Here is a 141033-nt window from a genome sequence, read left to right as displayed (position 1 = left end):
AAATTTTTCCTTAACTAAATCTTATTTTAGTAGTTTTCTTTGGTTATGTTTCTCACATGATCCAACCCACAATCTTTGGGATCATTGATTAAATGTTTTTAAAAATCATGCTAGTAATTAATTATTGGGATCAACCAAATGAATCATATTTCATCAGTCAACATTATAATCAGCCATATCTTCAATGAAGGTACATTTCTTCATATATACTTTTATTTACTTCTATTCATGTTATATAATTTTTTTTTTTAATTAATCTCCACAAACCTATTGTAGTTTGTGGAGCTTGATAGTACTAGTCAACAAGGAGGTATTGTAAATCAAGTCACACATTTACGTTGGTCGAATTTGGTGTTGAGCTCGCTAGAAAATTCGGGGGCTTGGCACCTGAAAAAAAAATTTCTAAGGGTATTTTCGTAATTTTATTAATATTATGTAAAACCCTAATTAGGTTTCTTGGGGTATTTATATTTCTCATTTTGGTGAAAAGGTGTAATCTATAACTATGAGTTTTTCTTTATAGTGAAATCGATGCGATTTGTGGACGTACCTCAATCTAGAGGGAATTACGTAAAATTTTTGTGTTTTCTTTGTGTGATTGCATCTTGTGTTTGAAATCCTCGATTTATTTTCTTGTTTCGATTGTGCTTGTTTTCTTAACAAAACCTAGATACTTATCATTATCTCTTAGCTTGATAGGGATTTCTTTTATCATTTGTGTAGTACTTACCGAACATACTTCGACATCCAAGTCAAAAACAAACTGCAAATCAAAGAGAAAGCAAATACATGTTATCTCGATTCTCTCCATTCTATTTTTACGTTTTGCTATTGCTTTTTTTTAGACATTTTAGGTGTAAACTTATACGACATGTTTAAACTACTTCTTTCCCAAGATTTCAGGACATACTTCCTTCTTTGTTTTCTCAGTGTTAATATTTATAGAGAATCTTTGATTTCACAATGAGAATTTGCGATTATCAAGGTTTGAATTTATTTCATTCTATTTTCTTATTATAGAAACCTTCTAGTGTTTATTGGATAATTAGAGATTCATTCCCTCTCAGATAAATAAGGGTTTTGTTAACGTGTGCCCTTAGGGCCCACACATTAAAGTGCATTAAATATGCATTGGGATTTGATTTCCATATCAAAAATGTCCTCAATTTATTTTTTAAACACCCTCTAATGATTGTTCCCGAGGCATATTTAATGCACTTTAATGTGTGCCTTTAGGGCACACATTAACAAGATTAGATAAATAAATAAATAATTACTTCTAAGATGTGAGATTTTCATGACAATTTATGTAAATCACCTCGAGAATGATTTGTTTGATTCGTCAAATGTTAGAGAAATCACACAATACCTATCTTGAGGTGACGTACGTTGCATTGGGTGAAAACCCAAAACTTGCCAACACGTCATTTTCGACCTTCTCTTTTCTTTTAAAATATTCAATCGTAATTAAGTGTTTTTTATCGTTCGATGTTTTTGAAAGTTTGTGCATGTTTAAATCATGTCAAACAATTTTCTTTTATTTTCTCTTTCTAGTGTTATTCATATATTTTAATATAAAAAAAATTAAAAGTTTATCCTTCCGAGCTATACCACTCCTTAAACTCAACATCCTTATCCCATTCATACTTATAAATATCTTAGTTGTTAACATTGTAAGAAGTATATTTGATAGAGTTGTGATGGAGTGGCCTCAAGAATGTACCTCAGATCACATATCGTCAAAGTGTGTAAGAACCATATATGCTTTTCGTTGAATTCTGTGTAGTTAAGGAAGATAGGACAAGAAGGTATGCAGGGTTGATGTAATTGAGCTAGTTTCATACTGTCAGGGTAGATGTAATTGAGTTAGTGCTTGATTTATGAATAGTTTAATCAACGCGTGCTTAAACTGGATATGCATTTGGTTAATATGCCTATGTCTATGCTGTTGTTGGTGCTACTGCTGGTATTGCTGCTGGTTGGGATCGAGGATATTCAAAATGCGTGTAGCATGCATCGTATAATAAACGTAACGTAATGCATTTCCCATACCATAATGATCGATTTTAGGTCGTTGCTTGGTACCAAATCGAGTAGAATGCGTCGTCTATAACAAAACAAGTGCTAATTCTTTCTAGTTTAATCACGTTAGTATTATTCTATTTGATAATAAAAAGTAAATAAAAATTTTATCCAAAAACAGGGGTATGTTTGGTATAAAACTCAATGATAATGGTTGTATGGTACTTTCCTCTAATCAAACAGAAAATAATAAATGCAACAAAAAGAAATTAAATGAAACAGCACAAACCCACAAAAGAAATCAATGAGCCTCTCTATCAAAAATGGAAAAAAAAGTCTCCAAAGCCGACCTGTATAGAAATAAAATCTCTCATATCTTACTCTTGCTCTCTCACCATTTATTATTCTTCTTCAACGCTTCAATCCTACATTTTATATAAACTTCACATAATCATGATTTCTTCTTCATGGATTCCTCTAAAGACCCTCTTCTCTCTGCTCTTGCAGTCTTCAGGAACATCCTCAATGATGGTATAATTATAAATAATTTTTGTTGAAAATTTTAAATTTTCCAGTTTGGTTTCTTCACAGAAGTGATGATAAATCAAACAGAGATACCCCATTTTTTGTATTTTTGTTGTTATTGATCTTTACAATTGATTCAGTTAAATTTTCAATTTTTTTTTTCTTCTCGTTTGGGTACTTTACAGAACTGATAAGGAGCGTTCATGTTTATCGATTCGATGATGGGAACGAAAAAAGGGTGGAGAGAGAGTTCTTGTTCTCGCCTGGTTCTTATATGGAAATAGCAACTCAACCACTTCTCGAATTGTCAGGAGCTCGGGTTTCAGAGCTCTGTCGAGGACGGCTTGTGGGTCTTTGGCTCTGCATACTTGCATTTGAGGCTGATCGTCCATCTATTTTAGTCTCCATTCCTTCTATATTAATGATATCAAGGTACCCATCTCTTTTTTTCTCATTTCCTTCTGTGCTATTGGATTGAACTAAATGGGTGTTCTTCCTAAAGCTTAGATCATGGTTTAGAGAGAAAAAAATGAGTTTTTTTTGGGTAAAGTTATAGTGAATTTGATTCCCTTTTTCTTCTACTATTTTTATGAAAATTGAGTGATTACTGCATGTCAATGAAAACCCATGTTTCAGGTTCCCTTAATGTGTTTAGCTTGTCTTGTAAAATTGCTAATGGGGATTATGTGGGTAGATAGAAACACAATTAAGAAGAAAAGCCTCAATTATTATGAGGATTATTCCAAACAATGTTATAATTGACAAGGATCCCCTTACCTGAGTTTAAAACAACCATTGAAGTTGATTAATGCAATATCCTTATCTTCATTTTGATTCTTTTGAAGATATCTAGTTGATTTTTTTCCTTATGATGTGAAGCCAATCTTAAATGCACTTTTGGGGTTCACTTTCTGACCTTAGAGGCTTCATCTTCAATAGCGAAGGCTAGGAGGTTGGGGGAGCCCGGATTTTCTTGTAGTGGATGCAAGCTATAGTTAATAGCATGGTTGAAGAGCTTGAAGATGACTGGTTTTGGGAGAAAGTTCAAGGGGTTTTAGTTAAAGGTTGAAGAGAAGGGCATTTAGGTCATCTCTATTAGTCTATGAGAGAAGACCTGAGTCAAGGGTGGCAGTGTCATCAGTTTGAAAACTTAGGGTATGTCAAATGTTCACCAAAACACCTACATGCCCTTTTTGACCTTGGTCTTCTCCAATAGACTAGTGGCAACATGACCTCATTGCTCTCGTATGCAACCTGAAACCAAAAACCCTTTGATTTCTCTTCCCAAAACCAGCCACCTTCAACCTCTTGTGTAAAAAAATTTACCCTAGTTTTCAACCTTAAAATTAATTTACTTTTAACCTTCAAATCTAAAGAACAAGATAGGATTTTTAAAATAGAAGACGATGAGGATGTTCTTATAGGAAATTCTAGGGTTTTCTAAAGTTATTAACGCGATGTTCAAAATGATGGCTTGAAGATGAAGATAAATAGATTAGATCAAAGTTAATTTACTATAGAGGTTGAAGAGCTTGAAAGTGGCTAGCTTTAGGAAGAAAACTGGCTGAGTTATCTCATATATTTGCCAAAGCATAGTGAGGTCTTTGAATCAACTAAAAAAATGAGGAGGGGGGAGCAACATGGTTAAAGGGGGCATGTTATCAGCTTTTAAACACAGGGGTATGCCAAATAATCACCGAAATCTAGGGATGTCTAAATACTCAAAAAAACGAGATGGGGGAGGGGGTGCAGCTGGCCCCTGCTTGGAGGCCCCCACTTGGGACACATTAATATTTCTAAAGAAATATTGCCAGGACATGGATCTGAAAGTGATAAAAGACCTTGTAGAGGGAAGCCTATGTAAACGTCATCCAAATGCTATCTTTCCCTGCTCCATGCAAGTTCACCTATGGTTGTAAAACATAACTTTATAGAAGAATTTTTCATTGTTATATGATTGTGTGAAATGTGATATTCTTGATTTGGATAAGGAAATTGGAGTTAACAACGGCATATATCAATGACCTAGGTGACTTGGAGGTTCTATATTTTTTTATGAGTAAGCAGACGTAGAAGTTCTAAAGAGATCTGTTTGCAAATATGTCTTTTGAAGTTTACCAACTGATGAAGAAAGCCTATTGAATATGTTGTGATAGGCCTTGTTTTTATTATGGATAGTGCGGCTGGTGCATGCAGATTGTATAGTCAAGTTGAACGCCACATCACCTCTTGATGTTGCCACAGTCTCTAAATTCGGTGACTTATTTTAAAAGTCGCGATTAAATCACAATTTTTTTTCTTCACCGATTCAACCACAAACTTCATGATTAAATTGGAAAAGATGAAAGACAGTCTTGATACACTAATAAGAGGAGATGAATTTGATGAAGATGGTGGTGACTTTTGCTGCAATTAATCCTCATAATATAGTGTGTTATAGTAAGGGTTTTTCTGTTTTGGAACACACTAATCAACCAATACCCTTAGAAGGCATAGCAAGTTAATCAGATTAAATTCCCTTTACAAGAGAGCAATTTTCCCCAACTCGAAAAGTATCCCATCTAATAGATAATGTTTTTTTTTTTTGGTAAGTCAAATATCTAATAGATCATGTTTGCTTCTCAATTTTCATAAGTATGGAACTTTAGTACACAACTTTTTCAAAACCATTCTAGGTCAGTGGAGGTAACGTGCATGTTTCATCAAGGTTTGTTGGTGTTGATGGCTTTGTTGTATCATATACTAGAGTTCACCCGTTCCTATGGCACGGGCATCCTCTTTGGGGGTTAAAGGGGTAAAAGAGGAAGAACAATAAAATTGGAGGAGTATTATTAAAACAAATTGGGGTTGAAGGGGTAAAAGGGGAAGAATTGAAAAGTTAGAGGGGTATTATTTAAAAAAGGGAGGCGTTGGAGGAAGAGGGTGAAGACAATAAAGTTAAGAGGGAGGATGAAAGGAATAAAGTGAAATCTTTCTAGTCTGACGAGACGTTTGTCCGTCATAAGTGGGTCCTACCGTTGTGTTTTATTAAGGTGGTAGAAGCATAAAAAAAAATAAAGTTGAGGAATATGTAATAAAGTTAAGAGTGATTTACTGAGCAGACCTATCTGTTGCAATTTTATTACAAAAACTCCCTTACTTTATCAAGGGGAAGAATAGTAAAGTTAGAGGGGTATTATTGAAAAAAGGGAGGGGTCGGAGGAGGAGAGTGAAGACATTAAAGTTAAGAGGGAGGATGAAAGCAATAAAGTGAGATCATTGTAGTTCGACAAGAAGTTTATCCCCTACTGTTGTGTTTTATTAAGGGGGTAGAAGCGGAAAAAAAAAAAGAGTTGAAGAATATGTAATAAAGTTAAGAAAGATTTACTGGCCAGACCTATCTGTTGCAATTTTATTACAAAAACTCCCTTACTTTATCAAGTTTTTTACGTGAACAAACATTACTTTATCAATCATGCTACCATGACTAAGTATTATTTCAAATCTTATTAAAGGTTGTTGGGCCCACATGGATTATCAAATTAGCAAATCCAAGAGCACATCCTTCTAGGATCATGGAAAAAATCAAATTCAAAAGAAAAAAAAAAATGAGCTTGACCGTAGGTGCTGAAAATGGAAGGCTACCAAGCTCCCAACTTTAAAACTAAAATAAAACAGTGAAAATTAACTTTTTTTTCATTTTTTTTTTAAGTTCTTAGGATTTTGTCCTTTATTACCCTGTGATATCAAATCATGTTTTTGGATGCCACTAATTGATACGATTAGAATCCAGTCCAAGATATGTTAAGTAACAAATTAATCGTATAAATTTGAATTTTATGACGTGGATCCCCACTCCAAGGTTTGTTGGTAACAAACTTGATAGAGTGAGGTTTGGTGGGTAACAAACTTCATAAAGTAAGGTTCCTTTGGAGTTGTCCGAACTCCAAGGGAGTTTTTGTAATAAAAATGAAATAGTTGGATTTGCTTAGTAAATCTCTTTATAGTTAAAGGAAGTGAAGAGAAAAGACAAAAAAGTGTGGTATAGGTAGATGGGACATTTGTTCAACCACAAAACTATAGCTGAGGGAATGTTTATCTCCATCTCAGAAACACAAAACTGTAGCAACTCAGTTGTGTTTTATAATATAGATGTTGGTGTAATATCCAAATAGTAGAGTTGTTTTTCATTGTGCATTTTGGTAATTTCCTTTATCTAATTGGGCTTTGATTTTTATCCTTTCTTTCTTTTGTTATCAACTACACCCCTAGAAGGATTGTGTCACTAAGATTATATGTGGATGTATAAAAATATCCAGAAAGTACAGTTGTTTCTCATTCTGCATTTTGGTCATTTCTATTATATAATGGGGCTTTGATCTTATATTTACTTTCTTTATCTTATTTTGTTAACCAACCAACTACTCCAAAAGACCGATCTGTTGGAGAACGGGAGAACTATGAATATAAGAGGGTCACGGGGCTAAACTGGGGTATGACACACCTGAGAGTGGAGGAAAATATACACTCAACACTTTCCCTCACCCATAAGGTTGGAAAGATTCGGACCCGTGACCTATGGGAACCTAGCGCTCTAATACCATGTTGACAACCATTTACCTCGAAAGACCAATATGTTGGTGAAGGGTAGAACTATGAATATAAGAGGGTCATGGGGCTTAGCAAGGGTATGATACACCCAACAGTGGAGGAAAATATACACTCAACATATTTGAAGGGATATTTTTCTGCAATTAAGGAGGCTGAAGGTTCTATTTCCCAATCTTGGTTGTGGTTCCATAAATTCCTTTTTTAGGTGTTAGCCAGCGAATTCTCTATGTATGGTTGTGATGGTCAATGTTGTTAAATAGCATATGCTGTGCTGTATGACTAGGCATATACTATGCGCATGTGGTTCACACATAGCATATGTGATAGCATAACAAAAAAAAAAGTTTAAAAAATGTGCAATTATTATAACAGTCCTAGAAAATATTCCTGTAAACTTTAGTCTCAATATGATTTTAATTTATTACATTTGCATGTATAACAAGTATGCAAGCAGGTAGAATGCATAAACTCATGAAATTGAACAAAAAAAAATCATGAAATCATTATTAACTATAAGAAACTAAATTATAAATGCTTGACTTTTATTTGATTGTAATTTATTACATTTGCTTGACTTGGTCCTTGTAGACTGCTAAAATCTTGACTCTTGAACCTTGCCTAAGTCGCTTCTTGGCTTCTTACTTTGGCTTGCTTGAGAAGGTAAGATAAGAAGTAGAAATAGACGTATAAGAACTGAGAAAATAAGTTGTAGACTAAAAAAAGAATTAGTAGAACTAGAGTAGTAGAAAATGAGGAGTGAGTATATGAGTGTATGTAAATGTGTGATTTGGAGTGTAACACATGTGGTCCTTTAGATGCATTGAGAGTGGTAGGAATGGGTATTCATAGAGGTGTTTGATGAAGAAAACATAAAATAAAAAAAATAAAAAATAGTGCTTAATAGTCAGATTTCTGACTGTTGGAACAAGTATGTCATCGCATACTGCATATGCGCTTATGTGGCCTCATTTGACAAGTATGCAGAGACGCTGGACTTTTGATGTCATTTGCAAAACCAAACCAAAACTTGTTAATACATATTTTTCTTCAGTGGTGATGCTTATAGTTTGAGCATAAATTTTCTTATCTGCATTATTAATCAACATATGCCCATAGTTGTTTTTATGCAAATACGTTTCTTTCTATTTTATGTAAAATTTATTATTCTGCCTTCTTTTTTTTTTTCCAGAAATCCCAAGCTGAAATTGATCCCAACATTGGCCGATGATCTTCAAAAGGTCTTCCAATTGAGGTACAGAACAGAAAACAAAGAGACATCACAATCTGCAAGTGAAGAAATGTCTGAACAGAACAAAGATAATCACCTTCACTCAAAGAGAATGTTGCCCGTGTTTGATCAAGATCTTAACTGTCTTCCTTATCCCATTGATACACCAAGTTTATCAGAAAATCAACAAGATGACCAAGGTGTCGGAGGTTAGAAATATTTCCCTAAATCAACATTTTCCTTGCAATCGAAAGAATGCCTGTCATATTTCTTTTACTCTCTCTGTAGTGGAAAATTTTCTAATCTCTGAACCAGGAAAAGGATTGGTGGTTGGTGTGAGTAGTAAAATGTGTGTTTTTATAACAAATAGCATGATGCGGAACTGGGAAGCTAGGTTGTTTGACAGTCATAGCAACTTCATCTTAGTTTTGTTTGTGATCAAACAATGTTTTGCACTTTTGCTTAACCCGCTTTGTTATATAATCTTTATGGGGAGGAAGTGACTTCACTTGTGATCGTGAATCGGACGATCTTTGAGGTGTTACAGCAGGTCACATTGTTTTAGTGACCAACAGCCCCAGTTTGCCAGTTGTGCCAAAATGATCACCAACATTAGATGCTTATCTTAAGTTAAATTACATAATAAAATATTCAATGTTAGAAATTTTCTGATAACTAAGAGTTGTGAATTTTCTTTCTAAAGCAGTTTAAATTTTTACTAATTTTTTTAATTTTAAATTTGTTTGTACCATTTTCAGTCCAGAGAATGTGAATCATTTAATTGCATGAAATCATACTAGTGAGATATGTTTTATTTTCTGGTGAGTTGAATTAACATTTTTCTTCTTTTCAGATTTAAGAGTGAAGCTCAACTACCACTTATTTTTCTATCATGGTTTCTTTAGAATATCATAAACTGATGCGACTCAGTGAAGTCCGAGTTGACTTGCATGGGTCATCAATCATCATGAATTGGAAAACATTGGGCTTTGGCTGAATCTTGTTGACTCTGACTCAACACAGCCAGTAAAACTAAAATGCTTAGGTTGGGTCATTCAAACACAATTTGGTTTTGTCTAGTGGAGACCTAATCTCTTATGCAACCTAGTAAAAAACCATGACAGTTAAGGATATTTCATCTAGTTGTCACCCCATGATTATTTTCACCTTCTTGTAACTTCAAAGAATTATTGCAGAGGATGAAGGGACCAAGAAGAAAAAGAGAGCAGCAACGGAACATGTAGCCAGACTAGCTTTAGCCGATCTTGCAAAGTATTTTGATGTTCCGATTGCAGAAGCTTCAAGAAAGCTGAGTGTTGGACTAACTGTACTGAAGAGGAAGTGTAGGGAATTCGGCATCCCTCGTTGGCCACATAGGAAGATCAAATCCCTTGACACCCTCATACATGATCTCCAGGTACCGTTTCCCTTTCAACTTCTTAGTTTTTTGTGTTGAATTACATATGTGGTTTTCTTGGTAATGGATCAAATTCACCCTTTCTATGTTAATATGGTGCATGAAGAAATAGAACTCTGTTGAAAATTCTTGGATGATAATTTCATGAACCCTTATAGGTTATTTATAGATATTACATCTACCAAGATATAAAAACTAATCTAACATAAAAGATTTTAATTATCAATGCTTCCTAATATAGAATATCCTATACTAAATACATCATTCTCCATCACAACCTACCATTTGCAAGGAGATACATTGACAATGATGCAATTCCCTAACCCCCTCCCACAATTACATGGTCCTTTTGAGAAAGAAAATGCACTTAAGTTCATTAATAATTGCTCTAGATCTCATTAAATGACTCATTCATAGATCACCGTAATTCAATCATGCTTGTTAGTGATGGCCTATTTGTGAAGTCCCTCATTGTTGTATCCTACTTTTTTTAGTATGTCAGAGTCGGTGGTTCACAATCCTAGGTCTGTCATGATCTCTTTTAGGAGCATACAAAGTAGGATCATGCAACTTAAATAAAAGAACTCTTGTTGGAGAGATTTTGAATTGAGAGAGAGATGAAGGTGTGGACTAGGGAGATTTGTAGAGATATAGTGGAAGGTGTGATTTTTATTGAAGGAAACTAAAACGGAAATAAAGAAGACGAAGAAGAGATTTAGGTTTGGTGCACTAAGATCGTGCTCTCAATAGAGTTTAGGCTTTGATAGCATGAAGAAATAGATCTTCATTGAAAATTCTTGGATGATAATTACGTAAGCCCTAGTAGGGTATCTATAGACCCTACATCAACCAAGATATAAAAACTAGCTTAACATAAAGATTCTAATTATCAATGCTTCCTTATATAGAATATAAATTATGTCCTTTTCCATCACAACCTACCATTTGTGATGAGATGCAGTGACAAGGATAGAATGTATCTCATGCATCTTATTCTCTAACTGTGCACATGTACAGTTTGTTTTGGATACCATCTTTATGATTCATCATCATCATCTATGCTTTGACCTAAATGTGGGGGTTACACGAGCCCTATTTCGTTATTCAACTCATTCTTGAGCCACATTTGACTGAAAACACTAGTAGTTGTTAAGCACGAAACCACCTAAAATTGATTAGGTTGGATCATAATCATATAGCAAGTGGTAGTGCTTTACCCAACAATTGTAAGACAATCAGATTGTTTTAATGGTGTCGAATGCATACATGCATACATACACACTTTCATGCATCTGATGGCATTCATCTCTTAAAAATATATAAAATTTTCTTTAAAAAATTATTTCAGGAAGAGGCGGAACGTCAGGAGCAAGAGAACAAAGCAGCAGCCATGGCAGTGACAAAGAGGCAAAAGATGCTAGAGAGCGAGAAAGAAAGCATAGAGAAGAAACCCTTCATGGAGATAAAGAGTGAGACCAAGAGATTCAGACAAGATGTCTTCAAGAGAAGGCATAAAGCTAGAGCTCTTAATAACAAAAGCTAATCAATCTCATTCTCACCCAACTTGGACAGCATCAAGAACTCAAGGATGAAAATAAGAGTGATAACTTTTGCTTCTAGAATGTTAAAGACTCGCCAACTTTTCCTTAGTACCTTTCTGCTTCTAATAATGACTAGATGGATTGTGAATTTCTGAATCAAAACTTGACTTGGGTTTCCTTTTATTTTTCAATAAAATGTTTTGAGAACAATAACAGCAAATATGGTAGGTGTTTTTTTGGGTCTGCTAATTATGATTTTATCATTTTCTCCATACAAAGTTCATCAAATTTAGGATTATTAATTGCTCAGGTACCAGTTATCGGTTGGTTTATAGTCGGATCCGCTATGAATTGGTATATGTAGGTGCCAGGGGTGCAACTTGGTCTGGTTCAAATCGAGAACTTTGGATTGGTTTGCTTCGGTTTATAATAAATTTCGGTTTGGTTCTGAGTTAACAAAATAGAGAACCGACCAATTTGGTTTAGTTCTTGGTTCATGCCTTGCATAGAACCGAAACCTTATATTAATAAAATTATATATAAATATTATTAATCTATTTAATAAATTATATCCATTTTTTATAGATAAATTGATTTTTTTTTTTATGGATAGATTAATGACTTTTTTTTTTTTTTAATGTATGGGTTAATGACTTTCTTTAATTGATAGAAAAACTATTGACATTTTTTTTTTTTTTTATAGAATGAATATATTAGATTCTTTTTATTGATGGATAGATTAATGACACATTATATGAGATTTTATATTCATATTTATTTATTTTTATTAAAAATATATTGATTCAATTAGGTTGTTAAGATATTGGCAACCCTCGAACCGAACTGAACCAAACCTACCTTAGCTCGGTTCGGGTTGATTTGATTCTACGGCAATTTGGTTCAGTTCTGATTCTCATTTAATGGAACCAACCTAAGTTGGTTCAGTCCCAATTTTGCCCTACATCGAACCAAGTTGCACCCCTAGTAGGTGCTAGTTATGTACTTATGTATGGAGAAAGTGTTCATTTTGAAGAGTGTCCACTCATGTGTTATTTGTAGATTATGTAATGTTAGTGGTGAGAGATAAAATAAATTAGAAATCCAAGAACTGCTTGGTGAGCCTATAGTTTTAAAATAAGTGGCAAAAATATATATGATAAGCAATCCAAATTTAGTAAGCACACACAGAGAAAAACCCAATATAAATGAATAGTCAGTGAAATATCCCAGAATTTACTGTTTTCGAAATTGTATAGAATGTCTATAGAATGATGTAAAACTAAAATCAAGAAAAATAAATCAAGAAGAGATGGAAGATGAAGGATCAAAGATGTCTCTTTGAATAAACTTTAAAAACTAACTTAAAAGAGAATGAAAATACCTCTAAAACCAATATTAACTTTCAAATTTAAAATACTCGAAAACTTTTCGAAACAACATTCTGAAGGCTCGAGAGACCAACTAACCATTTTGGAGTTTTAAACTAAATTGAAAATTTGATTCAACCTCAAATAAATATGCTATGATGGCTGGGGAATCAGATGACCTTAGGGAGTGTTTGATTGCACGGAAAAAATTTACCTTGCAAATCATTTGTTTGAGCACGTCATGAAAAATCATGCAAAAAATCTCTTTGTGTTCTTTGATTTTAATTGGATTGTAGAGGTTTTTTGTTGAACTTATTTTTTATTTTTTTCTAATTCTAGCCTTACTAACTTGGTAAGATTTCAAATCTTATAAAGGTTGTTAAGTTCCTCTTGTGACATCTAAAAACATGATCCGATCCACGGGGATGTAGAGAATAAAATTATGAGGAAAAAAAAAACTATGAATGTTATAGGAATAAAAAGCCTAAGAAAGGTTATTTTTTGTAGTTAAAATTTTATTTTAAATCTAACTTAGTAAGGAAAGTGTTTTTCGTGAAGAAAATTAAATAGAAGGTATTATAAGAAAATGTACAAGTATCTAAAGGGTTTATTTGTAATTTAAAATCATAATTAAATAGTTTTTAAAGATTATATAATAAAAGAAAGGATATTTTTGTAGTTTTGAAAACTAATCATCATGATTGTAAGGCTGGTGATTGCAATTTTATTGATTTTTTAACAAAAATGAACTTGCTTAAATCATGTTTAAACGTAAAAACTGAGGGAATTTTATGAGATCCAAATTTGGTGTTGTGTGAAAAATCATTTTCTTAGGGGGGAGGGGTGAGAAAAGATTTGCCAGCCCAAGGGGCAAATCTCATGAGAGAAAAAAAACGTTTGTCCCATTTTTTTTGTATTTGTTTTGCACTCAAACAACGTTAAATTGAAGTTGTCCATGATAAATTATTTTTCTTAGAGTTTGTCGTGCAATCAAACATACTTTTAATAGAATGGTAATGAGAAGAAGTTTAAGATTTCACCACAACGTCATAAAATTAGAGTTAGATGACAATTCAATTAAAAGAATAGAAATGCCAACTATGAAACTGAAAGTTCAATAATCAATAAATAACATCTATATAATAAAACACAATGTTGAGACCCACTTGTAAGGGATAAACATTCCATCCAATTATAATGACCCCACATTATTGTTTTTCTCCTATCCTTTCAACTTTATGATATTTACTTTCCTCCTTCTCCACCTCTTTCTTTATTTCAATAATACCCTTTTAATTTCACTATCTTCCTCTTTTATCCCTTTGAACCCTAATTTATGTTTAATAATTCTCTTCTAATTTTATTATTTTTTCTTTTTTACCACCTAAACCTTCAACATGGATTAAGTCTAGTATTCATTGTTTCTCTTAAAATTTATTTTGGTGTCACAAGAAGACTTCATACTTGAAATTCCATGTGGCAATCGACCTAAAAAAAAATCTAATTGGTGATTTTTAGTTGTTGGATTCAAACAAGTACTTTAGATGTCGGTTCAAAAAAGGTGACATGTGATCAGATAACAAATAAACCGTTTTCAAAGACTATGTTTGCCTGTTTGGAGTATTCACCATTTGCTTATGACCGTCCTAATTAACGTGATGAGGGACTACTATCTATTTGAACAATCATACATGGCGGGCTATGTACAAGGTTAGTTAAAAGTCTATGTCAACGGTCAACCTCACAGGTGTTCTCTTATTTTTGTTTCTATGTGACCATTTTATTTTATTTATGTAATAAATAAATAAATTCACTTTAATTTATTAAAATAAACTTGTGTTGGAGTGACCTCAACGGACGTGGACAACTTAATGTGGTGGCACATGTTTGTAGATGCATTTTACTTGTATCTTGAAAAAAAAAAAGCATCTACAGCATGCACGCTCCACCACATCAAGATGTCTCTTGTGTGTCTCCCATTGAGATCACTCCAGCATTAGTCATTAAAATAATGTGGACTATGTGTTTTGCTTGATTTTCAGAAGATACTTATTTATGGAAGAGTTGTGATTTTATAGAGTTGTTATAACACCATAAGAAAGAGAATGACAAAGGTTGTGGTTAAAATTTGAAACTACAGCAATCTGAGTAGCTTCTTTGAATTCTTCGACAGTTCCCCTTAAAACACTTTGATGATTCGTTGGGGAATTTGACAACTCTAAGCTCTTTCATATTCTCATCAGTTATGATACATGTCAATTGTCATCTATTTGATGATTGTAAACTTGAGGGCCTCTTGGATGTGCCCATTCGAAAATAGTTCATGGTGATTTTTCACTAGTCTTCATTGTTTGCATCATAAATGCTTTGGTTCTCCTATGTGGATCATGATGTCAGGTCATGGGATGAGTCACTACATTTCGTGATATGTATCAGATTTGTGTTAGATTTTTTTGTTCACCCACTCTTCCCTACGGCGATTATTGAGGGTGTCAATGGAGAGGTTCCAATTCCTAAAATAATTAAAACCAAAATTGATAAGTATTTTTTCAGATCAGATCCTATTGGTTCTAGTTTCAATTCTCAATTTGATGGGACCAAACTCAGAATCGTCATAAAACTTCCCTTTTAAGTGATTTTAACTAATGATTTTGGTTTTTAATTAGTTCGATACCTAGAACTCAACTCTAATTAGTTTCAATAAATAATTATCCAAAACTATTATCAAATCTCATTCCTATTAATTATGGTTAAATTAGGGCATAAAATGGGTCGGATTTTATTCGAAATTCGAGTGAGTCAAATCCGAATTTAATCGATTCAATTCTTTCTAGTATATCAGAATACAATGGGTCAAATATGACTTCATGTCTCTTGACTTGAGTTGGATGCAAATCCATCCCTATATCCGTCTAGATGCAAATGATATATTACTTTCAAAATTATATTTTATGTTTTTCAAGATATCTTTCTTCAACCAACAAGTTTTAGATAAAGTGGTCAAGACATGCATCTCTTCAAAAGGGAGATGTCTTGAGTTCAAACCTCATTTTCCCTACCCTTAAAGATTTTCCTTAAAATAACTTACGGAGAGGACTCATTCGAATCAATTAATTCGATCGAGTCGGATCCACATATGGTTAAGTGGAGCAAAATGTTCAAAAAGGGAGATGTCTTGAGTTCAAACCTCATTTTCCCTACCCTTAAAGATTTTCCTTGAAATAACTTACGGAGAGGACTCATTCGAATCAATTAATTCGATCGAGTCGGATCTACATATGGTTAAGTGGAGCAAAATGGTTCGAACGTGATTTTATCTAATAGGATTAGGATCCGAATAAAAATTAAAATATGGATATGAATATACTCATTTCCAACCCGAACCCATGAACTCACCTATTGGGATTGATTCTTAAAAGGAGAGTTGACATATGTCGCAAATAATGTCTCTAAATGATGGATTTTAGCCATTTCATTCGTGTGCTTCAACTTTTTATGAACAAACTTAAAAAGATATATGTGTTGGATCAACCTCAAAAATACCATGAAGGTATAGTACTGATATAATTGGCGGGGCTTAAAATGGTACGGATATTATCCAAAATTCAAGTGATTCGAATCCAAATTTAGCTGGTTTGGTTGCATTAAGTATATTCAAATTAAAATATAATTTGGATTTAGGTTGATGTCCCTTAACCTAAGTTGGATCTGAGTCGGATACGGTTCCATCCCTATATCCACTAAGATCCGAATGATATATCAAGTAATGTTTTCCATTTTTTCTCATAAAAAATCAACCTAAAAACTCTTTCCCTATCTCTAACCTTTTTTTTTTTTTTTTCCTTCCTCAAAGTGATGATTTAGTGTCAAGGTTGTCCAAAAAGAGTGTTTTGATCAATTATTTGGATTAAAAAATAATCGATCTAGACAATCGTAGCCCTAAAACAATGAATCCAATTGTCGAGATTGATGGTTTATAAATGTTGATCTAGTCGGCTTATCGATGATTATCTCGATGCATGTTTTAATCATATTTTTATGTTTGTATGTCAAAATAGGTCTATCATCATCGAGTTCAATGGTTTGAATGTTGATATTGACATTTCAAAAGTCGATCTCATCAATTTAAACATCAATCTTAATGATTTAATAAATTTATTCTTATGCTCAAAGTCTACCTACAATTAAGAGAGACGGTAAAGAATGTGTCAACTAGCTTAGTTGGTAAAGTCTTTGGGTGATGATACCAAAGACTTGGGTTTAAATCCCACTAGCACCAAGTTATTGAACTCAACAACTCTTTAAGAGTTGATCTTGATGATATAACTAATTTGTTGTTATACGTGCAAAGAGGGAGAGCGGGTTAGGAAGAGAGAACAAATATTTATTTTAACATTATAATATATGCATTTTTGCTATTTAGGAATATTTATCTAGTGTCGAACTTGAAAAATAGAAGATTTTGAATCATCGAGGTCAATGTTTGAAGTGTCAAGATCAATGCTTCAAAACTTTGATCTCTAACACTATAAACATCGATCTCGAATATTAATTTTTATTTTACTTTTTTCAACCTCAACACCGGGTAGATCTTTCCAAGATGCAACAATGGTGAAACTGGCACTTGTATCAAACATTATGAGTATGATGTTTCTCCATTTGTTATCACAAATGGTCAAAATAGATCTAAAAATTACATCTAAATCTTTAAAATTATCATCTCATTCACCATCAATGTTCACAAATCATTGGAATGTATCGAGATTGTTATGTGTGAACTGATTTCTTTATTAGAGAAGATTAAAAGTTGAGTATTAAGAGTGAAAAGTATTTTGGATTAAAAAAAATTTATTTCTATAGTAAATGGAAAGTTACATTTTTGCTAAAAGAAATCAATTAAAGGAAATGAAAGTTCAATTAAAGTTACGTGAAAAGAAAGAATAAGAAATAACCAAACAGGAATCCCATTCAAATAAGAAACTGACCCGTCATTTTGGCCCTCATGGCGGTGTACTAATGCGACTTATCAACGGTTGTGATGTTTGACAGATAAAACGTTCCGACCCTTTTTATATTTTTCAGTCATGAGATTTTGAAAATTACAAGAAGTTCCACCAACCCCATTACTCCATCAGCCTTAACAAACTGATTTGATTGACGAAATATGCCAAAAACCATAATAGAACTAACCAACATTTGACGTTTCTTTCTAAAATTCCATCGATTAATTGTAAAAAACATAATCTTTTCTTTCAAACAAAAAAATGTATAAAAAATACAAAATTAATTTCTCCCCACAGTTTTAGTCTCTTTTTTTACCTGTTGTGTTTCATGTATGTCACTTTCTCAGCTTGAACCGGTGGGTCATGATGTTCCCATCCTTTGGTCCTAACCACTACACATCTATGTTGAACCCATCTCGAACCAATTGTCCTTACTCATCTTGCCAAGCCATCTTGTACCCCTTTGTCGAACCTGACTTGAACCATCTTCGAGTAGCCTCCTTTAATCTATTATCATGCACCTCACAGAACCGTTGAGCCCATCCCTTCGGCTCAATCGCTTCAAATCCTAATCCTGGGGTTCTATCCTTCGACAAAGGGTTCACCACTTGTTTCCAATCAACAACATAAGCTGACACCCGTCTCCGAAACTTCAACTTAAATTCCGACCAAGCTTGATACTTATAGTGATTCACCACCCCATCTACCATAGACAATCTCTTCACCTTGTACCCTTTCTTCAATTGAAAATGGTGTATGACATTAAGCAAAGATGTATTGATCGCATCGAGCAACACTATAGATTTGTGTCTTTGCTCTATTCTTCTTCGACACGTATAACCTTGTGTCACTCCCCTAATTGGGTGTGACCTTTGGTTCGAGGGCCCAAATTCGAAACACTTAATCGAAATTTGTCCAATTGGATACGAACGAGATTGCAATTGGGTTTCTGATAATGACGACGATAACAATGATGGTGGTGTAAGTTTGGCCCTTGGCAAGAGAGATTTTAACATATGATTTGATGCGTGTGATGCATTAAGCCATGATGGGGAGAAGATGAATTCATCAACATCTATGTATGTCATCCATGTACATGAATCCCTAGCATACATGGCACAATGTGAGAACCCAGCCTCTTGTGTCTTGGGCCAAGGCCACAAAATCGTCTTCACGTTATATTCTTCTAGAAGCTCTTCAACGACTTTTTCCAAGTCATCATCGCTACCATTATCGTACAATATGAACTTTTCTATACCCATCTTCGAATGATACACGACCCATTCTCTCAAGAACTTAGCCGCGTTGTACACCATCGTACATGCACACAATAGCGATTTATCATCTTCTTCTGCTACATTACGCTGAGGTGTATAATACGCTACCGAGTTCACAATTTTCTTTTGTTCCCCTCCTACTTCGAGTGAAATTTTGATTTTCTCTTCCCCGCCAAGAAACAAACGATTTTGATCCTTTACGTTAGGGTGACGGCACCGAAACACCTCTTGATTAGAGCTTGTAACAGCTGTTTTAACGGAGTTATTAACGCCGTCACCGAATACGCAACGAAGCTCCTCTGGAGAACGATTAACCCCTTGACGATTGTTAACGCCTTTAACGAACAAGATAACGTCGTTCTTCGTCGAGAGAGATTCGTAAGCAAGAAAACTCCATCGAAACATCTCTGTCGATTCTGATCCTTTCTCAGGGAAACTTCCGGGAGATCTCGTCAGGATTGGCCGGAATAACGGACGAAGTCGTCGGACACTGTTGGGAAGAACGCATCTGAAGGTCACATGGTTACTGAAGTGTAAGATTCCTGCTGGTTTTGCCGGAGAAGTAGCGTTGTTTTGGAAAATACAGGAATATCCATTGCCGGAATCTGACGACAATGGATTATCTGATGGAACGATGAGGAGGACTTCCCAATCGGGAAAAAGGATTGAATCTGGTTGTGGTTCGATGAAAGAGGTGACATGGCGGTAGAAGCGATGGCTGTGATCTTCTGTGAGGGCGAAGTTTGGACGGTTGAGATTGCTTAGAATCGCTGGAGATGGACGGGTTTGTTCACCTGGAGAGACGTTGCGAGAGAGATAGAGAGAGAAAGAAGCGAAGAGAACAATGGAGGTGAAGATGGAGAGAAAGGTTGTACGGCTTTTCCGTCTCATAGTTACAGAGCGAAGAGAGAGAGAGAAGGAGAGGAGGATGTATGTGGAGAGGAGAGAGAAGCGGCGTTTATAAAGTTTCTATATTTTCTGCTTGTGTTTTATAGTGTGTAACGATGTTGGATACACAGTGTCCAGCAACGACTGAGATGAGAAGATCTCCGAGATTCTATTTGGACACGTGTAGTGTTTGATTGTTATTTAATATATGAAGTTTATTTAGATTTTGTATATCAAATTGTTCTTGGCCCAATCAGGTTTGAATCTGATACTAAATCGACTCTGAACCAATCTGAATTGTGTATGTCGATTTGGACCATTGGATGATATCAACATTAATGGTTACGATTTGGTGATTCAGATTCTGTCGTGCTTGCAGTACCACAATATCATATTTCTTTATTTCCAACTTTTTTAATTTGTGTTTGTTTGGAATTTGGGTCAGATTCGGTGACGGCTTTTCGCAGGGGAGGGCGGATTTTTAACGAGTGTATGTGAAGGATAGGGAGTCAAATACAGGCAGCCCCCCACGTTTATGGAGGCTTTTACTTGTCTGCACTTTGGATGTCTTTTTATATTTAAAAATTTTCTGTTCCAAACATACCCCTTTTTAAAGCAAAAAAATGTGTAAAATATAATTTTATTATTTAATTTAAAAAAATTCTGTTCCAAAAATACCCCCTCTTTTAGAAAAATAATTTTATTATTTAATAAATATTAAACATAAAACATAAATAAAATAATATTTTATAAGGAGTTCGACTTTTCATAATTATACATTCTGATTAATTTGCCCTTAAAAAGAGAGATGTAAAAATGAAAAGCGGAAAACGTAAACTCATATTTTTTTTAAAAAAATAAAATAAAATAAAATATAAAGATGATTCCTTGAGGAGAGAGAATCTTTGAAGATACCATAAACGAATAAATAAGGAAACGTTTGCATTTAATTTGTCAAATAAACCGCCGTTATGCCAGATGGAACAACGAAGCGTTGGAGAGTAGATGAGAAATTTGTCCGTATAATTTAATTTAGAGATGAGATTCCCAAACACGTAAATATACAATCAATCCCTCCGTTAAAACTAAGATTTATCTTAGGGATGTGTGATATTTCTTTTAGATATATGATTTATCGTAAAAGTCGTGCTGAAGTGACTTAAGATTGTAGTTCATATCTCACTTACACGCAATAGTTGGATTTCTTATTAATTTCTGAGTCTTGTTAACATATACCTAAGAGGACAAGTTTAGGTGCATTAAATACACTTTGAAAATTGAATTTTCTATCAAAAATGCTTTTAAAGGATTTTATTTTATAGAAAAATGCTGAAATGATAAAAAATATTTATTGCGATTCTCACAAGTCTAATGTGGGATATGCACATAACCATAAATGTATTTCCTCGCAATACAAGTAAAAACTATCAACAGATATGTATTCATGTTCACGTTAGAATTGAGAGAATCATAGTAAATCATGTGTCACCCCAGCACGACTCTATTTTATATTACAAATATCCCTTGTTAGCACTCTCCAATTTAATTGTTGAAAAATTCACGAATTTTTTGTTTTTTCAATGAAAGTATTATTTTCCAAATTATTGAACTATTCTGAATAATTCATGTCTTTTAAGTTTAAAAAGAATAAAACGTGTTTTTTTATTTATGAATTTTTATAAAACTTGATGATTAAAAAATGCTATTGTAACTTCTTGTATGTTGCAAAGTGTAAATTTGTAAGTTGTGGCGTGTAACATAAATCGACTTTGAAGCGGCCATGCTTCAAAATTTTGGAAGAATCCACCTTTTTTCGTGACAAATGTCTATTTATCTTTAAAAATATATAATGATATGACCCTCTGCATTTATTTGAGATTACACCTTAATTTTTCAAATTGATGATTCATCCATTAATCTTGGTCTTCTTTTATAAATCAATGGAACAATAACCTCAATGCCCTCATTATCATCACTATCACTGTCCTATTTCCAATATTTCGATTTTCAAAATTTTGAAATGAGATAGATAATACATGTATGAAGCATATGCCGCATGTTTTTCATTTATCAAATTTTTGACCTGATTTTTGCAATCCAAAATCAAATAGATTTCATGAATCGGATTTTTAACATATTCCAAATTGCTAACAAGAGAAATACCCTCATATGCTTATTTTCAAGGTGTATTTAATACACCTAAACGTGTAAACATAAGAAATGACACACGATCCCAATAGTGCAAACTCAATATCCAATAGTTGAAAATTGTGGTCTAGATCATTGATAGCAATTCGGAATACGCGAAAAATTTGAGTTCTAATTGATTTTAATTGCAAAAATCAATAAACGAAAAATATACGGTATATGGTTTATACGTCTATTATACGCTCCACTTTAAAAATTAAAAAACCTAAAATATGGTAATATGATGGTGATGTCAATGGCAATGGTGATGATGAAATTGGTGATGTTGATTGTGATTGTGAAGATGATGATGCAGTGGTGATTGTGATGATGGTGGTGATTGTGATGAGCATTGAGGTTATTTTTTATTAATTTACAAAAGAAGACTAAAGTCAATGGGTAAATCACTTGTTTTAAAAACTAAGATGGAATCTCAAATAAACGTAGACAAACATGTAATAATTTTTTTAAAGATGAAAGGAACATGTGTGAATTAAAAAGATGGGTTCCTCCAAAATTTTGAAGTGTGACTACTTCAAAGTGAGACTTGTGTTATACATTATAATTTATAACATACAACAATCTACAATAACGTTTTTTCCACCAAATTTCATAAAAAAAAAAATCGTAAAAAAGTAAATTTTATTTATTTATTTTACTTAAAATATGTGATTTATTCTAAAAGATTCACTAATTCGGATGAGTAATGCATTCTTTGAAGAAGAAGAAGAAAAATGAAAAATTCGTGAATTAAACCGGAAATCACTAACAAGGGTCTAGAAGTATCATTGAGATACACATAAAATCTCAACTATTAGATGTTGTGTTTATCCGATTGTGATCATGTGTTAATATATATATATATATATATATATATATATATATATATATATATATATATATATGAGGGTGGTTCAAAGGACATATGTAAAAACAATGGTTTTTCAAAATATGGGTTAGAGGTTTTGGATTGAGCTGATTTTTTGTGGGGATGGTCACTATGATGAGAAGATCATCCTTACTAAAAATCAACTCAATCTAAAACTTCTAAATCCATCAAAAGTGATTTACAAATTATTGATAAAAATTAGTAAAAAAATAGATGGTCCACATTCTAAATCACTTTTAATGGGGTTAGAAGTTTCAGATTTGACTGATTTTTTTTTTTTTTTTTTCAGATGATCTTCCCATCATAGAGATCATCCTCACAAAAAATCAGCTCAATCCAAAACTTCTAACCCATATTTTGAAAATTTATTAATGTTACATTGTTTTTACATATGTTTTTTCATATGTCCCTTGACCTGACCCTATATATATATATGGTGCCAATGAAGATGTAGGATATTGATCTTACTCTAACCTGGATTTATATCAGTTTCCAAATTATGAGTGCGGCCTTATTTTTCGAGTCCAACTTTGAAGCGGAGGTCAACTCGCTTCAAATTTCGAAGGAACCCACTTCATTACAAGACATGTGGCATTTTTATTTATTTCACACTCCTACATTTCTGCCAAAATTTTAAATACCTCCTTTGAAATGCCACGTGGAATCCATTGGAGAGGGTTTCTTCAAAATTTTGAAGCGAGCCGCCAACTTCAAAGCTTTTTCCATATTTTTCTAAGCTCGATGAATTGGATCACCTGATAATCCAACATAATTTGTAAGCCATAGGAATGTAGTAATTAGGACATTTCTTTTCTCAAACCAGGATTTAGGATTTTTATCGAACATGCTACTGAGACAAGAGGAAAAATTACTTAAAAGGACCCTGACGGACAGAGGGACTTTTTTCTAAATAGTCTCTAAGATTTGGAAGGTCTCTTAGTAGTCCATTTAGTAAAAAAAAAATTTCTTAACAGTCATTTGACCTCATTTCCCACATTTCTCTAGATTGAAGATTTTTATCGTTTGAATTCATCATTTTCATAAAATAAAAAAAAATTGGATTTTTGACATCTCAATCAAGTTTCAGAGACTACATTCTGTTATAAAGGATTTAAGAATTAAATATGGGAGAAGAAGTCATTTTTCAAATATTTTGAAAGAGTAAGGTTTTTTCTTTTTTTTTAAAGAGTTTTTTTCATTTTTTTGATCAAGAATGATTTTTATAATTTGAAATCATTTAAACAAGTGGTTATCACAAGTTTTTAGTTGATCTTTCCATATATTTTTGTCGAAAAGACTCATAAATCGAAAATGAATGGATTTTACCAGTGTCAAATTCACCATTTTATTTATTGTATAGTTGTGAATTCGACAATAAATAAAAACCAATGAGTTCAACAATAAATAATAAAAACAGTAAGTTTGCCGGGGGATCATTAAGAAATAAAAAGTTTAGTAAACATCCTATTAAGCTTCCACCCAAAATTAAGGGATTCTTTAGAAATAAATCCCTCCACCAAGGTCCCTAAGAAGAGATTAGTACTCATTTTCTATGAATTTGTACAAATTTTTTAATGATACATTTTATTGGGAATCAAAAGTCTCGTATCTAAATGAATCATTTGATAGAGAACCTCAATTTTTCTTTATTTTATTTTTATGTTTTTAAAGAGATGGGAAAGCAACTAAAACACACCACTAGGATGAAGTATGAACAACTAGAAACTCAAAAGATTGTAAGACTAGGTCCCTAAAGCAAATGCAACCATTGGGCTTACTTTGCCTGAATTTGAGCTACATTAATATTGGGCCTTTCTTTAAACATGATAAGTTTAGGCCCATGATGAAATTTAGAAAACTATGTTGGGCCATGACCCACACCTGGACTTGCCTAACTAGACAACCATTGGGCTTAATTGGCTTGATATGAGACAATTTAATATTGGGTCTTGCTTTAAACAAGACAACTTAAGGCCCATCGATGAAGTTTGGAAAACCAAGTTGGGCCAGGGCCATTATCCACACCTGGACAGGACTGAACCTGACTGAGCAACTATTGGGCTTTATTGGCTTGAATTCGAGACAAATTAATATTGGGCCTTTCATTAAAAATGACCCATCGATGAAGTTAGGAAAACCATGTTGTCCAACTAAAAAAAATGGCCCTATCACAGGAACAAACGCGTAATGTACAGTTTCATTAGCTTCCTACAAACATTGAAAGAAAAAAAAGTTTGTTTGGATTAATTTTTATTGTTCCTCCAGTGATTGTAGTATTAAGTGTTTTGTGACGATATCAGATTTGTAAATAAGCATCTCTTATCAAATATGAGCAACACCAAATCCGTCTAGAACCCAAACGATCTATTTCTCGACTGTTGTTCTCCTTTCTTGGCCCTTCCTCTAAGGGGTTGTTGTGGAATATCCTTGGATTTTATCATCAACTTGGGATAATATGACTTTCTTATTATAACAGGTTTTTCAAAAGGACCTCATGGCAACGTTACCCTAAGTTAAATTAAATCCCCAAAGTGTTTTTTAAGCATCTAAGGATGCAATTTTTGTTCATCTAATTTTTCAATGTGGTGTGATTCTAAGAATCATGTTCTTGCTTGCCGATTTACTAGAGTGATTTCAACGGATTGGGGTTGATTTTTGGCACCATTACCAAGCCAATGAGAAATGAATCAACCGAAAACCAATTCAATAATTATTGGAGTGAATCCCTATAATCTCTTGTTCCTATTGTATGTTACTATTTAATCCGGGGAGCGTTTGAAAGCCCTAAAGTGAGCCAAACATTTTTCAATATATAGGCAAGAAATTTCGGAATGAGCTGATTTTTTGTGAGGAAGATCTCTCACAAAAAATCAGTCCATTCTGAAACTTCTAATCTCAATTTACAAGTTGAAGAATCGTGGAGCGTCAATTATTTGTAAATCACTTTTGATGGGATTAGAAGTTTCAGTATGAGCTGATTTTTTTTATGATGATCGCAAAAAATCATTCCATTCTAAAAACTTTTAGCCCATATATTGAAAAATGTTTTGCACAATGTTTGACTCTCTTTAGGGACTCCAAATGCTTCCCATTTAATCCAATCTCATATGATAACAAATGCACCAGGTTTAAATCAAATAGAAACAAATTTGATATAGTCAAATATCTATATAACAAAACAGGATGGTCATTTCCACCCCACCCTTTGTCTCAATCTTATTCCCCCTTAAATAGGGTTTGTGATTTAATTTCGTCACAAATTTCAAGGATAACTTACAATTATATCGCCTTTTTCTCTTTCCAAGAATACCTCCTCTAATCTTATTATCTTTCATCTTCTACTCTACTTTTAAGAATACTAATTTTATATATTGTCTTTCCTCCCCGCTCCCCCTTTTTCCCCCTCTACCTCTCTTAACCCCAAAGAGAGGCCCTTGTCGATAAGCATGAGCAAGCTCTGGTATATACAAATATATATATAAATAACACATTTAAATCAATGTTTTAAAAACTGACCTAATAATTGGATTGAAATTTGTCAAATTGGTTGGACCATGATTAGACCTTGGTTCAATTCAGTTAAACCGATTATTTTATCAAAACACTTAAATATATGTTTACTTCTTTTCCTAAATTCAAAATCCTAAAAAAAAAAAAAGTCAGAAAAATCATCGGTTCATCGTTCGAACTGATTTAATTACAAAATTCGATCAAACCCAATCAGACAGCTGACTTGGTACATATTTCAAAATACTGATCTATATGAAATATATAATATAATATAATTTAATTTAATTATTTTCTTACATCTTATCTGATCAAATAGGTTATCAAAAAGATGGGGAGCCAAAAATTATCTCGATCAAGAAAAATATTATCCGAACAGATTGGATTTCAGGTCAAATCCGATCCATTGATGACCCTACATACCATCTAACAAATGTAAGCCCATGTTTTGTATTGTAGTTTAAAAAAAGCGTCTGGTGCACGTGGCACGCATGCCAGAGACATGGCGTACAATCAACCATTTGATAGATCAATTATATGGAACTAATGGAAGACATGGTAGGCCCATGTCAGTCAGTCTCTCTTTTAATGTGGGCCAAATTCAAGCTTCAAACCAAAAGCCTGCCGAGCCCACCATTGAGAATAACACTTTACCCATTATTTCCACTTGCAACACACATCCCGAGGCAAATAAAATGAAGTTAACGACAATCGAAGATGATTTCTTGTACTTTTTTTTTTTTTTTTCTTCTTCTTTAGTACCACTTAAAGACTAAGATCCTTTCGGGGTTTTGTCCAAAAATTAAATGTTATCTACTGTTTGAATAGCTAGAGTTAGAAACCGTTAATTATGTTTGTCTTCTAAAGGCTCGTTTCAGATTTGGATAAAATTGCTGTCCCACACTAGACTCGCCAATAAAAAAAGATTAATTTTGATATAACCCCCCGAATTTTTTATAATATTTGAGATACCCTTTTTTCAAGATGATTAGGTTTTGATCAACCAGTACTTGACTTTGGATAGAGATGTCGAAACTCAATTATCATAGAATAACAATTACGTTCTCTAATCTCCAATCATTCAAATTCACACGATTTCCTATGCAAAAACTCTGATGATTAAATTAATCTTTAAGTACTATAATTTGTACTCGTCTTTTGAAATTATATGTATCTTCTTCATTCATGGCCTATTTATAGGTTTTTTCATTTTTCAATACGTATCATGTTGATTTACTTGATCACATCATAATTGCATGATGTCTATTACTAACTTTATGCATGGTAAGACATGTATCGATTAATTGTGGGAATTGACAATTATAAAGTTTGATCATTGTGAGTGCACGGTCTTATAATAGTTTTGTCAGATCATGCACATTGTTACCACTATCTATTAGACATCATAATGGTGCCTACAACCTCATGATGTTAGGCTACCATTTCTCATTTATAAATATTATATGATATAAAAAAAAAAAAAAAGTTATTATTGTCTGCACTATTCTCAACTCCTCAAACTAAAATCCCTTGATTTTTTTTCTCTCTAAAACTTGATCTTCAAACTCTTCAATCCAAGGGCGGATTTAGAGTGGGGGCACTTGCCCCTACAAGAGTCTTAACAGTGGATAAAGAAATCTGTCACTATTACCCTCACAATTATTTTTTTTCCTCTAAATTGTCCCCCACAAGTTTTTTTCTACTCTTGGCTGCCCTCACATGAGCAAAATCCTAGCTCCACCCTTACTTCAACCGCTAGTTAACCTATTCAATATTAACTTCAACCTCTCGCCAAATACCTAATTTTCTTATAAAAGATTCATTGTCTTCAATTTTTCCAAAAATCCTATCTTGATTTTAAGATTTTTGGAAAGTTGGAGAAAATATAATCTCATGGTTGAAGATGAATGTAATTTTTTCTACCCCAAGGTGGATTGTGGCCATTTATTTATTTATTTAAAAAATGATATTTCCGCTAGATGGTTAAGACAATAGCATTTAGGTCATTTTATCTTAAGTCATCTCTCAAAGAAGACCAAGGTCAAGGGATGTCATACTTTTAAAACACAGGGTTATCTTAAATATCGGTAAGGGGCCACGTGCGCCGGAGAGGAAAACTTCTCAAGAAAAAAAGATAAATTAGTGTTTGGTGGGCCAAGTTTGAAGTTTGTAGTTTGTTCTTTTAACAACATTTAATACCGGGGACCATACGAAGGTGTTGAATATGGTACTAGAGGGACCATAGGCAGTCAAGTGGTCCAATAATTTTTATTTCTTTTTACTTAATGAATTAAAATCTCGAAAAAATGTCTTGTCTTGTCTTGTGTCGTTCATGAACGATATTAAGATGAGTCATTATCTCGGACAATTATATCAGAGAAAAAATAAATGAAAGAAGAAGTATTGAGGGTAAAGGAGGTAATTTGGCTTTCCCATCTCATCTCGTTCTCAAGATGACTTGCCAAGAAAAAAGGATAATTCATTCTTTTTTCGTCTTGTTCTTTAATGGTATCGCGATGACAAGCACAAGTCATCTCAATCTCAAACATGTTTCAGATACATAAAAGCATCATAATAAGTTGGTTTTTATGTCAACAAGCTGCTTATGTGGGGTCGAATGTTCCAAAAATTTGGACTACCACAATTATTCAACTAGTAGGTACTAAAATTTTAAAATACAAACTTTATGATTGATGCCGATATAGACTAGGTACATTAATATGTTAGGACTACCTAATGTCTCCTAAGTAGTTTCTTTCCAAAATTCATATTTTCTTATGTTTTTTCATGTTTTGAGTGGATAAGTTTGTTTTTCCTATTTTAAAGTACATTTTTCATTTGACAGTTTCTATTGGCACACCAACTTGTATTTAAAACACCACAATTCATATAATAACTCTACAACTATTAACACACATCTTAGATGCTCTTAGTAAAAGTTGGTGTGGCAATAGAACATCTCTTTTCACTTCTCATAGTAAAAAGATTACCTGTCACGGAGCAAAGCCTAGACTCAAAATTCCTTTTCGTTTTCAAACTGACGACATACCTCTCTTGACCTTGTCCCTTAGAGAATCTTAGAAAATGATGTAAATGGCCATATCTTCAATCTAAACCCAAAAATCCTAATTTTTCTTCTAAAATTTTTTAATCTTCAACTTTTGAGGTAAAAATTTCAATCCTCCTCTTTAATCTTAAGAGGACATCTCGATATGTCTTCAAACCTTGTAAACAGTACAATACAAAATAATTAAAAAATGGAATTGATGATGATGAGGTCAAATAGATAAAAAATGACTTTATCCCAACTAGTTGAAGAATTTGAAAATAATAAACTTTTTTTCTTATATAGAAAAATTTAAGGATTTTTGTCTAAATGTATAAGATGAGAACATTTAAATTATTTCCAATTAGTTTTTTGAAAAAGAGTAAATTCAAGAGGGTATGTTATCAATTTGAAAAGAAAGGGGGAGTGTAACAAATATTTATCAAAACCTAAGTGCCCTTTTTATATTTAAGAAAGTGACCAACTTTGGAAACTCAGTCCAAACATTTCAACTTCAAATTTATAAAAGGCATAGAGGTTCAAGTGGGCATTTTATTATTTATTATTTTCATTTGTTAGTCATAGAAAAAATATTTTATTTCTACTAAGCAAGATGCATATTAAGCTCAGAACACAAGACAAAAATCTCCCAATATGAATAGGAGTTGGACTCCACTAAATAGTAGGTCCTATAATGAACCGATCTTAACCATCAAGTCTATGTACCATTACTTGGGGATCCAACGGTTGATACTTCACCTAGGAGATTGTTGTATCCAACAATTAAGTGTTATTAACTTATCATATAACCTCATAGACGTCTGTCAACTCGGGAATATATCCAATGAGTTGACTCACTTTCCGACAAGTGAATCATTTCTTGTATTTCTTAATCACAAGAGCATTATTCGTTGGTCTTATCTTAGAATCTTATATGTGTCAGTAATAATGAGTTAAATAATTATACGTCTAGTGGGTACGGATGCTTGAAGTAAAATCACTTTAAAAATCTGAATCCACTTCCCTTGGATTATGTGGTGATCATGGGGTCACATTTTAAAATTGATATTCTTTTATGTTTTGTATTTATGCATACTTGAAGTGAGATCATTTTAAAAGTCTTCATTTTTGGATTATGGGTCGGGTATGGACTTTGGTTTTCTAATCCTTATAGACTAATTTGGGAGTATGACATAATTGGGGCGTAGTTCTTTTTCTTGTATATTTAGAATATCTATAATTAGAAAAGCACGAATTAAATCAACTAACAAAAAGTCGTCAATATAATTTGGTTGGTATCCACCTTTCGGAACAATGATCATATGTGGACGAACATGCATTCAACGGAAGTGTTTCCATTTCAAAGGAAATGCAATTGGAAACTAATAATGTTTAATAGATGAAAACAAATCCTTAACGCATTTTGATAATAGACTTTTCTACCCTCAACTCATGATTGTGGTTCTCCATTGAATAGATTGTTGAGATAAGAGAAAAAATATACATTTCCTAGAGATCATTAGTAAACTTCTACGGAGTAGTCAAGTTTTTTTTTTTTTTAAGGAATTCCTAACCTCTCAATTGTTTATTTGATCGAGAGCCTCTACCCTGAGTTGATGCGTGTTTTCCTTTAATAATTACACTAATGGTATGTTTGATTGCATGGAAAGTGACTTTTCATGAAATTTGAAATTCATAGAAAAATAGTTGTGGAAAATAGATAGGGTTGGAAAATCAAATTCTATTGTTTGATTATACTTAGATAAAATCATGAAAAAATTATATGGAAAAAAATAATAAGAAGGAGATGAGAAGGAGGAGAAAAAGATGAGAGGAGGAGAAGAGGAAGAGAGAGGGGGGAAGAAGTCGTGGTGGCGACGGAGGTAAGTGTGGAAGAAGATGATGAGGAGAGAACATGGTGGTGGCGGCAGGGGAAATGAGGGATGGAGAAGGAAAGAGATAGAGAGAGAGAGAAAAAGTGACCAGAGATGGTAATGACGATGACGACAATGACGATGGTGACGGTGACGAAGATGGTGACGACGACGAGGTTATTGTGATGGTGTTGGTGGTGGTAGAGAAGAAGAAGATATGAGTGTGGAAGAATTGGGGATGAAAAATTTTGGGTTGATTTCACTTTCCCACCAATGTTTTGGTGGACTTTTTGGTTAAGGTGTAAAATGAATTTTCATTTCCATATGCAATCAAACACTTGAAAATGTCATTTTTCACCCTATTTTCCATGTGCAATCAAACATACCTTAAAAGTCTTGTTATTTGATATTATTTAATGGATTGAGATTAATTGATTCGTGAATAATCACTCATGAGAAAACATTTGATCCCAACCGTTTAGAGACAAAATCCAATAATTGAGATTTATACGTATCTTGACAACACAAATCTTGGAGATACTTATCTTGAGGATAAATCTAAGCCATTGGATTTCGAGTATAAATGGTTGGGATCACGTATTTTTTGCTATGAATCAAAGGATTCTGACCCTTATTTAACATATATTTTATAAATATTTTGATGGATATTTTATACATAAACTGAAAAAAGATTTTTTCATTTATTGGTTAGAATGTTTTTAATGAGTTTAATAACTTGATGTTGGCAAGATTTGAACCCAAGTCCATGGTATCATCATTAAAGACTTTACCAACTAAGTTAGTTAGCACATGCAACTAAAAAATATTTAAATTCATGAAAATAAGGGTATTCTTGTAAACATTAATTACGAGAAGCTTGTTTGAGTAACTTCTCACTTCTAACCAATATCAACTTTTGTATTTGACAAAAAACCAAAGTCAAATGTTTACAAATCACAACTTCAAATCCAAAAGTGCTTGAGCGTGTGAGAAACACTTCCCAGACGTACTTCTAAAGAGTACTTTAATTTAGTATAGGAGTTTCGATAGCCACTTGATTAATCTATTATCTTAATCTTTAATTAGACTATGAATTTCAATTGATGTTTTAAAAATGGATTGATGATCAGACTGAAAATATGTCAAATTGGTTGGACCACAACCAAACCCAAGTCCAATTCAGTATGAACATTTATGTTTATTAAAAAACATAAATTATGTATAGATTTATTCTAAATTATTTTTAGTTATATTTATTCTATGTTAATACTTGAAAAAATAAGAGTCCGCCTAACCTTATTAAATTGGTAAGATTTCAACTCTTACCAAGCGTCGTTGACTTCACCTTGTGACATAAAAAAACATGATTTGATGCCACAAGGTTGTAGATGATAAAATTGTATAAACTTAAACAAAAAAACATTATTTTTTACGTTGAATTTTAATTTTAAATTTGAGAGTTTTGTGAAAGTTCAGTAACCATCCATTTTCAAAATCTTGGATTAAGCAAAAAAAAAAAAATATTTAATTTTATTCATTTGATTTTTTTCTTAAAATCTAGAGGACTATCCATTTGAGCTCCAGGACCCTTGGTAAGAGTTCTAATTTTACTTACTTAGTAAGAAAAGTGCTTTCTAAAAGATAACTTACAACTAATAATCTCAAATTTTTATATAAAATTCGATCAAATCCCATTGAATCGCTAGTTTGATATGATTTTTAAAAGAATCATGATTTTCTGATTCCACCCTCTAACACACTCCTTCTCTACTCTATCGACGTGACATATGATAGAATCACATATTTTCTTTTCTTGGGATGCACAATTGCACATCCCCTGTAAACATGTATAATTGTGAATCTCGAAGAAGAGAATCTTTGATTCTATCACATGCCACATTGGGAGAGTAGAGGGGAGTATGTCAATAGAAGAGTGGGAAAATCATTCTTCTTTTTAAAACAATTGTTCAATGAATATTCAATTATTTTGGATCGCAATCAGTTATGCTTATATTTATTATTATTAAAATGAAAATCATTTGGAAGCAAAAACCGTTTTTTAATATAATAGGTAGTATAGGTTCAGGATCTAGGAATTTTGGTATCCAATGTGATAGGACCCTGCAGTCACCACGTGTACATGGTGCCAAAGATGTTAATTTTGTATACTTTTTGTTTCCTATAAGTTAACAATTTTTTTGACAGAACGATTTCGTGGCCGTTACATTAGGTTCCACATCTGGATTAGACTTTTAAAAACTCTTCCGAGATGACTCAACTCCAAAGACTTCACATCAACTCAAGAAAATACCAAATCAACTCATCAATTTGACCGTGTCATGACAAAATAGATCCCAATGATGTAAACATGAAATCCAATAGTCAAGATTTATTATTATAATACGTATCTCTAGAAAATACATTGTCGAGATATTTAAATCGCAATTATTGGATTTTGGGTCTACAAATCTAGATCATGAGTCGTGTTCATCACTCATTATTTACTTACTTTTAAATATAATTCTAATTTTTCTTATTAGAAAGTGGAATAGTGACTCAATGGTTAAACAAAAATTCCATTACAGCGTAAGGGTAATTACGTAATTTAACTGTCTCCTATCAAAATGTTTATATGCAGAACGAAAGGGAGGTCTGACAGAGATGGAGAGCGATGTGCAACAGTAATTTCAGGAAGTGGGCCCCACAAGAGAGAGAGAGAGAGAGAAAAAAAAAAAAAGAGAGGGAGAAGAGCTAATATAAACACCGATAAAACCATGGTTTTTAAACTCGGTATTTGGTCTCGTCTCGTTCACCTCTGATACCGAGTTGACTCGGACGATACGTCTCGTCTCGTCGAGTCGTCTCGTTCAACATTGAAACAATGGTTTTTAACCATTTAAAAAATCTAAAAAAATCTGAAAAATTCAGGAAAAATTCAAAATTGATTCCTAGTAAAAAATGAACCCCACAAAAAATATAAAATTAAAAAAAAGTTCATAATATACCTATCAATCAAATTCTAGATAATTAAATAAGGGTCCCGTTCAATGGCTAATTTTTTGGCAAAACATTTTTCAAAACATGACTTAGAAGTTTTGGAATGGGCTAATTTTTGGTGAGGATGATCTCTACGGTGAGGAGATCATCATCACCCAAAATCAGCCCATTCCAAAACTTCTAACCCCATAAAAAATAATTTACAAAAAATGAATGGTCCACGATTTTTCAACTTGTAAACATGGGTTAGAAGTTTTGGACTGGGCTGATTTTTTGTGAGGATGATCTCCTCACTGTAGAGATCATCCTCACAAAAAATCAGTCCATTCCAAAACTTCTAACTCATGTTTTGAAAAATGTTTTACCAAAAAGTTAGTCATTGAACGTTACCCATTAAATAAAACACATGTTTCCTAAAGATTAGTATAAATTTCTAATGAAATTTTCATCAAAAAACTTCTAAAGAAAAAATAAAACAAATTATCAAAAATACATTTAAGTATTTATCACAACAAATTACAAACTCATTTGTAACTTTTTTTTTTTTTCGCAAAACTCGGTTGACTCGGTTAACTCGGACGAGATTTTGAAAATCTCGTCCGATACAACTCGTTTGTCTCGCGAGTTAATGTAAAATTTATAATGTCTCGGATATCTCGTTTGTCTCGGACGAGTTTTGCGAAAATATCGTCCGAGACGACTCGCATATCTCACGATACGCGGTTGTCTCATGACTCATTGTGAGTTTGTATCGTTAGGCTGCGATACCGAGTTAACTCGGGCGATACGTCTCGGTCTCGGACGAGTTTAAAAACCATGGATAAAACTGGCGCTAAGACGGGACTTGGGACTTGGGACTTGGGAGAGAGCTAAATATAACAACAGCCTCTGAAAAAATCCTAGACGACTCATTCTCTCACCACCACAACTTTCTTCTCTCCGATTTTGGGGATTTTTTCTGTTAGATTTCTGTTTAATTTTTATTTTTATAATTATGTCACTATTTTTAGTTCACATTCGCAATTCCAGTATCTCAATCCCTTTTCTTCTTTTTCTTAATTTTTATTTTTATTTTTGTGGTTGAATTTTAAACTGGTTCTTGAAGCTTTCTCCTCCCTCAAGCTTTTGTTTGGGGACTGAAGCTTCAATTCGTGGTTAGGTTTTTTTTTTTTTGGTGGTGGTGATGACGATTCATTTGTGATGGGGTTTTGGGCCAAATTGGAGATTGTTATCTGGTTGGTGTTTTGAATTAGGGTTAGGGTTTGGTTTGTTTCTCTGTTGTCCAGATGAATTGTTTTTCTTGCACGAGTGTTCACCGCAAGGACGTAAGTAAGATCGAAGACAGCACCCGCATTCGATCCAGATCTCGTTATTCTGTCGATTCAGGTATATCTTTCTCATTCTCCATCTTTTTTTATGTGTGTGTGTTTATAATAATTTTTGATTGGTTTTGATTCGAATTTTGCGTGGATTTTCAGGAAGTGGGAGAGGGAAGGCGTCTTTCAATAGTGGTGGTAAGGATGACTACAAAAGTGGAAAATGCAGCTTTATTCTGTAGTTCTCAATTTTTGAGAATTCGTTGGCTTATGGTCTTGTTTCATTCTCCGATGAAATTGTGCAGAAAATGCGAGGAGGAAAGCTTCATTTAATGGTAGAGGGAAGGATAACAACAATCCAACATCTAATGCAGCTCATAGCTTCACATTCCGCGAACTTGCAACTGCAACCAGAAATTTTAAGCCTAATAATTTAATTGGCGAAGGAGGTTTTGGAAGGGTTTATAAAGGGCGCCTCGAAACAGGCCAGGCAAGTTTTTTTCTTATGCCTCATTTATTCAAATCATGGAATAATTTACATAGAATACTGTTGATTTGATTAATAATTGCATAATTGATGAATTTGAATTATTGAGTGTTTGAGGTTTTAGCTCAATTGGTTGACATTCTTTACTACAAGCATAAAATCTTGGTTTGAACCTTACCAAATTAGCTATTAAAAAAAAAACTTTGAATTATTGATTTAAAAAAGCAGGAAAAATGTCGTGCACAGTGGATTCGGGTGATTAATTTTAATACGAATTAAATGATTGATGTTTTTGAATTTGGCTGAGCAGATTGTTGCGGTTAAACAACTTGATCAGAACAGCCTTCAGGGGAATCAGGAATTTATTGTGGAGGTTCTAATGTTAAGCCTTCTCCACCATTCTAATCTGGTCAACTTGATTGGCTATTGCACTGATGGAGATCAGAGGCTTTTGGTTTATGAGTATATGCCAATGGGAAGTGTCGAAGATCATCTGTTTGGTAAGCCTCTTGAAACAACATGTAGTTTCGTTTTCTTGATTTTAATTTGTTCAGTTTTTTTTTCTTTTTGTTCATTCTCGAGCCTCATATGTCATTGATGGTTTCCTTGTTCACTTCATTGCATTTCCTAATGAACATAATCTGATTCGGATTAGCACAATGTTGTCAAGCATAGATCATTGATGAGGAGCTTACATTTGTCTTTCTGTTGTTTATCCTTGTTTACAGGCATCAACTTCCTAAGACAGGTTGTGTTGTGTTATCTCTTGGTTCATTGTATGAAATTTTCTATACTTTATTATTATAAAAGGGAAAAACAATCTCATTTTCTCCCCCTTTTTGGTTATGTAGTGAACAATGTCATTCACCCATCTAAACTAACCTAATTGTAGGTTTTTAATGACCAAAGTACTTTGAATCTATAACCTAATTTTTTTTACTTTAATTTGAAATGTAAACAATCGATCTCCCAAAAAGTATCACATAGAGTTGGTTGTTCTTGAAAATAACTTTACATACATTCGAGAGCGCGTCTATTGTATACTTCAGACAAAAATCTATATCTTCAAAAAGTTGATAGCATGATACTTCCTGTGGGATTTGAAGATATAGAACATTTTTCTTGTTGTCTATTATTCTCTTCTTCATTTGGATTTCTGTACCGGATTCCAGCATGGCTAATGCTCCTTCAATCTTTAGATTCTTAATTTGAATGGTCTTTCACTTTGCATTGCATTGGCTATTGCGGAGGAGGAATTTGTTTTCTTACCCCATCATTTCTGCAATGTATTGTCAAGATATGTAACCGCACCATTACCTCCAACTCCTCGTTGGTGAGTTATATGTCAAAAACACTATGACACTCAAATTAAACTCAGAATAATGCAATACGGGACAAAAGATATGGGGAGGAAACATGATATTCCTCACACTCGTGAACTATGCAAAGAACCAAGGAGGCTTGAGCTGTACTATTACTTAAGACTACGTGTTGACAGGCTACGTGCCAAAGACACTCCGATACTGAAATTATGCATTCATCAATTCTGTGCAAATGAATATTTTTGTTTATCTCTACTTAAATATTTTCTCATGTACATATATTTTAGCAAGTTTGGATTTCCCATGATTTTCAGGGTTTCCCTTTTATTCCCTTCTATGTTAGTAGTTTACTTGAGATTAAGGATTTTCCCATGATCCCTTTCCATTTTTTCAGTTTGTTGCCATTTTACTTGCCTGTCACCCCTATAGTATCGGTAGTTAAGAATCTCAAAAGGACATGCATCTCGAAGCAACATGTTTATGCTTGGGATGAAATATTATTTTTGTTATCTCATTTATTATACAATATACATTTGATGATAAGTTTTTTCCTTAGATTGGCTACTCAGGTTAAAATTTGGTTGGGAGCTTTTGTAGTCCCCACCTTCTAGATCAATTTATTGTGTCATGCTAGTCTGGTGCATAGTCACCCAGTCGGAGTTTGGAGTAAGTCAGAAAGGGGAAAAATCAGAAAAATGGTAATGTCATGAAAAAAATTCAAATAAAGAGGGGGAAATCTAGCTAGGGTTAGGGTTCCGTATTGTTCCTACTTGGTAGTGTTCTCATATTATAGTATTATGTCCACTACATAGGCAAGGTTTATATCGTTCAAAATATTAAAAAAAAAAAAAAAATCATGCCTCCCAAGTTAGAATCCATCAACTGGTCAAAAACATCAAATCAATGTCACCTCATTTACATCATTATTATCTTATGTCTTATCGGTAAAATGGCCACCATGATCTTCATCAAGGTCATATTATCTTAATAGAGCATCAACGTCATATTTCTTTTTTCCCAATTTGATCGTAAAATTCATTATTTAATTGTGAAGTCCATAAAAGTCGTGTCTTATTGAAAAGTTGCATTTAAATCGATTAGGGAAAAGTCAAGATTTAATCGCGCGACTTTTTTAGTAAGTTGGGGACTTTGGTGACTATGGTCTGATGTATAAATCATTTGTGCTTCATGAGATTCTGACATACCTTGTGTTATCTCTGCCACTGTCCTTATAGGCGGGGCTTAGTCAATGCAAGAGAGGATATGTAACAGAGCCACTAGCAAACTAAACGTAGGAGCAAACGTAGGCCCTGACTACACTCCACTTGACGTTGCTTACTTCTATCAAGTATCAAGTTCCGTCAGTTAAGCCAAAAACACGGGGTTTATATAAATAATTGTTTAATGGATTGGTGTAGTGTTTTGCCCTATTTAATCATGTCTTTAAGTTTAGTGGGAAAACATAGTAGGATTAGAAGCTTGGTTCCTGCTTGGTAATCGGTGCTTGTGCATGGCCACTTAAATTATTTTTTGACAAGATGTACGATGACTCTGTGAGTTGCCTGCTAGTGTTGTCATTCTGCATCTCTATTTGAAACAAGTATCTAGGTTTCTGAGGAATGAGGCCCCAATGCATGTGCATGATAATACATCATTGAGACCATCACTTGCCCATAGTGATCATGCCAAAGAGAACCCACCTATGCAATAAGTTGTAAAAGTAGCTTTCAAGAAAACCTCACTATTCTGTTTTTGTTGTTTATTTAAACAAATTTTCTGCTTAAAAAATACCATACACTTGCGATTACGTACACTGCATGTAGATGTGGTTTGAGTACCTTGTAAAAGTTTGAAGCTTTAATAATCTTCTAATTTTCAGAGGTGGATTCCGACAAAGAGCCACTGGCATGGAACACACGGATAAAGATAGCTGTTGGTGCTGCCCGGGGCCTTGAGTATCTGCATTGCAAAGCAAACCCACCTGTTATTTACCGTGACTTGAAATCTGCAAATATATTGTTGGACAATGACTTCAATCCCAAACTTTCTGATTTTGGACTTGCTAAATTAGGACCTGTTGGTGATAAAACTCATGTTTCTACAAGGGTTATGGGGACATATGGTTATTGTGCCCCTGAATATGCCATGAGTGGCAAGCTGACGCTCAAGTCCGATATCTATAGCTTTGGAGTGGTCTTGTTAGAGTTGATTACTGGACGGAAAACAATTGACTGTACTAAGAAGCAAGGCGAGCAGAATCTTGTTTCTTGGGTAAGTTCCCCATCATTGCTTGTCATTGATTTTTGAATCTTTGGTTATTATAGTGCCATTTAACTAACTTACACACTTGTTGAAATATTTTATATTTTGAATTATGAGTTTAAAAGAGGAAGAGGGCATTGATTGAGGTAGTGAGAGCAGATTTTGAAACCCTTGAATTAACATAAGTGATGGCCTAAATCACTTGATTGGTTGATATTTTTCTAACTTTATATCTCATTAGTTACTGTGAGGCAATTTTGACCTGGAGTGAACTTAACTGGGAGCCAACTCTGAACCCAAAGACTTGAACAGTTAAACTCGTGCCTTCAGGGGTGGTGCAGTAATATGTCAGAACAAAAAAAAAATGTCTTTTGAACTGAAATTAACACTTTGTCAAAGTTATTTCATGTAAGTAAATGTCATGAGTATGTACTTGTTAACCCTGTCTTTTTCCTCTATTCCAGTCCCGTCCTTTCTTCAGGGACCGGAGGAAATTCATTCAGTTGGTTGATCCCCTATTGCAAGGCCGCTTCCCTGTACGCTGTTTGCACCATGCGATTGCAATAACTGCAATGTGTCTCCAAGAGCAGCCAAATTTTCGACCCCTCATAGGTGATGTTGTTGTAGCACTTGAGTACTTGTCCTCTCAACCATACAACTCAGAAACCCGTACTGCCGGTGGGACACGCAGTCCACCACCACCACCATCTCCTTCACAATGGAACAACAGGGGTGTTCTTTCTCGGGAACCAGATGTTCGGATGAGTTCTGCATCTGTTTAACCGTTATGAAGTACAAATTGATATGAGATTTCGGATATAATAGAAGGCACCATCTTATGTGAGGTTCTTTTAGTATTGATTGGTAATAGCAGGATTACTAAAATAAGTGGGAACAGAGAGGGCCGTGGTGTTGTTGACAGAAAGGAGAAGGTAGGAAGGCTTCCTGCAATGTTGCATGGGTCCATTCATCATTGCTTGTTTATTTGTGTTATTTTGCTCGAAGGTTGTATTGCATGTGTTTTCTCTAATGCCTGGGTAAAGAAATACTGTTCAATAACCAAACCATTCTAAACATACTTGTAACCATTTTTGTGGTTTTTGAAGTTAAAATGAAAATAAACCTTTTAGGTATTAAATAATCTCACTCAAGAAAGGGACAAACAGAGCCTCTGTTAATCTGGATGCTTTGAGTACATAGTTTCAGCTCCTTTAATATGAATGAATTCTTCTGACCTTAACTTTGTTCCAACTCCTTCCCCTTTTCTATGAAAATCTGTTTCTCTTCAACAGCTTTTGGTTTCACAGACCCTTTTTTTTTGGGGGGGGGGGGGGGGGGGATTTGGTTTTTTCCGAGAGCTACAAGTTTGTCTATTAGAAGAAATTTAAGCCATCTAGAACTCATTATCCATAACCCCCATCAAAGTGCTTCCTACTTTTTGCAACACTTTCCATGCATAACTTCTTGTGTAAAATTGGATCCCTAACTGGTGCACGTTTTGGTGTCTACTTCCACAGTTGTTGCTTGCGATGTTGAAGAAAGCAGGAGACCTGTTCCAATATAACTTTGTAGTAAGATGATGTGTATGTATATATTCAAGGGTAAGCTTGTGTGGATTGGCTTGAAGAATTAAGGAAGAAATCGATTCCACGATCTTTAATGCTTTCTGTTTAATGGAATAGCTTTGTGGAGGTGGACTTGAAAGAACGGTTTTCAGCCATTGGCAGGATGGATTGAGCGAGTCCATTGGGAAGTGATTGGTGGACAGAAAGATGAGCTTTGGCATGTTCTTGGAGATCTTCAAATGGATAATATTCTTTTATTTGTAATCAGATTGAATTGTGTTTTCTTGAAGGAATGTTTAAGATCAGAATCCATAAGAGCTCTAAACATGTTTTTTTTGCTCAGGTTGCTTTCTACCATCGAAGTTGTTTTCAGCATTGTACCAGCTAGCTTAGTTGGTAAGTCTATCCGCGATGATACCATAGATCTGAGTTCTTTTCCCGCCCATCACCAAGTTACTGATCCTATTTAAAACGGGCTTTACCGATCAGAGACAAGAAGAAAAGAAAGGTATTCTATCATTATCATGATCGAAGCCTTATCCCTAAGATTTATTGTCGGTTAAATGAATTTTGTTCATCCATTTAATTATGTCTTGAACCACATCTTTGTTCATATCTGCTCTCACTATCGCAATTCAACTTGCATATTACTTTTTATTGTTAAGAAAAACAGGTGCAAATGAACCAAGAAAATGAATCAACAAAACAATCAAGAGATGCAATCACACAAAGAAACACAAATTTTACGTGGTTCCCTCAAGAATGAGGTTCACAGATCACACTGATTCCACTATGAAGAGAAAACTCGTAATTACAAATTACACCCTTACATAAAAAATGAGAAATATAAATACTCTAGGAAACCTAATTAGGGTTTTACATAATATTAGTGAAATTATGAACATAATCTTGGGAATTTTCTTTCGAGGTTTTGTCCCCAAACCCCTCAGCGAGCTTGACCGGTGTGAAGGTGTGGCTTGATTTACAGTACCTCCTTGTGAACCAATTCTATTAGGCTCCACAAACCACAACACTTATTTGGATTGAAATCGATTTTCGATGAACATGATTGCAACTAATCATTTTCCTACACAAGAAAGAATGTATTATTTTTTACCACAGTCTAGATTCCAAATCGACAGAGCACACACCCTGATAATAGTGAGAGAGCAACAAGATTATGTACTGCAAATTCTCCAGAGAATAAATTTGCTTGGATTAGTTTCAAACCTGGAAGACAAAATGAACTTCCAGTTTTGACGGAAAGTTGGAAGTTGGTTTCAATTTGTTTGGATCAGCTTCGCCGATACCCCCCCCCCCCCCCCCCCCCCCCCCCCCCCCCTTAAAAAAAAAAAAAAACTATGGGTAGGAGTTGAAACGATGCTAAACCTGAGACAACATGTTTATTCAACAAGAGAGAACATTCAAGAACCACCATTCAAATATGGTTCATGTTTTTTTTTTTCTTTTTTTTTTTCACAAAGCGCGTTTAAAACATGTCTTGTATCTCTGACGATTAAAACAATTAAATGATACGACTTTTTCAAAAAGTTGCATTTTCTTGAAGAAGTCACGTTTTTTTTTTTCACATTATTTTAGGAAAAAAAAAAGACTAAACACATTCTCTTTTTAATGTGGGACTTGATACATAAAAGAATTTGGTTGTCACACCCCAAGATCTGAAATCGATATTATCCCAAATCTCAAGGGTGATTTACCACAATTAACCCAATAATGAAGTAAATTTTTAAAAAAAAAAATCTAACTTTTCACAATCATAAAGAAACTTTTAAGATATCAACTGCACCAATTTTCAATAATTCCCACTTATATATTTACATTCACGCCATATTTCCTCAAGTTACACCATCTGATTTTAGAAAGTTTACTATACAATTATTTTTTCCAATATAAAGATCTAACACCCATTCCACAAAGGAAAGTATACAAACTATAGCAAAAAATTCCTATGAGGTTGTAAGTAAAATTCCACATCAATTATACTTCCAAAAAATAAACTCCTCCCAAACTGGAGCGGATCCTCTGTATTGCGTCTTCACTGCAGTTCTCTGTACTAACTTTTGTCAGCTGAGATTGACATCGTGAAAACAAAAGAGCCAGCCTTGTATGAATCATGGTGTAGATCAGATTTATATATATATATATATATATATATTGAAAAAAAATTTAGAATTCTTGAAGACTGATGAAGGCTTTGAAGATGGACGGTCCATGACCTCCAATGTTTTAATGAAAAAGATTTTGTGGATATGTGACATAGCTGTCCTTCAATCGTCAAATATCACTATAGGGTATTGCAGGGAAAACGCACTATAAAATATCCGCTCTCTTTGTAAATCGGTCTCCAAAAAATATAACACTCATGTGTCAACGACTATCAGTCAATCTACAAAATTATGAAAGTTTGATCTTGACAATCCAATAAATAATTTCCTACCTATAATAAAGTTTTGAATAGGATAAAAACATGTGTCATCTTAAATAATTCGTATGATTGCAATTATAGATGTGGAATTGTATAATTTTTACGTCAATCAAAATTATATGCCAAAAATGAAATAAACATAAAATCCAAATGGAATCTACTTCACCCAAATTATAATTTGTATAATTTACAAAGGAAATAAATAAAATTTCCTAATTTAAAGTTCATATAAATATTCAATTCTTAACATAATAAGATTATTTATAATAATACCTCGCACTGAATATCATAAGCATGCTTTCCAGTTAGGTGAGTTGGAATCCACACAATGACCCGAAGGTCACACATTCAAAACTAGGGGAGTTGAGCCCACATAAACCACTTGACCAATAATGAGTTCAAGGTCTTGCACCCAATGGAATGCTCATCACTTTTGTAAATGCTCAGTAAGCCGATATTGTATCTCAACTTATCAGATCAAATTCCACAAATTTATTGATTAAATTTAATAATCTAATATGATTAACTTTGGCACATAAACTCTTCTTTTATTTTATTTTATCTCGGATTCCAACTATATGATTTATATCAATTAAATCAATTAAAAGGAATTTTAGTTTATAAATAATAATCACTTAGGATCAATTCTATCTCAATTCCTATTCCAAATCTGGTAAATCCAATAAAACTTTAAAATCATAAATCTAATTTCTTTACATAAATTTTAGGTGTAATTATAAAAAAAAAAAATACTTAATTTAAATATTATTTATTAAAATAATAATATTTTTTATAAATTAATCGAAATGAACTTATTTCAATACTTAAAATAAAACTGTCGAAATTTTTATTTTTATTTCTTTATTTTAAATTTTCAATGTCAAAATGTTTTTAATCAAATTTTCGATACTTTATACGTGATGAAATTTTTTTATGTTATTTTTTTTACCGTTAATTTTAATTTTACTATGTAAGGAAAAAGAAAAGGACGCACGGGTGTCGGTAAAAAACAGTGCATTTAATTAGGATCATTCTAAATCAATTGTGTGATGTGAGTAGCTAGAAGAGTGATAACAATTAAAATGAATTTTAACATTTTTACTTCTCACAAATTTCACACGCATTTTTTATTTTAACCAACTAGTTCTGACACCCACTAACATGTGCATGCGCTTCCCTGCAAAAATTTCTACACGGAATCTCCTACAAAGGGGTAGGTTTAGAGTGCCGGTTGTCTGCGCGCGTGCATTTAGGCCTGTCAACGGATATGTATTCGATTGGATAGTACTATATCCGAATTTGAATCTGAAAAAAAAAAATAATATCTGAATTCGAATTCGAATCCGATCGGATATTCCTAATAAATATTTGAATTCAAATTCGAAAAATATATCGGATATCTGATAATTTCTGATCCAAAAAAAATCCTGCAAAATACCATCGTTTTCAATCTGTCAGAGTTCGCACAGTCGAAACTCCCGAAAAATCACTCTGACTGGTTCGAAGAGAGAGAGAAAGTAAGTGAATATATACCTGTAATCTCGTCAGTCGGAGAAGATGTATCGGAGTTCGCACAGTCGAAACTCGAAACCCTAAGATTTCCTCCTAAAAAATCATTCTGACTGATTTGAATCAGATCGGAGAGAGAAAGAGAGAGAGAGAGAGAGAGGTACCTGATGCTCGTCGGGCGGAGAAGACAGTGTTGCGGAGTTCGATCAAAATTCATCGTTCCGAATCCGTCACTGGTTTGTCTCGTTTTAGCCAGTTAGAGAAGATAAAGTTTAAAAGATAATATTTAGTTGTATAACACGAATACGCATCTCCATATATACATATGTAAAATTTTTGTTGTAAAACATAAATACATGATATATATATATATATTATATCGGAGTGGATATTATCGAATCGGATATCGCGATATTCGAATTCGTATCCGAAACGCATTCGAATTTTAAAATGACATCCGAATCCAATATTAGAAAATTTCGAATAATATCCGATTTTTCAAATTCGAATTCAGATTTCGACTATCCATTGACACCCCTACGTGCATTTACCAAATTCTATAGAATAATGTGTTATAACTATAGATTTCAATGATGGAGAACGAAATTTTATCATTATTGCCCTCACAATTATTTTTTCACTGTTAATTGCCCTCACAACTATTTTTTTCATTCTTAATTATTCTCACAATTTTTTTTTCTACTCTTAATTGCCCCTACATGAGCAAAATCCTAGTTTCGTCACTGCTCCTACGCCATCATTTTCTCTCGAGTCGTCCTACATTGCCAGAGTTGGAGATTGGGTCCAACAATGAGTTGACCTGGTAATGCCCAAGTATTCATAAATTTATTTTCTTGAGGTACAATTTATAAAATCAACGATTTTTTTTATATTTTCAGGTCAAGTCAATGTTGGATCCGCTATCCAACGCAGGAAGTAAAGCATTTTCCTTTTATCTCAGGTCTAATCTTTTAATCCTCTACATGTAAAGTTTTTAATAAGTTTACAGCTTTGTGATTGAACTCACAATAAAAGATGGACATTTAAGAACAACAATAAATAAATAAATAGATTACATTTAAATTATATCTTAAAAAATTAAAAAAAATTCGACACTTAAAATATCAAAATTTTAATTTAAAAAAATACACTTAAAATATCAAAATTTTAATTTAAAAAAATACACTTAAAATATCAAAAATTTGATTAAGAAAAGAAAATAAAATTTTGATAATTTAAGTATTGCAAATTTGAAATAGAAAATAAAAAAATATATATTTTAACAGTTTACATGTCGAAATAGATTATTTCAATAAATTTACAAAAAATATTACTTTTTTTCTATAAATAATATTTAAATTAATTTTTTATTTTTTTGATAACTACCCCTAAATTTTATAATATTTAATTTGTAACACTTGAAATTTTAAATTTAACAATTTATAGTAACCTTAATTTATTAAATAATATATCAAAACAATCCAACAAATATGACAACACAATTATCTTAAGAAACAATATATTTTGATTATGAAGTCGATGAAATTCATGTATTTTCTATTATTTTTAACATAAATAACTGAATTAAATATTTTTAAAATTATCAAAACTGTAAAATATATAAAGACTTATTTAGATCACCATTGATGACTTGATAGTTCGATAAAAAAAACAATGAATCATCAAAATTGATGAATTTTCAGCCAAAATTCCTATTTTCTTTTTGTTCTCTCTCTCCTTTATTTCCTTTTATATTCTTTGTTGTCGGTTGCTGGGACGAACAAAAGAGGGTTGGGCCCTCATCTTATTTAAATAACATAAATTTGGTGTGATCCCCCACTAAACCCAACAGTCTCACCTCTACTCCACGGTATCATAAAGCTTAATATAATAATATATAAATTAAACTTCGACCCCAACTTTAATATAATATAAATTTAACCTTAACTTTGAAAAGTTATTACATTGGTGGTTCGTAAAATGAAAAAAATATGGGATGATGATAATATCTTGATTTATGGTTTTTCATATTTTCAATAATGTATTATTTTGAACAAAAAATATATTGATGAGTAAATTACATTGGTTAATACTGCCAACCTATCAAAAAATTAAAAAAAAATCAACGATTGGATGTAAATTTCAATTCTTTATCTGAAGGTAATAAAAATATTTATTTATTTATTTATTAAAATTATAGAACAAAATAGAAATTTGTCTCCCTTTTATTATGAGGTATAATTAGGCCTGTCAATGGATATCCGAAAATCCGAATTTGATTAAAAAAATCAGATATTATTTAATTTTTTTGGATATCGAATTTGAATTCGGATGTTAATTTAATATTCGAATGAGTTTCGAATACGAATTCGGATGTTGCAAAATCTGATTCAATAATATCCGCTCCGATTTAAATATATATGTTATATATTCATGTTATATATATAATCTTGTGTAATTGTATTATACAACAAAATTTAATTTTAAAACTTTATCTTCTCTAAACCTCAAACGCAAGAAGCAAGAATCAGTCGGCAGCTGGTAAAAATGGTGAGGGTGGGTTTCGATTGGACGATCTCCATAATCACTATCTTCTCTGGTCGACAAGCATTCGGTAATACTTCTTCCCCCCCTCTCTCTCTCTCTCTCTCTCAAAGCAAAACGATTTTTGCCAAAATCCTTTATTTTTTCTAACGAGCTCTATGACCACCATCTTCTCCGATCGACGAGCATCCATACTTCCAACTAGATACTTCATCTCCCGCCCTTTTTTTATTTCTCTCCCTCTCTCTTAAAGTAAAACCCCATTTTTTTTCTTTTAAAAATCCATTGACCTCAACCTCAAATCAAACTAAGAAAATCGATTGGATTTTTTAGAGATAGAAGATGATGGTAGATATCGAATATAATTTTTGTAAGATTTTTATCAGATCGAATATTTAATATGTTTTTCAAATTCGAATTCAAATCTTGATTAGTGATATTCGATCAGATTCAAATATTACCCTATTTTTTAAATTCGAATTCGGATATAACATTATTCGATTGAATACCTATCCGTTAGACAGCCCTAAGTATAGACATGAGAGAGCAGGGGCGGATTTACAGTGGGGGCAGTGGGGGCAATTGCCCCCACAAGAATTTCTAAAATCCATAGGGAAGTATTAATAAATTTAAATTTTTTTTTAACATTCTACTGCTTTGCCCCCACAAAAGTTTTGAAAAATTTTTTATTTGTAATTTGCCCCCACAAAATTTTAACATTCTACTACTTTGCCACCATAGAAAATCAGAAAATTTTTCTATTTGTAATTTGCCCCCACGAATACAAAATCCTGGCTCCGCCCCTGTGAGAGAGAGAGGATAATGGTGGGGGACTCTAAACTCAATTAGTGTAATTAATAAAAGAACGTGGACTCGTGGGTGGCCTTTAATATTTGGACGGTGGGGGACGTTTTGTCTTTTTCACGAGATATTATTATGACTACGGATTCCAACCATAAGTGAATGATCAAGTCTTATGATTTCACGCTCATCTCATGTCTTATTTCTTTAAGGAGTAAGAATTCTCTATCTTCTCCGCTCAACCACTCAGGTAAATCTCTCTTTCTCAATCTCAATTCTCCATTGTTCTCAGATTTCACTTCCCAAAATTCCTATCTTATTACTTGAGATTTTAATGTTGAAGATAGAATGTTTGACAAAACGTCAAGGGTTTTTTTTTTTTGACAAAGTTTGAAAGATGAGTTTTTTTTTTTTACTCTGTTGTGTTTTTATTCTTTTGTTCGTTGAGTTTAATGGAAATTCTCTAACTTTTTTTATGTAGTTAAATAATTTTATCTACTATTTTGTAATGAATTTATTGTAGTTTTTCCAGTTATTTTCTTATTTGGTATGTGGTGTTGGGAGAGGAAGGCCGTTTAGTGGTCTGAATATTGTGTATTCGATGTTAGAGGGTTTTAACAGGTTTAAGAAACCCTAGGCATTGATCCATGTCTTAGTTTGGTTTCAAGATTGGTGATGACCATGATTTTAAAACTCATTTTGACATCTCGTCTTGTCCATGAACTAGACCGAGTCGTCTTGGATGAGATTTTAAAAAATGCCTTAGAATTAGAACAAACCATGTATTTGAGACGACTTTTCAACTTGTCTCTCAGTCTCGGACTAGATTTAAAACCATGGTGATGACCTAGTGATTCGAGTAGCTACTAGTGTCTTCTTCCCGAATCATTCATATATATATATTCCAAATAATTTGGAGATACTGTCCAGATACAGCATTGTTGTGCAATTTAGAAAATTTCTGAAAAAATGTGAACGATGAAAGTTGTTTTTCCCCTCTTGAGGTTTCTTTGGATGATTGCATTCCAAATTTTTTTGATAAGTACAAGATTTTAGTGATGAAAAAGGAGTAGAGGCCAAGCTTGCCCCTATATGAACAAAAAAGAAAAGAATAAAAAAACAAAAGACAACAAAAACAATAAAGCATAGCTTCCTACAAAAGACTACTACTAAACTAATCATGACAAAGAGCCTCCCACTCGAATACAGATAACAATAAAGCCAAACTTCCCATAGAAAGAATATCTTTCTCACTGAAAAGAAAAAGAAGAAAATTTGAAAAGTACATCTTTCCTTCTTTCTTTCTTTTTTTTTTTTTTTGGAAGGGGGGTTGTGAAAAATGGTGATCCAAACAGGCAATTTAGTTTCATACGAGACGTTAACTGTCAATTTAGAAGGAATGTGGAAGTTGAAGTTTCTCAAATAGCGATTTAAGACCAAATAAAAAGTAGATTGGGTGGGAGAGGATGTGAAACACACTTGAATTGATTTAAGATATTTACTTTAGACAACATCGAATTGAGGAATAGGGTTCGTTCAACTGATCCTGATGTTTAGTGGGAATTATGATGAAACATTTGACAAAATGCCTCACTTGAGATGTTTCCCATCAATTCTTTGTTATGATGTTTTAAACAATTAATACTCTGCAATTCGACTACAAACAACGAGATTCAGAAAAAAAGATTCACCTTGCTTGAGAATGAAAAATGGGTTAGAAATGATTGATTTGGATGTTGAGTATGTGGCACCATCTTAGATGAGCTATTGCCACAAAGTCATGCTAACAAAAGATCCTGAAACTTTGGTGTATGGTTTAGTCTCTCGATCATTAGTTTGATATATATATATATTTTTTTCTTTCTTTCTTTAGTTTTCTAAGGTCTATCTCAAGCTCTGATATAATATTTTGAGCCACTTATCTTGAACCAGTTAATTATGGTTAAGATCATCCAATCGGTGTGACTTCTTCCATTTGTCTGTGATTCATCCAAAAGAGAGTCTAGCAAATGGAAATTTTAGATTGACTTGCTATCATATATTCTCTATTCTAATATGTAAAAGGGGGGGACTATTCTAATATGTAAAAAAGTGGGGGGGGGGGGGGGATCTTCTTGGCAATATTTCATTGAACCATCCTTACCCCTTCTTTATTCCCCAGAAATCTTTAGCTTTTAGAAAAATTATGTATATCATCAATGAGTATTATAATACAATTGTAGGGTGAATTTCCTTCTACTATTGCTGAACTGTAATTAGCTATTTCTACCTAGCCATTTATATCTTTTTAGTTTAAAATGCTATAACACCCTTGCATGATTTATTATTAGTACTGCAATGTTAGCGACGAAGTATTATTTTGTTTAACTTATATCACTTGAGCTTTTTTTTTTTTTTTTTCTGTAAAAAATATCTTAATCAATGCAATTGCTTGAGTGGTACATGCGGCTCCCTATTTTTCCTCTAAATAAATAAAAGTTCATGTCTACTTGAGATTTCATAGGGTTGGCCCTGGATTTCTATTCCTTTTTTCTGTGTTATAAATTATAATTACAGTTTAAGCGTACGAACTGACGTTTACTTCTGCAACAACAGCTCACTTGAACGCTTTGGCTTTAGATTGTTTGCTGGTTTTGTAATGGCGACTGTGCTTAATTTCTTGCGGAAGTGTTTTGAAACGGAGACTATATTTAGTTTCATGAGGAAATGCTTTTTCCGTGTGCTCTCTGTCGGTCCCATCCCAAATCACATCGCTTTCATCCTTGATGGAAACCGAAGGTTTGCTCGGAACCACAATATGAAAGAAGGAGCGGGCCACAGGGTTGGGTTCTTGGCTCTCATGTCAATGCTGAAGTACTGCTACGAGTTGGGAGTAAAATACGTAACAATCTACGCCTTCAGCATCGACAACTTCAATCGGCGTCCCAGTGAAGTTCAGTATGTGATGGATCTGATGCAGGAGAAGATCGAAGGGTTGCTTCAAGAAGAAAGCATCATCAATACCTACGGAGTTAGGGTATATTTCATAGGGGACCTGAACCTCTTACACGATCCTGTAAGAAAAGCTGCTGAGAAGGCAATGGCCGCCACTGCCAAGAACGACAAGGCTATTCTCTTGATCTGTGTTTGCTATACTTCCACTGATGAGATCGTGCACGCTGTCAAGGAGTCTTATAATGAGAAAAAGGTTGAAATTAGACAACTGTTAACTGGTGAGGTGGAGAAGGAGAAAGATCTGGAGTGTCTGATCAAATTAGCAGACCTCGAGAGGCACATGTACATGGCCGTGGCCCCTGACCCTGACATCTTAGTACGTACATCTGGTGAGTCCCGCCTTAGCAATTTCCTTCTATGGCAGACTACATATTGCCTATTGTATTCTCCAGCTGCACTTTGGCCAGAGATCTCTTTTCGACACTTGATGTGGGGAGTATTGAACTATCAACGGACCCAACCCTATTTAGAGAAGAAAAAGAAGCAATTATGAAACTTGTACGTCAATGGAATTATTTTTTTGAGCTTTTGGATTGTTTAAGCTTTTTCTCTGCCTGATCGTCAATTGTTTTTTGTGATTGATGAAACAGGTTTTCAACTTAGTTGGAAGGAATGAAAGGATACCCTTAATGTCTTCTGGGTGTGTCTGCTGGAGAGAGTTTGTTTTAAGTCTCTGCTGCTGTGATAGGTTTGGAGTTTTCATTATATCAAGTCTTCTATTTAAGTAGGTATGATAATTTGTTCCTGATAATGTTCAATATAGTGTGATAAGAGAGGGAATGTGGAAATGAGGGTCCATGTGTTCCAGTATCATATAGAGTTGAACAATGAAGATGTTTATTTATGGGTTGGATTTGAATCTACTCAACCTTTTTCATCCCATATCTCATATTACTGTGATCCAATTTTGATTTGACTAGGCCGGTATTCTTGCAAAGCAAAACATTATATGCTCTTCTATATGCAAGACTAAAATTTTATCACACAAGAACAAAGAAGAAAAAAAGGTTTCAATGAAGCCTTTTAGGACTTCAATTTCTTTATCACACGAGCGCTAACAACAAACTAAAATCATGGATTCTAAGCTTGTTAAATCAATGACACAATCTTTGATAGATTGGAAATTAGGCAATGTGTGACAAGTTAGACATGAGTCCATATAAATAATACCCAATTCATGCTCTATTTCTGGCTTATCCCATGATGAGCAATCGATGTTTTATTTTAAAAATTGAACAGATGATTGTCAGGATTATGTCAAATTGGTCAGACCATGGGCACTCGTATCAATTTATATCATAGTTTTAAAAATCATTTTGACCAGTTTTCCGATATGTTTGACTCGTCTCGTTCAACAATGAGAAAAATGAACTATGGGATATGCTTGACTTGTCTATTCGTCTCATTTAGGGGTGTCAATGGGCACTCTTGTTGAACCGAAACTGAAAACCCCTGTTCTGGTTCCTTTTTAATTGGAACCCATTAGAGCCGGGTCTAAAATGAAACCGAACTGATAGGAACTAAAACCACTAGGTTCTATTTAATGGATACCTGCAGGTACCTGGAACCAATAATCTACTATTCTCTAAAATAGTAGATTATTCTATTTAGTCTCGTTGGTGGACAATACTGAGAGGTATCAGACGAGTCGTTTTGGTCTCAAATGAGATTTAAAACCATGATCTATATTGACTGTTCAGTTGATGGGTCACTCATCCTTTGAATGGGGATATGTTGTGAAATCACACAAACCAGAAGTCCCAACACCTGATTTCAGTAACTTTTGAGGACCTCAGCCTTTTTAAGCCATCCTATATGAAGTATGAACAGCTTAGATATACAGTCCATGTGATTTGGAGTGTTATAATTTATGGAGTCTGCTTGTAGTGGTTATTAGTAAGAAGTACCTTTCGTCACTTGTGTGATGTAAAATCTTAAAGCCTGTTTTACCAAAAGTCCAAAACTTGTCTCGAATTGAAAAATTCCCCAAACTGTAGACTATTCAGTTTAAGTCTAAACATGGTAAATTATCATTTTAAGAATTAAAACATTTTTGAAGTGGAGAGAAAATTCATGCTTTTATAAAAAGCTTGCTAGATCCAAAGGATACTCTAAAGTTCAAGTTCAATCGAACTTCATTATGGCTGTTAAGATTCTAAATGGCAGATGGAACTCCCCTTGGTACGTTCAACACTTGGTTGTGTCAATCAAGAGTTTATTGACTGGTTTCAATGAGGTTAGTTTCTTGCATTTTTTTAGAGAAGCCAACAAGGTGGCTGACTACCTTGTTTCTTTTCTTTTTTCTTTGGGTTGTTCGGAAATTATTTGTGGATCTTCGCCTTCCCTTATTTCTCTTCTTTCCCAGGATAAAAGGGGTTGTCCTTTCCTTAGGTTGCAGCTGGTCTAGGTCTGCCTTAACCTTGTTGACCTTCCAAAAAAAAAAAAAAAAAAGATAAGAGGAAAAATATTTATTGTTTTACTGGAAAAATTCTTCCACGTTAACAAAAAAATAAAAATAAATCCTAAAATGATAATTTACTCTTTTCAGAATTAAAATGAATAATCTACTATTTTGGAGAATTTCAATTTTTGTCTAGCTTATTGAAAATTTATGTTAATTATCAGTAATAAGGAGTTTTCTCTTCATTCTTGAGTTTCTATTGGCACACCAACTTTTACTTATAACATACTAAGCCTTTTGAAATTAAGCAAGTCCCTACATACAAATCGATGTGTTATGAGTAAGAGTTGTGTGTTATATCATTCTTGATAGATTTCATGACAACAAGTCCACACCTTAGTGACTAGAGTGCATAACGGGTTCGGGTGTGGGGGTGGGAATGCGAGAACGTCTAAGTCCAAAATGCCCTCAAGTCGGAAGCACCTCCAAAGCGTGTCAATAAGTTGAGAATATTTATATGTATACACGCACCCCTCCTTCTTTATGATATTACTGTCAAATTCAATTAAAGAAGTGTAACTTACAAATTAACTAAAACATAATACTTGAAATTAAATTTTCAAGTTCATAAAGAAAGTATAGTTTCAAAATATATTTTAGCATGGCCTTTTGCCATGTGCGATCTTGACGCCTTTGTTCTTGAGTTGAAATGCAATATTTGTCAACCTAGCCTCCCCGAGATGAAGTAGTTGTTGCAATCAGGCCGTGTAAAAGTATTCTAAACGTGTCAAATATTTGAGTAATTAGAAGTCCTTTGAATGGATTGTCAAAGGAAAATGTAACCCTAGGGGAAGATCAACACCAATGTAATTTTATTTTTTCTAAATTTTTATTATATTATATATTTTTTTAATCTTAACTTAGATTGTAAATGTTATTTAATCCCACAATGTAATTTTAATTGATTCGCACACAAATCGTGATTTCAATGGTCTTGATTTGTGATTTCAAAAAAATTGATTTGAGGATTTTAACTATAGATTTCATGGATTTAAAATTTTGGATACGGAGTTTATGTTAATTGTTTTGGAGTGCCGGTTTCATTGCATGAAAGCGTCTAAAAACCGTAGATTCACCTTAAATCCGTCAAATCATGATTTGAGGGCGGAACGTTGGCCTAGTTAGAAGATTTGGGTTACTAAGATCCACACATGAGAATCACGTAGCAGCAAGGTTGAATTCGAATCGTATGATCCGGTCGGATCTATTAATTAAAAAGGATATTTTAAAAACACCCTCTGTAAAATTTGTGATATTAGATTTACCTCCTTGCAAAATGCAAGATTAGGCTTACCCCCTTAATCATAAGTCAATGTTACATTTTCTTGATGATTTAATGGTGAAATTTTGATTTTTTTTTTCTTTCAAACTACTCTTTAAATAATGAAATTACTAAATCAAAATTTCACTGTTAAATCATCAAGAAAAAATAATGTTGACTTAGGGTCAAGGGTAAATCTAATCTTTCATTTTAAAAGGCGTAAACCTAATATTACCAATTTTACATAGGGGTATTTCTAAAATTCCAATTAAAAATGTCAAAAAGATGATTACCCAGCCCATTGGTACACAAAATGCGCACTTTAGTATTGCGCGCATTTTAGCGTAATAAGACTTGCACGTGCGCAAACCGAAGCCCATGTGGTGTTGGATTCCCGCTGAAAACAAATAACGATTTCATTTCGATCTGAGATCTTCTCTGTCAACCGCCATGGAAGCTCGCTCAGGAGGAATCTTATCGAAAGCTGTCTTTGTGTTATTTGTCTCTATCTCACTGGCAAGAAATCGATCATCTCAAATCTCTTCTAGTTTCATTAATTTGAATCCTTTGATGATCTATATCTTAATGATCGCTCTATTCGATCTGGTTTCAAGAATTTGATTGATTATTTGATGCGAATTTCAACTTTAATCATCTCCCTTTTGTTCTTTCGATTCTTCTTTCTTCATGCTTTTATGTGTTTAAATTCGTAATCTGGTGCTGATTTCTGATAGTCTGAATTTATGATCAGTTTTCAGTTATTTTTCTTCTTGTTAGATTCTTACGAGATAAGTTCTGATAGTGTATTTCACATGTGTGTAGGTGAGATCGTTATTCTTAGGGAATCTATGTTGATCGTTGTTACAAAAATTGTATTTAGAATCTGAGTGTTTTGATATTATTGGGGGATTAGTTATTTTAGTTTCAGATTCTATTCCAATTGCTAGGTTTTATCTTCAAAATTTTAGCACAGGTTTTTGCCAAATATGAGGTTATAATAGGCTGAAATCCCATGTAGGTGTGCTACTTTTAAATTTGAACCAAATGCTTCCAGTTTCATGACTACTTAATTCTGAGGTTTTCTTGCAGAGAATCCTCTGTTTTCTCGTTTTCTATTCTCATGCAATCTAACTATTCCACGGATTTCAAGTTTGTATGTGAAACTCTAGTGAAGTTGTGTATTTTCTTGTTTACTTTGTCAATCCAATCAGCTCTTTATTGCAATAAAAAGGACCTAAAAAAATAACATTTATGTACTACAAATGATTCTAATACTAATAAAGGTGAAAAATAGTGCTTCTATAGGCAGCTGAGATGCTTTACGCTTAGTTTGTATACACCAGAGTATATTATGTGTTTTCTTAGTAGGACCGAAGGGCAGTTATGGGCATCAACCCATTGGGAGTACGAACGATCATCCGAAGGGAGCTGCTGGCAAAGGGGGGACCAGCCCCGATCGAGCAGCCACTACGGGCAGTTGTCCATCCCTACCACATGATTCCACCCGACCGGGATACGAGGCGCCACCGGCGAACGAGCTTCTTTCTCGGACGGACCGCTACGGCAATCAATGTTTATGCTGGGGAAGAAGGAATGGATTGGAATGGGGAGATTCCAGTCACCTCAGAAGAAAAAGGTCTTCCCCGCTGCTTTCGCTTTTGTCTCACCTCGCGGCTTAGGAAGAAGAAAAACAATGTCTGAGAAAATGGTTGTTTTGTTGTTATCCAATTCCAAGGCTCAGGCCCTCAGAAGTAGAAGTTTGAGAATGGGGAATGGCGCGATAAGACATTTCCTTTGATTTTTATGTGTTGGCTTAATCATTTGATAGTCTCATCGGATTGTTTGTTCCTCACTTCCACATTCAGAGATTGAAAATTACCTTATGGAACACTTCTTCCCCCCTAGTAAGGATAACATGTTTGAGAGAACTATCATCACAAATGCAAATTAGTTTACTTGGCTAACTTATCTAATTAGTAGTTCAAAAATTTTAATTTTAGCATAAAAAAACTCAAAATATTAACTAGATTTATGTTAATGATACTTTTATTTATCAGTACAAGTATTGCACGGTTGTTTGCTTTTATTGTCTGGTGGTTATGCCCCAAATATTTCACTTTGGTAAATTTGCTGCTGCTTTTTTATATTACACTATGTGCTAATGAACCTGGGAATACCAAGTTTTGCCCATCAAGCTATCATCTTATATTTCACAAATCTTACATGCAGGTCATGTTCCATGTGACTCTAGTGGTGGCAGATATGCAAGACCTTCCACTAATGTAAGGTCACTCACAAACTGAACTTGTTTCTAAGGGGAGATCTTAATAATACATCCAATGTTATTATTAATCTCAGTCTCTTTTAGCATCTTTCTATGTTGATCGAATGAGACACCGTAAGCTAAAACATGTTATTTGACTTTTTTTATTTCTAATATAAAATATATACTGTAAAAGCAAGGTGTGATAAATTTTGAATAAAGCAAAAGACTTAGAGTTCATATGTTGTAATTTTTATTGTAAATATCTTTTACCAGGATTTCATGTATAAATTGAGATTAATAAAATAATTATTTGGTTAGATCCAAAAATTCATTAATTAATCTGAATCTTTGGATTGGCTGTACCGACAAATTATTCGTTTTCTATTTAATTTTTTAAAAACATGATAATACACTAGCTTTTCAGCTAGAGTTTGAACTACTTAAATTAGAGTTCTGGTTTGAAACCATTTTACCCCTATGTATCGTCTCATTACCAGAGCAAGTCAATCCCGGGCTAGAAGGTCCAAAATGCTACAATACATTGAAACCCCAAATACACACCGAGTTTGGGAGCTAAGATCCCTCTACATCTTTGGGATACATACATACATACATAGTATCCAAAATAACCACTTTCGTATGTATTACTAGATGTGGTACTTTCTTTCTGACAATGTGTTATGTTACTTTTTTTTTGTTTTTTTGTTTTGCATCTTCAAGTAGGAGGGATCTCAAAAGATATCGGCCCCTGTATGATTGTGAGCAATGCAATGACAGAAAGGTTTCAAACTCTCCTTTGCTTATGGGTTCTTGTTTCATTTCCTTTAAAATTTCTATGCATTCACATAAGTTTCTTTGGTTGTAATTCTCTACTGCCGGTCAACAGAGGGGGGAGTATTAGTTTAAGTATCTATTAGTCTTTCAGTGGTGGTTATTTTCTGCCATTACTTCTGGTGACTCATGATGTATATTAGGAGGTTTCTAAATAAAATGTCCTAGAAAACTAAATTTATCAGGATAATGCATCCATGATATGGTAAGTCTTAATATAGAAGGAATCAAATGTTGATGGTTGAAGGAAATTGGAAGATTTTTTATAAACTGAGGAAGAGGTAGCAGGTCTACTCGTTGAAAGTCTTATTATGTTTAAAGGGCACAGTTCTTAGGCACTAGTACTTTAAGGAGATTCTTCTAATGCTATTAGGTTTCTTCTGATGTGTTAGGGCCATGGGCATTGGTCAAAATCATTGATTATCTAGAAGGTGGACAAAGGTGGTTCATTAATTTTCTTTCACACCCTCATCAGGGTGCTAATGATTTAGTAAAATGGGTGTAAATTAAGATTTTACAAATGTAGGGAGTTCTTACGCATATTTGTTTCTTTCACTGGATAGAAATTTACTACAATAGACAGCAGGTTTAAAGACTGATACTTTGATTCAGACTGGAATCGTTCTTAAGTCGAACCACATAATTCCTCTAATCTCCCTAGGGTAAGCGTAGAGGGGCAGCGTCAGAGGGCCACCAATGAAGGGAGTGCATGGTAAGCATTAATACATTTAACCTATATAATGCACATAATAAATTATTAAAATTTTATAATTAATATTGTTATTACAAAGGGCATTTCAATACCCAACCCACCGATCCCCACCACTTACAAATTGGGTCAATTAGTAGGAAACCCCCATATTTTTCAAGTTCATAAAACCCACATCACTGATGGTTAACAATGTTAAGTCATGCAGAAAGTTAACGTGCATGTGAACTCTGTCAACTAATCACTTTACCGAAATGATCCAGATGTTCTAAATTTTTTTTTTCTATCTACTCTGTATTATTAAACTTCAATTTCATTTCTAAACATCTCCCAACTAAAATACAACAATTTTAAACAACATATTTAAGAGGGATATCACTCCTACACACATTGATGCAAGTATATGTAATACTGAAAATTTCAGAGGCTTACAATTGGATGTTAAAATTCAGTGTAATTTGAACAATTAAAATTCAGTTGCATCACTGGTTTTTCATATACAATACCAACGTTCCTGTATGTGTTTGTTTAGAGCCAAAAGAAAGGAAATTGCAAAATTTCCAAATGTTTGGTCTTTTTACCATAAAAGTTCCAAGGTAACGAACGAGTCTTGTGTAAATGCATCAAAGATGCTTATATCTGTTGTAAATGTACAAGACAATCCTTCCACTTAGACAAATGATAGGGAAGTGCATAGAAAAGAGTAAGAATCTTCATAAGGTTATTGACTTGAGAAAGCATAGTACAAAATACCAAGAGAGAATTTGGTGGGTATTGGGAAAGAAGGGAGTCTCCAATGGGTCATTGATGTAGTGAAGGACATGTATACAAGAAACATCATGTTGGTTGGTCAAGAAGCATCATGTCAATAAATTTAGCATAGCGGAGATGAGAATGTTGAGATGGATCAGTGGAAAGACTAGGAAGGATACAATTAGAAACGGCTGCATTCAGAAAAATGTAGGAGCAGCTCCATTTCCTTTTCGACTTGCTTGACTGTGACAGTTATTGGGGCAGCTCTTTTCTATAAAATGTGATTGATATACTCTGACATGAGTGGCTAGTTTGAAGTGCCATATTCAGTTGTGAAAACCACAGTAATACTCGTGTTGGTATATTCACTATGGCGTCAAGATTGGAGGGCCAATAAGTGGTAAAACTAAGATAAAGTTGTCTGAGATGGTTTGGACATGTTCAACAATGGATGATTACAGGTCCAATAGAAGTATTCAAGTTGAAGGTCCTAAAAGAGTGAGAGGAAGACCCAAAAGAACGTGGATGGAGATGGTCAAAGCAGATATGAACCAACTTTCAATAAATAAAGCAAAGACTTGGCTCTAGAAATAGTGGAATGGAGGAACATGATTCATTTAGCCATCCTCAAATCTTTGAGATAAGGATTTATTGTTGTTTTGTTATATTTTATTTGTGGAAAGGTGGTAATATATGGACAATTATTTTCCCCCAATAACAACTTTAACCCGAGGAGAGTTTGATCTTAATTTGCATATGTTTTTTTTACCTTGAGAACCCTTTATGTAGTGTAAATTTTTCACTTGATGACCTCCCAAAAGAAAGCAAATGTGCTAAATATTGGGATAAACCTATTATTGAACACTTTTCATTTGTTTCAAAGTTCATCTTTAATAGTACAATTCATCAAAATAATTCAGGTAAGCTTTTCTTCACTGCATCCTAAATCTAGAAAATTCTGCTTGTTGCACCAGAAAATTAAGCTCATTTGAGCACCAGGTATTGTTGCCTATAAGACCTCACAAGAAGAAAAATGCAAGTGTTTGCTTCTGGATGGGGGCAGGTATTTAGCTCTTTTCAAGAGTCAGTCAGTGATGGGATTTCTTGCAGGCATGATAAGTGTCCATGACAGTCAATGATGTTGACCATCAGCCAAGGTTATTTTTAGTATTTGATATTTTGTTTGTACATTTTGGACTTACTAATTGGCACCATTGCCCAGATGTGGTTCTAAAATGCCCTAAACAACAATAACCTACTTGTCAGAGGAAAAAAAAAACATTGAAGCATCTAACGACAGAAAATTATTGGACATGGGCATTCCAAAAGAACTAAAATTTAGTTGGATTATCATCAAGCAAATTATAGGTAGAACTGTAGAAGTACACAAGTCACAAACTAGCACTTTTTTCCATCGGTGAAGGACAAGGTGCTTGTATTTTCTCTGAAGTAAATGTGACCCTATTGCTTGGCATTATACTTTCTTTTTATAAGTAGTTGCTTAGTATTATATTGATAAGTGAATTACTTGAAGTTAGCACCTGTCCCATTCATTATCCATTCAATCTATGTGGATACTGCCAGGAAAAAACCTATTAATGTGCATGGTAAATTTTGGCAGATTGCAAATTACAAAATATATTGTTACTATGTTAATAATATGGCAGATGATATAATTCTGAAAGGAAAAAAAGAGGAAAGACGGATGAATTAGTCTTTGGAAGAAAGTCGCATACTATTTACTGCCTGGCAAATCAAAATGTTACAATATAGATAGAAACTTCTAAAGACAAAAAGCTTCCAGGAATAAGTGAAATTGGTAGATTTACCAGTATTTTTTAAATGAAATGCTAAATAGGAAGGAAAATAATTTTGAATTTTGGATAAGGGAACACCAGTCTTTGGGGTAAGGCTAGATGAAGATGAGGGTTAAATTGCCATCTCTGTTCATATTTTTTGACATCTCGCATATGCTTCCCTCTACTTATTCATCATATGGACTGAATGCTGGCTATACATGTGCAGGTGTACAATAAAGACACTTCAACCGGACAAATTGGCAACCATCCATGGGAAGAGGTAATCAAAAATCATTTTTCTTCATCACGATTAACAGTTGCTGTTGCCTTTTAGTCATTTATCTGTATGCAGGATATTGACATCATTACAACATACACTGATGCTTTGGGTGCTGTTCGAATTAATACTGTCAAGTCTAAGGATTTATCGTCTACCTGGGTCTGGCAAAACCCTGATGATAAAAGCCATGATCAGCTAGATAGTGACCAGGTACACTTCTCTCTCAGGATTGAGTTTGTGAAGAAATCCATTGAGGAATTAGTCAAAGATGTCAAATCATGTTAATTCTCATTTTGGGAAAATAGGAAAGCCATAGAGATTTGGAGTAGAAGAAAATGCTTCCATTCATGGTACAAAATACCATTTTTTTTAATGTTTCAGCCAAAGCATATCGGTATTTTGAGATACCAGAACAAAACAATCAAGCTTTTTCCGAATGCAGTTACATCTCAATAATTTTTTATATACCGATATGTATCTGTTTCGTTCCACTACATAACAATACAAATCAGTACATTCGAAATTTATTCCACTCACCAAATGACTGTTGTTTTTCTAAGTTTCAATTTGTATTTGGTAATCCTGAGCATACATTTCTAAGTATTTATGTATAAAGAGTTTTTTTTTTCCTGAAAAATTAACAAATATTTTGGAATATTTTGAATGTTTCAATTTTTTCAGTTTAGTTTGTGTATCTTGGTTGATTGAAATAACTAATGGAGACAAGATTTGGAACAATGCTTCTATTTACCTTTCTTCTCTAGGTTTTCATTGATCCCAATTTCCTGTTCTGTTTGACATTAATTTTTTAGGCTTTTGTCTCTCTGGCTATTTTTTGTAACAAGCTACCATCGATTTATATATTTATTTCTTAATTTAAGACACTCACTACTTACTCTATAATTCCTGCTGAATTCTTACACAAAGGATGATTCAGTTCAACAAGGGATAAGGGGAATAGGAGAAAGCTCTGGGCTTTCTGTTGATGAGCATCAATCTGGGAAGGAAGAGATCCATCATCAAGAAACTCCAATAAACCCAGTGAAGCTTAAGCGTCGGGTGAAATATCACATTATTATATTTCAAATTTCTGCACGTATTTTGGTCAATTGAGATGGATTTGTGACTGTTTCTAGTCCTGCAGAAATTGCGACAGGAAAGGAAGGAACTCCGATCTGCGGAGCTTATACAACAAGACAAAGACACTGAACTCCAGATGCAAGCAGAAGCCATTGAACGGGCTGAAAAACTCAACACGACAGTAAGGAGAAACTTCAGTATATGGAAGAGAGAATACGGAAGGCCAAACTCCGATTCCACTTTGAAACTTATGCAGGATCAGATCATAATGGCCAAAGCATATGGGAGTATCGCTAAGTCCAAGAACAAACTTGGTCTCTATGATTCGTTGATGAAACACATCAAAGAATGTCAAAGTGCTATTGCAGATGCAAATTCAGATACTGAATTACAGCTAAGGTATTGCTACTCAACTTTGTCTGGTTACAGATCTTAATTCCAAATTCTCTATATTTATGTGGAATCTCTTCCAGGGTACTTGATCGAGCAAAAGAAATGGGTCATGTTCTATCATTGGCAAAGGACGAGTTGTATGATTGTTTTATAGTTGCAAGGAAGTTACGAGCCATGCTTCAGTCGACTGAAGAAAATCTAAATGCACTGAAGAAGAAAAGTGCATTCTTGATCCAGCTCGCTGCAAAAATTGTCCCAAAACCACTGCATTGCCTCTCTCTTCAGCTTGCAAATGACTATTTCTTGCAGGATCATGGAAGCAAAGAAATCTTAGACGCAGACAAGCTAGAAGATCCTTCTCTCTACCATTTTGCTATATTCTCTGATAATGTACTTGCCACGTCTGTGGTGGTTAATTCTACTGTATTACATGCAAAAGAACCACATAAGCATGTATTCCATATAGTTACAGACAATTTGAATTTCGCAGCTATGAAGATGTGGTTCCTTGCCAGCCCTCCTGCAGGTGTGACAATCCAAGTTGAGAACATTGATGATTTCCAGTGGCTCAATTCTTCTTACTGCTCAGTTCTCCGCCAACTTGAATCTGCTCGAATAAAAGAATACTATTTCAAGGCAAATCATCCATCTTCCCTATCCGATGGGTCTGAAAATCTGAAATTCAGGAATCCCAAGTATTTGTCCATGCTGAACCATCTTAGATTCTACCTTCCTGAAGTCTACCCAAAACTAGATAAGATTCTGTTTTTGGACGACGATATTGTAGTTCAGAAGGATTTGACATCTCTTTGGTCTATCGACTTGCAAAGGATGGTAAATGGTGCAGTAGAGACCTGTAAAGAGAGCTTCCATCGGTTTGATAAGTATCTAAATTTCTCTAACCCAAAGATATCTCAGCATTTTGATCCAAATGCTTGTGGGTGGGCTTTTGGAATGAATATTTTTGACCTGAAGGAGTGGAAGAAGAGGAATATTACTGGTATATATCACCATTGGCAAGACATGGTAAGCAAGCAATTAATCTTGTCTTTCATCCTTTCATTCTATCCCTTTCTTTTCCCTTTTATACTGCAATTATTCTTGTGGAAATAACTGATTCTAATTAGCATATGATATGTTATGACTATGTTTCCCATAGTCACCAAATCGGGGTTTGGGAATAAGTCGACAAGGAGATCTCGGAAAATTCGGGAAATAGTTCTCATATTATATCGTCAAATTCCATCTTGATATCATCCATACATCCACAAAAAGTAAACACAGATCCACAACACATTCAAGGTTTGTATTGTTCAAAATATAAAAAATTTACAATCATGAGTCCAAGTTGGGATTCATCATGAGGTCAAAATCATTAACTTCAATGTCATCCTCATTATCTGACAGTTCATTAGTAAAATGATTACCATCATCTTCATCAAGTTCATCTCCTCTTACTAGTTCATCTTTCATATATATATATATATATATTATATATATATATATATATATATCTTTTTTTCTGATTGATCGTGAAGTTCGTGATTCTATTTTGAAGTTCATAAAAGTTGTAACTTGTTGAAAAGGTTAAATCGGTGAAGGAAAATGTCATGATTTAATCATGACTTTTCAATAAGTCACAGAATTTGGTAACTATGATATTACCTAGACATCATAGGCAAAATCGGTCACTGCTATTAAGCATTCATCATAGTTCTTTTTAGGACCATGAACTAGTGGGTAACAAATTTATACTATTTGCTTAGGAATGCTGAAGTCACAAACAATTGAGGGTGTATGCATGTATATGTGTGACCTTTGTAAAGGAATATTGCCTTATCATTGTTTTGTTCCTCCAAAGAAGCATCATACTTACCTACACACTAAAATCTGCTATAAGTAATAGAAATAGTAAACATATCCTTGTACTCACCTGTCTGTATGATATTATTCTCACATGTTTCAGAATTTTGACAACTTTTTTTAGCATTTAATGGTTTGAGTATACAAATTTTGTTCCTAGTGAACAAGTGAGGCATGACTATAAAGTGGAGGCAGGGATGAAGCTTAATTGATTATGAAGAAACTCAGCTCTTATTAATAATGGGGTTTCTTGAGTGGCAGGTGGAGTATGGTTTATGGGTTTGTGTCATGGTGTTACAAGAGATCAAGGGAGTCAAAAGAAAGTTGAGTGGTAAGTGTTTTTGAGTAAGGATAGTGAAGGATTTGGTGATACTCAAATTTATTACAATGACAAGGGATGGTGATTCCCCATTTGTAAGGGTTAGGGACATGAAGTTCTTTCATGATTCCCTCATCTTTGAGGGCTTTCCCATTGTGAAACTTCTGTACTCTTTGCAAAGCCAGTGGTGAATCGGTTGATCATATTCTTATCCATCACTCATATGCTAGAGCCATCAGGTATAATTTCATGAGCATCGAGTGTGTCTTTCTCAAATCTGTTTTCCTTCTACATCAAGGATGGAGTTCACTTCCTTCTGGATCGCGCAAGAAAATTTTATGGAGTCTCCTATCATTTGCAATATGCTAGGGAATTTGAAAGGAAAAGAACATGTGAGTCTTTGAGTGATAGGAACTTGGAGTTAATGAAGTCATCATCAGCATTTTGGGTTTTTTGGATTTTTGGTGTTAGTTGTTTCAGGAATTTAGGCTTTTCTTCTTTGACGACTTCAAGTATAGGTGGGATTTTGTGGGTAGTGAGGAGTCCTAGTAGGCGGTTTGTTTCTCATGTTTTCAGTTTTTTTTTTCCTTGGTCCTGCCTTCTTGAATGGTCTCCTTGACCTCTTTGTTTGTTTTGTTTTGTTTTTCTTTTTTCGTTAACGAAATCTCTTTACCCGTCTAAAAAAAGTGGATAGAATGTTTGTAGAGGAAATTATCTTCTTGCTGATAGGTAAGTTTGTGTATAGAGTCAATGAGACAATGTGGAGTTTTATTACTCTAGGGAAGGCAAGAATATGCATACGATCCAGTTTGAATATATGCACAAAGATTCAAATGTGTGGTCTTGTTGAATGTGGATATGACGTGTCAAACACAATGCCCGAGAAACATAATATGCCAACATGTCCACAGTCTGTAACAGTTCATATATTGATAGATTCTTCTAAAAATACTTTATTTCATGTTACATATACAAGAGAGAAAATATTTATATAATATAATCTGCATTGAAATCATATAAACAATAATAACTGAAATCAAAGAATTTGAATAAATTAAAGATCTTTGGCATACTGAGTTGGCATTTGTCTAACATGCAAGTATGGCATGATGTTTGACACAAAATTCTTAGGTTATGGAGTGTCCTTATTAATCCTCGAATTCTTTTTTTTTGCTTTCTTTTTTGTTGAACGAATTAGATCTTCATTCTTAAAGATTATGGCCATAAATATATCAATTCATTATTTCTTATTCGTGTATCGATTTTAATTAGCTTTGAAGTGTGCACAATATCCCTAAGAACTTCTAATCTGCAGGCCTTTTTTATTTATTATACAATTTGATTTCCTTTCTTCCTTTATTTAATTGTCTTGAAAGAACCTCCTTTGGAAAGTGGTTCAGGTTCCTCCTTTAACAAAGGAGGTTGTGTGTTCAAAGGTTGTCAAAAGAATTTTTCAGGTTCCTCCTCTAATAAAGGAGGTGGTGAGTCAAACTGTCAGAATATTTTTTTTCACTTACCAAAAAATAAAAATAAAAAACCTTTGAAAATATTCTTAAATCTTTTAAGTTTTAATGGCATAGTGCTTCCCTTTATATGATATTATAGATGGTACTTCTCTAACATATTTGCCAAAACTTTGAGTTTTCCATTTTACTTGAACTATAAACAGCTTCTATTTTTTCTGGATCTGACTCCCAAATGAACAAAATACTACAGCCCATAATTTTCCTATCTTGTTATTGTATTTTCTTCATATTCTTGACGCTATTCCAATTCTACTAATTTTTCTGTAGTATTCTGTTCTCAATTATTATTATTATTATTTTTAAAGTGCGTAAATCCTGAATTTCTCCAAGTCTACCATTGACTTGTGACTATTTACATCTTCATCATGATTACTGGGTCTGAGAAAATATCAGTCGAACATCCTGAGGCTTAACTGCAGAACAATATATCAACCTTGCTGATGATGGTGCTTGTTGTTACCTTGTACTTCCTTTTCTTGATGTTTGACTCTTCTTACTGTAAAACTGTTCATGTAGAATGAGGATCGTACTCTTTGGAAGCTTGGCTCGCTACCACCAGGACTGATCACATTCTACAACCTAACATACCCATTGGATCGGAGCTGGCATGTGCTGGGACTAGGCTATGACCCTGCTCTTAACCAATCAGAGATAGAGAATGCGGCTGTCATCCACTACAATGGGAATTACAAGCCATGGCTAGATCTTGCTGTCACCAAGTACAAGTCCTACTGGTCTAGATATGTAATGTCTGATAACCCTTACCTTCGACTGTGCAACATTGGTGAATGATGATTGCATATATGCGACAATATTTCCTCAATTCTATAATGTAAATCTTTGTTCCTTCTTAAGGGAAAATTCCATGGTGATTCTCAGAACATATGGTGAAATAATTCTTTGTGGTGCTAGTTGGATTTACATTACCACAGGTAATACTTGGGTCAAGGCAAGACTGTGAGAAGACATGGTACCTGTCCTGTGTGCCATGGACTGTTGGCTGCCATGTCATGGATCCTTCCAATCAGAAGCAATGTTCAAGATATTGATATCGTTCAGTGTATCAGTAAGTTGAAAAACCACATGCACCTTGGAAAAATGTCGTATATGTGAAGATACACATCGATACATTGAACTGTTTTCAAACATAATGAACCTACAAAACACGACGTTTAGAGAAATTTGCAAAATATGAGGTTTGGCCAGGGATATCCCTTGCAGAGCTTTATTTAAATTGCAGGTTGTGGCCATGGGTGCCTGCTTTGGAAAATGCTGGAGTGATTGTATTACACACTGCGCTAACGTGGAGGTGTGCATGGAACCATAGATGCCTTTCCTCGAGATACGAGTGGGAAGCATCTATGGTTCTGTGTGCATCTCCACAGCAGTGCAGTGCAAAACACAGTCACTCAGCGGGGAACACCTTGACGTGGTGGCGCGCCCATGTCCGTTGATGCGTCTTATTCGTATATCGGAGAAATGCATCCATGGGCATGGGCGCGCCACCACGACAAGATGTCCTCCGTGTGTCCCCCACTGAGGTCACTCCAGCATTAATCTTGAGGAAATCCTCATGGCCAAGACCAATATCCTCATCCTAGTCTAGCAGAGATGAGTATTTCTCCTCAAGTAACTATAAGAGAATCCTCTTTAAGCTTGGATGGTGACCCATTCCATACTTTGCTCACAGGAGAATTCGTCTTACACTCCATGAGAATTTCTTTTACATTCTGGACTTCGAGACTTTCATTTACTTTCAACCTGATCCCTACACATGCATCACAGGGATGCGTTTCCCAACCATATTTTCCAGTTCAAAACTCCAGAACTGGAAACTAATGATCAAAGAGTTGTCATCAAAGGGGCAATGGCAAGAAGTGCTTACGCATTATCATGAAATGAGGAAAATGGGAGTTTTGCTAGCAGACCCAACCTTGTTCCCTCCCATTCTCAAAGCCTGCACAAACCTTTGTTGCTTGAAAGAAGGAATCTCTATCCATGCATATGTTATCAAGCAGGGTTTGGAACAGTTCACTTCTATTGCCAATTCCACCATGGATTTCTACATGAAATATGGGGTCGTAAATTCTGCATTACTTGTTTTCACCTCCATGGGGAGCAAGGATTCGGTTTCATGGAATATAGTGATCCATGGGTGCCTTGATCGAGGTGCTTCTGAGGAAGGATTGTGGTTGTTTACACAAGCAAGAGTTGCAGGCTTTGAACCCAACATCTCTACCTTAGTTCTTGTGCTTCAGGCTTGTCGGGGATTCAGAGGTACCCATGAAGTTCTAAGTATTCATGGTTTTATGGTCCGAAGTGGGTTTATGGCTGTGGTTTCAATACAAAACTCTCTGTTGAGTGTTTATGCGGAGTCTGGTAACATGAACTTTGCACTTTGGTTGTTTGAGGAAATGCCTGATAGAGATGTGATTTCATGGAGTGTGATGATTGGGGGTTATGTGCAAAGTGGGGAAGGTCAGGTTGCATTCCGGTTGTTCCAGGAAATGTTTTCTAGTGTTGGGGTTGAACCTGATGAGCGCACTGTGGTAAGTATGCTTAAAGCATGTACAAGCGTAAGGGACATTGATCAAGGACAGTTGATCCATGGTTATGTGATCTGTAGAGGTTTCAGTTTTGATATGTTTGTGGGCAATTCTCTAGTCGATATGTATTCAAAGTGTAATGATGCCAATTCTGCATTTGAAGTCTTCAATGAGATGCCTCGAAGAAATATTGTTTCGTGGAATTCTATCTTGTCAGGATTCATCCATAATGAGTGGTATTTTGAAGCTCTAACATTGTTTAATTCAATGGGGAAGGCTAGACTTGAGGCTGACGAGGTGACTTTAGTCACTCTTATTCAATTATGTAAGAACCTCGTAGACCCAGCTTTGTGCAAGTCCATCCATTCTAGGATAATTCGAAGGGGGTTTGAGTCGAATGAGTTGATGGAAAATTCTTTAATTGATGCCTATGCAAAGTGCAATCTGGTAGAACTTGCTTGGAATCTCTTTGAACGAATGGAGATAAGGGATATGGTCTCATGGAGCACGATGATCACAGCCTTGTCCCGCTCTGGCACGCCTGAAATAGCAGTATCTTTATTTGGAGAGATGGCTCTAGTAGGAGAAAAGTTCAATTCTGTTACCATGTTGAGTGTTCTTGAAGCTTGCTCTGTTTTAGCTGAACTAAGAAAATCCAAATGGGCACACGGTTTAGCAATTAGAAGTGGGTTGGCAACAGAAGTGGCTGTTGGAACTGCCCTTCTAGACACGTACTCTAAGTGTGGGGCAATAGATGCCTCGAGAAGAGTGTTTTATCAAATGCCTGAGAGAAATGTAGTATCGTGGAGTGCCATGATAAAAGCTTATGGTATGAATGGCCATGTGCACAATGCCCTTGCTTTGCTTGCTGAGATGGAAAAGCAAGGTGTGAAGCCAAATGAAGTGACTATTCTTTCAGTGTTATCAGCATGTAGTCACGGAGGCCTAGTTAAACATGGGCTCTCTTGGTTTAAAAAGATGGTTCAAGATCATGGTTTCGAACCTGGTTCAGAGCATTACTCATGCCTGGTGGACATGTTGGGCCGGTCTGGAGATCTCAAAAGTGCAATGGGTGTGATCGAGAAGATGCCCGAAGAACTCAAGGCTGGTGCTAGTGTTTGGGGTGCACTCTTGAGTGCTTGTAGAAACTATGGGAATAGTGATCTTGGTGAAGGGGCTGCGTCTCGTGTTCTTGAGTTGGAGCCTTCGAAGTCTGCTGGTTATATGCTTGCCTCAAACATGTACGCTGCAAGCGGGTTGTGGGGTGATGCTGCAAAAATGAGACAATTGGTGAAGGAGAAGGGGATGAGAGTAGTGGCTGGTTACAGCTTGGTGCATGTAGAAAATAGAGAATATAGGTTTGTTGCTGGGGACAGTTCTCACCCACAGTTTGAGGAGATAAGTGCAATGGTTGAGGACTTGCATAGTTGTATGAAGATGGATAAGAAAAATGATGTGTTCATAACATAGGAACACTTGCATCAAGAGGGGAGGGTGGACAAGTCATCCCCCATACCATTATGGTTTTTAGTTTCATTAAAAAAATCAGTATAATCTAAGCCGGCTTTTGGTGAAATATTTGAGGTACCCTGTGTTTTCAAACTGATGACATACCCTTCTTGATTGCGGCCTTATCCGAGAAACTAATAGTTAGCAACCTAACTTTCTCCCCAAAATCTGTTGTCCGCGTTCTCTTGTGGGAAACTCTTGATTTTTCTTTTCAAAAATCCATCATCTTTAATGTCTCAAAAAAAAAAAATTATTATTTTGTTTTTATCTGATAGATGGAAGACAAGGGCATTCAAATAAGGGTCAGGTTTCGGTGACCGACGAAGAATGGCTCATGGAAAAAACTCATGATTCAAACCATGTAAATGCAAAATCTGATGGTTTGAATTTATTATTGGGATAATTATCCTTAACATATGTGTTATCGGGACACATCCATTGGATTTCGTGTTTACACAATTGGAATAATGTCCTTTCTTGGGAATCATTCTCTTTGAGTCGTGGAAACCTGACCCAATAGATAATTTTCTATTAGTTTTCAAGAGAAAAAGATGATTGAAGAGGTATGTCTAAATTAAGGGGGTCAATGAGTACTAAATTACCCAATGTACCTAAAACCGATCAGTTGATTTGGGACCCGATAAGAAACAGATCTCCTTTGAGTATTTGATTAGTAAATTTATTTTATTTATAATAAAATTAGTAATTTAATTAAATATTAACCAAGAGATATTTTGAAGTTATCCAAATAATTATTACATTTCAAAAAAAAAAAAAAAAAAGAAGTTATCCAAATAATTATATGATGGTTTTATAATTTTTATAATAAAAGCTGATCTTTGGTGAACTGCTAACAATGGTCCCACCAAAATATATGCACAACTCAATTCAAAACATGGTTTTAAATCTCACCCGAGTCATCTCGGTATCTTTCAACTAGATGAATTTACTTGACATCTCAGGCTTCACACCATCTCATGAGACAAATGAAATGACTTGGTTGATATTTTAAAAATCTCGAACAAGTTAGTAAAACTAAGCCGAGTCAATCAAGATGTTGTATTTTCTTTTTATTAAAATAACTATTTCATGACTTAACTATTTATTATTTAAATAAAAATTTATCTTGTAACTAATGATCGTATAATCTTACCTTTTATGATTACTTATATTTGTATGTAAATATAATAAATAATTGTAAGCCGAGTTAAATGGTTAATTTCATGCGAGACGAGTTTACTCGTCCGACACAACTTGGTCTCGTCCATAAACGAGCCGAGACGTCAAACCGAGATTTGAAGCCATGCCTCAAAGCCCTCCTTTTTTTAAAATTTTGAAATAAATAGTGATCATCTCAGGTATTTGAATTCTTTAGGAGTCCACTCCAACGTTCATATCTTCACCTCTCACTCCACTTAAAGCGGGTAAAAAAAAACACAAAACGTAAATGAGGTAACAAATCAACCGTTACATGGACCAAACCACCCATCTTGCCAAAACCATTATCAAGAACACAAACAATCCCTCTCTCACATGGTACCTCTTTAAACACCTTCTCTCCTCTCCCTCCTCCTTCAAATCATGTTTACAATCCATACCCACCATTACCCAAATCTTTTTTCGCGCCAAAATGATCCCTGAAATCGACCAACTCCACCAACTCCTTCTTCTTCAACCACCTCAAATTTCCCGCCTTTATCTTATCTCCCTATCACAGACGACAGCCAAATTCCGTCTCCTCGACAACGCTCTCTCCCAATTTCAATCCCTTCGAAGATATTTTCCCACTGAACCTCCTCCAATTTGCCTATACAACGTTCTTCTAGAATCATCTCTCAAAGAAAACCGCTCGGAAGTTGTCTCTGAGTTATATAAGGATATGCTCGATGCCCGAGTCTCTCCGGACTCTTATACTTTTAACATTTTGATTACGTTGTATTGTGATTCGGGTCATTTGGAAGATGCCCAGAAATTGTTTGATAATATGCATCTTAAGAATTGTCGGCCAAACGAGTTTAGTTTTGGGATTTTGATTCGTGGGTATTGCAGAGCTGGCCTCGGTCTTCAAGCTCTGGAGCTTGTAAATAAGATGGGGAGTTTTGGGTGTTTTCCTAATAGTGTAATTTACAATACTTTGATTTCTTGTTTTTGTAGGGAGGGTAGGACTGATGAAGCCGAGAGATTGGTTGAGAAAATGAGAGAGGATGGTATCTTTCCTAATGTTGTTACTTTCAATTCTAGGATTTCAGCTCTTTGTCGAACGGGGAAAGTTCTAGAAGCTTTTAGAATTTTTAGAGATATGCAAAATAATGACAAAGAGTTGGGGTTGCCTACACCTAATCTCATAACTTTCAATCTAATCCTACAAGGGTTTTGTAAGGAGGGTATGTTGGAGGAAGCCGAGGTTTTGGTTGAATCTATGAAGAGAGATGGTGCTTTTACGAAGTTGGAGAGTTATAACATATGGTTGTTGGGTTTGGTGAGGAACGGTAAGCTATTAAAGGCAAGATCGATTTTAAAAGAGATGACTGAGAAGGGCATAACCCCGAATATTTACTCCTACAACATTGTAATCGATGGGCTATGCAAGGAGGGGATGATCTTCGATGCTAGACTGGTTATGGATTTTATGAGAAGTAATGGAACTTCACCAGATACTGTAACTTATAGTATTTTTCTCCATAGTTATTGCCGTAAAGGGAAGGTCTTTGAAGCCAATAATATTCTTCACGAGATGATGTGGAATGGCTGTTTTCCTAACACTTATACTTGCAATATATTGTTGCAGAGTCTATGGAAAGAAGGGAGGATCTTGGAAGCAGAGAAGTTGCTGCAGAAGATGAATGAGAGAGGGTACAAGTTAGATTCTGTTACGTGCAATATTGTGATTGGTGCTCTCTGTAAAAGTGGGAATCTCGATAAGGCAATCAAGATTTTAGATGGGATGTGGACCCATGGAAGCGCTGCCCTTGGCGATCTTGGGAACTCATTTATTGGCTTAGTAGATAATACTAATAGTGGGAAGAAATGCTTGCCTGATTTAATCACATATTCTACTATAATCGATGGATTATGCAGAGTTGGGAGATTTGATGAAGCAAAAAAGAAGTTCACCGAGATGATAAGCAAGAATGTGGCCCCCGATTCGGCTATATACGATACTTTTATACACAACTTCTGTAAGCAAGGAAAGACCTCATCTGCATTTCGGGTTCTAAGAGACATGGAGAAGAAGGGATGCAACCCCACTACTCGAACTTACAATTCATTGATTTGGGGTTTAGGGAGTAAAGGAAAAATAGATGAAATATATGATCTGAGGAATGAGATGAAAGAAAAAGGGATTTCACCTGATGTCTTCACATATAATAATCAGATTAGATCTCTCTGCGAAGTAGGAAGAACAAAAGACGCTACCTCTCTCTTGGATAAAATGTTGCAAAGTCATGTCTTTCCTAATGTTACTTCTTTTCGCTTATTGATCAAGGCCTTCTGTAATGCTTATGATTTCGGTGCAGCTCAAGAGGCATTTGAGATTGCTATAAGTATATGTGGCCCTCAAGAAGCACTTTATGGCTTAATGCTTAATGAGTTACTCGCTGGTGGAAAACTGTCAGAAGCTAATGAACTATTTCTAGTTGCGATGGAAAGAGGCTTTAATGTTGGGGGCTTCCCATATAAAGATTTGATTAAGGGACTTTGTGAGGAAGAAAAGTTAGAGGAGGCTTATAACATACTCCATAATATGATTGATAAAGGACATGAATTTGATCCTGCATCATTCATGCCAGTGATTGATGCATTAGGTAAACAGGGAAGTAAACGTGAGTCTGATAATCTCGCTGAGAGGATGATGGAGATGGCTTCAGAGGGAAGGGTGAAGAACAGAAAGTATCACAAGGGTTATGGTGAGAAGGAATCGAATGGTAAGAAACGACGAAAAGGTCATTTCAGTGGAAGTAATTGGCAGACTATATTACATAGGTATAGGTGTTTAACAGCTCTTTAAGACTCATTTTTGTTTCCTTATTTATTTCTTTTTCTAGCCTCTCTCCATGATTACTATAGTAAATTTTTTGTTCCTTTTGTTTTTCAACTTAAGAATAGCGTTCAGGTCTTGTGTTGTTCAAGTGGGTATTAGTTTCTCTCTAATTTTCTTGTATTATTTTTTTGTCTTACGTAATAATAACTTTTTCTTTTTACAGAGATGATGGCAGTGGAATAGCAATGAAAGTTCTTAATCGGGTACAAAAGGGTTGGGGTCAAGGAAGTATACCTAATCTGCAACCCCAGAAGAACGAATTCCTTGATTACTGGGAGGATACTTGATGACTATTTAATTCCATGTAGTGATTGTTCCATACTTGCTTATGTATTGGACACTATGTTACCCAAATGCGACAGATTGACACAGTGTGGATACGATATTTACTCTTAGGATTGATGCCTGATATGGATACATCCTTTTTTTGAAGTATCCTGATAACTTAGGTTGGAAGGAAAGTGATCAATAAGGAAAGTTAATCCATGGGAGGGATAGATGCAGATTCTTTTGGGGCCCTCTAAAGCTAAATATTTGACTTGATACTGACTAGCATAGAAGTGGTGGGGACAAGACAAACACAAAAGGCCGATTCTTGTGTCAACCTATAGTTTGAAGTTGAAGAATTGGAGGCATCCCAAATGTGGTCAAGTTTTTGTTGAAACTCAAGAGAAGAATGATTCAATTTCTCACTTGGCTTGGAGCACGGGTCTCCTAGATTCTCGATCATGATGGGTTCTCTTTGTCATCAGATACCATGTTAATGCATTGTGAAGGTATGTGTACACCATTAAGGTTTATATAGTTAGGCTATGTAGTGTCTTTTGTTGTTAAGTCTTGTGTCACTACTTAGGGTTCTGATATCAGCTTCCTGATATTTATTAACATAAGGTATATTTTCAGCAGATGAAGTCGGGTTTTTCTTGGTTTGTGTACAGGAATCAGAATGGATTTTTGAAATGGATGTGATGTATGAGTTAGCAGTCACCAATTTTGTAAGTCTTTGTTTTTCTGTATCTTCCTTTTTTATGATTATAAACCCCCAAAAGTTTGGGGTCGCTGAATGAATTTTGTTTCTCCATTTAATTCTGTTTAATTGATTATTAATGGTCTTTGCTGCACATGTCCAAACCATTTCAATCAACTTTCTTTGTTTATTATCTGTTGGGTGTACTCCTACATGAATGAGTTACGACTCTAATTTCATATTTTCTTTTTCTTTCCACTTAATCATCTCAACATCCTCATTTTATGTATGGAAATAGGTTTTTTTTTTCGTTCTTCGATAAGAGAAATATTTCATTAATATAGATCACTGATAATTCTCAGTATTGCAGTGGAGAAAACTTAGGACCCTTTATTTACTTTCATCAAATTTATTCATGTATTTAGGTCTTAAAAACAATCTTGATTTCGCACATGACATTGTGTCTTTTTCGTGAAAACCTCCCGTTTCTCTTGTAGAGAGTGCTCCATACATGTGCAGGTTTTCAGCTATTTGTGTTGCTTCAGGTATTAGAATACTTCTTAGATGGGTAATGTTGATCTAAGTCATGAAATAGTGCCCGTCAAGCCCATGATCCAGTTAAAGGTTCAACTTTAAACTGGTTTGAAGCATGGTTTTAAAAACCAGATGACTCGAGTGAGTCATCTGTCTCAGAGGCAATGGAGCGAGTCAAAGTGAATCTCCCATCACATTGACTAGTCCAAAATGTGAGATGACAACCGATATTTTAAAAATATCGGCCATGACTATGAAAACTTGGCCGAGTCGACTTCTTTTTATTTTTATATAGAATCTTCTCATCTCCTTAACCTAAATCCCTGAACTTTTAATTATAGCCACTTCCTAAATATAAGATTAGGAAGTAAATCAATCCCATCCTCAATAAATTATTTAAAAATTCTAATCAAATACAACTTTAATTTTATTAGATAGGATATTATTAATTAGATTTAATAATTACTAATTTTATTTTAATTACTGAATAGGGACCATAACAGTGACTCGGATGAGTCAACTTGGTCCAAGTAGTTGCCTAGATGAAACAAGACCCAATTGTGAAACCATGGATTGAAGGCAATCTGGCGAGTTCAGGTTGAATATAAATAGCAGAAACCATAGCGGGTTGAGGGAGACCCAACGACTTAACACTAGTAGACGAACAAGATCTTATGGGCCTTGTAACTAGTTAGACATGATCAGGCCCAAACCTACCCTCTAGTACACCATTTAGGTAACGCAGTGAACCTCATCGATTCACCAAAATTAGTTGGACCTTAATGGTGGAGAAAGTTAGGCCTGTCTCTTTGGGATAATCACACACTGCCACGATTTGCGCTGGTCCACTTAATGTTGTGGATAGTCGAAGCCATTATTTCTTTGTCAGCAGTAGCCCACTCTGTGGTGGCTTTCACTCTGGTACTTATCTTTTCGGATCCCGGATCATTTTTTTTTTTTTAATGTGTGTGCGTGTGTGTCATTCATTCCAGTGCTTCTCTAATAGCATTTGATATGAACCTATTTAATACACCACAAGTGTAGAAGGCTAGATCAATCCATTTGGGTTTGCTTCAGAAAATCAAGGTTGTGCAAATGGACATATCTATCGTTGACATATTCTGAACATTTGAGGGTAAAATTGGGATTTTAGTTGGTGTATAAAGTCCATTCAAAGCATGGGCAAAATTAGATCATTGCTTCTCTTTGGAAAACTAACAGACAGACCATATTTAAACTTAATAAATGTGCTCTCTACCCTTTGTGGCGTAGGTGCAACCAACGCTTTTACAAAATGGGTATTTTATTTCCTTAACAGACCTAAAATCTGTTTCATCCAACCAAATTTCCTAAAACAATTCCGATCCAATGGCTATAAATCACCTATGTAAAACTTAAGGATGGTGATGTTAAAAACATCTAAACATGTCAACACAACAGCCAGAAAGATATGAGGTAAAATTTGTATGCTCTTGAAAAGCATCGAAACATGCTATCACCCTAGACACATGCCACCAACATACATGGGAGATGCTGATTTTTAACCATTTAATTTGTGCTTTTTCATGGATGATTCCCTCCTTTGGATTTTATCATTCTTTTAGGATACTTAAAACCATTGACTAATCAAAATGCTTTTTAAGATATTAGAAAGCATTATACAAGATATTATTTGAAGATCAAATCGATTGTCCAAATACAAGAAATATTCAAGTGGAATATCACAAATGAACGTGAATGAAGACGGTAAAAACATAAATAAATTTTACTTTCAGTAACATAAGACTTGGCTGACTTGGCTCTGGACAAAGTAGAATGGAAGAAGAAGATTCATTTAGCCAAGCCCAAATCTTTGTGATAAGGCTTTGTTGTTGTTAAAATTGTATTATTTGGGGGTTGCATCAAGTTATTTATGATACAGAGTACAACAAAGTTGTGCTTCTTAAAGAACATAACCTATAAATAAATGGTCTCATAGTCCCATCATTTTGGTGTTTTACTGTTAGTACTTCTCATGGCTAAATCTCTGCATCACTCTCTCCTCTTTGTTGTTCTCCTCCCATTTGAGGCTACATCCACGTCCCACTAAGGACTCAAGGCTCTACATTTGACTCTCTATCACCACGAGAAAATAAACAAAACTGCATACTTCATCGTAAATGGGGCAGTAGGATCGGGTATTGGTCAGAAAACCTTTTGGCGCATATTTGTCTTCCACGACCTCATTCATAACCCTTGCATCTAACAAATCTTCTAAGCTTGTTGGGACCTTCAAAGGAAGTTCCATCACATCCTCCTTTGATGGCCTTCAATACTTGACTGAATAAATCATGTGGAGTCTCTCCATGTCCACTTATTCAGATCTCTAGAAAATCTGCATTTTTCCTCCAATCTCAATCGTAAATGTGAGTCCCACCTCATTTTTGAGGTTAGAAAAGTCTCCAAGTCACCCCATAGCACTCAAAGCAGTGATGTTAATAAATGAGGCAATCCAACCAACTAACCAATCTATTTAATAAAACAAAAGGGTTGTGGTTATCCCCAACATAAAGATTGTTACATAATCATCATAAATATTGGTAACTACCATTATTTTGTGCCTTTGTCAAAAATAGGTAGATATTCAACTTAAATAAGGATGATATTGAGGCAGAAAATCTGAAGAGATTCTTTAGATTCATTTGTGGAATATCTTTTTTTTTATAAATTGCATACCATTAGTTTTTTTTTTTTTTTCTCTTTTTCTCATCTTCCTTGTTATTTTGTCAGGCTTCTTTGAATCATGTGAGAAGAAACTCACATAAACTAGTCAGATTTGTTCTCATTGAGAGGCAATCTTAAACTCCTTTAGCACTTTATGCAGACACATCGTTTTACTGCATTGTCTACTACTATTGAAAACCCTAGTTGTTATTGATTTGATTGTTATTAGATCTTGTCGTTTAACTAGAAGATGTCCTGTTACTAGAGTTTTCCTGTCCTACAGCACAGTCATCCTATTTGAGGGTTAGGGGTAAAAGAGGAAAGATAATAAAGTTGTAGGAGTATTATTAGCAAAGGGGAGAAGATGAAAGAAAATAAAGTTGCAAGGGTACTATTGGGAAGGGGGACGGAGAGAAAAGGCAATGAAGTTGAAGGATATTCTTGAAAAGGAAGGTGAGAAAAGAGAATAAAGTTGAAATTGTTCCTTGATGATTTGCGGGAGAGATTAAATCCCAAACCCTACTTATGTGGGAGATAAACATTGGAATGAGGATCATTGTGTTTTATTATATAGATATTCAATCTGAGTATACACAATAATAATAGTGGGGACCAACTAGTTGCAGATTATCGAGTATCAATTGCACCTCATTATTTAAAAAACCATCATTGCACTTCATTGATAGGATTGCACTCCAAAAATAAATAAATAAATAAAATAAAATAAAAGTTGCAATCCTTTGAAAGCTCAAACTAGTCTAACACTATTCTACATTCTTACTTTGGAACACAATCAAGCTCAAGGGATTAACTAGTTGGAGATCACTTAGAACGATTGCACCTTTGCACTTTTTTGGTATGATTGTACTTCAAAATTCTTTTGAAGAAAGAGAGAGAATTTTGAATGTTTCATGTTCTTGCAGAGAATTCATTTCCCTCTTGATCAAAACTGCTGAATTCTCATTTGAGGAGAGAGATTTGAAACTAAAGCGGCAGCAAATTAAGGAGTGAGACTGGGTACTCAAACTTTGGGAAGACAACATTGAACCTACTATATGCTACATAAAGACCATATCAACGCACTTGAGTGGCATAGCTCCTCTCTTTTACAGGAAACCAAATCAATCCTACCGATTCATTCTTCAAAAATAACTAAAATGAAACTGCTCAACAACATATCTCCTTTGTCAACAACACTTTCATCAATGCTATTACAAGTTCAAACCTCAAAAAAAGATCTTTAGAAATGGACTCTATCTAAAGTTTCTTCTTCCTCCTGCTTCTCACCTCTCTCCATCACCCCCCCAACCCTGCCACGAATTCTTCTTCCCAACTGAGAGAAAGAGAGAGAGAGAGGGAGGTGCAACCGGTAGGAAAGTAAGACAAAAATAATAGGTATTTTCTTATTTTTATTTTTATTTATTTTTATGTTTTCGGGAGGGGAGTAATGGGTGATTTGTGATCTGTAGTTGCTCCCTTAATTGAATTAGGAAATTTGCTTCACCATGAGACTTCATTTCCATTGAAACTCAATGTTAGTATTTTTGTACTCATACAAGTCAATTGTATTTTGAGACAATTGTTTTTAATCCACAATGTATGATTCTTTTTATTTTATATACTAATATATATTAAGTAGATTGAGAATCTTCGACTTGATCTGTAATGCATGTTGTGCGCCTACACTTAGATGCTAAATTAATCAAGGTAAAAAAAAAAAATAATAAATTCTAAAAGATTGGAAGGGAAGTTTTTTATTCACATAAAAGTCAAATCTGATATTTCATAAAATCAATCACATGGCACTGCATATATTGAAGGCATCCCCAATTTACAAAAATACTCATATGAAATTTGCCTTCAAGACATGTGGTGTCTTGCGATGGATTATGTGAAACATCATATTGACTTCTTTGTGACTAAAATATCTCTCAAATTTTGAAAGGGCATACATTTGTCTTTCTTAGAAGAAGGGGGATTGGATGGTAAAAAACGCAAACTTAGTCGTCATGGATGAAGTTAGCACACCTTCGAAAATTCAAATCAGTCTACTTTTCTTTTCCCAAAACTTTTGTTTTTTAATTGAATAATGCCAAAGTGACCTCAAGAGATATCTTACTTTTGTGATGTGAAAGTGCATGGGAACCATAGATACCTTTCATCGAGATATGATTGAAAAATATCTATGATTCTTATGTACTTTCACGTTAGGAAAGTGAGATATGAGGCACAATCTTGAGATCACTCCAGCACGACCCTTTTCAATTATACTGTTAGTTGTTTTGTTTTTTTAGTAAAAAAGATAAAAGAGCATAATTAAAAAGATACATCTTTCATCGTTTGATTTGAATTTTAAATATGGGACTTCAATGCTCATCAATTTGCAAATTATTAAATCTAGCCAAAGAATTTTTTTTCTTTTTGAAACCCATTCTAGATCATGGAATATAGAGGGCTGAGGTGTCAATTGATGGGAAGATTGAAGAGGACTTTTTTCTTTATGAGAAGTGTAACTAGTAGGGATTTAATAAATAAGTAATTTTAAAACTTGGAGTGCAATGGATAACTTGTGATTTACAAGTAATCAATCCCATATGATAGTGGAGAACATGAACTGGGTTAAGGACTACCCAACTACTTTAACACCAGCAACCAAACACAATCTTAAACAAAGCGAGAAGAGTTTATACCTGTCAATTTTTACTGATTAAATCATGTGGAGTCTCTCTTTGACCACGTATTGCGTCTGATATTTCTCAATGAATTTTTTTTCTTTTTTTCTTTTTCCAACCAATCCCCATGGGGCATGTACGTTCAACCTCATTTTGAGGTTAGAAAAGTCTCCAAGTCGTCGTAGTTGATACTTGATAGATCACCTTAATTTCTCATGAACCACCGACAGCCACTCATGGCAATCAAACCAACCAATATAGTCTTATATTGACTTACACCCCTCTAGTTTAAGTCGTGTTGTCTCTTCGAATTTGAAACGGGATGGCTTCCTAATTTATTTTATTGCGTATTAGAAAAATGTGTGACCGTAAGGACTAATTTCATCTCAAAGGATACGAGGATCCACGAAAAATAAATTAAATAAAATAAAAATTTATACGGAGTCAACTCAGACCTGAATTAAGACCATCAATCCTCACCTATAAATGTTCTACCCAATAACCAATATATTTATTTATCTAAAACATTAAACACAAATGGCAAACAATCTCCATTCTCTCCTCTTTCTTCTTGCCTTTCTTTTCATCTTCCCATGCAAGGGCAAGGCTACCTCAACCCACCACCACCACCACCACCACCTCAAATCACTCCACTTCTCTCTCTTTCAACATGAGACCATCAACAAGACAGGATACTTCATAGTGGATGGGGTGGCAGGAGTTGGTGTTAGTCAGACAACTACACGTTTTGGAACCATTTTTGCCTACCAAGACCCAATGAAACTCACACCCGATGAGTCTTCTAGAGTTGTGGGGTTCTGTGAAGGTAGTTCCATCACCACATCACTTGATGGGCTTCAAAGTTTATCGGTAGCTAAGATCACTCTGAATTTGAAAAAGCACAAAGGATCAGTGTCTATAGTGGGAGGCACACATAACATCAAGCCTTCTGATCACCCAGTCGTCGGAGGTACTGGTGACTTCATGTTCGTTCAAGGCTACGTAACATCGTCTCCTGTAGATCTCAAAGGACTAACTGTTGTGTACAAGATTGAATTTCATCTCTATTGGCCTCCATATGCAACCTTAATCTGAAGTGCTTGGCTTGTCTTGGCTTGGTTCTATTTCTAGTTTTTTGTCTTGGATTATTAGGAAATAAATGGTTGTTGGGTTTTGGACTTTGGGAGATTTGTCTCCAATAGTACTTTCGGTTTCTAAAGTTAATTAATATTTTTAATGGATTGCCTATTTGACTTGCAATTCACTCATGTCATCAATCACCTTCCATAAGCATCAATTATTATTAAGACCTGCTATTGTCACTCCAGCTTTTACTTATTATAATCACCCCAATTTCTTAAATCATTTATTAGCACACTCCAATTAAAGATTAAAACAAAACTCACTCTTCAAACAATACAAAGGTTTGGCCATCTCAATGTTACAACACAAACAATTTCAGTAGTTGCTTACAATTATGATTAAACTCGTGTAAAATAATCTAGTTAAAACAATGAAAGAGCTTATATTGGCACCCTAATTTTTACTTATTTTCGATCATTCACTTATTTTCTTTATTTTTAATTGGGGTGTATTGAGTAAATTTGTAGTGCCAATAGCAGCTCTCTTATTACTTCCATGGTTTCAAAACACCCACACCCGGATCCCGGAGTTGACTCAATTAAGTGAAAATTTGGGATAGATTCAACCTATTCACAAGTGGTTTAAATAATCCAACTCTTGTGAACCAATCAAAATCTTCTAAAAACTCCGCGAATCTTGACTGTTTTGGATGGTGGTAGTGTTTATATCGGCCTCCTATTGCCCACTAACTATTGCACCTCGACCAAGACATATAAAATCAAAGTAATACATGATGGACATCCCTTTTTGGGGAAGGAAACCCTACTTGGTCAAATCCCACTGACATTCCTTCTTTCTGCTCAATTTACTTTTTAAAATAGAATATATAGCGCAGAGAAAAACCATTTTTTTTTTCTGGAAATAAGAACCATAATCATGTTTGGTTAAAACATTATTAATTTTATAAACTGCATTTTTTTATTTTATGAGAGCCATGTTTTACCATAAATCTCTACCACAAATAAAAATAAATAAATAAAAGAAAAAGAAAAAAAAGTGTTCTTATAAATCATATTTTAAAGAAATTATGTTTAAACAAAAGACCAAAAACTAAAAATAGTATATAACAAGATGGGAATAAAAATCACAACAAACGCCCAACACTCAAAACAAATCCAACAAACACCATATATCATGCATCTGCGAAGTGAAAAACACAGCCACAGTCAACTTTGAAAAGTTCCATCAATAACTTGCATATACAACTGCAATTTATTACATGACCCATCACCATTATGACCTTATTATAGTAGCCAAAGGTCTCTTATGTTTCATCTAGTTCTAAATATTAACCATAGGTTCATCATAAGGTTTCTCTACATTTTTACTCGTTTCTCACCTCGCCCCTTTGCATTTCTCAAAACCTCCAATTCTTCGGCACCTTCAAATGCTCGGTCTAACATTGAGGCGAGAGGCAAGCTTCTGACCCAGAGACTTGTCAGCCTGTTACCACACCACAGCATAACATATTTTGCATCACTAAAATCTCATCAAGTCTCATAGTTTCTTTCTCTATACATTCCATTATTAAGGAATCTATATACGGAGCTAGCTGAATAATAGCCACTTAACAGTAAAACAAAACACCAAAGAATGGAAATCTAACCTGAGACCAGTATGAGATCCAGATGCTGCGGATTTCATGGGTAACTCTTGGGTCAGACAAGGCCTCGACCCATCGGCAGATAAATCGCTCTTGCCTGCACAAATGAAATAGAATATAAAATTAGGTGAAAATTCGTGACAAAGTTTGATCCTTCATTATTTATATGAATATAGTGAGCAGAAGTACCTGTCTGGTGCAAAGGATCGGTATCTTTCTCCAGGCTGTTTGAAGTTGTTCTCCTTATCAATGATGCACTGTTTTAACAACGATTAACTATTAGCTTATTATTTATACCATAGTATTATTTCACACGTGTTTGCTTACAAGAAAAATAAAAAAAATGGTCACAGATCAAGCCTGCTTCAGGAAAAAGAACCAAAAGATCCAAATGTCCAAACAAGAGTACAAACCATCCGGTTCATTTACAGGACAGCGAGAACTGGATGGGTCCAAGAACTGAACCACTCAAGTTCAACCGGATGCAGTACTAAAAAGATGCATTGAGACAAAATAGTTCGTGTGATACCAAGAAGAAAAAAAAAAACTGTTTGAACTTGCATAGACAAAGTCGCCCCTTTTCCGACTCGAAACCTCAAGTTTTTGAAATATTGGAGAATTCATAGGTGCAAATGAAACCAAGAAAATGATAGAAATCAACCTTCTCACGCCTCCCAGTGAGGGAAGCTGGTGGAATGGGGTACATCTCAGCATGACGAACAGGATCAAACCTTGAAGGGAAGTAATTTACCTAGAAACAACAATCATCAGAGAAAAATTAGAAGGAATAACAATAAAAGAGCACTGAAAATGGCTAGCTGTAGCATTTTGCACCATTCTTGTTTTGTACATATTCAAAAAGCTAATATAATCAGAAATTCCTCGAGATGCATTTAAATTGCTTAAGGTGCAAGCAACCCTTTCTCCCATAAAAGGAAATAATGTAAACCATTGAGTACCTCCTCATCCCTGTGCATGAAATTCATGAAACCTTCATGGTGATTGTTATGGTGAGCGCACTTGGGAGCATTTGCTGGAAGTTGTAGATAATTGGGCCCAAGTCGGTGCCTCTGAGTATCAGAGTAGGAGAAAATCCGTGTCTGGAGCAACTTATCATCTGAGTAGTAGATACCGGGGACCACAAGGGCGGGGCAAAAGGCAAGCTGTTCATTCTCCGCAAAGAAGTTATCAATGTTCTTATTCAAGACCAAGCGGCCCACTGGCTGCAAGGGTAGGATGTCCTCCGGCCAAGTCTTCGTTACGTCGAGTGGGTCAAAGTCAAACCTATCCTCGTGATCAGGATCAATTGTCTGGATGAAAAGCTTCCACTCAGGATAATTTCCAACCATAATAGAGTCATAGAGATCCTTGGTGGCATGGCTGTGATTGGCTCCTCCAACCTTGATGGCCTCATCTTCCAACAAACACTTGACCCCACATGTGGGTTTCCAATGGAACTTCACGTAATATACCTTCCCAGCTTTGTTGATGAGAGTGTAAGTGTTAACACCAGAGCCTTCCATGTGCCTGTAATCCTGTGGAACACCAAGATCGTCGAACAGGAAGGTAAACATGTGCAGGCTCTCTGGGTGGTGGGAGAAGAAGTCAAGGATTCTCCAGTTCTCCTGAATGTGGGACTTTGGGTTGGGTTTGAGAGCATGGACCATGTCTGGAAACTTCATTCCATCACGAACAAAAAACACGGGGAAATTGTTTCCCACTAGATCGAAATTACCCTGGGATCAACAATAGAAGGTAACAAATAGATCCAAAAAAAAAAAAAAAACGATCAAAGAACTTCAAAAGTATGAATTAGTTCAACATTCATTGTAGAATAAGGATCAAATGTAAAGCATTTTTCATCATCATTATCATATCAATATCCAAAAAAAATTGGGGTCAGCTACATGAATCATGTTCTTCCATTCACTTATACCTAAAGCCATGTCTATTTTTAATTCAAGTGCATTCTATATCTACACTCACTACTTCAATCCACGTTTTGGTCTTCTTCCACTTTATTAGAACCTTTAACTTGCACATTCCTCCTAAGTAGAGAAGTTATCATTCTTCGTTAAACATGACCAAACCATCTCAATCAACTTTCCCAAGTTTATCTGCTATTTGGGGCTATTACATTTTCATAAATGCATTCATTTTTTGTTCCATATTTCTCAGTCATTACACAGGTCCATCTCAGCATCTCGTCTATGCTACACACATCGGTTTTTTCCTTTTTTAGGTGTGTGTGTGTCAGGGCAATCATGGTTAATAGGACAAAACCACAGAATCTGGTGTGAACCACTATACTGCATACATCAATGCGGACAAAATCCTACAATATATTATCAACACATGCATAACATTGCTCAAACTTCTGTAGAAAAAGTATTCATGAAAAACATGGAAAGTACATTTCACCCTTTGGGTTTAACTAGAAGCTCCATGGAAATTTCATACATGCAGAAATCCTTTAAATTCTTAAGATTAGGAGAATCTTTTCCAAGCCAACACTAACAATACATGAGGCAGAAATGAAGGAGGCAGCATTGCGATTTAACATTGTGAAGCTATGGACCATATCCAAGTCAGAAAGCAACTGACTGTGAAGCTATGATATATAATTGTTATCATTACAATCATCCAATCAGTTTTATTTCTAACCTAAGAGGTATCTTAGGAATGATAAATCACAATATGGGCCCTGATTACCCCTGGATACACCAATCTAGATTCAATGTTGAGAAGTAGCGCCTTCACAAGAAAATTACATGCTTCCCAATTTATGTATTTGATATAGATGTAAAAAGACATACATGGTTCTACTCAAAAGGAAAACAAAATGAAATATTCCATCAATTATATCATATATTAGATATGACAAGAAAGAAAAAAAAAAATTACTGCAAACATAATGCACCCTAAAAGAAAGAGTAGCTAGGATTAGGTAAGTCTGGTTACCTCTCTGGTGTAGAACTTAACAGCGAAGCCCCTAGGGTCCCTAAGGGTTTCAGGGCTGCCACGCTCATGAATAACAGTAGAGAACCGAACGATGACAGGGGTCTGTACTCCTGGGGACCGAAGGAAATCAGCACATGTGAGTTGAGAGATATCATGGGTGACCTCGAAAAAGCCCTTGGCACTGGCTCCCCTAGCATGAACAACCCTCTCTGGGATGCGTTCCCGATCAAAATTGGCAAGCTTTTCCACCAGATGATAATCCTCAAGGAGAATTGGACCTATCAAATGGATGTAGGACACAAACCTCCAATCTTAGAACTGGACAAAAAAAACCTATTCTACAAAACGCCTTCAGTGACATTGATGCAAACCCTAGTTGAGAAACAAATAAGTTTAAACAGTATAAATTATTTTAAAGAGGAGTCTTGCAGTATTCTTTGGATGAGAAACCAAAACTTTTGAAAGTAGGAAAAGAAAGGTAAAAAACCCATTAAATTCAACATCAACAACAGCAATTAGTTATTTTAATTCTCCCTCTAAAAACAATCACTACATCAACAGTTGATGAGCTCATAATGAGAAAATTAAGAGAGATCCAGCTCAATAAAGAACCTAATATTACAGAAAAACAGTACAAATTCAAAAAATGATTAAAGATGGAAACCCCATTAATAACTGTGGTTGTGCATGCATAATCAGAGATTTTTGAGTGATGGTGATTGTGCATTCCTAAGCCAATACGAAAGGACGATTCATATCAGAGAACATATAAAGCCACCATATACAAGCTTGCATTGCCAATTCCAAGCCTGCGCAGAGGAGGAGGGTTGCACCAAGTTGGCAGCCAGAATAAAACTTGTATAAAATCTCTACATGAATTTGGAATCTTTACTTCCAACTCATGCTAGGGCGATCTCTGAAGATATAGCTCTATATTGAATTGAATGGTGAAATACAATCCATTTTTCTAACCCCAAATAGTTGGGAAAGGACAGAGAGTTGATGATAATGTCAATGAAGGTGATGTCAAAGCAAACGCATAATATTCAATAGACCAAGTCCATCAAGTGAGGGGGGAAAACTTCAAACATATCAAGTGAATATGATGTGAACTTTTTTAGTTGTGATAGCCAACAAATATGGTTATGGCTTTAGTGATCTTAGTTGGTATGGGTATGTGGGAAGTATTGCTAAAAAAATTCAGAGAAAATGACATGGAAGTCCCCTACACCCTCAAAGGTAGCACTTTTTGTGTGGGTAACGATATTCGATAAGATTCTTACTATTGATCATTTGATCAGATAGGTCTTTATAAACCAAATAGATGCATATGTACCAAAGAACATGTGCACCATCTTTTCATTTACTATCCTTTTGCAAGGGGGATTTGAGAGGAGTTCTTCACCTTTGGGTCTATCAACTCAATACTAGTGTTGTCAAATGCGGTCACATATTCACATATGCTACAGTTGCATACCCCAAATTATGCTATCTGCCAATATGCGATGGCATATGCGAAGTGTGCAATGGTATATGCGATTTGTGTGATGGCATATGCGATGACATATTTTTCTGCATTTTTTTTTTTTTTTTTGTAGCATATGCCACATATGCGAACAAAATGTGTTGATAGCGCATAGTCACATATGTTATTTAACAATATTGTTCAATACCCTTGCTTGTATACTTGTTCTTTGAAAAAGAATTGTTCGGTGCAACATCATCTGATTCGAAACGGTATCACCACTTCTTGGGATTTGAGCTTCAGGAGGAATTTAAACGATTGGGTGATAACTGAGGTAACTTCTTTTCTCGGTCTCCTAAATTCTTTTTAATTTAAGGAAAACAATCAGGATAGGAGGGAATGGTTCAAGGCTAAGTACAAGATTTTTCATCCACTCCTTTTACAACTTCTCTTACTTCCTCCGTTTGAAGTATCCTTCTCTGCTTGTATTATATGGTCGGCTCTTGAGCTTTTTAAGGTATCTTTTTTGCATGGCTAGCTTCCTTAAGGAGGATTCTTACCTTGGATAACTTGATCTCTCGTGGTTGAACTACTCCAAATTTTTTGTCCATTCGCATGAGACAGGGAACCTGTTAATCATATCTTAATTCATTGTTCTTTTTCCCGAAGCATTTGGATATCCTTTCTTACCCGAATTCAAGTGGATTGGATTTTACCTCATAATTTCTTCTCTCTCTAGGAAGGGTGGACATTCAATATCTTTTCTCTATGAAAAAGACATCTTTGGGCTATTCTTCCTTCGGCCATTGCTTGGGGTCTTTGGAAATAGAAACAATAGGGTGTTCTAGGGTAAGGAAAGAACAACTCAAGCCATTTGTTTGGAGATTTTGGACCTGCTTTATCATTGGTCGAAGTTGACTAAAGATTTCGTGGAGGTGTTCTTAGAGAATTTTGTGCTCAGATGGGACTCTCTTAGTGATGCCTAACTTTTGGTTGCCTTATTGTTTTGGTTTTACTTTTTTAGCTTTTTCTTCTATCTTGTACGGAGGCTACCTCAGCCTCCTTTAATCTTTTTCTTCTCATTAATGAAAATTTTACATTAATAAAAAAAAAAGATATTTTTGCTGGTTGGTCTGCCAAGGCTTTTTTTTTTTTATAAATATAAATTATATAAATGAAAAAACGAAAAGAAGGCTGAGGTGGCCCCCAAACAACAGAAAAGCAAAACAAAAAGAGAAGGAAAAAAAAAATAGCAAAGATACATGCCCTACGTGGGGCTACAAGTACAAATGTTATCCCAATTAAACACAAAGTCTTGGAAGCACACTCCCTCAAAGTTGTTACTCAGCTTTGACCAAAGGAAGAACAAGCCCAAGATATCCAAGATCACAGTGTGAGACGAGCTCTCCTTACTATGAAAAATTCTGTTGTTACGTTCTCTCCAAAGACCCCAAGCAATTGCGAACAGTAGGATAGTCCATAGAAGCCTTTTTCTAGAATCAAAGATATTTAAACTCCAACCCTCCAGAAGCACCAAAACAGATATAGGCAAAACCCAATCTACCTGAAAACGAGATAAGAAAAACATCCAAATACCTCGGGAAAAAGGGCAATGAATAAATATGTGATTTATAGACTCCCCATCCCTAGAACAAGGAAAGCAAAAATTTGGAGTAATCCACTCTCGATAGATCAAATTATCCAAGGTGAGGATTCTTCCCAAAGATGCAAGCCAAAGAAAAAAAGATACCTTTGAAGGAACAGGAGCTGACCAAACAATGTAAGGAAAGAAAGAACCATTACCCATCGGCATCAAGCATTTATAGAATGACTTAACAGAGAACCTCTTATCCTTAGCCTTGAACCATTCCCTTCTATCCGGCTCGTTCTCTCTTAATTGAGTCAAATTAAGGAGATCTAGGAGAGATGTAACATTTGTCAATTCCTAATCGTTGAAATTCCTCCTACATCCCAGATCCCAAGAGTCCATGTTCCCGTCCCGAATCAGACATTGCCTTACTGAGTTATTTTTTTTCAGCGAACAAGCGTACAAGGATGGGAATTGAGTAGACAGAGATGAAGTTCCGCACCATAAGTCCTCCCAAAATCTAACCTTATCCCCCATTCCAACTTTGTATCTGATTTCCTTATCAAACTTCTCAGTAACCTTCATAATACCTCTCCACACACTACATCCGTAACTCCCTGTAGGTTCTTTACTAAACCACCCAAATCTCTTCTCCCCATATTTAGCCTTGACCACTTTCCTCCACAAGTTATCTCTTTCTTCCCCAAATCTCCATAGCCACTTGCCCAGGAGAGCTTTATTAGTTAATCTTAGCCCCCGAATCCCCAGGCCTCCTTTCTTCTTAGGAGTGCAAACTATCTTCCAATTCACCAAATGATATTTTCTACCACCATTATTATCGTTCCACAAAAAATTCTTCATAAGTTTTTCAATTCTAACCTCCACTGATTGGGGTAGCGAAAACATGGATAAAAAATAGATCGGAATACTCGTTAAAGTACTTTTAATCAATGTCACCTTACCCCCTTTTGAGAGATATTTAGCCTTCCAGGTACTCAATTTCTTTTCCATTTTCTCGATGACTCCCTCCCAAATGTTTTTACTGCAATATGGAGCCCCTAGAGGTAAGCCTAAATATGACGAGGGAAGCATATCACTCCTGCACCCCAAGGTAGTAGCTAAAACTGGAAGACCCTGCACCTCACCAACACCAAATAACTTGCTATTCTGCAGATTGACGTGTAAACCTGAAATTGCTTCAAAGCAACATAATAAAACCCGAAGAACTCTCACTTGATCTCTAAAAGGATCTAGGAATACTAATGCACCCTTGGGCATGTTGGTCCGTTCGGAAGGAGAGGTACATGAGACTTCTTTCAAAACTAGAAGGAAGGCATTGAGAAGATATTGATGAAGATTAAAACCTTGTTATATCACTGGTCATCGATAAAGTCACAATTCAAGGGTTCCAACTTTGTCAACTTTGTGAGATCTTTTTGTTGGTTGGTCCATCGTGGTTTTTTCAAGAAAGAAAACACTCCCCTCAGGGATGCTTGTTCTTTGCGGAAGAAAAGGAACATGAGACTTTTTAGAGAATAAGGAAGGTGTTGAAACGATATGATAAAGATTAAAGCCCTTTTATATCACTAATCAGTGATAAAGTCCCAAGTCAGGGGTTCTTGCTTTGAAAACCTTGCGTTTTGATGAGATTGTTTGGTTAGCAATTATTATTAAAAAAATTAATTTATTTTGATGGTTATGTTATTGTGGTATCTTTCTCACTACCCTGTTGTTGTATAAGTAACTTCAGTTTTTAAATAAAATTGTCCTTTTACCAATTAAAAATACAAATTAAGAACAAACAGATATGGTCATGTAGTTATAAATGAAGCACTATGGGAAGTATACATCCTGTTCACCCATTTCAATCCAAGCACATAAGATAGATATGCCAAAGTCAGTTCAACACCAATTAACTTCGATTTAACAATAAAACAAGAAGATAAAACTGTTCAATCAAACATTCCGAATCCGATCAGTTCAACACCAATTAACTTCTAATTCACAATACGACAAGTAGATACAGTTGTTCAATGAAACTTCACAAAACCCATGATTTCATGGAGCAAAAAAAAATCCCACCAAGAATGCACAATAAAAAATTATATCAACTGAAAATGTACCTTCATAGAAATCCAACAATAACAACAGCATAGACAGATCCATAAACCCAGAAAAACACCAAATAAATTACCTCTTGTTCCAACAGTCAGTGATGAGTTATTGTTCCAAACAGGAGCACCAGAATTTGCAGTGAAGAAGGGTGAATTGTAAGCGCTCGAAGGACGATACTACATCAAATCAAGAAACAAACATTGGATATTATTAGGGGAACTCTAAAAGAACAATAAAAATGGCGGTCAAACACAATCTGATTATAGAGAAATATAAGCAAGACCAAAGATTGAAACTTCCGAGGAATTAAACATCAAAGAATAAAACCCATCACAAATATTTGATGAAAAGAGGCGAATAATACACCCAAAAAAAAAAAAAAAACATGAAAAGAAGAAGAAGAAAAGGAGGCGTTTTTTTTTTCCTCTGATTGAGACAGAAACTATGCATAAAAAGGGAAACCCATAACCAAAACATGATCAAAAGGGTAAAATCAAAGGCGAAACTAAGAACAAAAATAAGATTAAAGAGATTAAATTAAATTAAAAAAAAAAAAACACGAGCAAATTCTATTAAAATAAGTATAGAAACCAAACCAATGCTCCAATCCTCCAAGAAACTAAAAATCAAAGAAGAAAACCCATTGAAATTAAATTGAATCTAAGACTTCATACCTTGTAAGGATCCATGGGGAGAGACGGAGAGAGAGAGAGCTGATGAGAGCGTAACGATCAGTTTAAGCTTCGTTGTGTGGGATTTATATAATCGGATATGTTCACACATTTCAATGGTTTTCCGTAAAACGGAACCGTAAATTCTCGCGAATTTATCGGTATATGAACATATCGTTTCGTTTTGAGTTTATCCTTTTTATTGTGAACCATAAGCTGGAATCAAAAATGTAATTGTTTTATCATCCCTTATTATTTCCATTTTGAGCCATAAAAAGGAGAAAATTGAAATTATGCCAAAAAATTGAGGCACACAAATAATAGCTTCCACCTTTCGCGTTAATTTGAAAATTTAATTTTTAAGGTAAGTGTGGCAACCAGACTCCCTATCTCTTATAGGAGCCGTGTGGCCCTTTTTAATTTTTTATGGGGACTTGCATGGAATGATTTTTTTATGAGTAATGACTTCATGACTCCGCCACTTGAAATATTCAAAGTACTCTTCTAATGTGGCATGTGTTAGAATCATGGATTTAATGCCTTGGGATACACATTTGCATATTCTCAAAAAATATGTATCCCAAGACATAAAATATGTGATTCTAGCATATGTCATGTCAGGATGGTATTTGAATATGTCACATGGGGAAGTCAGATTATCACGACTCCTTTTTTATGTATTAGTTCCACTAAAAGGTGATTGCATTGGTCTCCACATTCCTAAAAATATTTGTTTTGTTATTTTGTTGGAATTTTTCTCTTGTAAATCAAAGGAGTTTTAAGTATTTTTCTTTTTAGGAGGTAAAGGAAGCAAAACAATTCTTTGCCAAAACTTGTACCTTATCTTTTATTTGATCTAGAATGTAGAGAAAGAATTTTAAGTGTTAGATAAGATTGAGATGATCTAGACAAAATTTTCAAAATCTTGTACAAGATCAAACCTTGAGCAAGTCATTAAGATAGCCAATTTATCTCCGACTCGTCCAAAATTTAAAACAATAGTGGACGATACTCTTTAGTGGACACCAACAAAGTTTTGTGAGGTAAAATTAAGTAAGAGTTTGGCCATTATCAATGGATTTCAATAATTATATTTAGTGGAGGTCTTTCAAAGAAAATTAAAAAAGGCTGAATTAACTTCCTTTTAAGTTGCAGTATGTACAGAATCATTGATTTTCTTCCCTGTATCCTAAGGAAAAAATCTATGATTCATAATAAATGTATATACATATAAGGGGATCATGCGACATAAGTAAAAATATATGTAAAAATAATAATTTTTTAAAATAGGAGTTAGAAGTTTCGGATTAAGTTGATTTTTTGTGAGGATGATCTCTATGATGAAAAGATCATCCTCACAAAAAATCAGTCCAATCTAAAACTTTTAAATTCATCAAAACTAATTTACAAATTATTGATAAAAAAAAATCGACAGTCCACATTCTAAATCACTTTTGATGGGATTAGAAATTTTAGATTGGGCTGATTTTTTTTTTCATAAATAATCTGCTTATCATAAAAATCATCCTCACAAAAACTCAGTCCAATTCAAAATTTCTAATTCATATTTTGAAAAATGATTGTTATTACTGTGAATCGAATTAATGAAAATGTAACATGTGATTTTTAATTAACTTAAGGTCAATCATGGTTAAGTGAGAGTCAACAGTGTTATTATTCTATAACTAATTCCTAAAAAATAGTGAGAGAGAAAGAGGTAGTTTTCACGGTGGTTTTACGGTTTTACTTGATGAATGTGAGTCTATGCTTACTACTTTAGTAAGATTTTAAATCTTACAAATTTCATGGAGATCATCTTGTAGAATCGACAAACATGACCAGAGGCCATAGGGATGGATAAGTTCAAATTCTATATGCTTAAAAAATAAAATAAAAATAAAAGGGTCACTTTTCACTGTTTAAATTTAAATTTTAGGAGTTCAGTAGCCATCCAAATTCAAAACCTTGGATCAAGACCAAAAAAATTATTTCTTGATTATTATTATTGGATTTAGGCTTTTTCATGAAATCTAAAGGGCTGTGATGTTGGATTTCCAATTTGGTGATCTATTTGAAGTCAACAATCGTAAGTAAGATTAGAAATCTTAGTAAATTAGTAAGGAAAGTATTCCCAGAAACTCTGCAATGAGAAACGCACGGAAATATAACAGCTTATATCATATTTTGCAAACATTTTTTCTTACTATTATAGTAAGATTTTATACCTTACTAAGATCTATTTGCTCAAATAGATTACCACTTCAGCAATTTTACATGATAGTCTTCTAAATTTCATTTAAAAACTTTGATCCAAAAGAAATAATAATTCAAAAAAAATATGTTTGAGCTTCATCCAAGGTTTTGAAAATGGACAGCTATTGAACTTCCACTTAACTCCCAAACTTAAAATTAAAATTTAACATTGAAAAATAATTTTATTTTTCAAAGTTCATAGAATTTTTTCCTCTACAACGTTAAAACAGTAGATCATGTGTTTAGATGCCACAAGGTAAGCTCAAGGACCCTTAATAAGGGTGAAATCCTTATAAACTTATAAGACTAGTGGGACTCTTATATTTTTGTTTTACTCATGGGCTCCAATATCCACTAATTACATGTGCCCTCGTGCATTGAATGGCATCCTCAATTTATAGTATTGCCCTCGTTAGACTTGATGTAGCATGTGCTAGAAAATTTTGTGACATGATATTTTGTTTAAAAAAGAAAAAATCACGCAACCAATCCTCTTTTTTCCACGATTTTCTGAAGTCTCATGGTAACTCAAGTTAACTCTACTATTCATTCATATTATAAATTTTCATTGGTGCAGTCCAGGCAATTGCCTGATACTTCGATCCAGGTAAGCATACCTCTATATATATAGGGTTGGGATCTGTTGACGCCTAAGAATAATTTATGAAAAAAACACATGATCCCAACCCTTTAAATACAAAATCCAATGATTGATATTTATGAGTATTTTAATAACACAAATCTCAACCATTGGATTTTGTATTTAAAAAGTTGGGATCATGTGTTTTTTTCATGAGTCATTCTAAGAAGACAAGGGATCCTGACCTCTACGTATATATGGGAAGCCTTTAGAGGCTCTAAAGAGAACTAAACATTGTGCCAGACATTTTTCAAAATAGGCGTTAGAAGTTTTGGAATGGGTTGATTTTTTTTGGGAGGATGATATCTATGGTAATAAGATTAACGCCACAAAAAATCAGTTCATTCCAAAACTTCTAACCTTAGATTACAAGTTGAAGAATCGTGCACTATCTAAGTTTTGTAAACCATTTTTGATGGGGTTAGAAGTTTCGGAATGGATTGATTTGCGGTGAGGATGAACTCCTCATCATAGAGATCATCCTCACAAAAACATCAACATATTCCAAAACTTCTAACCCATACATTGAAAAAATGATTGGCACAACGTTTGGCTCTCTTTAGGACCTCCGAATGCAATTCTATTAAATCACTTAAAGCAACTCCAAGCGAAATATCCAAAATGACTATTCATAATAGATAGTCATATGTTTATAGATATTCAAGGTATATGCACATCAACTATGATATCTAAAAATATTTTTAATATTTTTTAATTCAATTCAAATGGACATGGAGATGGATAGTGCATTGAAGACTTATAAATTTCAAAATGACTTTCTAAAATAGTAATTAGGAAAAGGAGAATGAAAAGTTCAAACTTACAAGCCAAAATGAATATTGAAAATCATACTCTCTATTTTTTAGAGTACTGAGACGTCAACTACTTTGTGACAATGCTCAAAAAGTTTTTTGAGGTCCAAAAGTTCTTGTTGCAAATGTATGATGTTTAGTAAAAAAAATAAAAGTCATACTAATTTGTGATAGATCGATCAAAAAGAGTGAAAGTGGATAGGATCATTTTAAGAGATAAATATAATCAAGTTGGATATTTCCATCCTTCCAACATAAATGCTAGAGTTTAATTTGAAAGTCAGACTGCGTACGAAACAAGATTTTGACTCTTCAATGAGGGGAAAACTAAAACACATCACCAAAAATTAGGCTTAGCTTTAATTAGATAGCTTGAGGGCTCGAGCTGAAGTTGAGGTGAGAGCATAGTCACTAGTAGGGCCTGCCCAATTTGCACCCTATTTACAAATGATAGTCCAATTCATTTGCAAGACATTGAGGTGAGAACATAAACACAAAATTTGTCTAATTTTGACACAAATTTAGAAAAACAAATCTTCCAAAAGGGTATAAAAAATCAGCCATTAATAGACTAGTTGAAAAATCAATTTAAAAAAATAATCGATTATTAATACAAAAAAGAAGATGGGTTTATCGTTATGAATGAATCGCGAGAAATTGGTAAGCCAGTTTGAGAGAATTATGATACAATGGGCCCCACCAGAAATATTTTATATGGCAAGAAATAAATGAGAAAGTCGGGAATTGGTAAGGCTTCCTTATCTTGTTTGGGTTTTAGTGAAACCTCTTTAGAACCACTTCTGCATGATGACGTGGACCCTCCTTGAAACGTGTGCTAGGTTTGCCCTTTTGGATGAGGTTCGATGGGGCTCTCGCAGGTTCGTAAGGCCACGTTTGATGCTACACCATGGTTTTTAAACTCAGTATCTCATCTCGTCTCGTGCAGTTTCGATACCGAGTCGTCTCGGACGAGTTTTTTAATACGTTTGAGACATCTCGTGAGACAAATTAAAAAATTACACGTGAATCATAAAACTCGATAAAAAAAATGACTTTGTGAGTTGGTCTCGTTCAACTCTGATACCGAGTTAACTCGGGCGATACGTCTCGATCTCGAACGAGTTTAAAAATCATGTGCTACACATCAAACCTTCGGTAGATATAGAAATGTGTAATGATCTAACCGGTTTCGTAGATCATTTCCTTCGGATACGCATAACCAAAAATCTTTAATATGTGCATCTCGAGGCAAATGATTTATGATTTTGTGATGGGAGTGTAGGGTGACGTGTTTTAGTGGGGGTGTCATAATTCTAAAGAAATTTATTTTATTTATATCTAAACGGAGTACTTAATGGTGTCGATGGATAGTCAAAAATTCAAATTCGAATTCAAAAAATCAGATATTATTCGAAAATTTTAGATATCGAATTCGAATTTGAATTCGGATAATTTTATATATTTAAATCCTTATGAGATACAAATTCAGATATTAACATTTCGAATCCGATAATATCCGATTTGATATATTATATATTATTTAATTTGATTTATTTTATATATAATAATTTTTTTTTTAATAATGAAAAATTAGTTGGATAAGGAAAAATTGTATTTTTTTTTCTTTTTAATAGACAAATTATTTGAATTCGAATTTGGATATTAGATAAAAATTTGGATTCAAATATTACTGTATCCGAATTGATAAGCATCCAGACAGTCCTAAGTGTCCTATTCAATTTAATTATCACAAAAGGAAAATGCTAGAGGGACTCTTTTTTTTACTGTATTTCACACTGGATTGATGTGGTGGTCATAAACATTCATTCAAGATTAACTCAATGGGTTACATCTTGTATTCAATAACAACCTTGTGGGCACTGCAACAAGATTATCTCTTGTTTATTTTTCTTCCCTAAACCAAGTGAATGCCGAGATGAAATTGATTTTCTGATTTTCTTATCTATATGTGCATCAAAGATCTCAGTAGAAGAAGTAATAGAAGATGCAAACAAATCACAAATTTAATGTGAACGTCCCTTCAATGTGAAAGAAAATAAAATTAAAAAGCAAAATCTAAATGCACTTCTAATATGATGCAATGAAGCTTACAACCCTTCATTCAACACAAGGAATTGCAAAAAGAAAACTGCTCTAACCAAAAGAAAATATTTCCTCATCTTATAAATTTTATAAAAAGAATCCGTACTTGTAATGTAAAATCATCCAACAAATTTGCTAATTGAACTTAACTTGGACAAAGGTACCAATTTTTATTTATTTTATTTTATTTTATTTTATTTTATTTATTTTTTTAAGGGGGGGGGGGGTATTCTAGATTTTTTTTTTCTCTGACTCCCCCCCACCCCCAAACAGGGTAGAATGGTCCAAGCACTCCTAAGAAGTAACCATTAAATAGAAGTTTCTTATACTCAAAAAGGGATTGGAGGATCATAAGTAGTGTGAATCACACATCATGGCAAGACCCCACACATATGCATAATTATGTCTAAAATTATATTAACTTGTTATTTTTTATATAAAAAATTAATATACTTATAATAACAAAGATCAAAAGAAATACCAAATAAGATGCAACTAAGCCATGTTATCAACGCCAAGGGGTTGGCTTACTGGCAAGTCAAGCCTTGATAAGCTCCTCAGTAAAGAGTAGTTCAAGTGTTCGAAACCCCACAAAGCTATGAATTTCTTGGGGCCACCCTCCAGGGTCCTATTGACCCTTGACTCAACATGTTGCATATAGGACTTTCCGAGGGGGTGGTGAGTGTGACCGCAGGATTAAAACTCTTTGAATAATAGAGAAGGTCTCTGGTCTCTATCTCAAGGTGAGATTAGAGACATAAATTTCTTATTATTTATTACAATATAGAGAATTGACAAGATATGAAGGAATCCCACAATCAATTGAGGATATCCTTTTAACATATAAAAGATCTCCTAAATATAAAAACAATTCAAAAGACTACAGCTAATAAAGTTTTTTTTTTTTTGTTTGTTGCATTTCTTCCTTTTTCAACTCTTTGAACTGTTGGAAGGAGGTGGGCCCAAGACTAGAGAAGAAGACTTACAATTCTATTTTGTTGTTTTACCAAACTTTCCATTCTCATGCTTTATTTCTTTATCACTCCACCTCAAACTGGGCTGAGGAGAGGAACGAAGGCCCAGTTTGGTTCTCAAATGGTAAAATGGCCCACGTGCAAGAGGCTTGGTAAAAATATCTTTGATTTGTTGATCTGAGGACATGTACCGGCGTGTAATCAAAGCTCCTCGTGACACTTTTTCACGTACATAGTGATAGTCCAGCTCTATATGCTTTGTTCGTCCATGAAATAAAGGATTTATGGTCATGTATAAGGCACTAACGTTATCACAATGTGGTATTGGTGATTTATGAAGAGGATACCAATATCACAGAGCACAAAGGTTAACTAAGTCAATTCTGCAGTAGTAGCTGCCATAGATCAATATTCGGCCTCCACACTCGATCGAGCAACTGTTGGTTGTTTCTTGGCACTCCAAGATATACAATTACTGCCAAGGAACGTACAAAACCTGATGGTTGACCGTCGTGTAAGTGAATAACTTGCCCAATCTGCATCTAAAAAGGCATAGAGATTAAGGGAGCTAGCAGTTAAGATTCTTGTGCTGCGATCTAAGGTACTGGCAAGGTACCTTAAGATATGTTTCACCATTCGATAATGAGTCATAGTTGATGCCTGCATGAATTGACATACAAAATTGACATTGTAAGATAAATCTGATCTAGTAAATGTGAGATATTGCAACGCACCAATGAGGCTACCATAATGTGTAGGATCTGGGTACAAATCGACACCAGAGATTATCTGTCTTGCCTTTGCTGCCATTGGTGTAGAGATTGCTTTACAATCTTGCATTTGTACACAATCAAGTAAGTCTTAAGCATACTTTGCTGGACATAAGAAGAGACCTCCTGAAAATGGATAGACTTGAATACCAAGAAAATAATGTAAAGGGCCCAAATCCTTTATTGCAAATTCATGGCCCAATTTTTCAACAAACCAATCCAAGAAGGTCGGATTGTCAATGGTGAGAACTATGTCATCAACATAGATAAGAAGTACAATGATACCGCGATGAGAATGACAAATAAATAAAGATGGATCCGTGGTACTACAAAAGAATCCTAAACCAAGAAGAAACACATTAAGCCTGTCAAACCAAATCTGAGGTGCTCGTTTGAGCCCATATAAAGCCCTTTTGAGTCTACACACATGAGAGGGAAAACTTGAGTCATGGAAATCAGGTGGTTGTTCCATATAAACTGATTTAGTAAGAAACCCATGCAGGAAAGCGTTTTTTTACAAATATTTGACGAATCTGCATCTTTTGACCGTTGCAACAGTAAGGACAACCTTTATACTACCTGGTTTAATGACCGGAGAAAATATTTCAGAAAAATCAACCCCTTCTACTTGGTTGAACCCCTTGGAAACTAAACGGGCTTTGAGTCGTTCTAAGCTACCATCAGGTTTGAGTTTGATTTTGAAGACCCATTTACAACCTACAACATTCAAATTAGATGTCTGACGTACAAGGTCCCATGTATGATTTGCATCAAGGGCAACAAGTTCTTCATTCATGGTTTCTAACTAGTCAGGATGCTTGAGAGTTGATTTGATTGTTTTTGGCTTTTTGGGTACTTTAATAGCTGATGTTAGATGTAAATTTGTATAGCGAGGATTTGGTTTGAACACACCTTGCATAATCGAGTCACCATCTTATGATTAGTAGTTGTGACTTGATCTATTGAGAGTGAAGGGAATGGTACAACCTCATTAGGAGGAAGTGTGGCACCTTTAGAAGAATCATCAGAGATGTCACCACCACCAAAAGGAAGAAGTTGACGAGTTTCTGAAGGTGATGAGTCACCACTAGATCTAATGTCTCAAGTATGGAGCTCAATATCTGGAGAAATGCTGGGGTTTGTTTCCAAAATGGGTCCTTTATCAAGAATTGGTTGGGGTTCTAAATCAATAGTGATATCTTCTTGTATTGGTGCTACAGGGTAAGTACGGGGAAACAATTGTAGAAGGAGGTACCGAAGTAATGAGATCCTCAGTTGTGTTTCTTGTAAGAGAAGGTACTATGTCAATGCGTGATTTTGTGAGAGTATCATCATTGGGCAGATCAAGCCATTCTTGGAACACAGAAGGTTCCCTTTCAACTTGATTAGGATTACAAAGTGAAGATGGATTACCAAAGGGCATTACAAATTCATCAAAAACATGTCTGGATATAAAAATCCTTCTTGTGGGCGGCTATAAACAACGATAGCCTTTGTACTTGTTATAACCTAAGAAAACACATGGCAAAAAGTTTGGCTCTAACTTGTCTTTGGCATCGTCACCTAGGTAAGGAAAGCAACGACAACCTAGAATACGGAGCATTGGATAATCAGGTTGTTTTCCAAACAATCAAAAATGAGGAGAGTCCAAATCCAACACAGGCGAAGGAAGTCTATTTATCAAAAAATAGCAACAATAAAAAAATCCACCCAATATCTTTTAGGTATTTTGGCATACAACATCATAGTCAATCCAAGCTCCCAAATGTGCCTATGCTTTCACTCGGCAGTTCCATTCTGCTCTGGGATTTTAGGACATGAAACTTGATGTTGGATGCCATGATCATCAAGATTTTAAGAAATTTAGTGTCAAACTATTCACCTCCTTCATCAGATTGAAATTTTTGGATTTTCTTACCAAATTGGAACTCCACATATTTACAAAAATGAGTGAAGATTAGAATAGAAAAAAAAAAAAAAAATCAGATTTTCTTTTTAGTGGATATAGCCAAGTGAATCTAGTGTAGTCATCAATGAAAACAACAATATATTTAAAGTTTTGAGTAGAAAGGACTGGGACTGGTCCTCATAAATCAGAATGAATTTTCATAAAAGGTTTCTCACATGATCCATCAGAAAGAAGAAAAGGAAATCTGCATGCTTTACCCATTTGACAACTACTGCAAATAGATTCAGTTATATCATTAGGCAGAATATTAATAAGTCTATTTTGATGAAGAAATTGTACAATCCACTGATGAGGGTGTCCCATACGTTGGTGCCATCGATCCTCAGTAGTCATCCTAAACCCATTTGAAAATAACGTCATCTTTACCTTATCGAAGGCATACAAATCTCCTCTTCTACTCCCTGTTGCTATTTTTCGTCCCGTGCTTTTGTCCTCAATCATACAACAAATAGATGAAAATTCAAAACTATAAGGAAATTTGGTTGTAAGTTTACTAACAGATAGTAGGTCCTTTTTAATGCTAGGAACAGCTAGAACACTTTTCCAATGTATAGAAGAAGTAGCATTAATTTTGGCTTCACCAACATGTATAATAGAAATGGTTGCTCTATTGCCAACCATTACACCATCATTACCCTTACATGGTTTCATATTAGTAAATTTACCTGCATGTTGCACCGGTATTAGGAAACCACTCAGAGTCTTGACTATCAGTGATGGTACGTGCAACTAAGGCTTCTGGAGTATCATCTGGTTGGAATGTATGATTGAATCGATTAAAACATTTTAGAGTTGTGTGATTTCTTTTGCCACATTTCTGACATATCTCCTAATCATCTTTCTCATCAGTTTTGCCTTGATTATGACTTGAATTATTTTATCCACGGCCACAATTTTGTTGTTGAGTTCTTGTAAACTGACTATTGGCACTTGAATGATAAACATTAGTACCACTTCCATTGTGGGAGCGTTCTCCTTGAAAGAAACTTCTTCCTCTTGAGTTAAATCTGGTTTGACCATTACCTCCCCTTCTATTTGGACCACGTTGTGCAATATATGCCAATTGTGGCTGGTTATGAGTGTCATCTCCGTGAAGACGTGAGCGTGTCTCATAACTTTGAAAGATGAGTATAACATCCTTGTAGAAATGGTAGTAACAAAAGTTTCATAGCCAGGGCCAAGCCCTTGATAGAGCCAGAACACATTGTCCTTATCTGGAACATGTTTTCTAATGGCTGCCAAGTTATCAAATATGGCCTTAAATTTTCTTGTATAATCATTGAGTGATCAGGTACCTTTGCGGATTAGTGACATATCTTGGGTCAATTGAAACTCTCTTTCTTGAGAGTCTTGAGCAAAGGCTTCTTCAAGAGCACTCCAAACATCAGTTGTGGTTTCCAATTGCACAACGAGGCCCAACACATTTTCAGACAAAGTGTTATCCAACCTCGTGGTAGGCGATCCGAGCGTATCCAATCCGCATGGTCTGGATTCAGTACTCCTTCAGTTCCAGCAGCAGCAATGCCTTATGGATTTTGAATATGAGATTGAGGTACAAGTGTTTCACCATTGATAAAGACTTGAAGATCTTGGCTCTCAATTAATGCCATCAACTGTGTTCTCCCCAACAGATAATTGGACTGATTTAATCTCAAGGAAACAAAGTTTCCTACATTGAAGGTGACTGGGTATGGGTATTTTGGTGATGATGAAATTGGATTGCAAAAATCCTACATTCAAGTTCTATCCGATTTTGGATTGCAAAAATCTAAAATTTGATAAATGGAAAATATGCGGCATATGTTTCATACGTGTATTATCCGTTTCATTTCAAAAATTCGAAAACCAAAAATCCAGCCATATGATAGTGATGATGATTATGAAATTGGTGATGTTAATGGTGGTGGTAATAATGATGGTGGTGATAATGAGCACATTGAGGTTATTGTTCCATTGATTTTTAAAAGAAGACCAAAGTCAACGGACAAATCATCAATTTGGAAAATTAAGGTGTAATCTCAAAAAAATGTAGAGTCATGTCATTATTATTTTAAAGATAAAAAAGACATTTCTCACGTAAAAATGTGGACTCTTCCAAAATTTTGAAGCATAGCCGTTTCAAAGTCAACTTGTGTTACACATCTCAACTTACAAGTTTACACTTTGCGACATACAACAAGTTATAGTAGCAATTTTTTTCCACTGAGTTTTATAAAAATTCGTAAAAAACGTGTTTTATTCTTTTCAAACATAAAATCCGTGAATTACTCAAAATAGTTCAATAATCTGGAGAATAATACTCATTGAAAAAAACAAAAATTCGTGAATTTTTCAAGAATTAAACAGGTGATTGCTAACAAGGGTTTGAATGCCAAGTCACCTTGAACTCCACCTATGCAGTATTTCCTTTATACTACATTATCTGTCCCATACTAGGATAAAGAGGGGAGGGTGTTGGCAACCAATTTTTTAAGTTCACCTCTAATATGAAGTACTAATCAAACTCCTAGATATTATTAATAATAGCTATAACCTAAACCTCGTATCTTGGTCTATATTATTTGCAAATGATATAATATTAATTGATGAAATTGGAATCATCAACACAAAATTAGAATTATGGAGAGTGGTGTTGAAGTTCAAGAATTTTCGAATAAGTAGAATCAAGATAGGGTATGAAGAGCAAATTTAAACTAACATCCAAAAGGAAGAACGCTTTGAAAAATTGATGGTTTAGGGATACCTCAAAACAATCACATTCGTTATCTTGATTATATTACATATAACAATAAATAGATTGAGAAAAATCAAAGTTGAATGATTAAAATGGAGGCGTGCTTTTGGAATGCTCTATGACTAACACATACCAATCAAATTAAAAGAAAAAGTTTACAATAAAAACAAGTAAAAGCAAATTTAGAACAAATATTCAAATTGAAGATTCTAAAAGAGTGAGGAAGACTCAAAAGATCATAGATGGAGATAGTAAAAGCAAATACGAACTCACTTTCAATATTAAAAGATGTAGCTATGAACAAAGTGGAACGGAGGAACAAGATTCAGGATAAGGCTTTGATGATATTGCACGGGTGTCTGGATCCCTTCAAATGAATACACGCACATAAGACAATCCATCCCATTTTTAACCTAGCAATCCTAGCACAATTGGCCCAATTTATTAATCTTTTTGGATTTCAAGAAATGGTGACTCACTAGTTTTACTGTTTAGATTAATAAGACGATAGGGCTTGCAAGGATAAATACAGGGGGGGGCAACGTGGGGGCTTGAACTCAAGACCTCTCACCAACACTCAATATATAGGTTATTTTCATAATATCATATAATAATCAAACTTTTCATCAATCCTACACCTTGAGATTTATAAAACAAACAGCCAACCTTTCTCCATTCTAAGCATTAGTGTGGTTGATTTGTTTTGGGACTCATGCTTATGGCCGTATACGATGTTCCTAATGCACATATTGAGGCATAACATGAGTGGTATGTCCCTAATGTACATCTCAAGGCATAACATTTCTTTCCAATATCTTGGCAAAATGTAGAAAAAATGCAAGCAGATTGCATTTTCTGGGAAAAATTAATTTTCTCATTAAAAAAAACAGATCCTAAACAAGCAGATTCACAAATCTCAATTAATCAATTGTTTATTGTTAGTAGACAAAGAAAAGAAGTGTTTAATCAAAGTTATGTTTCCCAATTTTGGAAACAAATTTTGTTACAAAAACACTACATAAAACCATCACACAAGTGTTTGCAAGATCACAGACCAAAACAATGATACAAAACATATATAGTTCCCTCATCAAATCCCCAACCTTAGATCCAAAGCAAGGTTTGAAGAAGAAGAAGAAGAAGAGGAGGAGGAGGAGGAGCCCCCAACAGTCTCTATTGGAGCAGGTAAATTCAAGTCTAACAAACAACCCTCTCTAGGGTTCAACCCTATTGATGATGGTTCCTCCCCTTTCTCCCAATGGCACCTCTTGTGCCCCCCAAGGGCTTGACCACTAGAGAAAACCCTTGAGCATATACTGCACTTGTGTCCTAAAACCATATCCATCTTGTCTTCTGGACCTCTTGCGCCGCCACCTCTGTCATCATCGTTAATGATATAACGACCTTCGTCTTCACTATCGTTCCTCGCAATCGCAAAACAACCCTTAATGTTCTTGTGACTAGCCCTGTGGCCCCCTAGGGCTTGACGTGACCCAAACACCTTCTTACAACTTGAACATTCGAATCGAAAATTCAAATTCGATGGGCCAGCACCATCTGCATCCGGTGCCCAAGATGGCTCCGCAGTGGAGTTGCCAGACCACAAAAGGTCTAGATCCGTCGTAATAGATGGTGTGTCCATTGCACTAGAACCATTTGCCAGCATTAGAAGACATCTCGCGACCTCGTGATCCTCCTCAGTCAATATTTCTCCAGGACATTGTTCTGGGTTTTCCTGTGAAATGGGCCTTCGACAATTCTTAGGAGGGTTTATCCCGCGCCAATGACGCTCGGGGTGGCACCGCATATGTCCAAATAGAGCCTTCCATGACCAAAATTGCTTACCACACTCACTACACGGTGGAGTGATCTTTGGAGCGTTAGGTTCAGGTTTTTTACCAGATTTCGGCTTCAAAAAGCTGTTCGATTGTGTTGAAACGGGATCACCAATTCGGATGAGTTTCGATCTTTTCTTTTTGTGCTTCTCATGAGATCCACTTGCACCAGTATCGCGTGCAATCTGAGGCCTAAAGCTTTCTTGCTTAGAAGTAGGAAAATCAGTGGGGTTGTTCATCAATCAAGAAATTAACAAGAGACAGAAAAAAGCTTAACAATGGCAATCAGGTCTCTTATGTTGATTGAGCGGTTACTCTGTTGGGCAGTTTTATTTTCAGTTTCTCTGAACTTAAAAAACTCTTAGGTTCATCTTATAACATTCCACGTGGCAACCAATTAACCATGGATGAGTTGGGTAAATAAGAAGCCAAATCCAACGTTAGATGATGTACGAAGTATAAAGTTTTGGTGGGTAAATGCCGTATGGAATCAGAGTTTTGGCCTATGAATAGGCGGGAACTTAACGGTTATGTCTAAGGTACCTTTCGAATTTTATGAAAGGTCAAATATACCCTCTGGCCATCTTGCACGTAGCTCTGTAAATGCTATGGAAGAGCTGTTAAAACGATCAAAAAACATGTCCGATTTTTGAGCCGGTACCCCCTCTTCTTCCGCTCACATGCTCAAATCTATAAATGATATGGTACTTCCGGGGCAATTTAGTAAGCATAGTTCAAATGTTTCAAAAAGAAAGATAGAAAACAAGGGAATTTTTGTGAAGCCCCTCTTTTGAGGTGAATTAGTAAGATTAGGGGGGCTTAGGGCTGCTAATGGATTGGATCAGGGTCAACTTGGGTCCAATCCGATAAGACATCAGATCAAACTCTAATCAAATCAGATCTCAATATTAGGATCCAAACACTATCCAATAAAAAATAGGATCGGATCTGGATTTAACCATACCCAATTTGATATACAAAATGAAACAAACTTCATTATTGAAATAAAATGTAATATAATTTATATACTTTCTCACATGTTATCAGATTGGGTCCCTCAGGAAGCTGTTGATCCAGGATCAGGTCGTGATCGAAATTCAATTTCTTGATCCAAAATTGAAGTTTTCAAATCACAATGTGTCAAATTTTGGGTAAGATCTGATTCATTGACAATACTAAATAAGATCCCATTTTCAATCAGGCTGGCCTCCTTTTTATACATAGGTATTAATGCTGCGGAAAGTTAAGCCCAGATCTCTTCGAGTCCAACACAAACAAACAATAATCGCAGTCAGACATCTCACATTCATCTCGCACCCATCAATCCAGACTGTCCAACCAGTATGAGCCTCAATGTGATAGACTTACTATTTTAAAGATGGGATTGTCACTACCATTGCATGCAAATACCCACAGAAAACAGCACATAATTGAACGATGAAACATCAACCATCAGCATAGTTTGGCCACAAAGATCACGGAATAGTTGGATCGTTAGGGGCATCACCGTTCAGACCAGTATTGAATTGTTCTAAAAGCTAAACCGTGCAAGTCACCTGTATTTACTCAAGAAACATTCTAGGTTCTGATACATCACTTCTCATTTAACAAATTCAAGTTTTTTATTAAAACAGCAGCAACACCTGACCTTTTATATAGTTGGAAGAGTATATCGTTCTCAATAGTTTTCTCATCTAAAATTTAAGTAGTTTTACCTAATGGTGGTGGTGGAAACACCTGATGGGAAGGATTTAATACAACATGAGAATTGTTTGTCTTGCAGTCATCCACCTTCTCACTTATCTGATCGGACTTGTTGAGTTGAAGGCAAAACAAAATGCTTTGGAGCAGACTTCCCCAAGATATTCAGACCGTTCACTCGATCATGCTCGTTCACTGCAGTAGAGAAAATACATGAGAGATAATTAAAACGAATGGTCCTTTACAGGAGCTAGGATGAATGATTGATTTACTAGTACATGATATTTTTGCAAAGTGATCTCAACAAAGTTCTAAGAAAAAATATTTTCTCAGTGAAATCAATTTCCAGAGAAAATGGTCCTGCCAATGGATTTCCACAAATTGTTAGCCAGTGTTGATCAAATCTAGGAAAATATCAAACAGAGTTAGCTATTAGTTTTGAGTATGGGAATAATTGTGAGAGAATGACATAAGGATTTTCCCATCCTGATGAGAAAATCATTTTCTTGGGTGATCAGGCTGCAGAATAGCTCCTACCAAGATGGGAAAATGAAATTCCCACAAATGCACAATCAAATACCAGCAAATCATATTTTCCTGGGAAAATTTTCTCCAACACATTCACCAGGGATAATAGAAAGCACTCCATGAAGTTTAAAGTCTGGTGGATGTTTAGAGCATTCAATTGCATTGCCTTTCAGCCTAGAAAATCTCCTATACGCAACCCACCCACGGTATGTCCTGACTCCTGACCCTCGGCTATACGTGCACTAGATGTGCGACAAGTTAATATATATATAGGCCAGATGCGAAAACACGTCAAGTATTCCCAAAAACATTGAATATAAGAGGAAAATCCGTTCTTATTTGCAGCAAACCCTTCTGTACATATTCCAGAGTTGTGCTGTAAACATGGCCGGTGTGCTTTTTTCTTCTTTTTTTTTATCAGTAAGCCTGTTTCTAATGAGTTAAGTAACTCGGTGCTAGCGGGCGAGATTTGAACTCATGACTCTGGTATCATCACCCAAAGACTTTACCAACTAAGCTAGCTGGCACCTGAAACATGGCACATGTGATTGTAAACCCAAATCATATAAAAGTAACCTACACTCCTTGTTGTATTTGTAGATGGTCTTCTCAACCACTTCTTCAATAAATTTCGTTACTTAATCATAAAAAAAAAGAACAAGGGCAGTCTAAAACTTGCATAAGAGTTACAGCCTGATCATGAAACGTGAGCTAAAACATAGACAGCAAAGAAAAAGTAGATAGTTTCAGTTCATGAGAATGAATGACACGTGAATGGGGCAAGCAAATAATATTAATTTCTCAGTTCAAGAGCATACACATACAAGCTTCCTTTTTAAGATTCAACGTTAATAATTCATGGCATTGAATGCAATGTACAAGAGTTATAAAGGGTCATAAATTTTGAACATTTCAAGATTGTTTCTTCAGAAATCGAAAGAAAAAAAGAAGCAAAAAGAGGAGTGAAAATTAAAATCATGTTTTACCTTCTTCCAGTGAGAGTTGGATTGCTCTCCTCTCCAATTCAAATGCATGTTTGCTACGGCCAATTGAGGATAAAGATCGAAGCACTTATAAAAGCCGAAAAAATGAGAGGATGGTTAGAAAAATATGAATCGAAGGAAGCATTGTATTTAAAGCAGGTTCAATGAAATTGGAAGACTTACTTTGGCCATATTCCTCCAGACTTGAATGGTCACAGTTCCTCAAGTGTGTCTGCAATAGAAGGAACCGCTCTTTCCAGTGTTGATCATTTGTCCCCGTGGAGTTACCTGGACGAGGAATCCCAGAAGTAACTGCAGGATAATTTGGTTCTACAACGGAAATTTTCCTAAGAAGCTTCCCAGGAATAGGAACAGAAGGTCCTCCAGATGAGGTCATGAAAGAAGTCATTGGAACAGGTGTGAACGCCGAAAAACAGGAAATCTTTGGCCCCTCAATCTTGGATCTTTGCCGAGGTGTTACATGTTCCGGGTGGTTAAATTGTCTTGATTGTGGACAATCAGCATTGCCATTCATATCGTCACAATTGTTGTTCTTGACGAATTCCTGTTCAGATTTCCTACGGGCATAAACAAGATTTGCATTCATGCCACTACTGCTAGGACACTGGTGGGAAGGAGGGGGGCTCTGAGTGCATTCGGGTGTGGGTCTCTTGATGCCAGAAACCTTGATGACATCCGTAACGGTGCCTCTATCCTTCTGACAAGGAGAATTTCCCATGGGTTTGGGTGCCATGATTCTGTTATCATTCTGTAAATCTCTCAATGCTGTCTTCTTTGCCGCTATCAGTTGTTGCTTATCGCAATTAGGTAAGCTAGTTCCAGAGTTGGCTAGCCCATACTCATTGAATTTAGAGTCGATCATTTGTTGAACCATAAGGAATGCTCCACTTCTACCAGCAAATTCTAAGAAATTTCCTGGGGATCCACAAATCAAAGATGATGGCTCAAACCAACTAAACTACTCTTGTAGTTACAGCTACCTATAATAAGTAATAGGTACATGATGACAAAATTTGCACAAATACGTATAATTCCAGGGTGTGGCTGTAACTGTGACAGGTTTATACAAGTTTATATTGTTACCAACATAGTTCTATAGATACACAAATCTAGCAAGTATCCTTCTTGCTTTGTGTTGTGGATCTTGACATATTCAAGGCACGATTTGCATAAAAGATAAAAATCTCTTAGGCAGACTTAAAATCATATATTCTCAAGGAACATTTTCATGAAAATTATTCTTATGTTAGAGACTAATGTAGAAATAATTATCATATTCACTAATGAATATTCGGTTATTGAAACTACTACAGGAAATAACATAAATAGAAACACATATGCCAAGTAAAAAATAAAGTCATTCGAAAAACCTTTAAGGACCAATGATACTGTAGATGGTGCAAAATGAATCAGCCCACGTGTGTGCCACTTGGACTGACCATTAGTGAGGTGGAAAAACAATCAACATGGGGGGACTCAAAGGACATAGATTTGGAGGGCAAAAGATCATTAGACCCACACAATTGCCCATTCGACATATTTTATATAAGAAATACATTAAATTGTGGGTCATTGGATGAGAGGCATTATAGTCAATTCATGCTACTCTAATCTACAAATAGGATATTAGGGCAACAAAGGAGAGGAGCTCCTTTATAATCCTAACCTCATCTCCTTCCTTCTCTCTCATGGAACCCCTCCAACATGTTCTTCACCCTTAAACTCATTCAACGACCCCCAAACGGCAATCTTCTTGATGTAGGTGGGGTGTCAGATCCCCATCAAGATATCCCATATCAACCAATAAAGGGCAGACAGGTGATCAACCAAGAATAGAGTCATACCATAAGCAAACCCTAGCAAAGACCAACCTCTATGACAAGGGATTTCCATCTTGAGTTGACCTAGAGAATGTTTCTATAGTCCCAAATGGTGACGATATTATATCGTCACATCCCATGGTTTAATGGAGAACTAATTAATTAAATGGTATAACAAGATGATCAAAACAAACAACCAATAGTGTAAGTTGGTAATCCAACAAAAAAGCACAAACAAGCAACCATGGTGTATGTTGGTAATCCAACAAAGCGCAAACAAGGATGAAACAAACTGTTTCTTTTAAATGGCAAATTAGTGGCTTTCATGTCTCTCTAAGATTACAGTCATGGTAAAACCTCAGCTTATTCAATCATGAAGGACTCCGAAGCACACAAATTATCTATAATTCTAATATAATAATCTAATCAGAATAATAGAGATAACTAATTGAAGGCTGATTATGCATGACAACAATTATGAAACCGTGGAAAATGCTCTGCGAATAATAGAGGAAGTCGTCACAATCAGATTTTTTTTTTTTTTTATAAGTATAAAGATTTTATAAATAAAGAGAAAAGTACACAGAAGGCCGAGATAGCCCCCAAAACAGAAGAAACAGAAAACAAACCGAAGGAAGAAGAGCTAAACTAAGACAAACAGACTATGAAAACATTAGATTTGCATCTAATTTGACTTTTGAAGATCTCTGTGACAAAACTTATCATAAAAAATAAAAAATAAAAAGATCTCTGTGACAAAAAGAACATTCTTGATGCTCATTTAATAAAGAGACCAAACACACAATGTCCAAAGCATAGGGAGTACAAACAGTAGTTATCGTCAGGGGCGGATCCAGGATTTCATTCATGTGGGGGGCAACCAAGAGTAGAAAAAAAAAATGTGGGGACAATTAAGAATGAAAAAAATAGTTGTTGGGGCAACTAAGAGTGGAAAAAAAAATTGTGTGGGCAATAGTGGCAAATTTCTTTATCCACCGCTAAAATCTGTCGCAATAGCACGTTAATCCATAGAATTTTTGTGGGGGCAAGTGCCCTCACAGCCCCCACTCTAAATCCGCCCCTGGTCATCGTGGAAATTGACCCAGATGTATGATTATAATCTATCCCACTCCACAAAAATTGAGGTTTAGCACAAGAACTCCACGTTCAATAGACACATCCACAAATTCACAGACAACCTGGACGACATATCAGGAAGAAGAGGAAAACACATCTATGACTTTTGAGAAAGCGAACAAAGTCCCTGCATGATAGTTTACCATTGAGGACAAAGGTTAACTTCTTGATGAGGTAAGTACCAGTTCACCATGGTGACTAGAAGAGGAATTAACAAGATAGGATTTGAAATCTGACACTAGTGAATCATAAGGAGCAACAAAAATCCCTATATATCCTGAACCTCGAGATTAGGGGCACACGCTACATCTGGAGGACAACAAAATCATATATTATAGTCGTAAATTTTGAATTTTGATGGAAGCAGCATCGTAGAAACTAGAAAGCATCCAAGAAAAAGTTTTAAATACTAGATTTAAAGAAAAGGACATTCTCATTTGCTCATACTAGACAGTCCGACAGTACTAACTCTTTGGAGGGTAACCTGGGATTGAATCTACAACTCATGGTTGCAGAAAATAAGATCAATCCAGTGATCAACATGCAGCCAGGGCAGGATTTGTCTTATTGCCAAGGTTCCAAGGGAGGCAACTCCATTTTCCACATTTGAGAATTGAGATATTATTAATTGTTTTCCCTCGTTCCATAGGAGGATAAAAAGAAATAGATATATGGAAAAGTTTGAAGAGTATCGTAACTCCAAGCCTCCAATAACCTACCCATATATGCCAGATTTGAGGTCGTGTAAGAGAACTCACTTTGATCTAGGCTGTCAGTTCTGTGTTTCTATAGGAATACTTTTTGCAGAGCAAAGGAAAGGGGAGTGGAGGAGGTGGCAAGTGTAACCCTATCAATGGGAATGTATATGAGATTATGCATAACGTATTATAAAACCCAAACCAAGGTTACTGAGATGAGCTTGAAAATATACCCACAATTGAATTATAAAACCCAAACCAAGGTAACTAGTGCCACTTAGTTAAATGGTAAGATGTGTGGAGAGTTGTTCCCACATCCTAGGTTCTAACCCCCTTGAACCCATACTTCTTATGCTAACCATTAACCCATCTTCACCTATCAAAAAAAAAAAAAAAACCCAAACCAAGGTTGTAAAAATAGTGACACTTGTCATGCAGTTCAGCTATACCACCAGAAGGAAAAGATAAACACTTAAAAATGATCCAGGTGGCAACTTAAAACAATCACATAAGATCTTAGATATACAACACTTTACATAAAAGTAACACCATGAATAAGACTATCCTCCCATTTACGTCAAAAAATGACAATACAATGAATTTCTAGGCTAGATATTCATATCAGCAATGAATTTCTTGATGACAGAAGCCAATACCAAGTTACAACAAACCAGATAATGCATGTTTTAATAAGCAAAATAGCATAGTTAAGAAATGTTTGCTTGCTCATTTTCAATCTACAAATTGCCCCCTAGCACTTAATGAAGTAAAATCAATACCTGCCTTAAAAAGTTTTCAAAATACCCAAAAAAATTTGTAGCCAAAACCATTTTGTCATTTTCATGATAGCATGACAATTGAAATCCAAAAGCACTATTTTTGTCACCATTGCATGGAAGTTAAATGCCTTGCAAATCCACTCACCAAGGAACACCCATGTTCCAAACTCGGCAGCAATCCTACATGGATCCCACATAGTTGCAAATGACAATACTAGTATGTAAATGCTGTTGGAAAATATTTTGAATATGGGATTAAAATGGAGGAAAAAATAAAAGGGAAATTGTTAAGCTTCCAAGGTCAGAATAAGTGTGATATCTTTAAAAAAGATTCTGTCCCCCTTAAAGTCAAATGAATCCATGAGTGCACAAAGGGTTGTGGACAAACTGTTTCCAGGATACAATGAATGTACAGATCTGTTACTGTAATTTGGATTCTGCGCAATCCAACCACAGCCCGAACACCCTTAGCAGGATGCAGAATAATGCTCGTAATCCTTTAAGAAATCGGTTTTCTCTATGTATCTTCTTGTGTCTCTTTTGACCCATATCAGACCTGCATTTATAGATCTGCAGGTGTTCCTTAAGGGCCTGGTTTGGGTCAGTCCAAACCGACACAACCTTTCATGCTCACACCAGCCCAACTAGCTGCCGTGCCATGCCCATTCACATAGTTTTGTAGTTGGCTCCAAACCAACACAACTATTCGCACCCAATCAAACAATGGGCAGTCCGATCTGAACCAACGCACCACTTTGTGATCAATGGTACAACAGACGATCAAACAGATGAGATCAATAAACCCCAATAACCAACAAGTCAACCACTGGTGTGACACGTAAATAGAAAAGGCTCCCCAGTTCCTCTCAACGATGCATAAGTGCAAATTGCACCTCAAAAGTGCACTATGCACACACACGTGTGCAATCACGATCGTGGCTTCACACTAGTACAACCAGGAAGATAATGAGAATATCGATTTATTACCAGATTGATCTTCTATACCTTATCCAATGAGGGACCAAACCATTAGAAAGAAAAATATAAGATTCCATAGATTTACTTTAGTTCAAAATTTTCAAAGTAAACTATATCAAGGTGCACCATAAGCGTAGATCTTGAACCGAAGACAAAGAAGGTCTGGCATATCTAACACAATTTTTTTTCTAAGATTCTAGATGCACTTAAACGTGCACATTTATGACCTAATGCATACATCCAGATTCATAAGAGCTTTAGGGATGATCAAATTTAGGTCTCCTGAGTTGAGATCTAGTTTTCTTACATAAGCAAGGCACCCACACACTTTTTTTTTTGAAAAGTATAATATATTGATCAAAGAAAAGAAAAGGCACCAACACACTTTGAAACAACTCAAAATGACCGGATATTAAACCAGGGTTCATAGGAGGTCTTATCTAATTCTTGTAGGGTACCCTATTTAAAGTAAAATATGTATATAATAATGATTTTCCCAATAAGTTAAATGGAAAATTAGAACTAATAAACATACAATTAACCATTTCAACAAGGGTTTTATTCTTTAGTTCAACGACTATTTTGTTGCGGTGAATAAAAATGTCATAATTTGATGGATTATCTCATGAGATTGACAATACTTGATTAACTCGTTAGACCCATATTTGCCTCTACGGTTAGATTTTAATACCTAATTGGGTCTCTACTTCAACGCAATAAATTAAGAACTTATTAAACACTTCATCTTTACATTTCATTAAGTAAATGCATACAATATCTGTAGTCGTTTATGAAGATAATAAAACATTTGTTACCCCCCACACTACAAGATATTTTTAAGATCACATACATCACTATGAACAAAGACACGGATTTTAGACTTGCGCTTTACACTTCGAAAAGGATTTTTAGTTATTATAGATTGAGTGCAAATCTGATATATATCTTGGTGATTATTATTACATTTAGAAATCAATCCTAAATTAGCCATATATTTTATAGAACAATAATTTATATCCCCTAATCTACCATGTCACAAATCATATGATTCAGAAATATAAGCAAAAGATGAAGAATCCATTGAGTTTAACTTGACCATCCCATTACAAGAATAACCATTTCCAATGAAGACCCCGTTCTTGGATAAGATGAACTTATCAGGCACATTCACCATTTAAAACCTCTCTTATTGAGAAGGTCAACGGATGTCAGATTCTTACACATGTCAAGAACATGATTACATCAGCAAGCCTTATAACCTCTCCAGGGGTGAATTTGGGTTCCACGGTGCCCTTACCAACAACTTTGGGGCATTAGTTGGTGCCCATTTTTACTACATTCTCGTCACCAACAGTCTCATAAGTCTTAAAAAGACTTCTATCCTTCGAGATACGTATGATTGCTCATGTATCAAGCCACCAACCATTCTTGTTTGCAACATGATTTGCCTCAGACACCTTTGCTATGAGGTGTCTTCAGCTGCATTCACTTCCTTCACTTGTTTCTTTTTATCATGATAATCTCAAGAATAATTTTCAGGTTTGTTACAGGTGTAACAATTTCCTTTCTATGTCTTGTTGTTGGTATCAACTGTAGTTTTGAACTCTTGGGATTATTTAGGTGCCACATTATTTTTTGAATTACTTGTGCCACTTTCAACAGACTCACTTTGGTATTTGTCTCCAATTGCTCATCATTTTTATCTCAGATCCGATAATCTTCCTCAACTCGAAGGTGATGTTGGAGAGACTTCAAAGTATATCTCCTCTCATCATGCTTCACTTTGTTTTTATAATCTTTCAATGGTGGAGGAAATTTAGAGATAATTACCTCCACAAGGAATTTCTCAAGAATTCAAATCTGGTTTAAGATCTCCAACAATTAATTGCACTTCATGCACTGGTGCAATAACTGATTTGTAGTTAATAAAATCAACACAGTTGAAACTAGGTATTTTTCGTTATTTGCCCACTTAATTATGTATTTGTTATCTAAACTTTTCCACAGTTCCTTTGCCAAGGTGGATATTCAATATGCATCTTAGATGGATTTGAACAATGCATTTAAAATGTGCCCCTTGCATAGGAAATCATCCTCCTGTTATGATGCTTTTCCTTTAATACAAAGTTGCCATCAGGTGTTAACTCAAGAATTGTCTCCAAATCATCTTCTAAAAATTATGCAACCTCTAGTTTTGTAAGAAAGAACGACACATTTTGTTGCCAACAAATACATTTTTGACCTTTAAACCGATCTAATCGAACAAGGTCCAGGTTTATTACTTGGATGGAATGCACACTTGAAGCTTCCGTATTTCGAAGTTTGTTCACTAATTGTTGGAAAATATTTCAAAATGGGATTAAAATGGAGGCAAAAATGAAAAGAAATCGTTAAGCTTCTAAGGCTCAAACAAGTGTGATATTTTTATATTTTTACAATAGATTTCTCCCCCCTTCTGGTCGAATCCACAATTGCACAAAGGGTATTAACAAGATTCCCCGGGAGTGACTTAAATTGAACTATGACCAATAGAAAACGGAACCATGGAAAAATTCCCTTCCATTATATCTGTACTCCATATTTATCTTTATTCTATCTTGCTCTTTTCCATGAAACATTCTTATCTCAGTTTCCTCATTGTGTATCAACATATACACCGAACAAGAAAGACCCAAATTTGACGCATCAAAGAGTATAAAGTTACACCATTTTGGTGGTATTGTGATGCTGTTAATCTTTACGCAGAACAGACCCATGTAGCCCGTTTTAAATAAGTTTAACAAGTAATACAAACAAGTTCACATGAAACCAAAATTGATTTTCTAAGCAACAGCAACAAAATCTCCATCTGAGCTTCTTCCAAATGAATTATGCTAATTCTTATTTATCCTACTCACCCTGCAAATCACCTAAGGATTTGATTTATTCTTATCTATCCAACTCACCTACCAACTCATCTAAGGATTTTCTGTTTTATCTGTCCTTGAACTTCTATGCAATCCTATAAATCATGGGACTGCTTTGGTTGTAACAGTAGTATATATTCTCCGTAGATTCTATGTAAAACTTAATGAAAATTACAACTAAGTTGACATGGCATATCAGAGCTGTAGGCCAGACAATCAATCCTACCACTGTTTTCAACCTATTCCCCTTGTTGTGTTTTTCTTTCTAACAGCGTCTTCATCATGTCAACAATTGCACGAGCAAAGTCCAACAACAATCCTTTTTATCTCCATACATCCAACAACCCTCGTAATGTACTCATCTCCAAGCTATTCAATGGAGACAATTATTCTACCTGGGTTTGTGCCATGAGGATGGCACTCTCTGCAATTCGGGTTCGTCAACAGACCCTTACCTCGACCCAATGCTAGATCACATTCTTATGCATCTTGGGTAAGATGCAATAACATGGTATTATCATGGATCCTTAATTCCATTTCTGCAGGACTCTGTGATAGCATCTTCTATGCTGATTTAGCTTTCGTTGTGTGGAACGATCTTCACAAGCAATTTTCTCAAGGCAATGCTGTAAAGATTTATCACTTCCGGCATGCAATCATCACCCAATACCTGATTACCAACATGTTGGCATTTCTTCATCCATCACCCAACCGAAACAAATTAATAATGTTGTTGATCCATGTCTCCCCTCATCTCAACCTACACCATTCTCACATATTTCAGTAGATCATGTTGCTCCTCACAACCAACTTGTTCATTGCTCTACTCGAGCTCATTATCTTGAAGATTATGAATGCTCTACAGCAGTTCGCCTCTCGTCCCAATCGTTCTCCTCTGAGATACGTGACAGAAACCATCTCTATGCTATTTCCTAGGGGTGTCAATGGATAGCCGAAATCCGAATCCGAATTCGAATTTGAAAAATCGGATATTATTCGAAATTTTCGGTTATCAGTGTCGGATTCGGATGTTATTTTAACATTCGAATGAGTTTCGGATACGAATTCGGATGTTACGAAATCCGATTCGATAATATCCGCTCCGATTTAAATATATGTGTTACGTATTCATGTTACACAACAAAACTTATTATTATTATTATTATTATATCTTCTTATGTATTCTTACTACACAACTAAATTTAACTTTCAATGTTATCTTCTATCTCAACAAAAACGCAAAAACCAGCAGCAGGTGAGTTTCGACTGTGCGAGCTCTGTAGCCACCCTCTTCTTCGGCCGACGAGCATCAAAGTAGGTACTCTCTCTCTCTCTCTCTCTCTCCTCTCTCTCTCTCTCTCTCTCTCTCTCACACACACACACACACACACAGAGTAAAACCCTTTTATTCGAATTTTTCATCCTTTTTTTTTTTCAAAAAATCAAAGTTCATTTGATTTTAAAACTGAAATAGGTTGAAGATTTTGAAAAAAATAGGAAAATTGATTTGGTTTTTACAGATTGAAGATGATGGTATAGATGAATCTAATTTTTGTAGGGTTTTCATCGAATCGGATATTATCAAATATCCGATATATTTTTCGAATTCAAATTCAAATCTTGGTTAGTGATATCTGATCGGATTCGAATTCGAATTCGGATATCAATAGGTTTTTTCGAATTGGAATATAGCACTATCCGATTGGATATCTATCCATTGACAGCCCTACTATTTCCAATTATTTATCTTATGCTAATCTTTCTTATCGATGCCAAACCTTTCTTACAGGTATCTCAAGCATCAAAGATCCTAAAAATTTTGACGAAGCTATGAAGGAGTCACATTGGAGAGAGGCCATGGCCACTGAGATTAGTGTTTAGGAAGTCAACAACACTTGTACACTCGTGCCTCTTCCACCAGCCGAGAAACTCATTGTTTGTAAATAGATATACAAAACTAAACTTCGGGCCAATGGAACCATCGAAAGATTAAAAGCAAAGCTCATCGCTAAAGGGTTTAGTCAACTAGAAGGCCTAGATTACCATGAGACATACGCTCTGGTAGCCAAGTTAGTTGCCATGCATGTTCTTCTTGCAATTGCTGCCATCAAAGACTGGTCATTAAATCAACTAGATGTTAACAATGCCTTTTTGCACAGTGACTTGTAGGAAGATGACTACATGACCATCCCCCCAGATTTTGACAAAAGGGGGAGACACGGGTTTGCATATTGAACAAATCCCTCAATAGACTCAAAAAATGGCCTAGAAATTGGTTTGCAAAAAGCACTTTTAACTGTATTAATTAGCAGTAATAAGGAAAGTGATCTTGAAATACATTGAGAGGGAGGGGTCAACAGTCAACTGAAACCTATTTGTTGATTACAAACAAAACAAAAGGGCCCACCATTTGGAATCAGGCATTATTTGTGGTGGATGAACTAGGGCATGTCTTGTTCATCATTTTGCTCTACATATACATTATAGATATAATAACTTGGATCCAAAAGTCTAAAATCCAAATATTATTTACATATTCTCCCCTAAAATTGAACAAACTCTATCAAAATCTTAATTTTTCAACTTTGGTAGGATTTCTCTTTAGAAAGTAGGGCTGTCAACTATCGGGTTTGGATCGGAATGGTTTCTAATTGGTATCATTCTGATTATAAATTTATTAAATCCAGACCCTGTTCCTAGTTGTATAGATTAGGTTCATATAAAATAATATCAGAGTTAGCACCATATCTAAAGTTTGTTGAGACAATGAGGTTGGGTACTCGACAAGGGTTTTTTTGAAATTTAACTTGGCAAATGTTAATTGGAGATTTGTTTGTTTAAGTAAATGTTCTTTCTAATCTTGTTTTTTGTTGGTTAGTTAAATTTAATGTAGAATATGTTTTGGAATTCTTGATGTTTCAAGGTTTAGGAGTTTGGGATTTGTTGATCTTATACTAGCCTTGATATTTGGGAGGATTCGATCAATGTATCTTTATATTTGTTATGGGTATTTCATTTCCAATTCAAGATATTTTGATTGCTAATTGTTCTTTATAGTTGGATTTCACAGTGTGTTGCCCTAATTATCGTTCAACATATCGCATCCCCCATCCTGTTTTGCCCATTACGTTCTACATCTTTTTTCTGCTTTCCCCTTGCCTAAGTTTTACTTATCCATATGACATCATAAGTCTGTAATTGCAAATCTACCTGTCAATGGACAGTAAAATAGCATGGTACAAATCTACACATGCAAGTCATTAGGAAGTAAGATTTAAAAAAGTTCAATACCACTGCATTGTCCCAGATTCACCTTTTCTAGGCAAAACAGAATATGGGAGACTTGTTGGCAGATTAAGCTTTTCTAAGCTTGAATTTCTTGCATTTGTAGTTTTCATGTTCCCATTGAGCAAAATAACAAATTAGATGATACTACTGAAGAACCTTTGGCTGATCCATCACAATATGGGAGACTTGTTGGCAGATTAATCTGCCTAACCATTACGAAACCTGACATCGACTTCTCAGACAATATCCTTAGCCAATTCATGTGCCAACCCCGCAAACCACACACGGATGTCGTTATGTGAGTACTTTGCTATCTCAAATGATCTCCTGGCAAAGGAACTCTTCTATCTAGCAGCAGCCCATTGGAAATATCCACATACTTTGATTCGAATTGGGCGAGTTTTCCATTGACTCGTTAGTCCACTAGAAGATATTGCATATTCCTTGGGTTAAGTCCCATTTGTTGGAAAACTAAGAAGCAACATACCGTTTCTAGGTCATCTGCTGAAGATGAATACCGCTCAACGGCAGCAACCACATGTGAAGTTACTTGGCTGCAACACCTTCTACGTGATCTTGGTGTTGTTTTAAAGGATCTTGCTACTTATATTTTGTGACAATCAAGCTTTCCTTCACATACCAGCCAATCTAGTCTACCATAAACAAACGAAACATATAAAAATAGACTATCATCTAGTACATAAAAAGCTTCAAGCAGGGTACATACGAACAAACAAATTATGTTCCTTATACTCAACAACGAGCCAATGTCGTCACTAAGGCTCTAGGAAGGGATCAATTCATCTGGTTAGCAAGTTGGGCATTTCAGACATTCAAGCACCAAGTTGAGGAGGAGTATTGGGCTTAGCCTTATCTATCCTACTCACGCTGCAAAACACATGAGGATCTGATTTATACTAATCTATTAAACTCATCAAATGATTTTCCGTTTTATCTTTTCTTGTACTTATATACAATCCCATAAATTGTGAGAATGTTTTGATTGTAACAGTAGTATATATGCTCTCTAAATTCTATGTAATGCTTAATGAAAATTACAACTTCTTTTAACCAAGTTGACAATACCACACACACACACACGTGCGCACACGCAATTGTAAAAAAATAAAAATAAAAAAAGGATATTACCTCCTTTCACCGCCACCAACATACCCAAATCAAACTCCATCAAAATCCCTAAAAAATCCATAAATTCATACCCAGAGAAGAAATAAAGCAAATAAAGGCACCTAGATTTCCCAAAAATACACTATTTTCATAATCGAATGTCTCAAGCATCGTTAATCGCAGAAAAAAGTGTTCAATCACATTAAAAACGGAATGGAACTTCGAATCAAAACAAACACAGAAATTACAGAGATCCAATAAGAAAATTACCTAGTTGAGCATTGCAACCCAATCGAATAGACTCAAAGAGAGAGAGATAGCGAGAGAGTTGGGGTTTCAGAGAGAGAGAGAGAGTTGGGGTTTCGAGAGAGAGAGAGTTGGGGTTTCGAAAAGTGGCAGCTTTGGCTCCAACGGAATCAAAAACGAGTCTTTCTAATTCGTTTAATATAATTGATTTTTTAATTAATAAAATAAAATAAAATAAATTAGTTTTCAATCTTAATCCAAAAATATTACTATTCTGTGTACTGGCGGGAAAGAATGCGCCTTTTCTGACTTCCCAGGGGTGTGTTAGCGTCATCCTTCTTCCATCATCCTTATCGTAGAATTACGCCAACCCATGGATTTTACCTTGTGTGCATCTTTAGGAATATCTAACGTTCAATACCTAAGGACGACGAATTGGGATGACAGTAAAAAGGAAATAATGTCTTGAGGTGCTCTAAGACATTGTTTAATAAATTTGAAGGACAAATTTCACTTCAAAATTAGTATCCAACCGATAGCTGTGATGGGGAGATTTTTCTAATACATTTGATCTCATAAGATGAGTCGCCCACTCCATCCTTCCAACCATAATTTTCCATTTTGAATCTCGCCCGACTCCAAATCTAGCGAGGTAAGATCTCCACCACCAGTTGTTTTAATGGCAGAAAGGAAATATGGTCATTGTCTTCCCTTGCATGGAGGCATATAAGACTTTTGAAGATTTTGGATGAAGAGCTAGCCATTAATATGGAGTACTAAGGAACTTAAAACATTGAAGCAAAATGAATGATTGATTAATCAATGACCTAGCTGTGGAGTCCATTTCAGTCACTCACAACCTTGAAAGATGACACGTGTCCTCAAACAGTCCATTACAAATCGACCTAAGCATCTGTGAAAAATACTAATTAAGGCACGAGAACTAAGACTGTAACATCCGGGCTCCAACTCGAGGCTTTCCAAAGTAAGAAGTAAGACCCTGATTTAAAGGCTTTTCATATGACGAGGAAAGCATTGAATATAATATGACAGCGAATTCAAGGCAGTCTAAATTGTACCCCAAGAGAGAAATATTTGCATTGAATACAATATCCACTAATACTTATTAGAACAGTACTGACAACGATAAGCCCTGACTCACCAACCCCAAAAACGATGAAATCAGTTCAACTCATCAATTAATGTCTTAAGATATTTTTTAATCAAGTTCAAGTGCCAACATTAATGAGTTGTGAAGCAAAATCCAAGAGCGCAACCAACTAGCCAGCTCATGACCTAATTAGCTTATACACCTGGGCAAACCATGTAGTGGCACTTGTCTGAACTCGAGACTATAAAACTCCCACTCAAAGTAAGGAAATGGGTGGAATTTTTCTTCAAAAAAGTAAGTATAATTCAATCACACCCCTGAAATTTACTATTCGTCATATTCTCCATATTTACATACTCTGAATTTTCATTTAAACGTCTTTACTATTTCTGACTTGATCTTCGGAGAATCTTTGGCAGGCACTACACCACGGCCTCAACCTTCTCTACTCAAATCTTCTGAAGCTTGGATCCAGTTGTACCACTAGGAGTTGAGGCATACAATTAAGGAAGCACCAATCCATAGATTATATGTACGTTCATGTACCACTAATTTTATTATAAACAAAATAAATTTATTAGTCAGATACCAGTCAAAGAAAGCCCGATTCTTATAGGATCTTTAAGATAGTTAACTGGACCCTAAAATGATCAGGTCCATAATGGTAGACGCAAAACTGACTAATTGGCTTCGATACTTCGGGTAATTGGGTACCCATTGACACCCCTAGTTGTAGTCAAAACAGATTGCATAATGGTCCCTACATTCATTAAAAGTACATAACCACCCATGCACGATGGTATCCAAAGTTTACTGGTTTTATTTCAAAACTAATGGCACTAGTGCGTAGTGTGAGAGTGGAAGCAAGAGCCCGGGCCAATGTATCTTAAGGTGTAGAGCTCTATCCGAAGGACAACTTTTCTCCTTGTATTTTACCTACTCAATCACAGCTTACAATATCACAAAGATGAAAAAAAAAATCCTGTACTTCAAATTTATAAGAATGTAAATATTGTAAGAATCTTTCCTCAACGAATTCCCAATATTTGAATTATTATTTACAGCAACAGTTGTGTTGGTTCTTTCTAAACATGGCTAAGAGATCAATCACATAATGAAGTGCCATACCATTAGTCCTACAAGATCATATCTAAAGTCCTTGCGAGAAGGTATTGTATGAAATACCATGGCCTTCCCATGTTCTCTTCAAGACTATCTTACAAAGGATCGTATACCTCTAGTGAATTAGGATATGTGCTAAATGAAGCTTTTATTCTTATCAGTGCTCAGATCTTTCAGAAAAATAAACAAACAAAAAAATTAAAAAGTCCATTAGGTAAAACCCTTTACTATTAAAGAGATGATTTGTGAGCTTTTATTTATAGGGGAGGTCTTGCTTTTAGCGGAATTTGCAGACTTGCTTTTCTAAGTTGAGTCACTCTTGAGTGAGTTCAAAGAGTTGGGTTGCAGAGATATACTTCTTTAGATAAGAGTTTTGAAGCTCTTTCTTTGGCTTGGAAATAATATGATCTAGAATACATTACTCCATCGATGATTAGGAAGGTAACTTTATACTGTAAACTTGACTTGGCCACAAAACATGACGTAGTCAACTTGTTAACTCAGCAAAGGAGCCGCTCATCTGAGTTGATCTGCTATATAAAACAAAACTCGTCTGACCACTAACTCCAGGAAGAGCACCGAACTCCTAAAACAGTACATGATTCTCGTCAAAAACAAAAGAGAACCAAATCCAAGGACATACGAAAGATGTCAAAAACATAACTGAGTCAAATCAAAGTATCAAAGGAAATGAAGTTAGAAGCAGTAGAATTGTGTGATAAGAAACCCAAGTCCTATGCATCTTTTTGCACATTCTTTAAAATCCATTTTACCATTAACAATAGATTCACTTACCCATCAAAAATTTAAGCATGCACATTCTTTAAAATCACTGGTTGCTAGACTTTTTCCTTACAAAGGTGAGTAGAAACTCCATTGGCCAATGGATTTAGAATATCTTACACAATGACCCGAAAGAGCAGTGAACCAAATATATTTTTTTTAAATAAGAATAATTTATTGACCAAGGTTGCCTAAAAGTCGCTCCACTGCAGCATGGACGTTCCCTGCAGTGGCACTAAGTGCACGGATGTTCTCTTGGGTGTCGAAGAAACCCATTTCTTGAAGCTGTGACAGCTGTGTCGCATAAAGTTGTTCAGGTGGCACTACAAAAATAAAAAAAAAACAAAACCCCAAGTTTATGCTGTCAAACGAATACAAGTCAAAAAATAGCACCAAAATATAGGGAATATATAAAAAAGAAAATAATAATGATTTTCTGATGCTCCCATCACAGAACTGAAGATCATTTGCCTCGGGAAACGCAGAACCAAAAATCTTTATCTTGTATATCCCAAGGTAAATGATTACGGTCCTGTGAAGGGGGCGTAGGAGGGCATCAGATTATCATGACTCAAAAGAATATGGATTTAGTAGTAACCATTAGATGTGTTTGGAACAGATAGGCCGCCAGCACCGAGTCCACCAAACATGTTCATCAACAGCTCCAATCCTCCTCTATTATTAGGTGCTCCTGTTCATGTAAGCATTAACAGAAAATTCAGGAACCTCACTAAGAGAAAACAATGGGTACACTCTACTACATCTCTCCATAACTACAAGTTTGTTGTGCTGCACATTTAAAGCTTTGCATGGGTTTTTGAATCCAACTGATAGCAAGGAGACCATTACGCTAAAAAATAAACCAGATCCCAGGGTAATGCCACATACTTGGGTTCAAAACCCCACGCTCACACTTAAACCTATGGATAAAAAATAAAAAATAAAGTCGAGCCAATTTGGGGGCAAAAAGATTCCCCTAGTGACTCCAATGAAAGGATTGGTCCTGAGAGATACATGCAGAAACCAGTAACAAAAAAAAAACAACTATTATGGATATGTCAATCTGATTATATCATAACACCAAATCCTGTGAATGATTTTGTGCAGTTTAGCCGATTATGCAGTTTGAAGTTTTGTAATGCATTCATGAGGTTGGGCACATGAATGGTGCATCAGCCAGTCTTCATTAAAATACAATGGTAGTATACATCATTTCCGGAAGGAAAAAATAGGAAGAGCAAGCAGTGAATCATTAAATAAATTTGAATATGAAAAAGAAATGTATACCTGCCTCGCCACTGGGCAGACCTGGTTCCCTGCAAGAGAACAACATCACACAATAAGCAAACCAAAGCAACAAGGATCAAGGGATTTAAGGATGTATTTTTGAAGTAGGTCATCCCGACCTCCTTTTAATTAATGAAGTTTTATCTATACAAAAATAAATATAAAAATATGGCAGAAGTACAGATAAACATTAAAGATCATAAAAATAGGATCATGCAATTATTTTTTGCGGTCCTCTAGAGTCTAGATTGATACACAATCATCCCGACCTCCTTTTAACTAATGAAGTTTTATCTATCAAAAATAAATATAAAAATGTGGCAGATGTACAGATAAACATTAAAGGTCATATAAATAGGATCATGCAAGAGTCTAGATTGAAACACATCAAATAGAACTGGGGCCCTTTGCATGTATGCCTTGTGCAGAGCGCTGAAATTGACCATCATTACCTCTTCCAGCCAGACCCAAGTATTCCTCTTTTTTTGAGAATTCAACAATCGACTATGTTTCCAAAGTGAAGATAGATTTGGGATAGATTTTGGTCAACCATTCCCTTCACACATCATCATTACTAATATAATGAGAGAAGGCGGAGTAGAAGTGGTTCTACACAAAAATACCCCCACTTTTACATTTAAACCTAATATAGTGTCATTTTGGTCAAAAACAAGAAAATTGTAATCACAAATCCCTAAAATCATGTTCGCTAGTTTTGAAAATTACAAAAATATCCTGTTTACTATGTAATCTTCAAAATCACCCTTTAATTAATATTTTAAATCACAAATAAGCCCTTCATATACATGTGCAAATGCACATGCCACCTTCTAGTTTTTATAATACCACTCACAGACTTCTGGTAATCACAGCTATTTATAAGAGAAAAAGAAGACCAAAAGCATTTAGGAGAACTATATGGAAGCAAAATTAACAGCAATTTAATAAAAATGATGTTGATCTTGCTTCCTTTTTTCAGAAAGGGAAAAAAAAGGAAGCAAGATCAACATCATTTTTATTGCTGGTTACCGAGCACACAAAAAATTTACACATATGTTCTAACTTACTGGGTTGACTGTTGCTGACCAAGGGACTGAAGTGATTGCTGTAAAGTCAAAACTTGCTGCAGAAATGACAAAAGAAAAATCAATATAAAGAAGGGAAAGCATCAGGTAACTTTCAAATCACAGTCACACGAAAAACCACTCAGTTCAAGCACCATCCAATCTCGCAACCATGATGGATGGATGAAGCTTGCCAATACGGTTAACCCGATTAAGTACTGCTAACAGGATCAATGATGTTTCAGACTACAACAGTTTTACATGGCTGCTTACAAGCCACCATACTCTATCGAAGATAAGAGACAACGTAGGGCTGCAGATTGCCTTAAAGTAACATCACCTGCATTGTTTCAGGAGAAGTCAACTGGCGAAGAAATTCTGGGTTTTGCATCATTTCTCTTAATTGAGTATTGGAGTCAAGTATGCTGCGCAGTTGAGGATTGAGACCAAGAATCTAAAAAGAAACCATGTCAGAAAATGAGATAAAGTTCCATTCTTACATATTTAACCATCAATTGATTTAGCAAAAACAACATAATACTACCTGGTTCATGTACTGAGGGTTAGAGAGAAGGCTTTGCATCATCTGTGACATGGCCGGATTTTGCATGAGCTGGCTCAATTGAGAGGAATCCTGCATGCCACCAAACATCTGTTCCATCCCTGGAACTGGAAGGCCAAGCCCACCTAAACCACCAATTCCAAGCCCCCTTGCATCGCCAGCAGCTGGATTCGACCTTGTGGTGGTGTTCGTCGGCAAACCTCCTGCAGCTGGATTCTCATTTGATTAAAAAAATGCCAGAAAAAGCTACAAACACAGAAAGCTCGACGTAGTGGAACTGTTTCTAAGAATGAACAAGACATTTCAAATTAATTAAAGGGTTCAAATGGGGTAAGAAAGAAGTTTTCAGGTCCAATCCAAATTGAAGACATGAGTAAAGCAGGACACAGGCACTTTTTTGAGGTAATTGTGTTGTTTGCAACACTGTGGTTGGTCATCATTGAATACTAGGAGGGTATGGAAAAGTTGAGGAGACATTAGTATCACAGAAGAGAACAGAGTTCAGATGCATAGTCCCCAAAAAAGTAAGCATAAAGTCAAAATATGTTTGGATAGAGGTTCCTCATGTAATAGGGATCACCTCCCTCTCGTGGAATTCTTATTCAGTTGAATCTGAGTTTCATTAAGTCAAAAGTTTCTTGATCTTTATGCGTGGCTAGAGATTCATTTTTATGTACTAAATATCTTCTCCCTCTTGTGAAGATCTTATCATCTCTTTTCTAGTATATATATGCCCCATAGTGTTACTTTTGGCAATTCTACTTTTGGGATGTTTTCCATGCCGACAATTGTTGGCACTTGAAAACTCCTCGACATGACATGGCACGACACTTCTGGACATGTATGAAAAACAAACATCTTAGGATATCATCAAAATATGTCTCTTTTGATGCAGTAAAATGAAGTGTCATTTGAAATTGTGTTTAAAATCAAGTATAACAACTTATGAATAAAAATGCTAGGGTCCTTAAAGCCTCTTTGTATCATATCAAATAATTTAAGTTAGGTGCTGATAACATAATTTAACTTTTCATCTTTAAATCAAGCAGGTTTTTCCAATCAGCTCTTTAAGATTTTCCTGTAGTTTTGTTTCATTTATAAATGTTTCATATCTAACATATCAAGCATCTTCTTTTGCCGTGGGTCTTTGTGTTTTGCTTTGTTGGTTATCTCAACCAACTATTCTAATAAAATTTTATTCATAAAAAAAATATATATATATATATATATCAAACAATTTGCATACTTAATTCTTTTTTTCTTCTTCCATTGTGCTCTCTCTATTTTCAAGGGAGTAATAGGTGCTAATGTAAGCATGATATCTATTTCCCTGTAGTTTTGTTTCATTTATACATTTTTATTTGTTAATACTTATGTACTTTTTGTACAGATGAGCGATTGTGTTCAAATTTTAGTGGGTCAAAAACAAGTCAACACCTTGACAGTTGGCACCTGTGTCATGTGTTTAGGTAACACTGATGATCCCTAGAATAATTGTTTTTGGTTACATTTTTTTTTTATGATTCATAAAAAAAAAACAAATAATTTTAGAACATAAAAATATATTGATAAAGAATGAGATCTCACCACTGGCACTGCTCCACGGATTGGGAAGAGGATTAGTATTTGGCGCAGGAGGGTCGGTAGTTGTTTCAGAACTCATTGACGATGGGTTAGTTGCCTGATCCCTGGTCTGGTTCCCACCTTGGTTTCCCAAAAGAGCAGCAAATGGGTTTGCACCCAAATCATTTCCACTGTCTCCAGACATCGTTGTGGCATTCAGAAGTGGTTCCTGAACAGTTTCATACATGCGCCTCAGCATATTGAATCCTTCAGGCGAAGATTCAATGTTACTCATCGCCCTGTCAGTGTTCCGCATCATCTCCCTCATAAGTTCAGGGTTTCTCGCAGCTTCTAATGTCTGTCGGAGAGTATTGGGATCATTAAGTATATGACCAAGTTCAGGATTTCGATCAATGATCTGGCGCATTTGGGGATTGCCCATAATCAAGTTACGCATTAGGTCGGGGTTATTCATGAGGTTTTGGATGACAGGCGTGTTCATTATTTCCCTCATCATATTGGGGTTCTGAGTCATCTGTTGTTGGACTTGCTCAAACTCTGGAAGTCCAGCTCCAAATAAACCAGAAACTCCACTGCCACCTAGGCCATTGACACCAGGTCCAGGAAATAATGACGCTCCAAGACCACCTCCTCCTCCTCCTCCAAAGCTCCCACCTTCATTGGGGCCAACACTCCTTGTAACACCAGGAGTGATGTTTGTACCTCCAAGATTGGCTGCACCAGTGGTGTTGGTCGATGCAGCTGATAAACCACGTACCATGTGAACCGTATGATCTGCCTGGACACCTATAAACAACATAATATTAAAATAAACAGGAAAAATAATTAAATATGTAAATAAAGGTCAGCTGCATAATGTCGTGGCGGTGACAACCCTCTGATTTCACCAGTTTTTTTAAGCTGGGAAGGTCTAAATACATAAATTTGGGATTTGCAAAATTCCTGAACAAGTAGATCGTTGATATGAAGGCATGTATAGATAATGGATGCACATAAAGTATGGAAACCTAAATAGCACCAAATCAAAAAATAACTCTATCATTCATTTCCCTTCTATTTAAGTTTAGGATAAGTGTGACAAAGAATGGATCAGCATCAGCTAGGAGCGAGTCCAACCATCGTTGGAGGGTCTTTACATATTCATTGAGCCATACCAATAATTAAAACATTACCAATTGATAAAGTGAAGCTGCCAATAATTCCATGATCAAAACCTCTAAGGTGGCCCTAAAGAGTGCTGGTCAACAACGTGAAAGCTCTACTATTCCATGGGCAAATTAAAAAACAGAATCTGAGAGAAAAGTTATTAGGAGCTACTTTATATTCCCAGCTATGGAATGGAGCTCAATCTCTGCAATTTTAGCACTCATAGATAATAAAACCATTCCCAAATTATCTCTATCATGATCTCCAACTCCTGCTTTCAAAGAAATGCCCGTCAACATAGTAAACTACCAATACCAACTCCTGCAATTTTTCTGCACCTAAAAAATTCTCCATAACTATTTTAACAAAAGAGACATAAAAATAAAAGGCCAATTTTCCAATAACCCGCTTCCATCTTTGGTTAAGATACATACTTCGACGTGAGACAATTGCAAAACACTTTTTTCACCCTTCTGAAGAGCATACAGCATATTTTGTTACCACCTTTGCTTAGTTTTGTAGATAAATATATACATCATAAAGTTACCAACAGAGACTTTGTTTATTTCTCTTTACCTGGGAGAACAAATAATTTAAGCTTTCCATGCTGCCGAAATCACTAAAAGAATCTTTTGATTTGAACATTAATGATTCAAAAAAGAAATAATAACTGGATCCTATGAGCTTCTCTCATATTCCCTAATCCCGTATGAGACCAAACCTTCATTATTACAGCACCCAACTACAAGCATCATCCTCAGGTCCAAAAGCTTTACCATGACAATATTCACTCAACATAAAAATCTTTGATACCTTGGTTACTTCACAGAAAAACCTAAGTTTACCTAATCACTCAAATTTTCTATTAATCATTGATCAGCTTGCTAGTCTCTCCCATAGCAGCCATATTTCACTAAGATTTTTTTTTTTTTTTGAAAACATGTCACACATATAAGGTGTCATTAAGAGATCTTAATAGTACACCCTGGCCATATATTAGCACTCAAAAATTACTTCTCTATCTACCAGTCATTAATCATATTTTCAAGTCTTAATTTCTTTAGTGACTTACACATTACGAGATAAGTGTAGCTAGGGTTTATAGGATAATAAAATCCCATCGAATATGACTTAAACAAGGCTTTAAACTTTCAAAAATATTTCATGACACCTATAATCCACAACCTTGGCATCCTTATAAACATAATTCGATTACACATACTCACATGTTGTACTTAATACCACATGACTCACTGACACAAGCGAACCAAAAATACTCTAATTACATAAACATGTCTGAACAATCCGGTTTCAGCCTGACCTTCGTAAGACGAGATCTCTTTCCCTGGTTAAGATTTTGTGAAACTGTCCAAAGTTCGTCTTGAATCTTGATCACCATCCCAAGTATCCCAAATTGCTTTTCACTTCTCCCTGAAACTCAGAAGATGATAGTTTTCCAGGCCAATTTCTAGGAATTCAACAACCCTAACAAGCCTTAGTCTCTTCATTTTATGATTAGGTCTCAAAATTCTTTTCTAAATAACCCTAGTTGCATCACATATGAGCGCATGAAACAAACAACATTCTACAAAATTCTAATATCTCCAACAATATTTGCAAATTAGCAAGGATATAAACCAAGATCCACCATCATGTAATTGCAACAAATTCACCACATGGGTCGCAAAACGACATCACCCATCGCATCAAGAAAAAATAAACTTTGATAGGCATCACATGAGGGAGGATCATAAACATTTGAACAAAAGAACTAGTTTACAACAATATCAGTATTTCTCGATGAAACTAATGTCCTCCATTGTTAATCAATACCCAATGAAATTACAAATCCTAGGCCTAGAAAAGCTTGACCATGCCTGACATCAAGTAGCAATTACAAGCTGTGGCATGGAATAGCATCTAACCAATTTTTTTTCCACTAATACCCTATACTGTTAATATAACCCTTTGCCTACACGTTTCATTTATTTGAATCAAACCCGTATGTATATTTATGATTTTATGAGGAAATCTCAGCAACCATGAGATCTTCGGTTTGCTGAAATATTTATATTGCTCCATTTAATTGAAGAAAAACAATTTCCAAAGGTTCCCATCAATGAAGAACGACATATAAGAAAAATCATGCACCAAGTGATTGGAGATTCCTAATATGACACTGACAAGGTTTTAAATAACATTATAAGGTTGAGTAAGGGCAAGGGCCCTTATTTTGAAAATTAGGTTAACAAAACAGTGTCACATAAAAGTGGGGCCCACTACAGATAATACAAAAAAATGTTTCAAAGCTTGATATCTGAACTCAAACAATGGTAAATAACAGGTGTATTTTCAAAATAAAAGCATATGATGGATATTATTTAAGTTTGAAAACCATTTCAGAACAAAAAATAATGAAACAATAAACGTACATAACAACAATTATTTGTGTAAATGATGCCCGTTATGAACAATAAAATGGTTCAAAAACAGAATGTCATTATTTTCAGGAAAGAAAAATGGAAGAGGTTTAGGGTGTTACCTTTATAACAGCTGTTATCTACTATTATGGAATGTTTCAAAACCCATGAATGCAATGAGATTTTCCACCGAAACTATTCGAGCACTACACGACATCAATTTCTTCAATATCGAAACTTCCCCAATTGAAATCTAAATTTTAGAGATTTATAAAGCAGACGCTTTGCTTTTTAAAAAGTGAAACTAAATTTACAAGCTAAAATTAAAACCACATAAAGGTCCAAGCAAGTGCCAATACCACGTGCTTCAACACAAACTATTGTCATATGTCAGCAACTCACAATTAATACATCATGTGTTACAAATTTACTATGAATTCCAAAATTTGCTCCTTTAAATAAATAACACCGATTAAAAAAACATAATGTTTAAAAAAAAATCCGTTTAGCAAGGACATCAATTCTAAACAAAAAAAATCATGTGAAACACAATGCTAAACCACGTGTCAAATACACGCCAACACCCCTTTTTCAAAAAATAATAATAATAATTTATTCAATAATAATAATAATATCAACTTCAGCTAACATGCAACCATTAACATATGCAGCCAACATATAACTAATGTCTTAGATGTACAACAATGTTGTCCACAATTGATTCCTTCATCTAAGGTTCCAGGGGTGGTGTGCAAAGTGGATTTAGAAAAGACTTATGATCACGTTAGTTGGAACAACTTGGTTGGGTTTTGACTAGATGTGTATCTGTCGGGTGATGAAGTGTGTCTAAACTCCTTTTTCAATTTTGGTTAACGGCTCTCATGCAGACTTCTTCAAGAGTTTGAGGGGGTTGCGGCAAGGAGGCCCATTGTCTCCTTTCCTTTTCATTATTGTAGCCGAGACTTTGGGTACGATGGTCACTAAAGCAGTAGATAATGGGATATTTCAGGATTTAAGGTCTCGGAAGATAGTCCTATGGTACCTTATCTTCAGTTTGCCAATGACACTCTATTCTTGTTGGATACCTCCATTCAGCAAATTCGGGCTTTGAATGGTATTTTGCTGTGTTTTGACACTTTTTTCTGGAATTCCTTCAAATTCAAGAAAAAGTAAGATTTTCGTCGTGGGAGATGTTGAGGACATAAGCTACCTTGGAGCTAACTTGGAGAGCGAGGCAGGTGATCTCCTTTCGTCTTATTTGGGCTTGCCCTTGGCTTCTTATAACTGCAAAACAGTATATGGCGCCTAGTCCATGAGAGAGTTGGCAGGAGATTGTATTCATGGAAAGCTCATTATTTATTGAAAGGGGGTAAGCTTACTTTGATTCAAAGTACTCTTTCTAGTATTCATGTGCACTTTCCATCTCTTTTTACTATGCCTGCCGGCGTGGAGGCAAAATTAAACAAGTTTTTTAGGGATTTCTTGTGGCACAATTCGGAGGGTAAGAGGAAAATCCATTTGGTAAGTTGGAAGGGAATTTGTCGCCCTAAGAAGAATGGGTGTTTAGGGATCAAAAATCTTAGATGCATGAATAACGCGCTTCTTGGAAAATGATTATGGAGGTTTGGTTGTGAGAATGGACTTTGGAGAAAAGTGATTGTGACAAAGTTTGGCGAGAAAGCGTTCGGTTGGGAAAGTGGATGGCTGCAGAGTTTGGAAAGAAATCCAAAGAATTATGGCTTTGTTTCAAGGAAACATTTCTTTCAAGATTGGAAATGGCTCCTCGGTTCAATTTTGGGAGGATTTGTGGTGCGGTTTAGGAAGCCTCAAAGATCGCTTTCCAGGATTGTTCACCATCTCTTTGAAGAAAGTGAGGAGGGTGGCAGATTTTGTGGATCCATCTTCTATTGGGGTGTCTTGGGATTTGGGTTTTAGAAGACCGCTGAATGGTTGGGAGATAGAGGATATACCTGGGTTTCTGAGAGATCTTGTAGTTTTGGCGGGTAATTTTGGTGATGAGGATGCTCGTGTGTGGAGATTAGGAAAGAAAGGTGTCTTCTTGGTTAAGTCGATCTACTTTAAATTATTAAATCCGGTGGGAACCTTACCTTTCAAAGGGGTTTGGGGATCAAATGTTCCGTCCAAGATTGTTTTCTTCGTCTGGGTAGGTGTTCATGGAAAGTTGCTAACCTTGGATAATCTTATGAGAAGGGGTATTATCTCCGCTAGCTTTTGTAGCTTATGCAAGTCGAACTGTGAATTAGTGAACCAAATCCTCCTTCATTGTGAGTATGCTTACCGGGTGTGGTCTCACTTTTTTACTTTATTCGACTTGACGGAGTGCATGCCTAAGTACCTCTGGAGTGTGTTTGAGTGTTGGTCTCAATGGAAAGTGGGTTTTCAAGCTTTTAAGAGGAAATTGTGGCCCATTCTTCCTTTAGCCATTTGTTGGGGTTTATGGCACAAAAGAAATGGTAGGATCTTTGAGAACAAGGAGCTTAAAGTCCACAAGGTGAACATCGAAATTATTGGCCTTATGTTTCATTGGAGCTCGGTGTTCATTGAAATGAGGGGAGTTTATTTTGAAGACAATTTGGGGAGGTGGGATTTGGATTGTAACTATATGGGTAGTTCGTAACTTTGTGGAGTTGTTGCTTGTTTTGTTTCCTTTTTTGTTGCTTTCACTTTGTCTCTCATTGGGGTTTTAGTTCACCTCAACCGGCCACATTAATAAAAATACTTTTATGCATCAAATATATATATATATATAGGAAGCAAATAAAAATGTTAAATTTAACCCTAAAGAGTAGACTCCCAAAAATAATCCATCTAAAAAGGGCACTAAATATTATATAAATTTATCTGTCAAAACACCCCTGAAATGATGTTTCAGCCGCAAACCAACACTACTGAAATAAGTTTTAATTTATTTATAAAAAAAAACTATTTCAGCCAACACAAAACTAATATCATCTTTCCCCAACCACAATATACAACTAATTTCTCAGACACATTGCGATGTTTCCCAAAATTGGTTCCTTTTCTTAATAAACCCCAGTTGGTAAAAACAAAGAAAAAATCTATAATAAAAATTTTTAAAAAGTATGAGCCAAGGACATTCAATTTTCTTTAAAATTGCTACCAGAAACGTTTGTCAGACACATGCATCATTTAAAAAAAAAAATTTATTTAGGAATTTCAATTGGAACTAATGTTTGTATATTGATTATACATTTTTTTGGGGTAAATCATGTATTATAATTGTATACCAAAAACTTACCAAAAGTACTCTAGAAAAATAACAAACTATGAAACCATATCGACTTGTCAGCATTGAATGGGTGTGTGGGGTTCAGTGTCTGAAACTTCAAATATGTGCCTGGAATATGTTCATCTCTACATAATACTGAGAAGGGTGGAGGGAGAGGGGAGGGGGGCATAGGACAGAGATATTACACCCAATCCTACAACAATTGAAACCCATTGATAATTTCTACAACCCTAGACAGAGAAGGTGGGGGGGTATAGGACACAGATATTATGCCCAATCCTACAACAATTGAAATCCATTGATAATTTCTACAACCCTAGACAGATTTCCCCATGTAAACCACCAGGAAATATTTTCTTAAATCAGAATCGAAATCTCCAGTTTCCTTTCTCTAAAAACCTCTCTCTCCTCAGACAAGCTTATTTCTAAAAAACAACTGAAATTAGGGATTTCTAAATTTAAAAAAAAAAACTGAAATTAGGGTATCTTTGGCAATCATTCCGCAAATCGAATTTCTCAAACAGAGAACATAGATTATGAATCAATGAACATGGAGATCAAACTGTGACAAACCCAAATTGAGTAAATCAAACAAAAACCCAATTTGTTATAAGAGCAATCAAAACCCTATAATTGTAGCACCAATGTTTATAAATAAAAATAAAAATAAAAAAAACTGAGATCAGCTAAGAGAGAGTGTACCATAGCTTTCTAGGGTTTGGTCATCCTTCAAGATCCGACCTTTATAAATCAGTCGTTGTTGTTCGGTTGGAACATCGCAATTCTGCGCCAGAACAGCTTTGAATGTTCCAACTGTAGATTCAGGGCTGGTCTGTACGGAGAACTTCGCACCGTTGGAGCACCGTATGTGGACGGTGAATCCTCCAGCGACGCCCGAATCACTTGCGTCTCCATGATCTCCATCTGCACCCATTATATGCCCTCCCCACTACTGGAGGTCGAGCTCAAGGCAAAATTAAACAGAAACCCTAACCCTAAAAAGAATCAAACACTCTGGTCTGTGATTATGACCTAATACCGATGGAGCCGGTATGAGAAAAGGAGGACAAATTGAGAGAGAGGGGAGCTTCCACGAAAGACTATGTGTCAAATTAATATTTGCTTTATTTGGCAATCGAGAGAAAGAGAGAGAGATGGATGGGGAAACATCGGTCCTTGTTGATCTAACCATTGGAATGCACGTGCAAAACACGTGATAATTTTTATTAGATAAAGGACCAACTAGTTGCAGATCACTAATTAGCAATTGCACCCATTATTTCAAAACTCGGTTTGACATCTCGTTAGGGGTGCAACTTGGTTCGAGTTGGTTTGGTTTAGAATCAAATCAGAATCGAACAAAATTGCTTTAGAACCAAACTGACCTTAATTCGATTTGGTTTGGTTCAATTCCATGGGTTGTCAAAAAACTTCTTAAACAAACAATTTTAATAAAAATGATAAATAGTACCTGGTTGATGCATAAATTTTTTCAACCCTGCTTCAATAACATCATTGTGTGTGAATTATGATTTTAAAATTGATTTTGTCAAAAATCTTAATGAAAACCCTAATCAATCAAAAACACAAAGAGTTTCATATTGTAACATCAAGGGCCTGTTTGGATCACTATTTTTGTACAATTTTTATGAGCATGCTTGTTTACTCAGGAATGGTGATCCGAAAGGCAATCAAACTCTTCTAATCGTGATTGATTATCAATCTATAAACATGAAAGCTATTAAAATCCTAATAGATTAAAACAATAAAAAAAAAAAATTAACTATGATTTTTTTAGAACCAAATTCAATTGCATCTCAAGATTCACGCCTTATTCACCGGGTGAAACCTTAATTTGGAAACTACAATACCTGTGACAAATTTTCTAAAGTTTTTGTGCGAATTCGCTTTAATTTCAAAAGAAATAACTGATTGAGATTTTAAAGGAGACTCTTGCAGGTTCATAGAAAGATCAAGAACCACAAAAATAATTAAGATTTATAAAAATCTTACCTGAATGCCAGGCTGACCAATGTGAGATCTTACCTTCTACAACCCAAATTTTAGGGTTTCACCTCTTGAAATTCACAAATTGAGACGGGAAATGAGAAAAAGAAAGAGAGACAATGAGAGAAAGATCAAAGAGAGTGAAAGAAAGATGGAGATCAAGAGGGGGAGATGAGATCCAATGATAATGAAACAGATGGGGATGGAGAGGGAGAAAGGAGAGTGAGAAAGCTAAAGATCGAGAGAGGAAGAGATAATGGGTTTCACAAGTGTATATGAGAGAGAGGGAGAGAGAGAGAAAGAAAGGGGATGACCTGAGGAACACGCTAAAGTTGATGAACTCATCGGAGTTGAGAGACAATCGTAGCAACTTCAAGAGTTCAAGTTGCACCTCATTTTTGGAAGAGATGAGAGAGAGAGAGAGAGAAGGAAAGAGACGCCCCTTTCTTAAGAAATATCTTAGATTTTATTTTAAAATGACATGTTTATTCGGTTCTCAGTTTGGTTTAGTTATTTACAAAGCCTAAACTGAGAACCCAATCGAACCTATCGATTATTCATTTATTTAACCTGAAGTCGAACCATTAATCAATCCAAACCGAACCAAACCAACTCAAAATTCACGATTTGGTTCGGTTCTCGATTTGAATTAGATTAAGCTGCACCCCTACATCTCTTATCATTCATGGACTACGCCAAGTTGTTTCGG

At 35.1% G+C, this 141033-nt stretch overlaps 12 protein-coding genes and 1 long non-coding RNA gene across 32 annotated transcripts; 7 read left to right on the top strand and 6 right to left on the bottom strand.

Annotated features, from left to right (window-relative positions):
* The first annotated feature begins 2323 nt into the window (after nt 1–2323).
* RKD5 (RWP-RK domain-containing protein) lies at nt 2324–11566 on the top strand. Its single transcript, XM_086436377.1, has 5 exons — nt 2324–2553; nt 2733–2979; nt 8327–8574; nt 9562–9782; nt 11131–11566. Exons 1-5 carry the CDS (start codon nt 2490–2492, stop codon nt 11323–11325), a joined length of 975 nt encoding a protein of 324 aa, XP_086292503.1. The 5' UTR covers nt 2324–2489; the 3' UTR covers nt 11326–11566.
* A 6112-nt stretch (nt 11567–17678) lies between these two features.
* On the bottom strand, nt 17679–19917 carry LOC147407685 (glycosyltransferase family protein (DUF23)). The gene has a single exon (XM_086436376.1). The coding sequence runs from the start codon at nt 19859–19861 to the stop codon at nt 18125–18127; it is 1737 nt and encodes a 578-aa protein (XP_086292502.1). The 5' UTR covers nt 19862–19917; the 3' UTR covers nt 17679–18124.
* A 15285-nt stretch (nt 19918–35202) lies between these two features.
* Nucleotides 35203–41911, top strand: LOC147407684 (putative serine/threonine-protein kinase PBL21). 7 transcript variants are annotated; one of them, XM_086436373.1, is made up of 8 exons: nt 35203–35744; nt 35837–35872; nt 35980–36164; nt 36472–36661; nt 39363–39754; nt 41263–41346; nt 41428–41527; nt 41654–41911. In XM_086436373.1, exons 1-6 carry the CDS (start codon nt 35645–35647, stop codon nt 41323–41325), a joined length of 966 nt encoding a protein of 321 aa, XP_086292499.1. In that variant the 5' UTR covers nt 35203–35644; the 3' UTR covers nt 41326–41346; nt 41428–41527; nt 41654–41911. The 7 variants fall into 7 exon arrangements, with proteins under 7 accessions (XP_086292499.1, XP_086292498.1, XP_086292497.1 ...); XM_086436370.1 differs by adding an exon at nt 40210–40677 and having other exon boundaries at nt 35207–35744; nt 41428–41911; XM_086436369.1 differs by adding an exon at nt 40210–40677 and having other exon boundaries at nt 35207–35744; nt 41263–41527.
* Nucleotides 41912–43140: 1229 nt separating this feature from the next.
* Nucleotides 43141–45496, bottom strand: LOC147407683 (uncharacterized). 3 transcript variants are annotated; one of them, XR_015176847.1, is made up of 3 exons: nt 45430–45495; nt 45290–45361; nt 43141–43379 (listed from the first exon to the last, which is right to left on the bottom strand). It is a non-coding gene; the product is annotated as an uncharacterized LOC147407683 (long non-coding RNA). The 3 variants fall into 3 exon arrangements; XR_015176845.1 differs by having other exon boundaries at nt 43282–43398; nt 45430–45496; XR_015176846.1 differs by lacking the exon at nt 43141–43379 and adding an exon at nt 44925–45061 and having other exon boundaries at nt 45430–45494.
* A 3206-nt stretch (nt 45497–48702) lies between these two features.
* CPT1 (Undecaprenyl pyrophosphate synthetase family protein) lies at nt 48703–52481 on the top strand. Of its 2 annotated transcripts, none has more exons than XM_086436374.1 (3): nt 48703–48860; nt 51206–52102; nt 52195–52481. In XM_086436374.1, the coding sequence occupies exon 2, from the start codon at nt 51249–51251 to the stop codon at nt 52095–52097; it is 849 nt and encodes a 282-aa protein (XP_086292500.1). In that variant the 5' UTR covers nt 48703–48860; nt 51206–51248; the 3' UTR covers nt 52098–52102; nt 52195–52481. The 2 variants fall into 2 exon arrangements, with proteins under 2 accessions (XP_086292500.1, XP_086292501.1); XM_086436375.1 differs by having other exon boundaries at nt 48715–48860; nt 51230–52102.
* Nucleotides 52482–53729: 1248 nt separating this feature from the next.
* Nucleotides 53730–67937, top strand: LOC147407681 (putative galacturonosyltransferase 3). 6 transcript variants are annotated; one of them, XM_086436361.1, is made up of 9 exons: nt 53730–53840; nt 57556–57608; nt 58316–58373; nt 61911–61964; nt 62037–62174; nt 62892–63023; nt 63109–63443; nt 63518–64463; nt 67662–67937. In XM_086436361.1, exons 1-9 carry the CDS (start codon nt 53745–53747, stop codon nt 67935–67937), a joined length of 2088 nt encoding a protein of 695 aa, XP_086292487.1. In that variant the 5' UTR covers nt 53730–53744. The 6 variants fall into 6 exon arrangements, with proteins under 6 accessions (XP_086292487.1, XP_086292486.1, XP_086292491.1 ...); XM_086436360.1 differs by having other exon boundaries at nt 58313–58373; XM_086436365.1 differs by lacking the exon at nt 53730–53840 and adding an exon at nt 55690–55842.
* A 145-nt stretch (nt 67938–68082) lies between these two features.
* LOC147407680 (Tetratricopeptide repeat (TPR)-like superfamily protein) lies at nt 68083–71391 on the top strand. 2 transcript variants are annotated; one of them, XM_086436358.1, is made up of 2 exons: nt 68083–68211; nt 68931–71391. In XM_086436358.1, exons 1-2 carry the CDS (start codon nt 68151–68153, stop codon nt 71159–71161), a joined length of 2292 nt encoding a protein of 763 aa, XP_086292484.1. In that variant the 5' UTR covers nt 68083–68150; the 3' UTR covers nt 71162–71391. The 2 variants fall into 2 exon arrangements, with proteins under 2 accessions (XP_086292484.1, XP_086292485.1); XM_086436359.1 differs by lacking the exon at nt 68083–68211 and adding an exon at nt 68212–68341.
* Nucleotides 71392–72542: 1151 nt separating this feature from the next.
* LOC147407679 (Pentatricopeptide repeat (PPR) superfamily protein) lies at nt 72543–81070 on the top strand. Of its 4 annotated transcripts, none has more exons than XM_086436355.1 (4): nt 72543–75184; nt 75406–76018; nt 76146–76237; nt 80370–81070. In XM_086436355.1, the coding sequence occupies exons 1-2, from the start codon at nt 72672–72674 to the stop codon at nt 75527–75529; spliced, it is 2637 nt and encodes an 878-aa protein (XP_086292481.1). In that variant the 5' UTR covers nt 72543–72671; the 3' UTR covers nt 75530–76018; nt 76146–76237; nt 80370–81070. The 4 variants fall into 4 exon arrangements, with proteins under 4 accessions (XP_086292481.1, XP_086292480.1, XP_086292482.1 ...); XM_086436354.1 differs by having other exon boundaries at nt 76149–76237; nt 80370–81069; XM_086436356.1 differs by lacking the exon at nt 80370–81070 and having other exon boundaries at nt 76149–76365.
* A 1556-nt stretch (nt 81071–82626) lies between these two features.
* LOC147407678 (dirigent protein 2-like) lies at nt 82627–83395 on the top strand. Its single transcript, XM_086436353.1, has one exon. It carries the CDS (start codon nt 82656–82658, stop codon nt 83211–83213), a length of 558 nt encoding a protein of 185 aa, XP_086292479.1. The 5' UTR covers nt 82627–82655; the 3' UTR covers nt 83214–83395.
* A 1037-nt stretch (nt 83396–84432) lies between these two features.
* Nucleotides 84433–93812, bottom strand: LOC147407677 (catalase isozyme 1). The gene is made up of 8 exons (XM_086436352.1): nt 93668–93812; nt 93073–93169; nt 87826–88103; nt 85824–86600; nt 85526–85615; nt 85054–85121; nt 84868–84961; nt 84433–84704 (listed from the first exon to the last, which is right to left on the bottom strand). The coding sequence occupies exons 1-8, from the start codon at nt 93680–93682 to the stop codon at nt 84645–84647; spliced, it is 1479 nt and encodes a 492-aa protein (XP_086292478.1). The 5' UTR covers nt 93683–93812; the 3' UTR covers nt 84433–84644.
* A 13053-nt stretch (nt 93813–106865) lies between these two features.
* LOC147407676 (zinc finger protein ZAT3-like) lies at nt 106866–109160 on the bottom strand. The gene has a single exon (XM_086436351.1). It carries the CDS (start codon nt 107991–107993, stop codon nt 107010–107012), a length of 984 nt encoding a protein of 327 aa, XP_086292477.1. The 5' UTR covers nt 107994–109160; the 3' UTR covers nt 106866–107009.
* Nucleotides 109161–109293: 133 nt separating this feature from the next.
* Nucleotides 109294–124156, bottom strand: LOC147407675 (uncharacterized). The gene is made up of 5 exons (XM_086436350.1): nt 123992–124156; nt 123743–123790; nt 111150–111902; nt 110970–111053; nt 109294–109650 (listed from the first exon to the last, which is right to left on the bottom strand). Exons 2-5 carry the CDS (start codon nt 123780–123782, stop codon nt 109550–109552), a joined length of 978 nt encoding a protein of 325 aa, XP_086292476.1. The 5' UTR covers nt 123783–123790; nt 123992–124156; the 3' UTR covers nt 109294–109549.
* Nucleotides 124157–126953: 2797 nt separating this feature from the next.
* On the bottom strand, nt 126954–139426 carry LOC147407674 (ubiquitin domain-containing protein DSK2a-like). Of its 2 annotated transcripts, none has more exons than XM_086436349.1 (8): nt 139020–139426; nt 131484–132266; nt 129879–130099; nt 129675–129788; nt 129338–129393; nt 128271–128299; nt 127582–127674; nt 126954–127306 (listed from the first exon to the last, which is right to left on the bottom strand). In XM_086436349.1, exons 1-8 carry the CDS (start codon nt 139249–139251, stop codon nt 127158–127160), a joined length of 1677 nt encoding a protein of 558 aa, XP_086292475.1. In that variant the 5' UTR covers nt 139252–139426; the 3' UTR covers nt 126954–127157. The 2 variants fall into 2 exon arrangements, with proteins under 2 accessions (XP_086292475.1, XP_086292474.1); XM_086436348.1 differs by having other exon boundaries at nt 129879–130105; nt 139020–139425.
* Between the last annotated feature and the right edge of the window lie 1607 nt (nt 139427–141033).

This window comes from Akebia trifoliata, chromosome 3 (assembly GCF_017979445.1).
Source record: "Akebia trifoliata isolate Shusen 1 chromosome 3, ASM1797944v1, whole genome shotgun sequence".
Classification (NCBI taxonomy): Eukaryota; Viridiplantae; Streptophyta; class Magnoliopsida; order Ranunculales; family Lardizabalaceae; genus Akebia; species Akebia trifoliata.
The sequence above is the reverse complement of the archived record's forward strand: the minus strand, read 5'-3'. Positions and strand labels throughout refer to the sequence as shown.

Bases quoted from the DNA above. Each gene is read 5' to 3' on its own strand.
- RKD5 (XM_086436377.1), top strand. From the start codon at position 2,490: ATGGATTCCTCTAAAGACCCTCTTCTCTCTGCTCTTGCAGTCTTCAGG. The intron at 2,554-2,732 runs GTATAATTATAA...GGTACTTTACAG, and splicing joins CAGGAACATCCTCAATGATG to AACTGATAAGGAGCGTTCAT. The intron at 2,980-8,326 runs GTACCCATCTCT...TTTTTTTTCCAG, and splicing joins TCTATATTAATGATATCAAG to AAATCCCAAGCTGAAATTGA.
- LOC147407685 (XM_086436376.1), bottom strand. From the start codon at position 19,861: ATGAGACGGAAAAGCCGTACAACCTTTCTCTCCATCTTCACCTCCATT.
- LOC147407684 (XM_086436370.1), top strand. From the start codon at position 35,645: ATGAATTGTTTTTCTTGCACGAGTGTTCACCGCAAGGACGTAAGTAAG. The intron at 35,745-35,836 runs GTATATCTTTCT...GTGGATTTTCAG, and splicing joins TCGTTATTCTGTCGATTCAG to GAAGTGGGAGAGGGAAGGCG. The intron at 36,165-36,471 runs GCAAGTTTTTTT...TTGGCTGAGCAG, and splicing joins GGCGCCTCGAAACAGGCCAG to ATTGTTGCGGTTAAACAACT.
- CPT1 (XM_086436374.1), top strand. From the start codon at position 51,249: ATGGCGACTGTGCTTAATTTCTTGCGGAAGTGTTTTGAAACGGAGACT.
- LOC147407681 (XM_086436360.1), top strand. From the start codon at position 53,745: ATGGCTGTTAAGATTCTAAATGGCAGATGGAACTCCCCTTGGTACGTT. The intron at 58,374-61,910 runs GTTTCAAACTCT...ATACATGTGCAG, and splicing joins AGCAATGCAATGACAGAAAG to GTGTACAATAAAGACACTTC. The intron at 64,464-67,661 runs GTAAGCAAGCAA...CTGTTCATGTAG, and splicing joins ATCACCATTGGCAAGACATG to AATGAGGATCGTACTCTTTG.
- LOC147407680 (XM_086436358.1), top strand. From the start codon at position 68,151: ATGTCATGGATCCTTCCAATCAGAAGCAATGTTCAAGATATTGATATC. The intron at 68,212-68,930 runs GTAAGTTGAAAA...CATGCATCACAG, and splicing joins TGATATCGTTCAGTGTATCA to GGATGCGTTTCCCAACCATA.
- LOC147407679 (XM_086436355.1), top strand. From the start codon at position 72,672: ATGGACCAAACCACCCATCTTGCCAAAACCATTATCAAGAACACAAAC. The intron at 75,185-75,405 runs GTATAGGTGTTT...TTCTTTTTACAG, and splicing joins TGGCAGACTATATTACATAG to AGATGATGGCAGTGGAATAG.
- LOC147407678 (XM_086436353.1), top strand. From the start codon at position 82,656: ATGGCAAACAATCTCCATTCTCTCCTCTTTCTTCTTGCCTTTCTTTTC.
- LOC147407677 (XM_086436352.1), bottom strand. The intron at 88,104-93,072 runs GTAATTTATTTG...TCCATTTGATAG, and splicing joins ACTGACTGTTGGAACAAGAG to GTCCAATTCTCCTTGAGGAT. The intron at 84,705-84,867 runs GTTAGATTTCCA...GTGTGGTAACAG, and splicing joins GGATCTCATACTGGTCTCAG to GCTGACAAGTCTCTGGGTCA.
- LOC147407676 (XM_086436351.1), bottom strand. From the start codon at position 107,993: ATGAACAACCCCACTGATTTTCCTACTTCTAAGCAAGAAAGCTTTAGG.
- LOC147407675 (XM_086436350.1), bottom strand. From the start codon at position 123,782: ATGGAGTTTGATTTGGGTATGTTGGTGGCGGTGAAAGGAG. The intron at 111,903-123,742 runs GTAATATCCTTT...GTGGATCCCCAG, and splicing joins GTTGGTGGCGGTGAAAGGAG to GAAATTTCTTAGAATTTGCT. The intron at 109,651-110,969 runs GTAAAACATGAT...TCTCTACTGCAG, and splicing joins CCAACTCTCACTGGAAGAAG to TGAACGAGCATGATCGAGTG.
- LOC147407674 (XM_086436348.1), bottom strand. From the start codon at position 139,251: ATGGGTGCAGATGGAGATCATGGAGACGCAAGTGATTCGGGCGTCGCT. The intron at 132,267-139,019 runs GTACACTCTCTC...TGTTGTTTATAG, and splicing joins CCAAACCCTAGAAAGCTATG to GTGTCCAGGCAGATCATACG. The intron at 128,300-129,337 runs GTAAGTTAGAAC...GTTCTCTTGCAG, and splicing joins GGTCAGCAACAGTCAACCCA to GGAACCAGGTCTGCCCAGTG.